General features: G+C 46.0%; 1 protein-coding gene, 1 long non-coding RNA gene and 122 other non-coding genes across 124 annotated transcripts in view; 67 read left to right on the forward strand and 57 right to left on the reverse strand.

The window, feature by feature from the left end:
- Positions 1 to 19906: 19906 nt before the first annotated feature.
- Positions 19907 to 19977, reverse strand: trnag-gcc (transfer RNA glycine (anticodon GCC)). Its single transcript has one exon. It is a non-coding gene; the product is annotated as a tRNA-Gly (tRNA).
- A 724-nt stretch (positions 19978 to 20701) lies between these two features.
- trnag-ccc (transfer RNA glycine (anticodon CCC)) lies at positions 20702 to 20772 on the forward strand. Its single transcript has one exon. It is a non-coding gene; the product is annotated as a tRNA-Gly (tRNA).
- Positions 20773 to 21305: 533 nt separating this feature from the next.
- Positions 21306 to 21376, forward strand: trnag-ccc (transfer RNA glycine (anticodon CCC)). Its single transcript has one exon. It is a non-coding gene; the product is annotated as a tRNA-Gly (tRNA).
- Positions 21377 to 21909: 533 nt separating this feature from the next.
- On the forward strand, positions 21910 to 21980 carry trnag-gcc (transfer RNA glycine (anticodon GCC)). The gene has a single exon. It is a non-coding gene; the product is annotated as a tRNA-Gly (tRNA).
- Positions 21981 to 22322: 342 nt separating this feature from the next.
- trnag-gcc (transfer RNA glycine (anticodon GCC)) lies at positions 22323 to 22393 on the reverse strand. The gene has a single exon. It is a non-coding gene; the product is annotated as a tRNA-Gly (tRNA).
- Positions 22394 to 22513: 120 nt separating this feature from the next.
- Positions 22514 to 22584, forward strand: trnag-ccc (transfer RNA glycine (anticodon CCC)). The gene has a single exon. It is a non-coding gene; the product is annotated as a tRNA-Gly (tRNA).
- A 319-nt stretch (positions 22585 to 22903) lies between these two features.
- Positions 22904 to 22974, reverse strand: trnag-gcc (transfer RNA glycine (anticodon GCC)). Its single transcript has one exon. It is a non-coding gene; the product is annotated as a tRNA-Gly (tRNA).
- Positions 22975 to 23094: 120 nt separating this feature from the next.
- trnag-gcc (transfer RNA glycine (anticodon GCC)) lies at positions 23095 to 23165 on the forward strand. Its single transcript has one exon. It is a non-coding gene; the product is annotated as a tRNA-Gly (tRNA).
- Positions 23166 to 23507: 342 nt separating this feature from the next.
- Positions 23508 to 23578, reverse strand: trnag-gcc (transfer RNA glycine (anticodon GCC)). Its single transcript has one exon. It is a non-coding gene; the product is annotated as a tRNA-Gly (tRNA).
- A 119-nt stretch (positions 23579 to 23697) lies between these two features.
- Positions 23698 to 23768, forward strand: trnag-gcc (transfer RNA glycine (anticodon GCC)). The gene has a single exon. It is a non-coding gene; the product is annotated as a tRNA-Gly (tRNA).
- Positions 23769 to 24110: 342 nt separating this feature from the next.
- On the reverse strand, positions 24111 to 24181 carry trnag-gcc (transfer RNA glycine (anticodon GCC)). The gene has a single exon. It is a non-coding gene; the product is annotated as a tRNA-Gly (tRNA).
- A 533-nt stretch (positions 24182 to 24714) lies between these two features.
- trnag-gcc (transfer RNA glycine (anticodon GCC)) lies at positions 24715 to 24785 on the reverse strand. The gene has a single exon. It is a non-coding gene; the product is annotated as a tRNA-Gly (tRNA).
- A 120-nt stretch (positions 24786 to 24905) lies between these two features.
- trnag-gcc (transfer RNA glycine (anticodon GCC)) lies at positions 24906 to 24976 on the forward strand. The gene has a single exon. It is a non-coding gene; the product is annotated as a tRNA-Gly (tRNA).
- Positions 24977 to 25318: 342 nt separating this feature from the next.
- On the reverse strand, positions 25319 to 25389 carry trnag-gcc (transfer RNA glycine (anticodon GCC)). Its single transcript has one exon. It is a non-coding gene; the product is annotated as a tRNA-Gly (tRNA).
- A 119-nt stretch (positions 25390 to 25508) lies between these two features.
- trnag-gcc (transfer RNA glycine (anticodon GCC)) lies at positions 25509 to 25579 on the forward strand. Its single transcript has one exon. It is a non-coding gene; the product is annotated as a tRNA-Gly (tRNA).
- A 533-nt stretch (positions 25580 to 26112) lies between these two features.
- Positions 26113 to 26183, forward strand: trnag-gcc (transfer RNA glycine (anticodon GCC)). The gene has a single exon. It is a non-coding gene; the product is annotated as a tRNA-Gly (tRNA).
- A 342-nt stretch (positions 26184 to 26525) lies between these two features.
- trnag-gcc (transfer RNA glycine (anticodon GCC)) lies at positions 26526 to 26596 on the reverse strand. The gene has a single exon. It is a non-coding gene; the product is annotated as a tRNA-Gly (tRNA).
- A 533-nt stretch (positions 26597 to 27129) lies between these two features.
- Positions 27130 to 27200, reverse strand: trnag-gcc (transfer RNA glycine (anticodon GCC)). Its single transcript has one exon. It is a non-coding gene; the product is annotated as a tRNA-Gly (tRNA).
- A 120-nt stretch (positions 27201 to 27320) lies between these two features.
- Positions 27321 to 27391, forward strand: trnag-gcc (transfer RNA glycine (anticodon GCC)). The gene has a single exon. It is a non-coding gene; the product is annotated as a tRNA-Gly (tRNA).
- A 533-nt stretch (positions 27392 to 27924) lies between these two features.
- On the forward strand, positions 27925 to 27995 carry trnag-gcc (transfer RNA glycine (anticodon GCC)). Its single transcript has one exon. It is a non-coding gene; the product is annotated as a tRNA-Gly (tRNA).
- A 342-nt stretch (positions 27996 to 28337) lies between these two features.
- trnag-gcc (transfer RNA glycine (anticodon GCC)) lies at positions 28338 to 28408 on the reverse strand. Its single transcript has one exon. It is a non-coding gene; the product is annotated as a tRNA-Gly (tRNA).
- A 120-nt stretch (positions 28409 to 28528) lies between these two features.
- On the forward strand, positions 28529 to 28599 carry trnag-gcc (transfer RNA glycine (anticodon GCC)). Its single transcript has one exon. It is a non-coding gene; the product is annotated as a tRNA-Gly (tRNA).
- A 342-nt stretch (positions 28600 to 28941) lies between these two features.
- On the reverse strand, positions 28942 to 29012 carry trnag-gcc (transfer RNA glycine (anticodon GCC)). Its single transcript has one exon. It is a non-coding gene; the product is annotated as a tRNA-Gly (tRNA).
- Positions 29013 to 29131: 119 nt separating this feature from the next.
- trnag-gcc (transfer RNA glycine (anticodon GCC)) lies at positions 29132 to 29202 on the forward strand. Its single transcript has one exon. It is a non-coding gene; the product is annotated as a tRNA-Gly (tRNA).
- Positions 29203 to 29544: 342 nt separating this feature from the next.
- On the reverse strand, positions 29545 to 29615 carry trnag-gcc (transfer RNA glycine (anticodon GCC)). The gene has a single exon. It is a non-coding gene; the product is annotated as a tRNA-Gly (tRNA).
- A 120-nt stretch (positions 29616 to 29735) lies between these two features.
- trnag-ccc (transfer RNA glycine (anticodon CCC)) lies at positions 29736 to 29806 on the forward strand. Its single transcript has one exon. It is a non-coding gene; the product is annotated as a tRNA-Gly (tRNA).
- Positions 29807 to 30146: 340 nt separating this feature from the next.
- Positions 30147 to 30217, reverse strand: trnag-gcc (transfer RNA glycine (anticodon GCC)). The gene has a single exon. It is a non-coding gene; the product is annotated as a tRNA-Gly (tRNA).
- A 120-nt stretch (positions 30218 to 30337) lies between these two features.
- Positions 30338 to 30408, forward strand: trnag-gcc (transfer RNA glycine (anticodon GCC)). Its single transcript has one exon. It is a non-coding gene; the product is annotated as a tRNA-Gly (tRNA).
- A 342-nt stretch (positions 30409 to 30750) lies between these two features.
- On the reverse strand, positions 30751 to 30821 carry trnag-gcc (transfer RNA glycine (anticodon GCC)). The gene has a single exon. It is a non-coding gene; the product is annotated as a tRNA-Gly (tRNA).
- Positions 30822 to 31354: 533 nt separating this feature from the next.
- On the reverse strand, positions 31355 to 31425 carry trnag-gcc (transfer RNA glycine (anticodon GCC)). The gene has a single exon. It is a non-coding gene; the product is annotated as a tRNA-Gly (tRNA).
- A 120-nt stretch (positions 31426 to 31545) lies between these two features.
- trnag-gcc (transfer RNA glycine (anticodon GCC)) lies at positions 31546 to 31616 on the forward strand. The gene has a single exon. It is a non-coding gene; the product is annotated as a tRNA-Gly (tRNA).
- Positions 31617 to 31958: 342 nt separating this feature from the next.
- trnag-gcc (transfer RNA glycine (anticodon GCC)) lies at positions 31959 to 32029 on the reverse strand. Its single transcript has one exon. It is a non-coding gene; the product is annotated as a tRNA-Gly (tRNA).
- Positions 32030 to 32149: 120 nt separating this feature from the next.
- Positions 32150 to 32220, forward strand: trnag-gcc (transfer RNA glycine (anticodon GCC)). The gene has a single exon. It is a non-coding gene; the product is annotated as a tRNA-Gly (tRNA).
- A 342-nt stretch (positions 32221 to 32562) lies between these two features.
- On the reverse strand, positions 32563 to 32633 carry trnag-gcc (transfer RNA glycine (anticodon GCC)). Its single transcript has one exon. It is a non-coding gene; the product is annotated as a tRNA-Gly (tRNA).
- A 120-nt stretch (positions 32634 to 32753) lies between these two features.
- On the forward strand, positions 32754 to 32824 carry trnag-ccc (transfer RNA glycine (anticodon CCC)). The gene has a single exon. It is a non-coding gene; the product is annotated as a tRNA-Gly (tRNA).
- Positions 32825 to 33166: 342 nt separating this feature from the next.
- On the reverse strand, positions 33167 to 33237 carry trnag-gcc (transfer RNA glycine (anticodon GCC)). Its single transcript has one exon. It is a non-coding gene; the product is annotated as a tRNA-Gly (tRNA).
- Positions 33238 to 33357: 120 nt separating this feature from the next.
- trnag-gcc (transfer RNA glycine (anticodon GCC)) lies at positions 33358 to 33428 on the forward strand. The gene has a single exon. It is a non-coding gene; the product is annotated as a tRNA-Gly (tRNA).
- A 342-nt stretch (positions 33429 to 33770) lies between these two features.
- trnac-gca (transfer RNA cysteine (anticodon GCA)) lies at positions 33771 to 33841 on the reverse strand. The gene has a single exon. It is a non-coding gene; the product is annotated as a tRNA-Cys (tRNA).
- A 120-nt stretch (positions 33842 to 33961) lies between these two features.
- On the forward strand, positions 33962 to 34032 carry trnag-gcc (transfer RNA glycine (anticodon GCC)). Its single transcript has one exon. It is a non-coding gene; the product is annotated as a tRNA-Gly (tRNA).
- A 342-nt stretch (positions 34033 to 34374) lies between these two features.
- trnag-gcc (transfer RNA glycine (anticodon GCC)) lies at positions 34375 to 34445 on the reverse strand. Its single transcript has one exon. It is a non-coding gene; the product is annotated as a tRNA-Gly (tRNA).
- Positions 34446 to 34565: 120 nt separating this feature from the next.
- trnag-gcc (transfer RNA glycine (anticodon GCC)) lies at positions 34566 to 34636 on the forward strand. Its single transcript has one exon. It is a non-coding gene; the product is annotated as a tRNA-Gly (tRNA).
- Positions 34637 to 34978: 342 nt separating this feature from the next.
- Positions 34979 to 35049, reverse strand: trnag-gcc (transfer RNA glycine (anticodon GCC)). The gene has a single exon. It is a non-coding gene; the product is annotated as a tRNA-Gly (tRNA).
- Positions 35050 to 35169: 120 nt separating this feature from the next.
- On the forward strand, positions 35170 to 35240 carry trnag-ccc (transfer RNA glycine (anticodon CCC)). The gene has a single exon. It is a non-coding gene; the product is annotated as a tRNA-Gly (tRNA).
- A 508-nt stretch (positions 35241 to 35748) lies between these two features.
- trnag-gcc (transfer RNA glycine (anticodon GCC)) lies at positions 35749 to 35819 on the forward strand. The gene has a single exon. It is a non-coding gene; the product is annotated as a tRNA-Gly (tRNA).
- A 533-nt stretch (positions 35820 to 36352) lies between these two features.
- Positions 36353 to 36423, forward strand: trnag-gcc (transfer RNA glycine (anticodon GCC)). Its single transcript has one exon. It is a non-coding gene; the product is annotated as a tRNA-Gly (tRNA).
- Positions 36424 to 36956: 533 nt separating this feature from the next.
- trnag-ccc (transfer RNA glycine (anticodon CCC)) lies at positions 36957 to 37027 on the forward strand. Its single transcript has one exon. It is a non-coding gene; the product is annotated as a tRNA-Gly (tRNA).
- A 342-nt stretch (positions 37028 to 37369) lies between these two features.
- On the reverse strand, positions 37370 to 37440 carry trnag-gcc (transfer RNA glycine (anticodon GCC)). The gene has a single exon. It is a non-coding gene; the product is annotated as a tRNA-Gly (tRNA).
- Positions 37441 to 37560: 120 nt separating this feature from the next.
- trnag-gcc (transfer RNA glycine (anticodon GCC)) lies at positions 37561 to 37631 on the forward strand. The gene has a single exon. It is a non-coding gene; the product is annotated as a tRNA-Gly (tRNA).
- Positions 37632 to 37973: 342 nt separating this feature from the next.
- Positions 37974 to 38044, reverse strand: trnag-gcc (transfer RNA glycine (anticodon GCC)). Its single transcript has one exon. It is a non-coding gene; the product is annotated as a tRNA-Gly (tRNA).
- Positions 38045 to 38164: 120 nt separating this feature from the next.
- trnag-ccc (transfer RNA glycine (anticodon CCC)) lies at positions 38165 to 38235 on the forward strand. The gene has a single exon. It is a non-coding gene; the product is annotated as a tRNA-Gly (tRNA).
- A 342-nt stretch (positions 38236 to 38577) lies between these two features.
- trnag-gcc (transfer RNA glycine (anticodon GCC)) lies at positions 38578 to 38648 on the reverse strand. The gene has a single exon. It is a non-coding gene; the product is annotated as a tRNA-Gly (tRNA).
- Positions 38649 to 38768: 120 nt separating this feature from the next.
- Positions 38769 to 38839, forward strand: trnag-gcc (transfer RNA glycine (anticodon GCC)). The gene has a single exon. It is a non-coding gene; the product is annotated as a tRNA-Gly (tRNA).
- A 533-nt stretch (positions 38840 to 39372) lies between these two features.
- trnag-ccc (transfer RNA glycine (anticodon CCC)) lies at positions 39373 to 39443 on the forward strand. The gene has a single exon. It is a non-coding gene; the product is annotated as a tRNA-Gly (tRNA).
- Positions 39444 to 39785: 342 nt separating this feature from the next.
- Positions 39786 to 39856, reverse strand: trnag-gcc (transfer RNA glycine (anticodon GCC)). Its single transcript has one exon. It is a non-coding gene; the product is annotated as a tRNA-Gly (tRNA).
- A 120-nt stretch (positions 39857 to 39976) lies between these two features.
- Positions 39977 to 40047, forward strand: trnag-gcc (transfer RNA glycine (anticodon GCC)). The gene has a single exon. It is a non-coding gene; the product is annotated as a tRNA-Gly (tRNA).
- Positions 40048 to 40389: 342 nt separating this feature from the next.
- On the reverse strand, positions 40390 to 40460 carry trnag-gcc (transfer RNA glycine (anticodon GCC)). The gene has a single exon. It is a non-coding gene; the product is annotated as a tRNA-Gly (tRNA).
- A 120-nt stretch (positions 40461 to 40580) lies between these two features.
- Positions 40581 to 40651, forward strand: trnag-gcc (transfer RNA glycine (anticodon GCC)). Its single transcript has one exon. It is a non-coding gene; the product is annotated as a tRNA-Gly (tRNA).
- Positions 40652 to 41170: 519 nt separating this feature from the next.
- Positions 41171 to 41241, forward strand: trnag-ccc (transfer RNA glycine (anticodon CCC)). Its single transcript has one exon. It is a non-coding gene; the product is annotated as a tRNA-Gly (tRNA).
- A 342-nt stretch (positions 41242 to 41583) lies between these two features.
- Positions 41584 to 41654, reverse strand: trnag-gcc (transfer RNA glycine (anticodon GCC)). Its single transcript has one exon. It is a non-coding gene; the product is annotated as a tRNA-Gly (tRNA).
- Positions 41655 to 41774: 120 nt separating this feature from the next.
- Positions 41775 to 41845, forward strand: trnag-gcc (transfer RNA glycine (anticodon GCC)). Its single transcript has one exon. It is a non-coding gene; the product is annotated as a tRNA-Gly (tRNA).
- Positions 41846 to 42187: 342 nt separating this feature from the next.
- trnag-gcc (transfer RNA glycine (anticodon GCC)) lies at positions 42188 to 42258 on the reverse strand. Its single transcript has one exon. It is a non-coding gene; the product is annotated as a tRNA-Gly (tRNA).
- Positions 42259 to 42378: 120 nt separating this feature from the next.
- Positions 42379 to 42449, forward strand: trnag-gcc (transfer RNA glycine (anticodon GCC)). Its single transcript has one exon. It is a non-coding gene; the product is annotated as a tRNA-Gly (tRNA).
- Positions 42450 to 42777: 328 nt separating this feature from the next.
- On the reverse strand, positions 42778 to 42848 carry trnag-gcc (transfer RNA glycine (anticodon GCC)). Its single transcript has one exon. It is a non-coding gene; the product is annotated as a tRNA-Gly (tRNA).
- A 120-nt stretch (positions 42849 to 42968) lies between these two features.
- On the forward strand, positions 42969 to 43039 carry trnag-ccc (transfer RNA glycine (anticodon CCC)). Its single transcript has one exon. It is a non-coding gene; the product is annotated as a tRNA-Gly (tRNA).
- A 342-nt stretch (positions 43040 to 43381) lies between these two features.
- Positions 43382 to 43452, reverse strand: trnag-gcc (transfer RNA glycine (anticodon GCC)). Its single transcript has one exon. It is a non-coding gene; the product is annotated as a tRNA-Gly (tRNA).
- A 120-nt stretch (positions 43453 to 43572) lies between these two features.
- On the forward strand, positions 43573 to 43643 carry trnag-gcc (transfer RNA glycine (anticodon GCC)). Its single transcript has one exon. It is a non-coding gene; the product is annotated as a tRNA-Gly (tRNA).
- A 342-nt stretch (positions 43644 to 43985) lies between these two features.
- Positions 43986 to 44056, reverse strand: trnag-gcc (transfer RNA glycine (anticodon GCC)). Its single transcript has one exon. It is a non-coding gene; the product is annotated as a tRNA-Gly (tRNA).
- A 120-nt stretch (positions 44057 to 44176) lies between these two features.
- Positions 44177 to 44247, forward strand: trnag-ccc (transfer RNA glycine (anticodon CCC)). The gene has a single exon. It is a non-coding gene; the product is annotated as a tRNA-Gly (tRNA).
- Positions 44248 to 44589: 342 nt separating this feature from the next.
- Positions 44590 to 44660, reverse strand: trnag-gcc (transfer RNA glycine (anticodon GCC)). Its single transcript has one exon. It is a non-coding gene; the product is annotated as a tRNA-Gly (tRNA).
- A 120-nt stretch (positions 44661 to 44780) lies between these two features.
- On the forward strand, positions 44781 to 44851 carry trnag-gcc (transfer RNA glycine (anticodon GCC)). The gene has a single exon. It is a non-coding gene; the product is annotated as a tRNA-Gly (tRNA).
- A 342-nt stretch (positions 44852 to 45193) lies between these two features.
- On the reverse strand, positions 45194 to 45264 carry trnag-gcc (transfer RNA glycine (anticodon GCC)). The gene has a single exon. It is a non-coding gene; the product is annotated as a tRNA-Gly (tRNA).
- A 120-nt stretch (positions 45265 to 45384) lies between these two features.
- Positions 45385 to 45455, forward strand: trnag-gcc (transfer RNA glycine (anticodon GCC)). Its single transcript has one exon. It is a non-coding gene; the product is annotated as a tRNA-Gly (tRNA).
- Positions 45456 to 45798: 343 nt separating this feature from the next.
- On the reverse strand, positions 45799 to 45869 carry trnag-gcc (transfer RNA glycine (anticodon GCC)). Its single transcript has one exon. It is a non-coding gene; the product is annotated as a tRNA-Gly (tRNA).
- A 120-nt stretch (positions 45870 to 45989) lies between these two features.
- trnag-gcc (transfer RNA glycine (anticodon GCC)) lies at positions 45990 to 46060 on the forward strand. Its single transcript has one exon. It is a non-coding gene; the product is annotated as a tRNA-Gly (tRNA).
- Positions 46061 to 46402: 342 nt separating this feature from the next.
- trnag-acc (transfer RNA glycine (anticodon ACC)) lies at positions 46403 to 46473 on the reverse strand. Its single transcript has one exon. It is a non-coding gene; the product is annotated as a tRNA-Gly (tRNA).
- Positions 46474 to 46593: 120 nt separating this feature from the next.
- On the forward strand, positions 46594 to 46664 carry trnag-gcc (transfer RNA glycine (anticodon GCC)). Its single transcript has one exon. It is a non-coding gene; the product is annotated as a tRNA-Gly (tRNA).
- A 342-nt stretch (positions 46665 to 47006) lies between these two features.
- Positions 47007 to 47077, reverse strand: trnag-gcc (transfer RNA glycine (anticodon GCC)). The gene has a single exon. It is a non-coding gene; the product is annotated as a tRNA-Gly (tRNA).
- Positions 47078 to 47197: 120 nt separating this feature from the next.
- Positions 47198 to 47268, forward strand: trnag-ccc (transfer RNA glycine (anticodon CCC)). Its single transcript has one exon. It is a non-coding gene; the product is annotated as a tRNA-Gly (tRNA).
- Positions 47269 to 47610: 342 nt separating this feature from the next.
- On the reverse strand, positions 47611 to 47681 carry trnag-gcc (transfer RNA glycine (anticodon GCC)). The gene has a single exon. It is a non-coding gene; the product is annotated as a tRNA-Gly (tRNA).
- A 120-nt stretch (positions 47682 to 47801) lies between these two features.
- trnag-gcc (transfer RNA glycine (anticodon GCC)) lies at positions 47802 to 47872 on the forward strand. The gene has a single exon. It is a non-coding gene; the product is annotated as a tRNA-Gly (tRNA).
- Positions 47873 to 48214: 342 nt separating this feature from the next.
- trnag-gcc (transfer RNA glycine (anticodon GCC)) lies at positions 48215 to 48285 on the reverse strand. The gene has a single exon. It is a non-coding gene; the product is annotated as a tRNA-Gly (tRNA).
- Positions 48286 to 48405: 120 nt separating this feature from the next.
- trnag-gcc (transfer RNA glycine (anticodon GCC)) lies at positions 48406 to 48476 on the forward strand. Its single transcript has one exon. It is a non-coding gene; the product is annotated as a tRNA-Gly (tRNA).
- Positions 48477 to 48818: 342 nt separating this feature from the next.
- Positions 48819 to 48889, reverse strand: trnag-gcc (transfer RNA glycine (anticodon GCC)). Its single transcript has one exon. It is a non-coding gene; the product is annotated as a tRNA-Gly (tRNA).
- Positions 48890 to 49009: 120 nt separating this feature from the next.
- On the forward strand, positions 49010 to 49080 carry trnag-ccc (transfer RNA glycine (anticodon CCC)). The gene has a single exon. It is a non-coding gene; the product is annotated as a tRNA-Gly (tRNA).
- A 342-nt stretch (positions 49081 to 49422) lies between these two features.
- Positions 49423 to 49493, reverse strand: trnag-gcc (transfer RNA glycine (anticodon GCC)). Its single transcript has one exon. It is a non-coding gene; the product is annotated as a tRNA-Gly (tRNA).
- Positions 49494 to 49613: 120 nt separating this feature from the next.
- Positions 49614 to 49684, forward strand: trnag-ccc (transfer RNA glycine (anticodon CCC)). Its single transcript has one exon. It is a non-coding gene; the product is annotated as a tRNA-Gly (tRNA).
- Positions 49685 to 51234: 1550 nt separating this feature from the next.
- Positions 51235 to 51305, reverse strand: trnag-gcc (transfer RNA glycine (anticodon GCC)). Its single transcript has one exon. It is a non-coding gene; the product is annotated as a tRNA-Gly (tRNA).
- A 120-nt stretch (positions 51306 to 51425) lies between these two features.
- On the forward strand, positions 51426 to 51496 carry trnag-gcc (transfer RNA glycine (anticodon GCC)). Its single transcript has one exon. It is a non-coding gene; the product is annotated as a tRNA-Gly (tRNA).
- Positions 51497 to 51839: 343 nt separating this feature from the next.
- On the reverse strand, positions 51840 to 51910 carry trnag-gcc (transfer RNA glycine (anticodon GCC)). The gene has a single exon. It is a non-coding gene; the product is annotated as a tRNA-Gly (tRNA).
- A 1121-nt stretch (positions 51911 to 53031) lies between these two features.
- On the reverse strand, positions 53032 to 53102 carry trnag-gcc (transfer RNA glycine (anticodon GCC)). Its single transcript has one exon. It is a non-coding gene; the product is annotated as a tRNA-Gly (tRNA).
- A 120-nt stretch (positions 53103 to 53222) lies between these two features.
- trnag-gcc (transfer RNA glycine (anticodon GCC)) lies at positions 53223 to 53293 on the forward strand. Its single transcript has one exon. It is a non-coding gene; the product is annotated as a tRNA-Gly (tRNA).
- Positions 53294 to 53635: 342 nt separating this feature from the next.
- trnag-gcc (transfer RNA glycine (anticodon GCC)) lies at positions 53636 to 53706 on the reverse strand. Its single transcript has one exon. It is a non-coding gene; the product is annotated as a tRNA-Gly (tRNA).
- A 120-nt stretch (positions 53707 to 53826) lies between these two features.
- On the forward strand, positions 53827 to 53897 carry trnag-gcc (transfer RNA glycine (anticodon GCC)). The gene has a single exon. It is a non-coding gene; the product is annotated as a tRNA-Gly (tRNA).
- A 342-nt stretch (positions 53898 to 54239) lies between these two features.
- Positions 54240 to 54310, reverse strand: trnag-gcc (transfer RNA glycine (anticodon GCC)). The gene has a single exon. It is a non-coding gene; the product is annotated as a tRNA-Gly (tRNA).
- Positions 54311 to 54430: 120 nt separating this feature from the next.
- Positions 54431 to 54501, forward strand: trnag-gcc (transfer RNA glycine (anticodon GCC)). Its single transcript has one exon. It is a non-coding gene; the product is annotated as a tRNA-Gly (tRNA).
- A 342-nt stretch (positions 54502 to 54843) lies between these two features.
- Positions 54844 to 54914, reverse strand: trnag-gcc (transfer RNA glycine (anticodon GCC)). The gene has a single exon. It is a non-coding gene; the product is annotated as a tRNA-Gly (tRNA).
- A 120-nt stretch (positions 54915 to 55034) lies between these two features.
- Positions 55035 to 55105, forward strand: trnag-gcc (transfer RNA glycine (anticodon GCC)). The gene has a single exon. It is a non-coding gene; the product is annotated as a tRNA-Gly (tRNA).
- Positions 55106 to 55447: 342 nt separating this feature from the next.
- Positions 55448 to 55518, reverse strand: trnag-gcc (transfer RNA glycine (anticodon GCC)). Its single transcript has one exon. It is a non-coding gene; the product is annotated as a tRNA-Gly (tRNA).
- Positions 55519 to 55638: 120 nt separating this feature from the next.
- Positions 55639 to 55709, forward strand: trnag-ccc (transfer RNA glycine (anticodon CCC)). The gene has a single exon. It is a non-coding gene; the product is annotated as a tRNA-Gly (tRNA).
- A 342-nt stretch (positions 55710 to 56051) lies between these two features.
- On the reverse strand, positions 56052 to 56122 carry trnag-gcc (transfer RNA glycine (anticodon GCC)). Its single transcript has one exon. It is a non-coding gene; the product is annotated as a tRNA-Gly (tRNA).
- Positions 56123 to 56242: 120 nt separating this feature from the next.
- Positions 56243 to 56313, forward strand: trnag-ccc (transfer RNA glycine (anticodon CCC)). Its single transcript has one exon. It is a non-coding gene; the product is annotated as a tRNA-Gly (tRNA).
- Positions 56314 to 57259: 946 nt separating this feature from the next.
- On the reverse strand, positions 57260 to 57330 carry trnag-gcc (transfer RNA glycine (anticodon GCC)). The gene has a single exon. It is a non-coding gene; the product is annotated as a tRNA-Gly (tRNA).
- Positions 57331 to 58056: 726 nt separating this feature from the next.
- On the forward strand, positions 58057 to 58127 carry trnag-ccc (transfer RNA glycine (anticodon CCC)). The gene has a single exon. It is a non-coding gene; the product is annotated as a tRNA-Gly (tRNA).
- Positions 58128 to 58660: 533 nt separating this feature from the next.
- On the forward strand, positions 58661 to 58731 carry trnag-gcc (transfer RNA glycine (anticodon GCC)). The gene has a single exon. It is a non-coding gene; the product is annotated as a tRNA-Gly (tRNA).
- Positions 58732 to 59073: 342 nt separating this feature from the next.
- On the reverse strand, positions 59074 to 59144 carry trnag-gcc (transfer RNA glycine (anticodon GCC)). Its single transcript has one exon. It is a non-coding gene; the product is annotated as a tRNA-Gly (tRNA).
- Positions 59145 to 59264: 120 nt separating this feature from the next.
- trnag-gcc (transfer RNA glycine (anticodon GCC)) lies at positions 59265 to 59335 on the forward strand. Its single transcript has one exon. It is a non-coding gene; the product is annotated as a tRNA-Gly (tRNA).
- A 1193-nt stretch (positions 59336 to 60528) lies between these two features.
- Positions 60529 to 62470, forward strand: LOC133130051 (uncharacterized). The gene is made up of 6 exons (XR_009708902.1): positions 60529 to 60695; positions 61252 to 61302; positions 61546 to 61614; positions 61699 to 61843; positions 62066 to 62104; positions 62224 to 62470. It is a non-coding gene; the product is annotated as an uncharacterized LOC133130051 (long non-coding RNA).
- A 1697-nt stretch (positions 62471 to 64167) lies between these two features.
- Positions 64168 to 64238, forward strand: trnag-gcc (transfer RNA glycine (anticodon GCC)). The gene has a single exon. It is a non-coding gene; the product is annotated as a tRNA-Gly (tRNA).
- Positions 64239 to 65183: 945 nt separating this feature from the next.
- On the reverse strand, positions 65184 to 65254 carry trnag-gcc (transfer RNA glycine (anticodon GCC)). Its single transcript has one exon. It is a non-coding gene; the product is annotated as a tRNA-Gly (tRNA).
- A 120-nt stretch (positions 65255 to 65374) lies between these two features.
- trnag-ccc (transfer RNA glycine (anticodon CCC)) lies at positions 65375 to 65445 on the forward strand. Its single transcript has one exon. It is a non-coding gene; the product is annotated as a tRNA-Gly (tRNA).
- Positions 65446 to 65978: 533 nt separating this feature from the next.
- Positions 65979 to 66049, forward strand: trnag-gcc (transfer RNA glycine (anticodon GCC)). The gene has a single exon. It is a non-coding gene; the product is annotated as a tRNA-Gly (tRNA).
- A 342-nt stretch (positions 66050 to 66391) lies between these two features.
- Positions 66392 to 66462, reverse strand: trnag-gcc (transfer RNA glycine (anticodon GCC)). Its single transcript has one exon. It is a non-coding gene; the product is annotated as a tRNA-Gly (tRNA).
- A 120-nt stretch (positions 66463 to 66582) lies between these two features.
- trnag-gcc (transfer RNA glycine (anticodon GCC)) lies at positions 66583 to 66653 on the forward strand. Its single transcript has one exon. It is a non-coding gene; the product is annotated as a tRNA-Gly (tRNA).
- Positions 66654 to 66995: 342 nt separating this feature from the next.
- On the reverse strand, positions 66996 to 67066 carry trnag-gcc (transfer RNA glycine (anticodon GCC)). Its single transcript has one exon. It is a non-coding gene; the product is annotated as a tRNA-Gly (tRNA).
- Positions 67067 to 67186: 120 nt separating this feature from the next.
- Positions 67187 to 67257, forward strand: trnag-ccc (transfer RNA glycine (anticodon CCC)). Its single transcript has one exon. It is a non-coding gene; the product is annotated as a tRNA-Gly (tRNA).
- A 533-nt stretch (positions 67258 to 67790) lies between these two features.
- trnag-gcc (transfer RNA glycine (anticodon GCC)) lies at positions 67791 to 67861 on the forward strand. Its single transcript has one exon. It is a non-coding gene; the product is annotated as a tRNA-Gly (tRNA).
- Positions 67862 to 68203: 342 nt separating this feature from the next.
- trnag-gcc (transfer RNA glycine (anticodon GCC)) lies at positions 68204 to 68274 on the reverse strand. The gene has a single exon. It is a non-coding gene; the product is annotated as a tRNA-Gly (tRNA).
- Positions 68275 to 68394: 120 nt separating this feature from the next.
- On the forward strand, positions 68395 to 68465 carry trnag-ccc (transfer RNA glycine (anticodon CCC)). The gene has a single exon. It is a non-coding gene; the product is annotated as a tRNA-Gly (tRNA).
- Positions 68466 to 68807: 342 nt separating this feature from the next.
- Positions 68808 to 68878, reverse strand: trnag-gcc (transfer RNA glycine (anticodon GCC)). The gene has a single exon. It is a non-coding gene; the product is annotated as a tRNA-Gly (tRNA).
- A 120-nt stretch (positions 68879 to 68998) lies between these two features.
- On the forward strand, positions 68999 to 69069 carry trnag-ccc (transfer RNA glycine (anticodon CCC)). Its single transcript has one exon. It is a non-coding gene; the product is annotated as a tRNA-Gly (tRNA).
- Positions 69070 to 69411: 342 nt separating this feature from the next.
- trnag-gcc (transfer RNA glycine (anticodon GCC)) lies at positions 69412 to 69482 on the reverse strand. The gene has a single exon. It is a non-coding gene; the product is annotated as a tRNA-Gly (tRNA).
- A 30976-nt stretch (positions 69483 to 100458) lies between these two features.
- On the forward strand, positions 100459 to 100531 carry trnaa-agc (transfer RNA alanine (anticodon AGC)). The gene has a single exon. It is a non-coding gene; the product is annotated as a tRNA-Ala (tRNA).
- A 5263-nt stretch (positions 100532 to 105794) lies between these two features.
- mmp15a (matrix metallopeptidase 15a) overlaps positions 105795 to 128370 on the reverse strand; it is a 25151-nt gene continuing 2575 nt past the window's right edge. The window contains exons 2-10 of the mRNA XM_061244829.1: positions 119464 to 119612; positions 118420 to 118542; positions 117649 to 117956; positions 114305 to 114466; positions 113465 to 113787; positions 109980 to 110118; positions 107945 to 108095; positions 107367 to 107482; positions 105795 to 107231 (exon numbers count right to left, since the gene is read on the reverse strand). Coding sequence (XP_061100813.1) covers positions 106759 to 107231; positions 107367 to 107482; positions 107945 to 108095; positions 109980 to 110118; positions 113465 to 113787; positions 114305 to 114466; positions 117649 to 117956; positions 118420 to 118542; positions 119464 to 119612 — 1944 coding nt within the window. The 3' untranslated portion in view covers positions 105795 to 106758. The remainder of the gene's footprint in view (positions 107232 to 107366; positions 107483 to 107944; positions 108096 to 109979; positions 110119 to 113464; positions 113788 to 114304; positions 114467 to 117648; positions 117957 to 118419; positions 118543 to 119463; positions 119613 to 128370) is intronic.
- Positions 112312 to 112382, forward strand: trnag-gcc (transfer RNA glycine (anticodon GCC)). Its single transcript has one exon. It is a non-coding gene; the product is annotated as a tRNA-Gly (tRNA).

A 128370-nucleotide genomic window follows, 5' to 3' on the forward strand; every position in this document is an offset into this window, starting at 1 on the left:
TCCTCCCACTGATCTGTCTGTCTGTCCATCTTTAATCCCGAAGGAGACAGAGACTGAAAAAAGACTCAGGCAGTCAGACTGTCTTCCCTTTTTCTCTCCCTCTCTGTCTGCCACTTCATCTCTCATGTCAGATTTAATCTAAATGCATTATTGCCATGACTCATTAAAATATATATTGCCTAAGTTTTATTTGTCGTAACAATTTTATTAAAAATCAAAACAATAAGAATGAAAGCTAAAAATAATAAGATTAGTAGTATCTCACTCAATTCAACTTACTTTATTGGCATGACAAAGCACACAATATTTTATTGCTGAAGCATATAGTATTAAAGAAAGCATACATCTAGCACTGAATATTGTTTAGCCATGTTCAAAGACTAGAAACAACTGAACAGTAACCACAAATTAAAATGAGAACTTAGAAATTATATTATGGAAAATAATAAATAAAGTACATTTGAAAAAGATTAATGATGGTAATAATGACAATGATGGTGCACTAAAAAAAAAAAAAAAAAACGTAAATCTCAGCAAGTATTCTAATACTTATTTCTTAATCTTTTTTTTTTTTTGCTAAATAAGACAAAAATATTGCCAATGAGGCGAGACAGTTCTGACTCATTTCAAGATTTGTGAATGGGAAACAAACATTTCACTTGTGAAGCAACTTGTAAAACAAGCTAATATTTTCTACTTGAGCGAAAACAATAAGATCTTAACTCTTATTTCAAGACTAAAAGCTCTTGTTTAAACAGATTTTTTTTGCAGTATACTCTCCCTCAGATTGATTACGCAGTTCTGGCCACTCTACCCCCTCTTCCTCTCTCACCCACCGTAATGGTCACATCTTCCCTCTGCTCTGTCCTTCCCTCTTCCTCCCTCTCTCCCCCAATCTCTTCACTACTCCTCCCACCATCCTCCTCTCCAGCTTCTGTCAGCACGTAGTCCTCCCCGGCTCCACTCCTCCATCACCTCTCCTCCATCCTCCACCCTAGCTCCTTACCCGCTCTTCTTCTTCGTCCTCTCTCTAACACCAACTGACAGATTCTAAGGGCTCAGACAGAAGTCAAATCATGAGAGGAGTTACTCCGGGCTGTCGAGGCATTTTAGGGTTAGGAGCTGGGAAAGAGGGAAAAAAGGAGGTTTCGATGGCGGAACCCAGCCTGCTGTATCCTCCATTTTGATATCCCTCTCATATCTTTATTTTACTCCCCTTCTTCCTCCATCTCCTCTTCTCTCATCCAGCCAGTCTCTCCAGCAGTGATCATACAGAAAGCCCAGCTTCAGGCCTGTCACACCTGTGATGTCATTCAGCTGTGCCTATATGCCTGTCCTTTGGGAACTCCAGTTAATCACTCAATCTCAGGAAAAGTGAGAGCTCTATATTTGGCTGCACACATGGCACTTTAATAGACTTCAAGGTACTCACTGGCTGGGTACAAATTATACACATTCAGATGCATTTAATCTCTCTCTACTCATCTCTCTCTTACACTCTCCCATCTCAATCTCTCACCCCATCTCTCTCTCTCTTTCTCTCTCACACACACATACATAAAGACTCATGCAAGTACACACATGTGCAAATATATGAACAGAACACACACAAGACACACACATACACAGATGAACAAGCGCACACAGTCTCATGTATCCATCCATATATAGTAAGTGATGTGTGGTAAAACCACCTGTTATCTCTGGAGACACTGACGTTGATATATAGGAGAAACCATGGCAAAGTGTTTTAACATCGTCCTGGGTTGAAATGTGGTATCCATACAGTTGCTTTTATCTTTTATAAATATTTTAATATTTGAATTACCCTCTGGCTGAACTTAACAGCTGGGAATGTCTGGGAAACACAACTCCCACAGCCAATTCCCATTTGGAATGAGCAAGGGGAACCCGGAATATGGGGCGCATCGTTTTATTTTTCCTGGGGGAGTAGTTACCCTGCGACACCTTTCCAAAATAAAAAGCGCAGCGAAATAACAGGCTGCAATGACAGAGAAACAACATCAGGCAAACGTTATGCCAGCTGTTTAAATGCACCTGTGGCAGCCCACAAAAGCAGCGTGACCAAGCAAAACAAATAAATCTTGAAACTTTCACACTTCGGCCTCCAACCACAGCCTCTGCCCTACTTCCCCAAACGCCACTCCCTCCTCACCTGTTTGAAGCGTGAGCTGGTTCTCAGGACACCCGAAAGCTCTTAACCTGGGAGGGATTATTAGCTAACGAGGATAATTCCCCCTGTCAGCAGAAGAGGGGATTGAGAGGCTGTTAGTCATACCCCCACTCCAGTGCCAAAACTCCCTGAGGGAATGCAGAGGTGGGAACAGGCACGTACCTCCACCTGCCCCCCTCCCCCATGAACCTCCTCTTTTCTGTAGCCTATTAGTCTTATTCACATTTCAGCATTAGCTCTGCTACTCCATTGCTCCAATCCATTGCTATTGTATCACTGTCATAACAAACGCCATGGCAACACCTGTATAAAACACCAACTGATTGATTGAGCGATTGATTGATTGACTGCTTGGGGGTCTGGTACTCTCCACCCCCTCCCCACTCTGTGGTGTCAGGGGACGAGCTGTGACATAAGGCTTTTGGGTTTTTGCTGACAGACGGGAGATTATCTCCTTCAGGGGGTGACGGGTCCTGGATGTCCCGTTCTCTTATCTTCCTCGCCCACGGGGGACTGTCAGACAGGGAGGCTTGAGGTGGGGGAGCTGGAATCAGTCCAAACAGGCCAAGGGGGCAGAAATACTTTCTTAGACAACATGTTGTAAACACAGAGGAATGTTGGGAAATGGAGAGAGAACAGGCCATGAAATAACATGGAACATCTTATGTGTGTGTGTGCGTGCACTTTTCCTCAGAAATCTTAAACACAAACACAAACGACTTGTGCTTCTGAATGTACAACCCCTCCGCCTCTGAGGTAGGGATGTCCAGATGACCTCATCGATGTTGAGCAGTGCTGCTTTATGAGTGCAGCAGCTGTTTACTAAATGTTTATTTCTGCTGCAATGTCCGCATGCAGAAGCCGCGGGGAAGTACAGCTAAAAGGCACAGCATCCCATAATGAGATAAGGGTAATCCAGCCAAGCTCCCAGCTTGAGGGGGAGGAGGCTGCTCACTGACCTTTCCAGGAAGGAGAACCACAAGGAGATAGTGTCCACCTCCTGATTGGCTGAGGAGAGGGAAAAGAGAGGAACTGACCAATCAAATACAAGAGGCTGAGATCGTAGGGTGGGAGAAATAGATGGACGGGTAGAGAACAGAGACAACGTGGTGTGGCGTGGGGGGTGAGGAGAAATAAAACAAAGAGTCATTCAATAAAGCAAATTTAATTGAACTGAGATATTCAAAAAAGAGGAGCGGCTGAACAGAGGTAAACAACAGAAAGGAGTAAAAGATTAGCACACACATTTGCGTGCCTGCAGGTTGAAGTATTAGTGTAGCAGAGGGATCATAGTTGAAAGGTGACTGGGTGGGGGGGTTTAACAATAAATAAGACTCTCTATTTAAAGGAGCCCCCACACCACACCGGGCTTATACTGTATTCACAGCTGATCCTGACATGGAGAAGGGTGACGTCCATCTTACCCCCTGCTCTGGAACCCTTGCTCACCACAATTGGATTTTAGGCTCCAGTCTGTTTAAAGCTCTATGAGAACTGTGCTGTGTAACTCAACAACACTGTAATCCTCAGAACTGAAACGGCTACAACCACGCATTTGTTTTTTTTGTGTTTTCCTAAGGCGTTAAGCCACACCGTTGCATGCACTTATGTGTTTGTACATGCATGTGTATGTGTGTGCGCATGTGGGTCTGTGTGTGTGTATGTGTATGGGTGTGTGTAGGTGTACATATGCATGTGTGTGTGTGTATGGGCATGTGTAGATGTGTGTGTGTAAAGGGACTCCTGAGTTGAAGCTGTTGACAGGCAGACATTAAAGAGCTGTGTGAGGGGTGTGAGCCTGAGAAGGTTCCCATGGAGCTCTGTATCCTGCTGGCTATCTGCCCCCCATCCCCCATGACATCATCGCTATCCCCTCCCATCAACCAGCAGATCCGCTGGAACCTTCAGCCCCAGGGGGTTATGGGTAACTTGCCCATACCCAGGCAATCCCTACAGCTGTCAACAGTGCAGATACTGGAGACAGTTCAGCTCTCCATACATGTCTGTATTCTCAAACTCATTATCACTCACCACCAGTGTAATATAATATAGCAGGCCGAGTAAGTTATATGTCAAAATCCTATTGGAATTGTTTATTTTGGTTGACAGCTAATACAGTGCTGAGAGACTGTTGTAGCTGTTGTAACACATTTTCCATAACAATGTTTTTCACTTTTTTTTTTTACTTCCACTGCTTTGTATTATGGAATATGTAAACAGCTGCATTTTTTCACAATTTTTATACTTATAGGTCACTTTGTGGCCTGTGTTGAAGCAGCATGAAATCCGGAAAAATTCACCGCAACTCAACTACCTTTAAAAGCTTTGGTCACAACCCAGTAAGTAACAGTACTGAGAACTTTAGACACATTTAAATTGTATAGAGCTTAGTCACCAGAAACATATTTACCACACATTTCCACTGAGTCTCGAGGCCATCCAAGTGGTCTTTGTTTGGATACTTATTTGGTCCACGGCCGCTCTTAAATTTCGAAGACAATATGTACATTCAGCACAATGTACTGTTTACTGCTGATTATAATTCCTTATATGCTGCCGTCTTTTGTGAGGCCAGATTTTAAAACACAATGAGTACTTGTCTACTAAAGACTAAACATGTTTTTTTCAATCAGCACACTAAACACTGCACCATAGTAATGCCAACCATTAGTAAAAAAGAAACTGACAAATGCAAGCGGACCATAATATATGCCAGCTCTGGTTGCCTTACGGTTCCCTCACTACGAGCACCTGAAGGTTGAGCTGCATGTTCACGCGTGGTTTCCGTTCTGGTTCCCCAGTGGTGGAATGACTTGCCTACCACTGTCAGGACAGCATAATCCCTCCCCCTATTTCGACGCAGACTAAAAACACACCTTTTCAAACTGTACCTTTGTCCTATCTCCTGATCCCCCCCCCCTTTTCCGATATCCCTATCCCTCTTGTCTAACCAAAAAAAAAAGAAAGTCAACTGCACTTACGATGACTGTTTAGAATAGCACTTCATGTGTATTTTACTAGTTATGGATGTGTTGCTTTAACTTGTGGAAGAACCTATGCACTTGTAAATCGCTTTGGATTAAAAGCGTCTGCCAAATGACTAAAATGTTAAGTGTAATGGACCACCTGCTTTCCCGGTGAAACAGCTCCCCCTATCTGCAATAGGGAGGTATGCCATCATACTGTTCTGTCAGCTGTTCCAATTCCCAAGAATGAAATCAATGCCCTCTCATCTTTGTCTGCTGTAGATTGTCTTTGGTAGGAGATATGCCTGTGTGGTTTTTGGGATCTGCTGGTTGACCCCTGTGTCCCTCCATCTGTCCCTTGGTTTCCCTCCATCTGTTTCTCTCAAGGTCATGTTTGTGAAATAAGCGGTGTCCTTACATACCATTTATGTCACAGCATGAAGGGAAGTCTCATCCTGATTGTGAAAAGTAAACAGGAAGTAAGTAGCTATCTCAGGAAGGAAATTGAACTGAAAAGGGAAACTGTCCATGTCATTTAAGCCCATCGTGTAAGATCATAGATCTGTGATGAGAATGTTCTCAACCAAACATTGTAATGCTGATGAAATAATCACTTCTGCCATGTGTAAGCAATGGAGTCCTATAACACTGATGGATTTTTTAAAAAGACATTCCAAAAACCTACTATCCAAAGGGTTAAAATACATATACCCTGCAGCTCAAGGTGGGCCCCAGTGTACAAACTGATGCTGGTCTAATTTTATTTATATTTTGTTCTGCTTGTTATGCTTATGGTGGGAACAAATGGAACCAGACAGAAAATCCATTCTCTAACAGCACAAGAAACAAAGCACAGACCACATTCTGGCTTGATTTACCACAGAAATGCGGGCCTTTGATTCTTTACATAGACCATAAAAGGATGAGTTGTCATAACTGACATTGAATTGAAAAACCACCTTTTGCAAACTGTCCGCTTCCTTTTCTGGGCAAATGGATGCTGCTTGAATGCAGCAGAGCATTCAACAGAGTTCGAAGCCATATGTCTAAAATGTGTTTGCAGATGTTCCTATGGATAAGCAGCTTTGCTCTTTAAAATCCCAAATCCCTCTGTTGGCCTTGCTCACCTCAATTGTTCAGGTCTTCCTTGTCTTTGTGAATCTCCAATGTCTTTAATCAAAAGAATGGTCACATGCTCCGATCTGCACCAAATTTATTTCAGCCTAGCATTCATTCTGCACAGATGTGAATCCAAGTGCGTCGTTATCCTTTGTTTTGAATACTTACTCACTTAAGCTTGTGTCAGAGTTAACGCTGGGTGAGCACATCAATGTGTGTACTCCTCTGACCTCTGAAATAAACGAACCCACAACGTACTTGAAATGTTGCGGGAACAGTGGTGGAACATTGCAAAAGTACTTTCCTCCCCAGACACAGAGGAAATTAATGTGCCTGTTCATGTGATAGCTATGCCTGATAAATACCTTTTTTTTTAAAAGACTTCCTTAGGAGTGCATAACACAGGTTGTGGGTACCTCTGGTTCCTCATAAGCAATGCCCCCTAGTACCAGTGAATGTTTTTAATGTATGTTTTACAGTATATGTGCACACCAACTTTCTCATTAGTTCTTGTGCCTCTCTGTGCTTGGATGCGAGCAGGGTCTCTAAGTGTTTTTTGGGGATGGGGGTGGGGGGGTATAGGCACCTTGCATCTGGGAGATTTTCATCTGGCTGAGATCTGGGGGGGGATTTAAAGGGTGACCCCATAGCTATGCTCCTACTATGTGACGAATCCATCCTGCTCAGTGGATCAGAGATCAAATGCCCAGCTGACCCTCCCAACCCAGTCTCAAGGGTGGGGCTGATCACCAGGCAGACTTCAGAGTGAGACATAAAAGCCAGGGGCCAGGCTCTGATTACAGCCTGGGAACTGTTTCACCTAGTTTGGATCGGATCGGTTTGCTGCAGTTCCACACTACTACAGGACCACATGGTCTGGAGCTCAGCCGGGACTTGATTCAGTACAGTACCAGGGGGATTTAATGTAGGGTTCATTTAGTACGAGGTGGATTCAATATAGGGTTGATTCTGTGTAGGGTGGTTTTGACAGAGGTTGATTCAGTATTGGGTGGATTCGGTATAGGGCGGATTCAGTACTGTATGGATTCAAAATAGGGTGGATTCAGTACACGGTGGAATCGATATATGGTTGATTCCATATAGGGTGGATTAGGGATAGTGTTGATTCAGTACAGGCTACATTCAGTACTGGGCGGATTTGATATTGGGTAGATTCTGTACTGACTAAATAGATTTTATGGTAGATTTAGTATAGGCTGAATTCAGTGGCTATATTCGGTACAGGGAGGATTCTGCAGGGTGGTTTTGGTATAGGGTAGATATGATATAGGTTGGATTTAGTATTTTCTGGATTCATTGTAAGCTGGGTTCAGTACAGGGTGTATTTGCTATGAGCACAAGAAAAACAAGGCCTAATTGATTTGTGCCGGGCGGACATGGGATTAATTTTGCCAGCTGCTCCGACCGTGCAACCTGATTCCGCAGCAACTGAGACTGAAAGCTGCAAGACGGACAGCAGCCCTTTCTCTCATGCCATTGGAATGATGTTGATTAATGAAAAAAACAAGATCCTCAATCACAGCTGTAATGCACCCCTCATGCCACCCTCAGCACCCTCCCCATCTTGCCAATCCCCCCACCCCAGGTGCGAATCACTACCCATTGGTGGATCATCCTGCTCAGTGGATCAACTCTGTTGAATGCTCTGCTGCATTCAAGCAGCATCCATTTGCCCAGAAAAGGAAGCGGACAGTTTGCAAAAGGTGGTTTTTCAATTCAATGTCAGTTATGACAACTCATCCTTTTATGGTCTATGTAAAAAATCAAAGGCCCGCATTTCTGTGGACCAGCTCTTTTACAGTTCTTTGTGAACTCCGCCGCTGTTTTCAGCCGCCATTACTTTTTCCATAGTTAATCACAAATGATTATGGGATATAATGACGAAAACTAGTTTTGGTGGTGTAATTGCAAGGCAACGCAGCCACCCCAATGCACAAGTATAAATGCTCTCAACGACGCAGGGGCTACGTGTTGACTCGACACAGAAGTATACATCAGGCTGTAATCTCCCTGACCAGCACGCGTGTCAATCACAGCCACGTCTCCATGGACAAGCAGCATCCCATACATGGTTCCCATCCGGGAACTCCTATTTTCATAGCGCAGTCCCCATAACCCTGCTCTGTCTTCACCGGTCATCTTCATCATCATAATTATCAGCACCCCACTCAGGCCAATCCGGGGTTAACTTTCCTATTATGACTTCTGGGACCCCACTATCATTTTTCCCCTTTGGGGCGGGGGTGTGTGTGTGTGTGTGTGTGTGGGAAGGGGGGCAGTTCCTCAGCAGTGGGGGCTCCGGATCTACTTTCAAAAACAAAGCATGCAGAATGTCCAATTTGGTTTACCATTTGACATGTACCCATCACCAACTGAGGACATAAGCATAGCTGCAACACCCCAGGACTCTACTTGAAAAACAAAACTCCACTTCTCTCTTTTCACCCCCAAACGACAGTGTGGGTCACTGGGTTCTTCCAGCATACCCCATCAGTTGTGGTTCAGGGTTGGTGTCTGTTATGGGGGTGGATTCAAAGCCCTGGCAAGTACGTTGTCACCGGTCTGGTTGCTTAACTGAAATTTTGTTCATTTGGTAAGAGTAGCTTTGGTGATACATTGCAATAAGGTTCCATGAACTGGCATAAACAAATGTAGTTAACTAATTAACTACTGAGAAGTTAATCTGAACAGCGCTGTTAATGTATTTGTGCATCAATTCATGTTGAAACCTACATTAGTTACGGCCTATTCCAAATGGTTTGTTAACGTACAAATATGTGAGCTAGCTAACAAAAGCATTAACTAATATAAAGTTTCATGCTTAATTAATGTATTTGTCTATCATTAATTCATAACTACACAATTTAATGCCAATTCATGAACCTTATTGTAAAGTGTGTAAAATGTTTGGGACAAATGGCCATTTATATTATTACATGTCATTTTTTGGCTGGTTCTATGCAGTTTTACTAAGCAGGAGCAAAGTGGGAGCAAGGCCTTGCAGATCTTATTGTGGCTACATCGGAACCACCAACCTCGCGGGTCCCAGTCATGTCCCTTAATGACGAGGCTACAGGCCGCCCAGACTTCACGGCAATGTTTCAGAGACAGAAGAAAAAAAAAAGGTTTAAACTTGTAAATCATGCCAAATGTAGGCCTTGCCGTCAGCTTTTGTTTAATGAATCAGCGTTTTTCAGTTGTTGCGACCTTCCTAAAGTTCAAACAGCTTGGAGTGAATTTCGAGAAAGAGCGCCTGGACCCAAACCTTTATTACACACATAATAAAGTGACGTCCTTGTAAGTTGTTAGGTGATTTATCATTCTGAATAAATCTGCGAGGGGATTTTGTGGACAGTGGCACGCTCACTAGTCAAGCACTCATCCTTGTAGGAACTCACGGTCATCCTGCCACAGGTTTCTGCCTTGACTACACTGCAATATACTGAAATGAAATATGTCAATTGTACCGCCATCAGGAAAGTAGTATGGGATGGCCTGTATTTTCTTAAAACTGCAAGCTTGCATTAGTTTTTATTATTTAAAAACTTTATTAGATTTTTTTTACTTCCACAATAAATGTTTCAGAGTATGCTTGAATGTGTGTGGAAATGTACTGTACATGTGGGTTTGTCTGGTTCCCTTTGTCAGTAGTCTGCTGGGTTTATCTGAGTTCTCTGGGAGATCACAGCCCCCTCTCTCGTCATGCAGCTCTGGTCTTTGTTTAAAACAAGTCGTTTGATCTCTCTCGTCTCTCACGCCCAGCAACCCAAAACCTCCGTCCTCCACAAAACCACATCCCAAATGACAGAGTACTCTGGGACATATATGTTCCATATATGTTAAAATATGTACCAAATGTGCCTATTTCAAAAAGGGAAGAAATTAAGCATTTGAAGTAAGGAGAGGTCCTGTCGATGGAAGTGCAGCCCTACGATTTACATAATGGTGGATCCAATGGCTCTGTAGGCACACTTTGAGGTTATAAGGAGATTACCCTTCCATAGGGATGAAGCAGACGGGCTTCATAGCTTACAGTTGCAACTGGTTCCCATTATGGCCCCTCTTATTTGGAGGGTAGATTTACAGATACCTCTGCCCCGTTTAAAGATAGGGGCCATTTGGTCTGTTATCATACCCCAATAGCCCCTTCTCTAAACGAGGCGATTCATCTTGCTTTGGGAAGAGCTGAGCCGCAGTTGTGGCTTTGGCTGGTGCTCTTTGAGGGGTGAGGTGGGGGTGTGTGTGTGTGCCAGGTGGGGGGCTGCCAATGGGATGGGGTATTGAGGTCAAGTGAAGTTGATGGCCCCCCCAGTTCTAGGAGACAGACGCACCCAATGGGGAGGAGCAGCTTCCCTGTCTACCCCCCCATTACCACCTTTCCTGACCTGAGTTTTTTGTGTACTGGTAATGTGCATGTTTTTAATAGTGCTGACCCCTTGGCCTGCACTCCCTTCCAAGCAGAAGTCTTTACCTCGCTGGGACTTTCCAGGTAAATTACGGACAAATAAAAAGTCTACAAAAACGGCAGAGCAAAATTGTGGTATGCGAATGCTGACGCCGGCTGGTCTAAAAAACCCCATAAAGTTTCCCTCTCACCAAAACCATTTACTGAGGGAACGCTAAACAGACCAGGAACAAAAAAAAAGCCCAAAATTACAACACCCTCACCCCGCCAACCCCCCTCTCCTAAACACCCCTGCCCCCAAACGCTGCTGTCTGCCTGAGTTTCAGACGCCCCCCCAGCTGATCTCACTTGTCAGGACAGGCGCTTCAAAGGCCAGGAGGCTCAATCATACAATTACTTCAGTGGAATCTGCAGTCTGTGCAATTTAAAGAAGCAATACACGCAAAGCCTGAACCCTACCCAGGGCAAAGCTCTGAGCTTCAAAACAGCCAAACCAGTTTTTCTGCAGAGCACGGTTTTTTCCCCAACAATCCCCAACCCCACTGGTCTGAAGACCCGCAGCTCGAACCTTTTTAACAGATGCACCGCAAAGACGTCACCGGGCAATTCCCACCAGAATGTCTCCCGTGGCAACCAGAAAGGTCCCTGTAACTCCTGTTCAGAAAGCCAAGGCGATAATTGGGTGACATTAGAGGCTGGCCCCGATGACCATGTCCTGCTCTCCTTCCAATGCCCCCCAAATTTTTCAAGCAGTCTTTATTTCTCAATTACCCACCCCCCTAACCCCAGAATAATGACGCCAGTCAGGCTAGGCAGGAAAGTTTGGGCTTGCACTGCAAAAAACAAAAAATATGTCAATCTCAACAAGTAAATTTGTCATACATTTAAGACATACAATTTTATATTAGCTTTTGCTAAATAAGACAAAAATATTACCAATAAGGTAGTTTGACTTATTTCAAGATTTGCCAATAGGGTAAGAAAATGTTACTTGACAAGCTAATATTGCCTACTTGAGAGCAAAAAAAAAGAAATGAAATCTAATGACAACACTAAAAGGCTTGTTAAGACATTTTTTTGCAGTGTGGGGTTTCCCGTGTGTGCTCCATTTCCTCCTGGAGTGGGATACAGGGGAGAGGGGAATGATTACTGAGTGTGTGGGGCAGTGGTGATGAGAGAGGGGGAAGGCCCCCAGGCCAATGGCATGCCAGTCCCCTCAACCGCTCACTGCACTGGGACTACAACAATGCAGTGATGACAGGGTAATGGCAAGTGTCTCTGGGAGCGGTTAGTCTGGTCTGGACTCAGACTCCATTAGACCGATGCAGGATTCACACTTCGGCCACACAGTGTGACCGCTGTCTCCTTGCTGTCATTACCTCTGCAACAGGTGACACGGCACCATTCGCATTCACAAGCTGCGTCAGTATTTGTTTCCCCTCGCTGATGAGTGTGTTGATGGTAAGTAGAGGGGGTAACTGACAGACATGGTATGTTGACAGGAAGTAGTAGGGGGTAACTGACAGATGTGGGCCACCTCTTCTCGTTGGTTTGTGCGCTTCCCTTTGCCTGGTGCGGCTTCCATTAACATTGACTTCAGAGAAATGCTTCCTGTGCCAAACAGGCTACTGACATTGCAATGCCGAATGCAGTTATGCCACACATACAGCATACCATTCAGAGCACAAAGCTGACACAGACCTATCTTTACTTTCTTATGCCATCCTATTTCACACAAATATCCAATTAAAACCCAAATCCTTAAATGCACCCCCACTGTATTAAATCATATTGTCACATAGTAGTACTCATATAATCATAATTGAGAGAGGTACCTTAGCTACCACATAGAGCAGAAGCTGACAGTGATTTCAATAGTAATTGTGAGTGGGTGTGTGTGTGGATGTTTGTGTGTGTGTGTCTCAGTGTGTATGTATGTACTTGTGTCGTGAGTCTGTACACATGTGTATGTCTGTATGTATGGGTATGTGTGTTTCTATGTGGAGCGGCCTGTAGCATAGTGGTTAAGGTAAATGACTGGGACATGCAAGGTTGGTAGTTCTAATCCCATTGTAGCCACAATAAGATCTGCACAGCCGTTGGGCCCTTGAGCAAGGCCCTTAACCCTGCATTGGTCCAGGGGAGGGCTGTCTCCTGCTTAGTCTAATCAACTGTACATCTTCCAAATGCCATTAGTGTATGTGTATGTGTATGTGTATGTGTATGTGTATGTGTATGTGTATGTGTATGTGCATGTACGTACTTGTGTGTTTGTGTATGTACTATTGTATATCTGTGAGTTTGTGTTGACAAACAGGATGCATGCAGGAAGAAAGCTGTCACTGAGACAATGGCTCAGGTATAAAAGGCAGAAGCTGGACTGCCACTGTCTCACTTACTCTACACTCAACACGAAGGACACACTGACACAGACAGCGATGTGGAGCTGTGGTAAGTCTGGCTGCTCCGTGTAGGCAGAAGATCCCTGTTTGGCAAAAATACATGGCTGTAATTTGTAAAACGCGCAAATTAATATGGGGTGACTGCCAAGCAACCTGCAAAATACACTCAGATAAACTCCTGATCTAGTGGACCTGCCGCATCCCACCTGCAGGGGGAGCTAGTGGACAGAATGCGCTGGATGATAGGAACACCAGTTGGGAAAGTAGAAACACTCTGATACAGCTGATAGCTGTGAACCGAAACCTTGATACAACTGACAGCCGGTGACAGATACTGACAGACACTCTAGTGGGAGAGTGGTTGGGGTAGGAGTTAACTAGCAACTGTTCACGTCCATTACATTTGCCAGCCTTAGCTGTGAATCTTTGCAAATCTTTGACTTTAATGACATTTATAAAACGAGAGCAAATCCTCTTTATCTTCTACCTTTTCAGTTATAGGGGCAAATAATATCACTCTCCAAAGAAACTCTGCCCTAGCATCACAAATAACTCATTAGAACCATACCTCTTACACCTCTCCAAATTTTAATTGTTTTATTGCCAAAAAAAAAAAAATCTGCCCTATTCTCTGTGGGACCTTTATGCATAATAGCTACAGGAGCTGCCTTTTGCGTTTCAACCAATCTGAATGTAAGAAAAACAGGATGTGATATCATAGCTGAAAATAAAACTGAAATAAAACCAAGCTTCATTTAAAGGGCAAAATATACAAGTATTATAATTTTCTACATTTTTTGGAATATATACTTCAAGACGTGTTCGTATGGTTATGAAGAATTGGCTAAAGGTGAATTCAGATTTCAGCTTGTCATTAAAGTTGCAAATAAGCGAAGAACAATCACAATGAATTCATTACCTGTTTTCTCCCAAATGTACTCTATCTATTCCGATTACCTCTGTTAGGTAGGATACACCGTCTACACCCCATCCCCCGGCAGCCCGAGGAGATTGATTGATCCAGAGGATGACACACCTTCTCCAAGCCAAATCCCCTTATCTCCCAACCATGATGCTGAGGCGATCAGGGTGCTGTTGTATCCAAATGTTGATTTGAATATCTATGATGCACATTTATTTACACGTCACTCTCTGTGGCCTCAGACGTTGCTGGCACACTGAACCCACAGTTGGTAATGAGGGAATCTGGTCAACAATGTGCACCATAACGTCAGAAATTGCTAAATGAAAATCAATTTGTTTCTACCATTCACTTTACTACACTTTATGTGTGTGTGTGTGTTCGGTTCTTTAATTGTATTCTCATCTCACTGAAGCATACCACTAGCCATTATAATCTCCCTTTATCTCTCTCTCTCTATCTCTCTCTCTCTGTCTAACACCCAGAAATGCAGGCACTCACGCAATGCTTCAGTGCCACAAAGTGCAGGAGGCAGAGAAACCGGCAGTCCGACTCACACGGCTCTCTCCACTAGAGCCCGTCCCTCTGCGGGACATCCCCCAGCAGAACTGCACAGTGACCCACAGCCAATTAGCACAGGAAGCAACCACTAATGGCAGCAATTACGGGAGCAGAAAACAGAACTAAACCCTCTTTCACGACATGTAAGCACTCCCGCGCTGATCCCCACAGCACTGCTGATAAGCTGAAACGCGTTAAAAGCGATGGACATCAATGCATCGTTAACAGAATATGCATCGATTTTTCATTTGTGTGAAAAAATGCGGAGTATAGCGTATCGGTTACATCGCATTGCGCCAAACGGCCCTCTTCGTTTTTTGATCAATGGCAAAATGGTGCGGTGAGAAAAAAGGAGAAAAGTAAATTAAGTCTATCTTCATTTTGAAGGTCTAAGACATTTTGCATGGATTGATTTCCTTTAGAGTGAGGGAGAGAGAGGGGATAGAAATAGGGTCACAGTTCAGCTAGGCTCAGCTCCTGCTCATCGCTAGCACACAGAAAACCACACATCACATTAATATATCTTTAGATGGGAATGAGGGAGAGAGAATTATGAGAAGAGGGAGAGAGGGTGTCCTGGGCCACATTAGCACTCTCTCCCTATTCAGGAGGCACTAATGTTTTGAGGCCAAGAGGTACATCTTCGTAAGTGAAAACAGGAAATTGGTGCACACAGACACAAAATCTCAGAGCTACATGTCACACACACGGCAGACCAATTTCAGAAAGCTGAAATGGGGCTCTGTAAAGTTTAATGACTGTCAATTTGACCCTGACTGTTTAGGTCACGGTGTCTGCCCTGATCTGGCAGAGCCATCCTACTGTAACTGCAAAACTTTACATCTCTAGTCCTGGAGGGCCAAAATGTCTAGCCTACTTGATCTTGGACCGAGAAGGCCATAGAATCTTTTGTGGGACTACCCAAACAATTTTTTTGTATAGTGCTTTTTACAACACAAGATTGCCACAAAGCAACTTTACAAGGAACCCAGTCCTGAGACCCCCTCCGAGCAAGCCTAGACTGACAGTGGCAAGGAAAAACTCCCTGAATAACAGGACCTTGAGCAGAACCGAGCTCAGAGGGGGAGCCCATCTGCTTCAGGCCGGCACTGGGCAAACAGTAGTGTTATTTGTTATATATAAATGTATTAAATTAATAAATTACTCAAACCAGGTAGCGTCTGCTGGGTTTTATGCCTGTCAGTTACCTGACCACCTGGTTTATATAGTCACTGTCATGGCTCAGCCATGTCCTGAGAGTGGGGAGTGTTACAGAGAGTTTAAAAACCTGCTGAAGAGTAAGCCTCCAGGACGAGCACTGACGTGCCCTGCATTCTCCCGTGCTTTCACTATTGGTGTTACTTCCATTGTCCTCCTGTTTTTACCCATCTTTATTTAGAGCTTATCCACATGAGGCATATCTACAGAGAGGGGGAGAGGGAGAAAGAGAGAGAGTTTTCACTCACCTTTATTGTGACACTACAAAAAACCAGGCCATTTTTACTACATAACTACAAAACCAAAAAACCGAAAGCCAGAAACTTATGAAACGGTAGCCAACACAAACAAAACACAAGACAGATAGAGAAATAGAGAAAGACTGAAACAGCCTGAAATGGTGAAAGAGTGGGAAGGGAAGATTTACGTGAAGGGAAGATTTACGTTTCGTACACCAGCATAGATCACCACCGTTGTTTATATCCTTGTGTCTTTGTGACCCCACTAAATGCTTTAGGTACACAGGTTGTTTATTGCCATGCCAATAAGGCTCCATTTGAATTGAATTAAACTACAGAAAGAGAGATGGGGAGAGAGAATAGAGGGAGAGATATTAATGCATAGAAAGAGCTAGAGCATGAGAAGAGAGTAAAGCGGGAAGAGAAAAAGTGTGTCATGGTTTGGATGCGGACAGGTAGATGGTCGGGACTATAAACATCAGGAGTTTTAATTTCAATGTTTAGCTGGAGTTTAAACCTCAGATTGAAACTGCTAGACCATAAAACAGCAACTGGAACAGCTAATCCTTATTCCAAAGCTTTGGATAGCTGCTCCAGTTGTAATGCAGTTTTGCGGTCTAGAGGTTTAAACCCACCTAAGTACAATGCAATTGACCCCAGAAGGCCTAGTGTCTGCACAGCCTTGCCATGTCAGCTTGTTTGGCTGGGCCAGAACTGTGAGGTCCACCAGGTGGCACTCGCTTTGTGGGGGGCTAAATTTATGTGATTTGTGTGGCTAGTCATACACACATAAATCAAAAACGCAAACTCCTGTGGCTGTCCAGTGGTCCTAATCCCAGAGCTATGCTGGTCCATCAGGTAACAGTGCAATCAGTGCTAATGTTACATTCTGTCCTCTGAGCTGTTTGTCAATAATAACAGGTCACCTGCCTCACAAATCAAAGCTCGTCTTGTCTTGATTACACCACATATCAAGTGAGGGTTTGCTTTTGAGAAGTGAGTGGGAAATGAAATGTTTAGGTTGGTACTTGGTTGGTAGCTATGTTGTAAGCCAGTTTTTGAATGTCATTTCTTTTTTGGTCCAGAGAGTTCTGAAGTCTGACCATGGGGGCAGGGGCTGGAATCCTTCATGACGCACTCACACCACTGAAGCTGTTCCACATTCCGATTCCCTCTCTGATAACACGAATGTGGTGTGACAGACGAAAATTCCCAATGTGTGAGTTAATGCCTAGAATAGGGAATGGCCATGGATTTCCATGCCTGGCACACCGAGAGCGCTCCATATCCAGCACCACGCCACACAATTCCAACACTGCCACTCCGACGCTAGCTGTCACCCCCTAACTCACAGGTCTGGGGGAAGAAACTAGAGTTTAAAATAGTGGGCATGGGGGGGGGTTCAGGAAGTAGGGGGAGGGTGTTTTTGATCTCCTCTGTCCCTGTGTTGTGGATTAGGGGGGATCAGAGAGGAGCAGGTGGGAGAAATACACCCGGAGACCGCAGGAAGCATTCGTCCAGGGATGGACCCATGGATGGGGTGGGGGGCGGGGTGGTGGAGGTGCTGGCATGGGGTAGGGGGGAGGGACCAGCTGCTGGGGCAGGTGGACCGTAACACTGCGACTCAAACAGGAACCCAACAGCTCTATGTGGATGGAAAGGGAGAGACAAACTGACCTACTTCACACCGGCTGCAGGAAATACCCTCCAAACATCCTCTCCGATCCTTTGTGTCGCCATGCCGGGGCCAGAAAGGTCCTGACGCATGCTTCCTCCAGTGCCTGGAACAGCTGACACCAGCTCGGTGTCCGATGATCCGCACTCCGCTGCCTCAGTCCACCCGCCCGGTCTGCACAGCTCAGCAAGTTATAGGATGCTCCTTCGTGCCAAATCGTTAATGGCGGTTTTTAAAACATACGTTTAAGGTGCAATGAAGTCATCGCTACCATTAAACTCAATCAAGGAGAAAATCTGAAGTGACAATAGCTGAATTTAGTGACTGTAATGGAAAGCTACAAATTTACAGTGATGAAAATATAACTAATTGCATCAAGAGCAAGTGGATGATAATGGCTCTAGTGGCTTTGCCACAACCTTGACCTTTGGTGATGAAACGTCCTTATTCCCCGTCACATAAACTCACAGGTAAACACTGGTTTACCAATGCATAGGAGTGAACTAATTCACGAATAACGATTTTCAGGCCTCTCTCTGTAGAGCCAATGAGGATACCAGTGAGTGAAAACTCTTAAAGGGCGGGAATTGGGATGGGCTCCGTGTCCAAAATCATGTTTGATATTGTAAAACAACACAGTAACACTGAGCAGCCATTTAAGGAGATTTCAACAGCCATTACCAATTCAGCGATAAAGCTGATTGCTGAAAGCACCCCCAATAAATCATGTGCAAAACAAGAGCCTGTAGCACATTTCAATGTGTTCGCCCAGAACAAATATCAAGTTGGGGCTGGGGGACCCCAGGCCGCCCACGCTCCCATGATGTCTGTAAGGAGACCAGAGAGAGACGCACACGTCCAGGCCAGCCCCACCCCTCTCTATCCCACGCGCCTGCGCTCGCACCCTTTTGCAGAAGGAGGGGAGGGCCCCAGTGCATTGTGGGCCAGGAGGAATTTCGACGCCACTCAGCATTTTCCTGCCCGTTGAGCAGCGAGCTGTCCCCCGAGGGAGACGTCGATTACCTAATGAGATCCAGAAGCAGCGGGAATGGATTGTGAAGGGGACGAGGGGGTGAGAAGGAGGTGGGGGGTGTGGAGACAGGGAGCTGGATGGGTTTGAGAAGGGATGAGATCTCTCCTGTAGGTCTGGACACAGCTGTGGTGGAAGAAAGCAGCCGGGAACATGGCCGGTCAGACGTACTGGAAACAAAATTAAAATAATTTATGTGAAACCATTTTTTTTTTTTTGAACGGTTTGAAAAATACAGATCATCTCAATCATTTTTTACATTTGTATCATTCAATTTAATTCAAATAATCCTTTTTTACAGAGACAATGGAAAAAGATGCAGTATTGAGGAAACAAAAAAGAAAACTGTGGAAAAAAACCTGGCCCACAAACCAAAAAGCAAACAATTAAGGTAAAAATAAACTCCCCAGTGGGAAACAAAACATTCAGGAGGTGGAATCATGATGAAGTTCTGAGACCATCAACACTGCTCAGTAAAGGACAAGCTCAAACAGACTGAAAGAACATGCTTTATGATGTCAGTACTGCCGCCTCCCCCCTCATGAACCCTGCAGTACGTGAAACTCTATGTGATACTGAATAAGTGCACAGAAAAATGTGCACATGTAGCATGTTCGGATTTCCATAACCAACTGATGAAGTCCATTCCCATGTGGCGTGCTGCGTTGATTGCTAACGTGCTGAGCGCCCATTAACTCAAGGAACGGGGACAATAGCACAGGCCCGCCTAACCCCAAATCCCCAACACACGTGGATGGTTCTGTGGTAGGATTTGCGCCTGCCACGCGGGAGACCCGGGTCGGATTCCCGGCCAATAAAGTCTGTGTCAAAAAACAATAACAGCCTAAAAGCAAGGCTGCTCGCAATGCAGTGTTCATGAAGACGAGGATGAAGTCCATCCCCTTCAATGGCCATGTATTCACACGGAGAGCTTCACAAGGATTGGGATAATGGCTTCAAAGGTGTTTCACATTTGTAGGCTTTGTTTAATTGTGGGAGGTCCACCGAAATTAGCAATGGTGTCAAGAAAAAAGCTACCTTCTCCCATTTTCATCATGGAAAAACCAGAGTTTAAGAAACAAAATGGATAAAAATAGAACAGTCTTTCAAAAAGAAAGGCAGTAAGGTGCATGAAAAAAGCAAAAGAAACACTCTACATTGGCCGGGAATCGGACCCGGGCCTCCCGCGTGGCAGGCGAGAATTCTACCACTGAACCACCAATGCTCGGAGGAGCAGAACGGCTTAAGCATTGGAGCACCAGTTCAGAGAAAGGAGATGCAAAAAAGAGAAACACCTTCACGTGTTGCTTCAGCAGAACTTAATCCAGTAACAGAGTTTGCGTGGGCATTGGTGGTTCTGTGGTAACGTTCTCGCCTGCCAAGTGGGAGACCCGGGTCCGATTCCCGGCCAATGCATTCTGTGTTTTAGTCAGAAGAAAATAACGGCCTAAAAGCAAGGCTGCTCGCAATGCAGTGTTCATGAAGACGAGGATGAAGTCCTTCCCCTTCAATGGCCATGTATTCACACGGAGAGCTTCACAAGGTTTGGGATAATGGCTTCAAAGGTGTTTCACATTTGTAGGCTTTGTTTAATTGTGGGAGGTCCACCAAAATTAGCAATGGTGTCAAGAAAAAAGCTACCTTCTCCAAATTTCATCATGGAAAAACCAGAGTTTAAGAAACAAAATGGATGAAAATAGAACAGTCTTTCAAAAAGAAAGGCAATAAGGTGCATGAAAAAAAGCAAGAGAAAAACTCTGCATTGGCCGGGAATCGGACCCGGGTCTCCCACGGGGCAGGCGAGAATTCTACCACTGAACAACCAATGCTTGGAGGTGGGGAAGCGCTTAAGCATTAGAGCTTCAGTTCAGAGAAAAGAGATGCAAAATCGAGAAACACCTTCACGTGTTGCTTCAGCAGAACTTAATCAAGTCCCAGAGTTTGCGTGGGCATTGGTGGTTCAGTGGTAGCATTCTCGCCTCCCATGCGGGTGACCCGGGTCCGATTCCCGGCCAATGCAGACTGCTTTTTAGTCAGAAGAAAATAACGGCCTAAAAGGAAGGCTGCTCGCAATGCAGTGTTCATGAAGACGAGGATGAAGTCCATCCCCTTCAATGGCCATGTATTCACACGGAGAGCTTCACAAGGTTTGGGATAATGGCTTCAAAGGTGGTTCTCATTAGTAGGCTTTGTTTAATTGTGGGAGGTCCACCAAAATTAACAATGTTGTCAAGAAAAAATCTACCTTCTCCCATTTTCATCAGGGAAAAACCAAAGTTTAAGAAAAAAAATGGACGAAAATAGAACAGTCTTTCAAAAAGAAAGGCAATAAGGTGCATGAAAAAAAGCAAAAGAAACACTCTGCATTGGCCGGGAATCGGACCCGGGTCTCCAGCGTGGCAGGCGAAAATTCTGCCACTGAACCACCAATGCTTGGAGGTGGGGAGAAGCTTAAGCATTGGAGCTTAAGTTCAGAGAAAAGAGATGCAAAATCGAGAAACACCTTCACGTGTTGCTTCAGCAGAACTTAATCAAGTCCCAGAGTTTGCGTGGGCATTGGTGGTTCAGTGGTAGCATTCTCGCCTCCCATGCGGGTGACCCGGGTCCGATTCCCGGCCAATGCAGACTGCTTTTTAGTCAGAAGAAAATAACGGCCTAAAAGGAAGGCTGCTCGCAATGCAGTGTTCATGAAGACGAGGATGAAGTCCATCCCCTTCAATGGCCATGTATTCACACGGAGAGCTTCACAAGGTTTGGGATAATGGCTTCAAAGGTGGTTCTCATTAGTAGGCTTTGTTTAATTGTGGGAGGTCCACCAAAATTAACAATGTTGTCAAGAAAAAATCTACCTTCTCCCATTTTCATCAGGGAAAAACCAAAGTTTAAGAAAAAAAATGGACGAAAATAGAACAGTCTTTCAAAAAGAAAGGCAATAAGGTGCATGAAAAAAAGCAAAAGAAACACTCTGCATTGGCCGGGAATCGGACCCGGGTCTCCAGCGTGGCAGGCGAAAATTCTGCCACTGAACCACCAATGCTTGGAGGTGGGGAGAAGCTTAAGCATTGGAGCTTAAGTTCAGAGAAAAGAGATGCAAAAACGAGAAACACCTTCACGTGTTGCTTCAGCAGAACTGAATTCAGGCGTGGCATTTGTGTGGGCATTGGTGGTTCAGTGGTAGAATTCTCGCCTGCCACGCGGGAGACCCGGGTCCGATTCCCGGCCAATGCAGGGTGTGTTTTAGTAAGAAAACAATAACAGCCTAAAAGCAAGGCTGCTCGCAATGCAGTGTTCATGAAGACGAGGATGAAGTCCATCCCCTTCAATGGCCATGTATTCACACGGAGAGCGTCACAAGGTTTGGGATAATGGCTTCAAAGGTGTTTCACATTTGTATGCTTTGTTTAATTGTGGGAGGTCCACCAAAATTAGCAATGGTGTCAAGAAAAAAGCTACCTTCTCCAATTTTCCTCATGGAAAAACCAGAGTTTAAGAAACGAAATGGATGAAAATAGAACAGTGTTTCAAAAAGAAAGGCAATAAGGTGCATGAAAAAAAGCTAGAGAAACACTCTGCATTGGCCGGGAATCGGACCCGGGTCTCCCGCGTGGCAGGCGAGAATTCTACCACTGAACCACCAATGCTTGGGGGAGGAAAACGGCTTAAGCATTGGGGCTCCAGTTCAGAGAAAAGAGATGCAAAAACGAGAAACACCTTCACGTGTTGCTTCAGCAGAACTTAATCCAGTCCAAGAGTTTGCGTGGGCATTGGTGGTTCAGTGGTAGAATTCTCGCTTCCCATGCGGGAGACCCGGGTCCGATTCCCGGCCAATGCATTCTGTGTTTTAGTCAGAAAACAATAACAGCCTAAAAGCAAGGCTGCTCGCAATGCAGTGTTCATGAAGACGAGGATGAAGTCCATCCCCTTCAATGGCCATGTATTCACACGGAGAGCTTCACAAGGTTTGGGATAATGGCTTCAAAGGAGTTTCACATTTGTATGCTTTGTTTAATTGTGGGAGGTCCACCAAAATTAGCAATGGTGTCAAGAAAAAAGCTACCTTCTCCAATTTTCCTCATGGAAAAACCAGAGTTTAAGAAACAAAATGGATGAAAATAGAATAAGGTGCATGAAAAAAAGCAAGAGAAACACTCTGCATTGGCCGGGAATCGGACCCGGGTCTCCCGCGTGGCAGGCGAAAATTCTACCACTGAACCACCAATGCTTGGAGGTGGGGAGAAGCTTAAGCATTGGAGCTTCAGTTCAGAGAAAAGAGATGCAAAAACGAGAAACACCTTCACGTGTTGCTTCAGCAGAACTGAATTCAGGCGTGGCATTTGTGTGGGCATTGGTGGTTCAGTGGTAGAATTCTCGCCTGCCACGCGGGAGACCCGGGTCCGATTCCCGGCCAATGCAGGGTGTGTTTTAGTCAGAAAACAATAACAGCCTAAAAGCAAGGCTGCTCGCAATGCAGTGTTCATGAAGACGAGGATGAAGTCCATCCCCTTCAATGGCCATGTATTCACACGGAGAGCTTCACAAGGTTTGGGATAATGGCTTCAAAGGAGTTTCACATTTGTATGCTTTGTTTAATTGTGGGAGGTCCACCAAAATTAGCAATGGTGTCAAGAAAAAAGCTACCTTCTCCAATTATCCTCATGGAAAAACCAGAGTTTAAGAAACAAAATGGATGAAAATAGAACAGTCTTTCAAAAAGAAAGGCAATAAGGTGCATGAAAAAAAGCAAGAGAAACACTCTGCATTGGCTGGGAATCGGACCCGGGTCACCCGCGTGGCAGGCGAGAATTCTACCACTGAACCACCAATGCTTGGAGGGGGGGAGAAGCCTTAGCATTGGAGCTTCAGTTCAGAGAAAAGAGATGCAAAAACGAGAAACACCTTCACGTGTTGCTTCAGCAGAACTGAATTCAGGCATGGTTTTGTGTGGGCATTGGTGGTTCAGTGGTAGAATTCTCGCCTGCCACGCGGGAGACCCGGGTCCGATTCCCGGCCAATGCATGGTGTGTTTTAGTCAGAAAACAATAACAGCCTAAAAGCAAGGCTGCTCGCAATGCAGTGTTCATGAAGACGAGGATGAAGTCCATCCCCTTCAATGGCCATGTATTCACACGGAGAGCTTCACAAGGTTTGGGATAATGGCTTCAAAGGTGTTTCACATTTGTAGGCTTTGTTTAATTGTGGGAGGTCCACCAAAATTAGCAATGGTGTCAAGAAAAAAGCTACCTTCTCCAATTTTCATCAAGGAAAAACCAGAGTTTAAGAAACAAAATGGACGAAAATAGAACAGTCTTTCAAAAAGAAAGGCAATAAGGTGCATGAAAAAAAGCAAGAGAAACACTCTGCATTGGCCGGGAATCGGACCCGGGTCTCCCGCGTGGCAGGCGAGAATTCTACCACTGAACCACCAATGCTTGGGGGAGGAAAACGGCTTAAGCATTGGAGCTCCAGTTCAGAGAAAAGAGATGCAAAAACGAGAAACACCTTCACGTGTTGCTTCAGCAGAACTTAATCCAGCCCCAGAGTTTGCGTGGGCATTGGTGGTTCAGTGGTAGAAGTCTCGCTTCCCATGCGGCAGACCCGGGTCCGATTCCCGGCCAATGCAGGGTGTGTTTTAGTCAGAAGACAATAACAGCCTAAAAGCAAGGCTGCTCGCAATGCAGTGTTCATGAAGACGAGGATGAAGTCCATCCCCTTCAATGGCCATGTATTCACTCGGAGAGCTTCACAAGGTTTGGGATAATGGCTTCAAAGGTGTTTCACATTTGTATGCTTTGTTTAATTGTGGGAGGTCCACCGAAATTAGCAATGGTGTCACGAAAAAAGCTACCTTCTCCAATTTTCCTCACGGAAAAACCAGAGTTTAAGAAACAAAATGGATGAAAATAGAACAGTCTTTCAAAAAGAAAGGCAATAAGGTGCATGGAAAAAAGCTAGAGAAACACTCTGCATTGGCCGGGAATCGGACCCGGGTCTCCCGCGTGGCAGGCGAGAATTCTACCACTGAACCACCAATGCTTGGAGGTGGGGAGAAGCTTAAGCATTGGAGCTTCAGTTCAGAGAAAAGAGATGCAAAAACGAGAAACACCTTCACGTGTTGCTTCAGCAGAACTGAATTCAGGCTTGGCATTTGTGTGGGCGTTGGTGGTTCAGTGGTAGAATTCTCGCCTGCCACGCGGGAGACCCGGGTCCGATTCCCGGCCAATGCAGGGTGTGTTTTAGTCAGAAAACAATAACAGCCTAAAAGCAAGGCTGCTCGCAATGCAGTGTTCATGAAGACGAGGATGAAGTCCATCCCCTTCAATGGCCATGTATTCACACGGAGAGCGTCACAAGGTTTGGGATAATGGCTTCAAAGGAGTTTCACATTTGTATGCTTTGTTTAATTGTGGGAGGTCCACCAAAATTAGCAATGGTGTCAAGAAAAAAGCTACCTTCTCCAATTTTCCTCCTGGAAAAACCAGAGTTTAAGAAACAAAATGGATGAAAATAGAACAGTCTTTCAAAAAGAAAGGCAATAAGGTGCATGAAAAAAAGCAAGAGAAACACTCTGCATTGGCTGGGAATCGGACCCAGGTCTCCCGCGTGGCAGGCGAGAATTCTACCACTGAACCACCAATGCTTGGAGGTGGGGCGAAGCTTAAGCATTGGAGCTTCAGTTCAGAGAAAAGAGATGCAAAAACGAGAAACACCTTCACGTGTTGCTTCAGCAGAACTGAATTCAGGCATGGTTTTGTGTGGGCATTGGTGGTTCAGTGGTAGAATTCTCGCCTGCCACGCGGGAGACCCGGGTCCGATTCCCGGCCAATGCAGCGTGTGTTTTAGTCAGAAAACAATAACAGCCTAAAAGCAAGGCTGCTCGCAATGCAGTGTTCATGAAGACGAGGATGAAGTCCATCCCCTTCAATGGCCATGTATTCACACAGAGAGCTTCACAAGGTTTGGGATAATGGCTTCAAAGGTGTTTCACATTTGTAGGCTTTGTTTAATTGTGGGAGGTCCACCGAAATTAGCAATGGTGTCAAGAAAAAAGCTACCTTCTCCAATTTTCCTCATGGAAAAACCAGAGTTTAAGAAACAAAATGGATGAAAATAGAACAGTCTTTCAAAAAGAAAGGGAATAAGGTGCATGAAAAAAAGCTAGAGAAACACTCTGCATTGGCCGGGAATCAGACCCGGGTCTCCCACATGGCAGGCGAGAATTCTACCACTGAACCACCAATGCTTGGAGGTGGGGAGAAGCTTAAGCATTGGAGCTTCAGTTCAGAGAAAAGAGATGCAAAAACGAGAAACACCTTCACGTGTTGCTTCAGCAGAACTGAATTCAGGCTGGGCATTTGTGTGGGCATTGGTGGTTCAGTGGTAGAATTCTCGCCTGCCACGCGGGAGACCCGGGTCCGATTCCCGGCCAATGCAGGGTGTGTTTTAGTCAGAAAACAATAACAGCCTAAAAGCAAGGCTGCTCGCAATGCAGTGTTCATGAAGACGAGGATGAAGTCCATCCCCTTCAATGGCCATGTATTCACACGGAGAGCTTCACAAGGTTTGGGATAATGGCTTCAAAGGTGTTTCACATTTGTATGCTTTGTTTAATTGTGGGAGGTCCACCAAAATTAGCAATGGTGTTAAGAAAAAAGCTACCTTCTCCAATTTTCCTCATGGAAAAACCAGAGTTTAAGAAACAAAATGGATGAAAATAGAACAGTCTTCCAAAAAGAAAGGCAATAAGGTGCATGAAAAAAAGCAAGAGAAACACTCTGCATTGGCCGGGAATCGGACCCGGGTCTCCCGCGTGGCAGGCGAGAATTCTACCACTAAACCACCAATGCTTGGGGGAGGACAACGGCTTAAGCATTGGAGCTCCAGTTCAGAGAAAAGAGATGCAAAAACGAGAAACACCTTCACGTGTTGCTTCAGCAAAACTTAATCCAGCCCCAGAGTTTGTGTGGGCATTGGTGGTTAAGTGGTAGAAGTCTCGCTTCCCATGCGGCAGACCCGGGTCCGATTCCCGGCCAATGCAGGGTGTGTTTTAGTCCGAAGACAATAACAGCCTAAAAGCAAGGCTGCTCGCAATGCAGTGTTCATGAAGACGAGGATGAAGTCCATCCCCTTCAATGGCCATGTATTCACTCGGAGAGCTTCACAAGGTTTGGGATAATGGCTTCAAAGGTGTTTCACATTTGTATGCTTTGTTTAATTGTGGGAGGTCCACCGAAATTAGCAATGGTGTCACGAAAAAAGCTACCTTCTCCAATTTTCTTCACGGAAAAACCAGAGTTTAAGAAACAAAATGGATGAAAATAGAACAGTCTTTCAAAAAGAAAGGACATAAGGTGCATGAAAAACAGCTAGAGAAACACTCTGCATTGGCCGGGAATCGGACCCGGGTCGCCCGCGTGGCAGGCGAGAATTCTACCACTGAACCACCAATGCTTGGAGGTGGGGCGAAGCTTAAGCATTGGAGCTTCAGTTCAGAGAAAAGAGATGCAAAAACGAGAAACACCTTCACGTGTTGCTTCAGCAGAACTGAATTCAGGCTTGGCATTTGTGTGGGCATTGGTGGTTCAGTGGTAGAATTCTCGCCTGCCACGCGGGAGACCCGGGTCCGATTCCCGGCCAATGCAGGGTGTGTTTTAGTCAGAAAACAATAACAGCCTAAAAGCAAGGCTGCTCGCAATGCAGTGTTCATGAAGACGAGCATGAAGTCCATCCCCTTCAATGGCCATGTATTCACACGGAGAGCTTCACAAGGTTTGGGATAATGGCTTCAAAGGAGTTTCACATTTGTATGCTTTGTTTAATTGTGGGAGGTCCACCAAAATTAGCAATGGTGTCAAGAAAAAAGCTACCTTCTCCAATTTTCCTCATGGAAAAACCAGAGTTTAAGAAACAAAATGGATGAAAATAGAACAGTCTTTCAAAAAGAAAGGCAATAAGGTGCATGAAAAAAAGCAAGAGAAACACTCTGCATTGGCTGGGAATCGGACCCAGGTCTCCCGCGTGGCAGGCGAGAATTCTACCACTGAACCACCAATGGGTGGAGGTGGGGCGAAGCTTAAGCATTGGAGCTTCAGTTCAGAGAAAAGAGATGCAAAAACGAGAAACACCTTCACGTGTTGCTTCAGCAGAACTGAATTCAGGCATGGCATTTGTGTGGGCATTGGTGGTTCAGTGGTAGAATTCTCGCCTGCCACGCGGGAGACCCGGGTCCGATTCCCGGCCAATGCAGGGTGTGTTTTAGTCAGAAAACAATAACAGCCTAAAAGCAAGGCTGCTCGCAATGCAGTGTTCATGAAGACGAGGATGAAGTCCATCCCCTTCAATGGCCATGTATTCACACGGAGAGCTTCACAAGGTTTGGGATAATGGCTTCAAAGGTGTTTCACATTTGTAGGCTTTGTTTAATTGTGGGAGGTCCACCGAAATTAGCAATGGTGTCAAGAAAAAAGCTACTTTCTCCAATTTTCATCAAGGGAAAACCAGAGTTTAAGAAACAAAATGGACGAAAATAGAACAGTCTTTCAAAAAGAAAGGCAATAAGGTGCATGAAAAAAAGCTAGAGAAACACTCTGCATTGGCCGGGAATCGGACCCGGGTCTCCGGCGTGGCAGGCGAGAATTCTACCACTGAACCACCAATGCTTGGAGGTGGGGAGAAGCTTAAGCATTGGAGCTTCAGTTCAGAGAAAAGAGATGCAAAAACGAGAAACACCTTCACGTGTTGCTTCAGCAGAACTGAATTCAGGCTTGGCATTTGTGTGGGCATTGGTGGTTCAGTGGTAGAATTCTCGCCTGCCACGCGGGAGACCCGGGTCCGATTCCCGGCCAATGCAGGGTGTGTTTTAGTCAGAAAACAATAACAGCCTAAAAGCAAGGCTGCTCGCAATGCAGTGTTCATGAAGACGAGGATGAAGTCCATCCCCTTCAATGGCCATGTATTCACACGGAGAGCGTCACAAGGTTTGGGATAATGGCTTCAAAGGAGTTTCACATTTGTATGCTTTGTTTAATTGTGGGAGGTCCACCAAAATTAGCAATGGTGTCAAGAAAAAAGCTACCTTCTCCAATTTTCCTCATGGAAAAACCAGAGTTTAAGAAACAAAATGGATGAAAATAGAACAGTCTTTCAAAAAGAAAGGCAATAAGGTGCATGAAAAAAAGCAAGAGAAACACTCTGCATTGGCTGGGAATCGGACCCAGGTCTCCCGCGTGGCAGGCGAGAATTCTACCACTGAACCACCAATGCTTGGAGGTGGGGCGAAGCTTAAGCATTGGAGCTTCAGTTCAGAGAAAAGAGATGCAAAAACGAGAAACACCTTCACGTGTTGCTTCAGCAGAACTGAATTCAGGCATGGTTTTGTGTGGGCATTGGTGGTTCAGTGGTAGAATTCTCGCCTGCCACGCGGGAGACCCGGGTCCGATTCCCGGCCAATGCAGGGTGTGTTTTAGTCAGAAGACAATAACAGCCTAAAACCAAGGCTGGTCGCAATGCAGTGTTCATGAAGACGAGGATGAAGTCCATCCCCTTCAATGGCCATGTATTCACACGGAGAGCTTCACAAGGTTTGGGATAATGGCTTCAAAGGTGTTTCACATTTGTAGGCTTTGTTTAATTGTGGGAGGTCCACCGAAATTAGCAATGGTGTCAAGAAAAAAGCTACCTTCTCCAATTTTCCTCATGGAAAAACCAGAGTTTAAGAAACAAAATGGATGAAAATAGAACAGTCTTTCAAAAAGAAAGGGAATAAGGTGCATGAAAAAAAGCTAGAGAAACACTCTGCATTGGCCGGGAATCGGACCCGGGTCTCCCGCGTGGCAGGCGAGAATTCAACCACTGAACCACCAATGCTTGGGGGAGGAAAACGGCTTAAGCATTGGAGCTGCAGTTCAGAGAAAAGAGATGCAAAAACGAGAAACACCTTCACGTGTTGCTTCAGCAGAACTTAATCCAGTCCCAGAGTTTGCGTGGGCATTGGTGGTTCAGTGGTAGAATTCTCGCCTCCCATGCGGGAGACCCGGGTCCGATTCCCGGCCAATGCATTCTGTGTTTTAGTCAGAAAACAATAACAGCCTAAAAGCAAGGCTGCTCGCAATGCAGTGTTCATGAAGACGAGGATGAAGTCCATCCCCTTCAATGGCCATGTATTCACACGGAGAGCTTCACAAGGTTTGGGATAATGGCTTCAAAGGTGTTTCACATTTGTAGGCTTTGTTTAATTGTGGGAGGTCCACCGAAATTAGCAATGGTGTCAAGAAAAAAGCTACTTTCTCCAATTTTCATCAAGGGAAAACCAGAGTTTAAGAAACAAAATGGACGAAAATAGAAGTCTTTCAAAAAGAAAGGCAATAAGGTGCATGAAAAAAAGCTAGAGAAACACTCTGCATTGGCCGGGAATCGGACCCGGGTCTCCGGCGTGGCAGGCGAGAATTCTACCACTGAACCACCAATGCTTGGAGGTGGGGAGAAGCTTAAGCATTGGAGCTTCAGTTCAGAGAAAAGAGATGCAAAAACGAGAAACACCTTCACGTGTTGCTTCAGCAGAACTGAATTCAGGCTTGGCATTTGTGTGGGCATTGGTGGTTCAGTGGTAGAATTCTCGCCTGCCACGCGGGAGACCCGGGTCCGATTCCCGGCCAATGCAGGGTGTGTTTTAGTCAGAAAACAATAACAGCCTAAAAGCAAGGCTGCTCGCAATGCAGTGTTCATGAAGACGAGGATGAAGTCCATCCCCTTCAATGGCCATGTATTCACACGGAGAGCGTCACAAGGTTTGGGATAATGGCTTCAAAGGTGTTTCACATTTGTATGCTTTGTTTAATTGTGGGAGGTCCACCAAAATTAGCAATGGTGTCAAGAAAAAAGCTACCTTCTCCAATTTTCCTAATGGAAAAACCAGAGTTTAAGAAACAAAATGGATGAAAATAGAACAGTCTTTCAAAAAGAAAGGCAATAAGGTGCATGAAAAAAAGCAAGAGAAACACTCTGCATTGGCCGGGAATCGGACCCGGGTCTCCCGCGTGGCAGGCGAGAATTCTACCACTGAACCACCAATGCTTGGGGGAGGAAAACGGCTTAAGCATTGGAGCTCCAGTTCAGAGAAAGGAGATGCAAAAACGAGAAACACCTTCACGTGTTGCTTCAGCAGAACTTAATCCAGTCCCAGAGTTTGCGGGGGCATTGGTGGTTAGGTGGTAGAATTCTCGCTTCCCATGCGGGAGACCCGGGTCCGATTGCCGGCCAATGCATTCTGTGTTTTAGTCAGAAAACAATAACAGCCTAAAAGCAAGGCTCCTCGCAATGCAGTGTTCATGAAGACGAGGATGAAGTCCATCCGCTTCAATGGCCATGTATTCACACGGAGAGCTTCACAAGGTTTGGGATAATGGCTTCAAAGGTGTTTCACATTTGTAGGCTTTGTTTAATTGTGGGAGGTCCACCGAAATTAGCAATGGTGTCAAGAAAAAAGCTACCTTCTCCAATTTTCATCAAGGAAAAACCAGAGTGTAAGAAACAAAATGGACGAAAATAGAACAGTCTTTCAAAAAGAAAGGCAATAAGGTGCATGAAAAAAAGGAAGAGAAACACTCTGCATTGGCCGGGAATCGGACCCGGGTCTCCCGCGTGGCAGGCGAAAATTCTACCACTGAACCACCAATGCTTGGAGGTGGGGAGAAGCTTAAGCATTGGAGCTTCAGTTCAGAGAAAAGAGATGCAAAAACGAGAAACACCTTCACGTGTTGCTTCAGCAGAACTGAATTCAGGCTTGGCATTTGTGTGGGCATTGGTGGTTCAGTGGTAGAATTCTCGCCTGCCACGCGGGAGACCCGGGTCCGATTCCCGGCCAATGCATGGTGTGTTTTAGTCAGAAAACAATAACAGCCTAAAAGCAAGGCTGCTCGCAATGCAGTGTTCATGAAGAAGAGGATGAAGTCCATCCCCTTCAATGGCCATGTATTCACACGGAGAGCTTCACAAGGTTTGGGATCATGGCTTCAAAGGTGTTTCACATTTGTAGGCTTTGTTTAATTGTGGGAGGTCCACCGAAATTAGCAATGGTGTTAAGAAAAAAGCTACCTTCTCCAATTTTCATCAAGGAAAAACCAGAGTTTAAGAAACAAAATGGACGAAAATAGAACAGTCTTTCAAAAAGAAAGGCAATAAGGTGCATGAAAAAAAGCTAGAGAAACACCCTGCATTGGCCGGGAATCGGACCCGGGTCTCCCGCGTGGCAGGCGAGAATTCTACCACTGAACCACCAATGCTTGGAGGTGGGGAGAAGCTTAAGCATTGGAGCTTCAGTTCAGAGAAAAGATATGCAAAAACGAGAAACACCTTCACGTGTTGCTTCAGCAGAACTGAATTCAGGCTTGGCATTGGTGTGGGCATTGGTGGTTCAGTGGTAGAATTCTCGCCTGCCACGCGGGAGACCCGGGTCCGATTCCCGGCCAATGCAGGGTGTGTTTTAGTCAGAAAACAATAACAGCCTAAAAGCAAGGCTGCTCGCAATGCAGTGTTCATGAAGACGAGGATGAAGTCCATCCCCTTCAATGGCCATGTATTCACACGGAGAGCTTCACAAGGTTTGGGATAATGGCTTCAAAGGTGTTTCACATTTGTATGCTTTGTTTAATTGTGGGAGGTCCACCAAAATTAGCAATGGTGTCAAGAAAAAAGCTACCTTCTCCAATTTTCCTCATGGAAAAACCAGAGTTTAAGAAACAAAATGGATGAAAATAGAACAGTCTTTCAAAAAGAAAGGCAAGAAGGTGCATGAAAAAAAGCAAGAGAAACACTCTGCATTGGCCGGGAATCGGACCCGGGTCTCCCGCGTGGCAGGCGAGAATTCTACCACTGAACCACCAATGCTTGGGGGAGGAAAGCGGCTTAAGCATTGGAGCTCCAGTTCAGAGAAAAGAGATGCAAAAACGAGAAACACCTTCACGTGTTGCTTCAGCAGAACTTAATCCAGTCCCAGAGTTTGCGTGGGCATTGGTGGTTCAGTGGTAGAATTCTCGCCTCCCATGCGGGAGACCCGGGTCCGATTCCCGGCCAATGCATTCTGTGTTTTAGTCAGAAAACAATAACAGCCTAAAAGCAAGGCTGCTCGCAATGCAGTGTTCATGAAGACGAGGATGAAGTCCATCCCCTTCAATGGCCATGTATTCACACGGAGAGCTTCACAAGGTTTGGGATAATGGCTTCAAAGGTGTTTCACATTTGTAGGCTTTGTTTAATTGTGGGAGGTCCACCGAAATTAGCAATGGTGTCAAGAAAAAAGCTACCTTCTCCAATTTTCATCAAGTAAAAACCAGAGTGTAAGAAACAAAATGGACGAAAATAGAACAGTCTTTCAAAAAGAAAGGCAATAAGGTGCATGAAAAAAAGCAAGAGAAACACTCTGCATTGGCCGGGAATCGGACCCGGGTCTCGCGCGAGGCAGGCGAGAATTCTACCACTGAACCACCAATGCTTGGGGGAGGAAAGCGGCTTAAGCATTGGAGCTCCAGTTCAGAGAAAAGAGATGCAAAAACGAGAAACACCTTCACGTGTTGCTTCAGCAGAACTGAATTCAGGCTTGGCATTTGTGTGGGCATTGGTGGTTCAGTGGTAGAATTCTCGCCTGCCACGCGGGAGACCCGGGTCCGATTCCCGGCCAATGCAGGGTGTGTTTTAGTCAGAAAACAATAACAGCCAAAAAGCAAGGCTGCTCGCAATGCAGTGTTCATGAAGACGAGGATGAAGTCCATCCCCTTCAATGGCCATGTATTCACACGGAGAGCGTCACAAGGTTTGGGATAATGGCTTCAAAGGTGTTTCACATTTGTATGCTTTGTTTAATTGTGGGAGGTCCACCAAAATTAGCAATGGTGTCAAGAAAAAAGCTACCTTCTCCAATTTTCCTAATGGAAAAACCAGAGTTTAAGAAACGAAATGGATGAAAATAGAACAGTCTTTCAAAAAGAAAGGCAATAAGGTGCATGAAAAAAAGCGGGAGAAACACTCTGCATTGGCCGGGAATCGGACCCGGGTCTCCCGCGTTGCAGGCGAGAATTCTACCACTGAACCACCAATGCTTGGAGGTGGGGAGAAGCTTAAGCATTGGAGCTTCAGTTCAGAGAAAAGAGATGCAAAAACGAGAAACACCTTCACGTGTTGCTTCAGCAGAACTGAATTCAGGCTTGGCATTTGTGTGGGCATTGGTGGTTCAGTGGTAGAATTCTCGCCTGCCACGCGGGAGACCCGGGTCCGATTCCCGGCCAATGCAGGGTGTGTTTTAGTCAGAAAACAATAACAGCCAAAAAGCAAGGCTGCTCGCAATGCAGTGTTCATGAAGACGAGGATGAAGTCCATCCCCTTCAATGGCCATGTATTCACACGGAGAGCGTCACAAGGTTTGGGATAATGGCTTCAAAGGTGTTTCACATTTGTATGCTTTGTTTAATTGTGGGAGGTCCACCAAAATTAGCAATGGTGTCAAGAAAAAAGCTACCTTCTCCAATTTTCCTAATGGAAAAACCAGAGTTTAAGAAACGAAATGGATGAAAATAGAACAGTCTTTCAAAAAGAAAGGCAATAAGGTGCATGAAAAAAAGCGGGAGAAACACTCTGCATTGGCCGGGAATCGGACCCGGGTCTCCCGCGTGGCAGGCGAGAATTCTACCACTGAACCACCAATGCTTGGAGGTGGGGAGAAGCTTAAGCATTGGAGCTTCAGTTCAGAGAAAAGAGATGCAAAAACGAGAAACACCTTCACGTGTTGCTTCAGAAGAACTGAATTCAGGCTTGGCATTTGTGTGGGCATTGGTGGTTCAGTGGTAGAATTCTCGCCTGCCACGCGGGAGACCCGGGTCCGATTCCCGGCCAATGCATGGTGTGTTTTAGTCAGAAAACAATAACAGCCTAAAAGCAAGGCTGCTCGCAATGCAGTGTTCATGAAGACGAGGATGAAGTCCATCCCCTTCAATGGCCATGTATTCACACGGAGAGCGTCACAAGGTTTGGGATAATGGCTTCAAAGGTGTTTCACATTTGTATGCTTTGTTTAATTGTGGGAGGTCCACCAAAATTAGCAATGGTGTCAAGAAAAAAGCTACCTTCTCCAATTTTCCTCATGGAAAAACCAGAGTTTAAGAAACTAAATGGATGAAAATAGAACAGTCTTTCAAAAAGAAAGGCAATAAGGTGCATGAAAAAAAGCAAGAGAAACACTCTGCATTGGCCGGGAATCGGACCCGGGTCTCCCGCGTGGCAGGCGAGAATTCTACCACTGAACCACCAATGCTTGGAGGTGGGGAGAAGCTTAAGCATTGGAGCTTCAGTTCAGAGAAAAGAGATGCAAAAACGAGAAACACCTTCACGTGTTGCTTCAGCAGAACTTAATCCAGTCCCAGAGTTTGCGTGGGCATTGGTGGTTCAGTGGTAGAATTCTCGCCTCCCATGCGGGAGACCCGGGTCCGATTCCCGGCCAATGCATTCTGTGTTTTAGTCAGAAAACAATAACAGCCTAAAAGCAAGGCTGCTCGCAATGCAGTGTTCATGAAGACGAGGATGAAGTCCATCCCCTTCAATGGCCATGTATTCACACGGAGAGCTTCACAAGGTTTGGGATAATGGCTTCAAAGGTGTTTCACATTAGTAGGCTTTGTTTAATTGTGGGAGGTCCACCGAAATTAGCAATGGTGTTAAGAAAAAAGCTACCTTCTCCAATTTTCATCAAGGAAAAACCAGAGTTTAAGAAACAAAATGGACGAAAATAGAACAGTCTTTCAAAAAGAAAGGCAATAAGGTGCATGAAAAAAAGCTAGAGAAACACTCTGCATTGGCCGGGAATCGGACCGGGGTCTCCCGCGTGGCAGGCGAGAATTCTACCACTGAACCACCAATGCTTGGAGGTTCAGTTCAGAGAAAAGAGATGCAAAAACGAGAAACACCTTCACGTGTTGCTTCAGCAGAACTGAATTCAGGCTTGGCATTTGTGTGGGCATTGGTGGTTCAGTGGTAGAATTCTCGCCTGCCACGCGGGAGACCCGGGTCCGATTCCCGGCCAATGCAGGGTGTGTTTTAGTCAGAAAACAATAACAGCCTAAAAGCAAGGCTGCTCGCAATGCAGTGTTCATGAAGACGAGGATGAAGTCCATCCCCTTCAATGGCCATGTATTCACACGGAGAGCTTCACAAGGTTTGGGATAATGGCTTCAAAGGTGTTTCACATTAGTAGGCTTTGTTTAATTGTGGGAGGTCCACCGAAATTAGCAATGGTGTCAAGAAAAAAGCTACCTTCTCCAATTTTCATCAAGGAAAAACCAGAGTTTAAGAAACAAAATGGATGAAAATAGAACAGTCTTTCAAAAAGAAAGGCAATAAGGTGCATGAAAAAAAGCAAGAGAAACACTCTGCATTGGCTGGGAATCGGACCCGTGTCTCCCGCGTGGCAGGCGAGAATTCTACCACTGAACCACCAATGCTTGGAGGTGGGGAGAAGCTTAAGCATTGGAGCTTCAGTTCAGAGAAAAGAGATGCAAAAACGAGAAACACCTTCACGTGTTGCTTCAGCAGAACTGAATTCAGGCATGGCATTTGTGTGGGCATTGGTGGTTCAGTGGTAGAATTCTCGCCTGCCACGCGGGAGACCCGGGTCCGATTCCCGGCCAATGCAGGGTGTGTTTTAGTCAGAAAACAATAACAGCCTAAAAGCAAGGCTGCTCGCAATGCAGTGTTCATGAAGACGAGGATGAAGTCCATCCCCTTCAATGGCCATGTATTCACACGGAGAGCTTCACAAGGTTTGGGATAATGGCTTCAAAGGTGTTTCACATTTGTATGCTTTGTTTAATTGTGGGAGGTCCACCAAAATTAGCAATGGTGTCAAGAAAAAAGCTACCTTCTCCAATTTTCCTCATGGAAAAACCAGAGTTTAAGAAACAAAATGGATGAAAATAGAACAGTCTTTCAAAAAGAAAGGCAATAAGGTGCATGAAAAAAAGCAAGAGAAACACTCTGCATTGGCCGGGAATCGGACCCGGGTCTCCCGTGTGGCAGGCGAGAATTCAACCACTGAACCACCAATGCTTGGGGGAGGAAAACGGCTTAAGCATTGGAGCTCCAGTTCAGAGAAAAGAGATGCAAAAACGAGAAACACCTTCACGTGTTGCTTCAGCAGAACTTAATCCAGTACCAGAGTTTGCGTGGGCATTGGTGGTTCAGTGGTAGAATTCTCGCCTCCCATGCGGGAGACCCGGGTCCGATTCCCGGCCAATGCATTCTGTGTTTTAGTCAGAAAACAATAACAGCCTAAAAGCAAGGCTGCTCGCAATGCAGTGTTCATGAAGACGAGGATGAAGTCCATCCCCTTCAATGGCCATGTATTCACACGGAGAGCTTCACAAGGTTTGGGATAATGGCTTCAAAGGTGTTTCACATTTGTAGGCTTTGTTTAATTGTGGGAGGTCCACCGAAATTAGCAATGGTGTCAAGAAAAAAGCTACCTTCTCCAATTTTCATCAAGGAAAAACCAGAGTGTAAGAAACAAAATGGACGAAAATAGAACAGTCTTTCAAAAAGAAAGGCAATAAGGTGCATGAAAAAAAGCAAGAGAAACACTCTGCATTGGCCGGGAATCAGACCCGGGTCTCGCGCGTGGCAGGCGAGAATTCTACCACTGAACCACCAATGCTTGGGGGAGGAAAGCGGCTTAAGCATTGGAGCTCCAGTTCAGAGAAAAGAGATGCAAAAACGAGAAACACCTTCACGTGTTGCTTCAGCAGAACTGAATTCAGGCTTGGCATTTGTGTGGGCATTGGTGGTTCAGTGGTAGAATTCTCGCCTGCCACGCGGGAGACCCGGGTCCGATTCCCGGCCAATGCAGGGTGTGTTTTAGTCAGAAAACAATAACAGCCTAAAAGCAAGGCTGCTCGCAATGCAGTGTTCATGAAGACGAGGATGAAGTCCATCCCCTTCAATGGCCATGTATTCACACGGAGAGCGTCACAAGGTTTGGGATAATGGCTTCAAAGGTGTTTCACATTTGTATGCTTTGTTTAATTGTGGGAGGTCCACCAAAATTAGCAATGGTGTCAAGAAAAAAGCTACCTTCTCCAATTTTCCTCATGGAAAAACCAGAGTTTAAGAAACGAAATGGATGAAAATAGAACAGTCTTTCAAAAAGAAAGGCAATAAGGTGCATGAAAAAAAGCAAGAGAAACACTCTGCATTGGCCGGGAATCGGACCCGGGTCTCCCGCGTGGCAGGCGAGAATTCTACCACTGAACCACCAATGCTTCGGGGAGGAAAACGGCTTAAGCATTGGAGCTCCAGTTCAGAGAAAAGAGATGAAAAAACGAGAAACACCTTCACGTGTTGCTTCAGCAGAACTTAATCCAGTCCCAGAGTTTGCGTGGGCATTGGTGGTTCAGTGGTAGAATTCTCGCCTCCCATGCGGGAGACCCGGGTCCGATTCCCGGCCAATGCATTCTGTGTTTTAGTCAGAAAACAATAACAGCCTAAAAGCAAGGCTGCTCGCAATGCAGTGTTCATGAAGACGAGGATGAAGTCCATCCCCTTCAATGGCCATGTATTCACACGGAGAGCTTCACAAGGTTTGGGATAATGGCTTCAAAGGTGTTTCACATTAGTAGGCTTTGTTTAATTGTGGGAGGTCCACCGAAATTAGCAATGGTGTCAAGAAAAAAGCTACCTTCTCCAATTTTCATCAAGGAAAAACCAGAGTTTAAGAAACAAAATGGATGAAAATAGAACAGTCTTTCAAAAAGAAAGGCAATAAGGTGCATGAAAAAAAGCAAGAGAAACACTCTGCATTGGCTGGGAATCGGACCCGGGTCTCCCGCGTGGCAGGCGAGAATTCTACCACTGAACCACCAATGCTTGGAGGTGGGGAGAAGCTTAAGCATTGGAGCTTCAGTTCAGAGAAAAGAGATGCAAAAACGAGAAACACCTTCACGTGTTGCTTCAGCAGAACTGAATTCAGGCATGGCATTTGTGTGGGCATTGGTGGTTCAGTGGTAGAATTCTCGCCTGCCACGCGGGAGACCCGGGTCCGATTCCCGGCCAATGCAGGGTGTGTTTTAGTCAGAAAACAATAACAGCCTAAAAGCAAGGCTGCTCGCAATGCAGTGTTCATGAAAACGAGGATGAAGTCCATCCCCTTCAATGGCCATGTATTCACACGGAGAGCTTCACAAGGTTTGGTATAATGGCTTCAAAGGTGTTTCACATTTGTATGCTTTGTTTAATTGTGGGAGGTCCACCAAAATTAGCAATGGTGTCAAGAAAAAAGCTACCTTCTCCAATTTTCCTCATGGAAAAACCAGAGTTTAAGAAACTAAATGGATGAAAATAGAACAGTCTTTCAAAAAGAAAGGCAATAAGGTGCATGAAAAAAAGCAAGAGAAACACTCTGCATTGGCCGGGAATCGGACCCGGGTCTCCCGTGTGGCAGGCGAGAATTCAACCACTGAACCACCAATGCTTGGGGGAGGAAAACGGCTTAAGCATTGGAGCTCCAATTCAGAGAAAAGAGATGCAAAAACGAGAAACACCTTCACGTGTTGCTTCAGCAGAACTTAATCCAGTACCAGAGTTTGCGTGGGCATTGGTGGTTCAGTGGTAGAATTCTCGCCTCCCATGCGGGAGACCCGGGTCCGATTCCCGGCCAATGCATTCTGTGTTTTAGTCAGAAAACAATAACAGCCTAAAAGCAAGGCTGCTCGCAATGCAGTGTTCATGAAGACGAGGATGAAGTCCATCCCCTTCAATGGCCATGTATTCACACGGAGAGCTTCACAAGGTTTGGGATAATGGCTTCAAAGGTGTTTCACATTTGTAGGCTTTGTTTAATTGTGGGAGGTCCACCGAAATTAGCAATGGTGTCAAGAAAAAAGCTACCTTCTCCAATTTTCATCAAGGAAAAACCAGAGTGTAAGAAACAAAATGGACGAAAATAGAACAGTCTTTCAAAAAGAAAGGCAATAAGGTGGATGAAAAAAAGCAAGAGAAACACTCTGCATTGGCCAGGAATCGGACCCGGGTCTCGCGCGTGGCAGGCGAGAATTCTACCACTGAACCACCAATGCTTGGGGGAGGAAAGCGGCTTAAGCATTGGAGCTCCAGTTCAGAGAAAAGAGATGCAAAAACGAGAAACACCTTCACGTGTTGCTTCAGCAGAACTGAATTCAGGCTTGGCATTTGTGTGGGCATTGGTGGTTCAGTGGTAGAATTCTCGCCTGCCACGCGGGAGACCCGGGTCCGATTCCCGGCCAATGCATTCTGTGTTTTAGTCAGAAAACAATAACAGCCTAAAAGCAAGGCTGCTCGCAATGCAGTGTTCATGAAGACGAGGATGAAGTCCATCCCCTGCAATGGCCATGTATTCACACGGAGAGCTTCACAAGGTTTGGGATAATGGCTTCAAAGGTGTTTCACATTTGTAGGCTTTGTTTAATTGTGGGAGGTCCACCGAAATTAGCAATGGTGTCAAGAAAAAAGCTGCTTTCTCCAATTTTCATCAAGGAAAAACCAGAGTTTAAGAAACAAAATGGACGAAAATAGAACAGTCTTTCAAAAAGAAAGGCAATAAGGTGCATGAAAAAAAGCTAGAGAAACACTCTGCATTGGCCGGGAATCGGACCCGGGTCTCCCGCGTGGCAGGCGAGAATTCTACCACTGAACCACCAATGCTTGGAGGTGGGGAGAAGCTTAAGCATTGGAGCTTCAGTTCAGAGAAAAGAGATGCAAAAACGAGAAACACCTTCACGTGTTGCTTCAGCAGAACTGAATTCAGGCTTGGCATTTGTGTGGGCATTGGTGGTTCAGTGGAAGAATTCTCGCCTGCCACGCGGGAGACCCGGGTCCGATTCCCGGCCAATGCATGGTGTGTTTTAGTCAGAAAACAATAACAGCCAAAAAGCAAGGCTGCTCGCAATGCAGTGTTCATGAAGACGAGGATGAAGTCCATCCCCTTCAATGGCCATGTATTCACAAGGTTTGGGATAATGGCTTCAAAGGTGTTTCACATTTGTATGCTTTGTTTAATTGTGGGAGGTCCACCAAAATTAGCAATGGTGTCAAGAAAAAAGCTACCTTCTCCAATTTTCCTCATGGAAAAACCAGAGTTTAAGAAACAAAATGGATGAAAATAGAACAGTCTTTCAAAAAGAAAGGCAATAAGGTGCATGAAAAAAAGCAAGAGAAACACTCTGCATTGGCCGGGAATCGGACCCGGGTCTCCCGTGTGGCAGGCGAGAATTCAACCACTGAACCACCAATGCTTGGGGGAGGAAAACGGCTTAAGCATTGGAGCTCCAATTCAGAGAAAAGAGATGCAAAAACGAGAAACACCTTCACGTGTTGCTTCAGCAGAACTTAATCCAGTACCAGAGTTTGCGTGGGCATTGGTGGTTCAGTGGTAGAATTCTCGCCTCCCATGCGGGAGACCCGGGTCCGATTCCCGGCCAATGCATTCTGTGTTTTAGTCAGAAAACAATAACAGCCTAAAAGCAAGGCTGCTCGCAATGCAGTGTTCATGAAGACGAGGATGAAGTCCATCCCCTTCAATGGCCATGTATTCACACGGAGAGCTTCACAAGGTTCGGGATAATGGCTTCAAAGGTGTTTCACATTTGTAGGCTTTGTTTAATTGTGGGAGGTCCACCGAAATTAGCAATGGTGTCAAGAAAAAAGCTACCTTCTCCAATTTTCATCAAGGAAAAACCAGAGTGTAAGAAACAAAATGGACGAAAATAGAACAGTCTTTCAAAAAGAAAGGCAATAAGGTGCATGAAAAAAAGCAAGAGAAAAACTCTGCATTGGCCAGGAATCGGACCCGGGTCTCCCGCGTGGCAGGCGAGAATTCTACCACTGAACCACCAATGCTTGGGGGAGGAAAGCGGCTTAAGCATTGGAGCTCCAGTTCAGAGAAAAGAGATGCAAAAACGAGAAACACCTTCACGTGTTGCTTCAGCAGAACTGAATTCAGGCTTGGCATTTGTGTGGGCATTGGTGGTTCAGTGGTAGAATTCTCGCCTGCCACGCGGGAGACCCGGGTCCGATTCCCGGCCAATGCATGGTGTGTTTTAGTCAGAAAACAATAACAGCCTAAAAGCAAGGCTGCTCGCAATGCAGTGTTCATGAAGACGAGGATGAAGTCCATCCCCTGCAATGGCCATGTATTCACACGGAGAGCTTCACAAGGTTTGGGATAATGGCTTCAAAGGTGTTTCACATTTGTAGGCTTTGTTTAATTGTGGGAGGTCCACCGAAATTAGCAATGGTGTCAAGAAAAAAGCTGCTTTCTCCAATTTTCATCAAGGAAAAACCAGAGTTTAAGAAACAAAATGGACGAAAATAGAACAGTCTTTCAAAAAGAAAGGCAATAAGGTGCATGAAAAAAAGCTAGAGAAACACTCTGCATTGGCCGGGAATCGGACCCGGGTCTCCCGCGTGGCAGGCGAGAATTCTACCACTGAACCACCAATGCTTGGAGGTGGGGAGAAGCTTAAGCATTGGAGCTTCAGTTCAGAGAAAAGAGATGCAAAAACGAGAAACACCTTCACGTGTTGCTTAAGCAGAACTGAATTCAGGCTTGGCATTTGTGTGGGCATTGGTGGTTCAGTGGAAGAATTCTCGCCTGCCACGCGGGAGACCCGGGTCCGATTCCCGGCCAATGCAGGGTGTGTTTTAGTCAGAAAACAATAACAGCCAAAAAGCAAGGCTGCTCGCAATGCGGTGTTCATGAAGACGAGGATGAAGTCCATCCCCTTCAATGGCCATGTATTCACAAGGTTTGGGATAATGGCTTCAAAGGTGTTTCACATTTGTATGCTTTGTTTAATTGTGGGAGGTCCACCGAAATTAGCAATGGTGTCAAGAAAAAAGCTACCTTCTCCAATTTTCCTCATGGAAAAACCAGAGTTTAAGAAACGAAATGGATGAAAATAGAACAGTCTTTCAAAAAGAAAGGCAATAAGGTGCATGAAAAAAAGCAAGAGAAACACTCTGCATTGGCCGGGAATCGGACCCGGGTCTCCCGCGTGGCAGGCGAGAATTCTACCACTGAACCACCAATGCTTGGGGGAGGAAAACGGCTTAAGCATTGGAGCTCCAGTTCAGAGAAAAGAGATGCAAAAACGAGAAACACCTTCACGTGTTGCTTCAGCAGAACTTAATCCAGTCCCAGAGTTTGCGGGGGCATTGGTGGTTCAGTGGTAGAATTCTCGCTTCCCATGCGGGAGACCCGGGTCCGATTGCCGGCCAATGCATTCTGTGTTTTAGTCAGAAAACAATAACAGCCTAAAAGCAAGGCTCCTCGCAATGCAGTGTTCATGAAGACGAGGATGAAGTCCATCCGCTTCAATGGCCATGTATTCACACGGAGAGCTTCACAAGGTTTGGGATAATGGCTTCAAAGGTGTTTCACATTTGTAGGCTTTGTTTAATTGTGGGAGGTCCACCGAAATTAGCAATGGTGTCAAGAAAAAAGCTACCTTCTCCAATTTTCATCAAGGAAAAACCAGAGTGTAAGAAACAAAATGGACGAAAATAGAACAGTCTTTCAAAAAGAAAGGCAATAAGGTGCATGAAAAAAAGCAAGAGAAACACTCTGCATTGGCCGGGAATCGGACCCGGGTCTCCCGCGTGGCAGGCGAAAATTCTACCACTGAACCACCAATGCTTGGAGGTGGGGAGAAGCTTAAGCATTGGAGCTTCAGTTCAGAGAAAAGAGATGCAAAAACGAGAAACACCTTCACGTGTTGCTTCAGCAGAACTGAATTCAGGCTTGGCATTTGTGTGGGCATTGGTGGTTCAGTGGTAGAATTCTCGCCTGCCACGCGGGAGACCCGGGTCCGATTCCCGGCCAATGCAGGGTGTGTTTTAGTCAGAAAACAATAACAGCCTAAAAGCAAGGCTGCTCGCAATGCAGTGTTCATGAAGACGAGGATGAAGTCCATCCCCTTCAATGGCCATGTATTCACACGGAGAGCTTCACAAGGTTTGGGATAATGGCTTCAAAGGTGTTTCACATTTGTAGGCTTTGTTTAATTGTGGGAGGTCCACCGAAATTAGCAATGGTGTCAAGAAAAAAGCTACTTTCTCCAATTTTCATCAAGGAAAAACCAGAGTTTAAGAAACAAAATGGACGAAAATAGAACAGTCTTTCAAAAAGAAAGGCAATAAGGTGCATGAAAAAAAGCTAGAGAAACACTCTGCATTGGCCGGGAATCGGACCCGGGTCTCCCGCGTGGCAGGCGAGAATTCTACCACTGAACCACCAATGCTTGGGGGAGGAAAACGGCTTAAGCATTGGAGCTCCAGTTCAGAGAAAAGAGATGCAAAAACGAGAAACACCTTCACGTGTTGCTTCAGCAGAACTTAATCCAGTCCCAGAGTTTGCGTGGGCATTGGTGGTTCAGTGGTAGAATTCTCGCCTCCCATGCGGGAGACCCGGGTCCGATTCCCGGCCAATGCATTCTGTGTTTTAGTCAGAAAACAATAACAGCCTAAAAGCAAGGCTGCTCGCAATGCAGTGTTCATGAAGACGAGGATGAAGTCCATCCCCTTCAATGGCCATGTATTCACACGGAGAGCTTCACAAGGTTTTGGATAATGGCTTCAAAGGTGTTTCACATTAGTAGGCTTTGTTTAATTGTGGGAGGTCCACCGAAATTAGCAATGGTGTCAAGAAAAAAGCTACCTTCTCCAATTTTCATCAAGGAAAAACCAGAGTTTAAGAAACAAAATGGATGAAAATAGAACAGTCTTTCAAAAAGAAAGGCAATAAGGTGCATGAAAAAAAGCAAGAGAAACACTCTGCATTGGCCGGGAATCGGACCCGGGTCTCGCGCGTGGCAGGCGAGAATTCTACCACTGAACCACCAATGCTTGGGGGAGGAAAGCAGCTTAAGCATTGGAGCTCCAGTTCAGAGAAAAGAGATGCAAAAACGAGAAACACCTTCACGTGTTGCTTCAGCAGAACTGAATTCAGGCGTGGCATTTGTGTGGGCATTGGTGGTTCAGTGGTAGAATTCTCGCCTGCCACGCGGGAGACCCGGGTCCGATTCCCGGCCAATGCATGGTGTGTTTTAGTCAGAAAAGAATAACAGCCTAAAAGCAAGGCTGCTCGCAATGCAGTGTTCATGAAGACGAGGATGAAGTCCATCCCCTGCAATGGCCATGTATTCACACGGAGAGCTTCACAAGGTTTGGGATAATGGCTTCAAAGGTGTTTCACATTTGTAGGCTTTGTTTAATTGTGGGAGGTCCACCGAAATTAGCAATGGTGTCAAGAAAAAAGCTGCTTTCTCCAATTTTCATCAAGGAAAAACCAGAGTTTAAGAAACAAAATGGACGAAAATAGAACAGTCTTTCAAAAAGAAAGGCAATAAGGTGCATGAAAAAAAGCTAGAGAAACACTCTGCATTGGCCGGGAATCGGACCCGGGTCTCCCGCGTGGCAGGCGAGAATTCTACCACTGAACCACCAATGCGTGGAGGTGGGGAAAAGCTTAAGCATTGGAGCTTCAGTTCAGAGAAAAGATATGCAAAAACGAGAAACACCTTCACGTGTTGCTTCAGCAGAACTGAATTCAGGCTTGGCATTTGTGTGGGCATTGGTGGTTCAGTGGTAGAATTCTCGCCTGCCACGCGGGAGACCCGGGTCCGATTCCCGGCCAATGCAGGGTGTGTTTTAGTCAGAAAACAATAACAGCCTAAAAGCAAGGCTGCTCGCAATGCAGTGTTCATGAAGACGAGGATGAAGTCCATCCCCTTCAATGGCCATGTATTCACACGGAGAGCTTCACAAGGTTTGGGATAATGGCTTCAAAGGTGTTTCACATTTGTAGGCTTTGTTTAATTGTGGGAGGTCCACCGAAATTAGCAATGGTGTCAAGAAAAAAGCTACTTTCTCCAATTTTCATCAAAGGAAAAACCAGAGTTTAAGAAACAAAATGGACGAAAATAGAACAGTCTTTCAAAAAGAAAGGCAATAAGGTGCATGAAAAAAAGCTAGAGAAACACTCTGCATTGGCCGGGAATCGGACCCGGGTCTCCCGCGTGGCAGGCGAGAATTCTACCACTGAACCACCAATGCTTGGGGGAGGAAAACGGCTTAAGCATTGGAGCTCCAGTTCAGAGAAAAGAGATGCAAAAACGAGAAACACCTTCACGTGTTGCTTCAGCAGAACTGAATTCAGGCTTGGCATTTGTGTGGGCATTGGTGGTTCAGTGGTAGAATTCTCGCCTGCCACGCGGGAGACCCGGGTCCGATTCCCGGCCAATGCAGGGTGTGTTTTAGTCAGAAAACAATAACAGCCTAAAAGCAAGGCTGCTCGCAATGCAGTGTTCATGAAGACGAGGATGAAGTCCATCCCCTTCAATGGCCATGTATTCACACGGAGAGCGTCACAAGGTTTGGGATAATGGCTTCAAAGGTGTTTCACATTTGTATGCTTTGTTTAATTGTGGGAGGTCCACCAAAATTAGCAATGGTGTCAAGAAAAAAGCTACCTTCTCCAATTTTCCTCATGGAAAAACCAGAGTTTAAGAAACGAAATGGATGAAAATAGAACAGTCTTTCAAAAAAAAAGGCAATAAGGTGCATGAAAAAAAGCAAGAGAAACACTCTGCATTGGCCGGGAATCGGACCCGGGTCTCCCGCGTGGTAGGCGAGAATTCTACCACTGAACCACCAATGCTTGGAGGTGGGGAGAAGCTTAAGCATTGGAGCTTCAGTTCAGAGAAAAGAGATGCAAAAACGAGAAACACCTTCACGTGTTGCTTCAGCAGAACTGAATTCAGGCTTGGCATTTGTGTGGGCATTGGTGGTTCAGTGGTAGAATTCTCGCCTGCCACGCGGGAGACCCAGGTCCGATTCCCGGCCAATGCATGGTGTGTTTTAGTCAGAAAACAATAACAGCCTAAAAGCAAGGCTGCTCGCAATGCAGTGTTCATGAAGAAGAGGATGAAGTCCATCCCCTTCAATGGCCATGTATTCACACGGAGAGCTTCACAAGGTTTGGGATCATGGCTTCAAAGGTGTTTCACATTTGTAGGCTTTGTTTAATTGTGGGAGGTCCACCGAAATTAGCAATGGTGTTAAGAAAAAAGCTACCTTCTCCAATTTTCATCAAGGAAAAACCAGAGTTTAAGAAACAAAATGGATGAAAATAGAACAGTCTTTCAAAAAGAAAGGCAATAAGGTGCATGAAAAAAAGCAAGAGAAACACTCTGCATTGGCCGGGAATCGGACCCGGGTCTCCCGCGTGGCAGGCGAGAATTCTACCACTGAACCACCAATGCTTGGAGGTGGGGAGAAGCTTAAGCATTGGAGCTTCAGTTCAGAGAAAAGAGATGCAAAAACGAGAAACACCTTCACGTGTTGCTTCAGCAGAACTGAATTCAGGCTTGGCATTTGTGTGGGCATTGGTGGTTCAGTGGTAGAATTCTCGCTTCCCATGCGGGAGACCCGGGTCCGATTGCCGGCCAATGCATTCTGTGTTTTAGTCAGAAAACAATAACAGCCTAAAAGCAAGGCTCCTCGCAATGCAGTGTTCATGAAGACGAGGATGAAGTCCATCCGCTTCAATGGCCATGTATTCACACGGAGAGCTTCACAAGGTTTGGGATAATGGCTTCAAAGGTGTTTCACATTTGTAGGCTTTGTTTAATTGTGGGAGGTCCACCGAAATTAGCAATGGTGTCAAGAAAAAAGCTACCTTCTCCAATTTTCATCAAGGAAAAACCAGAGTGTAAGAAACAAAATGGACGAAAATAGAACAGTCTTTCAAAAAGAAAGGCAATAAGGTGCATGAAAAAAAGGAAGAGAAACACTCTGCATTGGCCGGGAATCGGACCCGGGTCTCCCGCGTGGCAGGCGAAAGTTCTACCCCTGAACCACCAATGCTTGGAGGTGGGGAGAAGCTTAAGCATTGGAGCTTCAGTTCAGAGAAAAGAGATGCAAAAACGAGAAACACCTTCACGTGTTGCTTCAGCAGAACTGAATTCAGGCTTGGCATTTGTGTGGGCATTGGTGGTTCAGTGGTAGAATTCTCGCCTGCCACGCGGGAGACCCGGGTCCGATTCCCGGCCAATGCATGGTGTGTTTTAGTCAGAAAACAATAACAGCCTAAAAGCAAGGCTGCTCGCAATGCAGTGTTCATGAAGAAGAGGATGAAGTCCATCCCTTTCAATGGCCATGTATTCACACGGAGAGCTTCACAAGGTTTGGGATCATGGCTTCAAAGGTGTTTCACATTTGTAGGCTTTGTTTAATTGTGGGAGGTCCACCGAAATTAGCAATGGTGTTAAGAAAAAAGCTACCTTCTCCAATTTTCATCAAGGAAAAACCAGAGTTTAAGAAACAAAATGGACGAAAATAGAACAGTCTTTCAAAAAGAAAGGCAATAAGGTGCATGAAAAAAAGCTAGAGAAACACTCTGCATTGGCCGGGAATCGGACCCGGGTCTCCCGCGTGGCAGGCGAGAATTCTACCACTGAACCACCAATGCTTGGAGGTGGGGAGAAGCTTAAGCATTGGAGCTTCAGTTCAGAGAAAAGAGATGCAAAAACGAGAAACACCTTCACGTGTTGCTTCAGCAGAACTGAATTCAGGCTTGGCATTTGTGTGGGCATTGGTGGTTCAGTGGTAGAATTCTCGCCTGCCACGCGGGAGACCCGGGTCCGATTCCCGGCCAATGCAGGGTGTGTTTTAGTCAGAAAACAATAACAGCCTAAAAGCAAGGCTGCTCGCAATGCAGTGTTCATGAAGACGAGGATGAAGTCCATCCCCTTCAATGGCCATGTATTCACACGGAGAGCGTCACAAGGTTTGGGATAATGGCTTCAAAGGTGTTTCACATTTGTATGCTTTGTTTAATTGTGGGAGGTCCACCAAAATTAGCAATGGTGTCAAGAAAAAAGCTACCTTCTCCAATTTTCCTCATGGAAAAACCAGAGTTTAAGAAACGAAATGGATGAAAATAGAACAGTCTTTCAAAAAGAAAGGCAATAAGGTGCATGAAAAAAAGCAAGAGAAACACTCTGCATTGGCCGGGAATCGGACCCGGGTCTCCCGCGTGGCAGGCGAGAATTCTACCACTGAACCACCAATGCTTGGGGGAGGAAAACGGCTTAAGCATTGGAGCTCCAGTTCAGAGAAAAGAGATGCAAAAACGAGAAACACCTTCACGTGTTGCTTCAGCAGAACTTAATCCAGTCCCAGAGTTTGCGTGGGCATTGGTGGTTCAGTGGTAGAATTCTCGCCTCCCATGCGGGAGACGCGGGTCCGATTCCCGGCCAATGCATTCTGTGTTTTAGTCAGAAAACAATAACAGCCTAAAAGCAAGGCTGCTCGCAATGCAGTGTTCATGAAGACGAGGATGAAGTCCATCCCCTTCAATGGCCATGTATTCACACGGAGAGGTTCACAAGGTTTGGGATAATGGCTTCAAAGGTGTTTCACATTTGTAGGCTTTGTTTAATTGTGGGAGGTCCACCGAAATTAGCAATGGTGTCAAGAAAAAAGCTACCTTCTCCAATTTTCCTCATGGAAAAACCAGAGTTTAAGAAACGAAATGGATGAAAATAGAACAGTCTTTCAAAAAGAAAGGCAATAAGGTGCATGAAAAAAAGCAAGAGAAACACTCAGCATTGGCCGGGAATCGGACCCGGGTCTCCCGCGTGGCAGGCGAGAATTCTACCACTGAACCACCAATGCTTGGGGGAGGAAAACGGCTTAAGCATTGGAGCTCCAGTTCAGAGAAAAGAGATGCAAAAACGAGAAACACCTTCACGTGTTGCTTCAGCAGAACTTAATCCAGTCCCAGAGTTTGCGTGGGCATTGGTGGTTCAGTGGTAGAATTCTCGCCTCCCATGCGGGAGACCCGGGTCCGATTCCCGGCCAATGCATTCTGTGTTTTAGTCAGAAAACAATAACAGCCTAAAAGCAAGGCTGCTCGCAATGCAGTGTTCATGAAGACGAGGATGAAGTCCATCCCCTTCAATGGCCATGTATTCACACGGAGAGCTTCACAAGGTTTGGGATAATGGCTTCAAAGGTGTTTCACATTTGTAGGCTTTGTTTAATTGTGGGAGGTCCACCGAAATTAGCAATGGTGTCAAGAAAAAAGCTACCTTCTCCAATTTTCATCAAGGAAAAACCAGAGTGTAAGAAACAAAATGGACGAAAATAGAACAGTCTTTCAAAAAGAAAGGCAATAAGGTGCATGAAAAAAAGCAAGAGAAACACTCCGCATTGGCCGGGAATCGGACCCGGGTCTCCCGCGTGGAAAGCGAGAATTCTACCACTGAACCACCAATGCTTGGAGGTGGGGAGAAGCTTAAGCATTGGAGCTCCAGTTCAGAGAAAAGAGATACAAAAACGAGAAACACCTTCACGTGTTGCTTCAGCAGAACTGAATTCAGGCTTGGCATTTGTGTGGGCATTGGTGGTTGAGTGGTAGAATTCTCGCCTGCCACGCGGGAGACCCGGGTCCGATTCCCGGCCAATGCAGCGTGTGTTTTAGTCAGAAGACAATAACAGCCTAAAAGCAAGGCTGCTCGCAATGCAGTGTTCATGAAGACGAGGATGAAGTCCATCCCCTTCAATGGCCATGTATTCACACGGAGAGCTTCACAAGGTTTGGGATAATGGCTTCAAAGGTGTTTCACATTTGTAGGCTTTGTTTAATTGTGGGAGGTCCACCGAAATTAGCAATGGTGTCAAGAAAAAAGCTACCTTCTCCAATTTTCATCAAGGAAAAACCAGAGTGTAAGAAACAAAATGGACGAAAATAGAACAGTCTTTCAAAAAGAAAGGCAATAAGGTGCATGAAAAAAAGCAAGAGAAACACTCCGCATTGGCCGGGAATCGGACCCGGGTCTCCCGCGTGGAAAGCGAGAATTCTACCACTGAACCACCAATGCTTGGAGGTGGGGAGAAGCTTAAGCATTGGAGCTCCAGTTCAGAGAAAAGAGATACAAAAACGAGAAACACCTTCACGTGTTGCTTCAGCAGAACTGAATTCAGGCTTGGCATTTGTGTGGGCATTGGTGGTTGAGTGGTGGAATTCTCGCCTGCCACGCGGGAGACCCGGGTCCGATTCCCGGCCAATGCATGGTGTGTTTTAGTCAGAAAAGAATAACAGCCTAAAAGCAAGGCTGCTCGCAATGCAGTGTTCATGAAGACGAGGATGAAGTCCATCCCCTGCAATGGCCATGTATTCACACGGAGAGCTTCACAAGGTTTGGGATAATGGCTTCAAAGGTGTTTCACATTTGTAGGCTTTGTTTAATTGTGGGAGGTCCACCGAAATTAGCAATGGTGTCAAGAAAAAAGCTGCTTTCTCCAATTTTCATCAAGGAAAAACCAGAGTTTAAGAAACAAAATGGACGAAAATAGAACAGTCTTTCAAAAAGAAAGGCAATAAGGTGCATGAAAAAAAGCTAGAGAAACACTCTGCATTGGCCGGGAATCGGACCCGGGTCTCCCGCGTGGCAGGCGAGAATTCTACCACTGAACCACCAATGCGTGGAGGTGGGGAAAAGCTTAAGCATTGGAGCTTCAGTTCAGAGAAAAGATATGCAAAAACGAGAAACACCTTCACGTGTTGCTTCAGCAGAACTGAATTCAGGCATGGCATTTGTGTGGGCATTGGTGGTTCAGTGGTAGAATTCTCGCCTGCCACGCGGGAGACCCGGGTCCGATTCCCGGCCAATGCAGGGTGTGTTTTAGTCAGAAAACAATAACAGCCTAAAAGCAAGGCTGCTCGCAATGCAGTGTTCATGAAGACGAGGATGAAGTCCATCCCCTTCAATGGCCATGTATTCACACGGAGAGCTTCACAAGGTTTGGGATAATGGCTTCAAAGGTGTTTCACATTTGTAGGCTTTGTTTAATTGTGGGAGGTCCACCGAAATTAGCAATGGTGTCAAGAAAAAAGCTACTTTCTCCAATTTTCATCAAAGGAAAAACCAGAGTTTAAGAAACAAAATGGACGAAAATAGAACAGTCTTTCAAAAAGAAAGGCAATAAGGTGCATGAAAAAAAGCTAGAGAAACACTCTGCATTGGCCGGGAATCGGACCCGGGTCTCCCGCGTGGCAGGCGAGAATTCTACCACTGAACCACCAATGCTTGGGGGAGGAAAACGGCTTAAGCATTGGAGCTCCAGTTCAGAGAAAAGAGATGCAAAAACGAGAAACACCTTCACGTGTTGCTTCAGCAGAACTGAATTCAGGCTTGGCATTTGTGTTGGCATTGGTGGTTTATTGGTAGAATTCTCGCCTGCCACGCGGGAGACCCGGGTCCGATTCCCGGCCAATGCAGGGCGTGTTTTAGTCAGAAAACAATAACAGCCTAAAAGCAAGGCTGCTCGCAATGCAGTGTTCATGAAGACGAGGATGAAGTCCATCCCCTTCAATGGCCATGTATTCACACGGAGAGCTTCCCAAGGTTTGGGATAATGGCTTCAAAGGTGTTTCACATTTGTAGGCTTTGTTTAATTGTGGGAGGTCCACCGAAATTAGCAATGGTGTCAAGAAAAAAGCTACTTTCTCCAATTTTCATCAAGGAAAAACCAGAGTTTAAGAAACAAAACGGACGAAAATAGAACAGTCTTTCAAAAAGAAAGGCAATAAGGTGCATGAAAAAAAGCTAGAGAAACACTCTGCATTGGCCGGGAATCGGACCCGGGCGAGAATTCTACCACTGAACCACCAATGCTTGGAGGTGGGGAGAAGCTTAAGCATTGGAGCTTCAGTTCAGAGAAAAGAGATGCAAAAACGAGAAACACCTTCACGTGTTGCTTCAGCAGAACTGAATTCAGGCTTGGCATTTGTGTGGGCATTGGTGGTTCAGTGGTAGAATTCTCGCCTGCCACGCGGGAGACCCGGGTCCGATTCCCGGCCAATGGATGGTGTGTTTTAGTCAGAAAACAATAACAGCCTAAAAGCAAGGCTGCTCGCAATGCAGTGTTCATGAAGACGAGGATGAAGTCCATCCCCTTCAATGGCCATGTATTCACACGGAGAGCTTCACAAGGTTTGGGATAATGGCTTCAAAGGTGTTTCACATTTGTATGCTTTGTTTAATTGTGGGAGGTCCACCAAAATTAGCAATGGTGTCAAGAAAAAAGCTACCTTCTCCAATTTTCCTCATGGAAAAACCAGAGTTTAAGAAACGAAATGGATGAAAATAGAACAGTCTTTCAAAAAAAAAGGCAATAAGGTGCATGAAAAAAAGCAAGAGAAACACTCTGCATTGGCCGGGAATCGGACCCGGGTCTCCCGCGTGGCAGGCGAGAATTCTACCACTGAACCACCAATGCTTGGGGGAGGAAAACGGCTTAAGCATTGGAGCTCCAGTTCAGAGAAAAGAGATGCAAAAACGAGAAACACCTTCACGTGTTGCTTCAGCAGAACTGAATTCAGGCTTGGCATTTGTGTGGGCATTGGTGGTTCAGTGGTAGAATTCTCGCCTGCCACGCGGGAGACCCGGGTCCGATTCCCGGCCAATGCATGGTGTGTTTTAGTCAGAAAACAATAACAGCCTAAAAGCAAGGCTGCTCGCAATGCAGTGTTCATGAAGACGAGGATGAAGTCCATCCCCTTCAATGGCCATGTATTCACACGGAGAGCTTCACAAGGTTTGGGATAATGGCTTCAAAGGTGTTTCACATTAGTAGGCTTTGTTTAATTGTGGGAGGTCCACCGAAATTAGCAATGGTGTCAAGAAAAAAGCTACCTTCTCCAATTTTCATCAAGGAAAAACCAGAGTTTAAGAAACAAAATGGATGAAAATAGAACAGTCTTTCAAAAAGAAAGGCAATAAGGTGCATGAAAAAAAGCTAGAGAAACACTCTGCATTGGCCGGGAATCGGACCCGGGTCTCCCGCGTGGCAGGCGAGAAATCTACCACTGAACCACCAATGCTTGGAGGTGGGGAGAAGCTTAAGCATTGGAGCTTCAGTTCAGAGAAAAGAGATGCAAAAACGAGAAACACCTTCACGTGTTGCTTCAGCAGAACTGAATTCAGGCTTGGCATTTGTGTGGGCATTGGTGGTTCAGTGGTAGAATTCTCGCCTGCCACGCGGGAGACCCGGGTCCGATTCCCGGCCAATGCAGGGTGTGTTCTAGTCAGAAAACAATAACAGCCTAAAAGCAAGGCTGCTCGCAATGCAGTGTTCATGAAGACGAGGATGAAGTCCATCCCCTTCAATGGCCATGTATTCACACGGAGAGCGTCACAAGGTTTGGGATAATGGCTTCAAAGGTGTTTCACATTTGTATGCTTTGTTTAATTGTGGGAGGTCCACCAAAATTAGCAATGGTGTCAAGAAAAAAGCTACCTTCTCCAATTTTCCTCATGGAAAAACCAGAGTTTAAGAAACGAAATGGATGAAAATAGAACAGTCTTTCAAAAAAAAAGGCAATAAGGTGCATGAAAAAAAGCAAGAGAAACACTCTGCATTGGCCGGGAATCGGACCCGGGTCTCCCGCGTGGCAGGCGAGAATTCTACCACTGAACCACCAATGCTTGGGGGAGGAAAACGGCTTAAGCATTGGAGCTCCAGTTCAGAGAAAAGAGATGCAAAAACGAGAAACACCTTCACGTGTTGCTTCAGCAGAACTGAATTCAGGCTTGGCATTTGTGTGGGCATTGGTGGTTCAGTGGTAGAATTCTCGCCTGCCACGCGGGAGACCCGGGTCCGATTCCCGGCCAATGCATGGTGTGTTTTAGTCAGAAAACAATAACAGCCTAAAAGCAAGGCTGCTCGCAATGCAGTGTTCATGAAGAAGAGGATGAAGTCCATCCCTTTCAATGGCCATGTATTCACACGGAGAGCTTCACAAGGTTTGGGATCATGGCTTCAAAGGTGTTTCACATTTGTAGGCTTTGTTTAATTGTGGGAGGTCCACCGAAATTAGCAATGGTGTTAAGAAAAAAGCTACCTTCTCCAATTTTCATCAAGGAAAAACCAGAGTTTAAGAAACAAAATGGACGAAAATAGAACAGTCTTTCAAAAAGAAAGGCAATAAGGTGCATGAAAAAAAGCTAGAGAAACACTCTGCATTGGCCGGGAATCGGACCCGGGTCTCCCGCGTGGCAGGCGAGAATTCTACCACTGAACCACCAATGCTTGGAGGTGGGGAGAAGCTTAAGCATTGGAGCTTCAGTTCAGAGAAAAGAGATGCAAAAACGAGAAACACCTTCACGTGTTGCTTCAGCAGAACTGAATTCAGGCTTGGCATTTGTGTGGGCATTGGTGGTTCAGTGGTAGAATTCTCGCCTGCCACGCGGGAGACCCGGGTCCGATTCCCGGCCAATGCAGGGTGTGTTTTAGTCAGAAAACAATAACAGCCTAAAAGCAAGGCTGCTCGCAATGCAGTGTTCATGAAGACGAGGATGAAGTCCATCCCCTTCAATGGCCATGTATTCACACGGAGAGCGTCACAAGGTTTGGGATAATGGCTTCAAAGGTGTTTCACATTTGTATGCTTTGTTTAATTGTGGGAGGTCCACCAAAATTAGCAATGGTGTCAAGAAAAAAGCTACCTTCTCCAATTTTCCTCATGGAAAAACCAGAGTTTAAGAAACGAAATGGATGAAAATAGAACAGTCTTTCAAAAAGAAAGGCAATAAGGTGCATGAAAAAAAGCAAGAGAAACACTCTGCATTGGCCGGGAATCGGACCCGGGTCTCCCGCGTGGCAGGCGAGAATTCTACCACTGAACCACCAATGCTTGGGGGAGGAAAACGGCTTAAGCATTGGAGCTCCAGTTCAGAGAAAAGAGATGCAAAAACGAGAAACACCTTCACGTGTTGCTTCAGCAGAACTTAATCCAGTCCCAGAGTTTGCGTGGGCATTGGTGGTTCAGTGGTAGAATTCTCGCCTCCCATGCGGGAGACCCGGGTCCGATTCCCGGCCAATGCATTCTGTGTTTTAGTCAGAAAACAATAACAGCCTAAAAGCAAGGCTGCTCGCAATGCAGTGTTCATGAAGACGAGGATGAAGTCCATCCCCTTCAATGGCCATGTATTCACACGGAGAGCTTCACAAGGTTTGGGATAATGGCTTCAAAGGTGTTTCACATTTGTAGGCTTTGTTTAATTGTGGGAGGTCCACCGAAATTAGCAATGGTGTCAAGAAAAAAGCTACCTTCTCCAATTTTCCTCATGGAAAAACCAGAGTTTAAGAAACGAAATGGATGAAAATAGAACAGTCTTTCAAAAAGAAAGGCAATAAGGTGCATGAAAAAAAGCAAGAGAAACACTCTGCATTGGCCGGGAATCGGACCCGGGTCTCCCGCGTGGCAGGCGAGAATTCTACCACTGAACCACCAATGCTTGGGGGAGGAAAACGGCTTAAGCATTGGAGCTCCAGTTCAGAGAAAAGAGATGCAAAAACGAGAAACACCTTCACGTGTTGCTTCAGCAGAACTTAATCCAGTCCCAGAGTTTGCGTGGGCATTGGTGGTTCAGTGGTAGAATTCTCGCCTCCCATGCGGGAGACCCGGGTCCGATTCCCGGCCAATGCATTCTGTGTTTTAGTCAGAAAACAATAACAGCCTAAAAGCAAGGCTGCTCGCAATGCAGTGTTCATGAAGACGAGGATGAAGTCCATCCCCTTCAATGGCCATGTATTCACACGGAGAGCTTCACAAGGTTTGGGATAATGGCTTCAAAGGTGTTTCACATTTGTAGGCTTTGTTTAATTGTGGGAGGTCCACCGAAATTAGCAATGGTGTCAAGAAAAAAGCTACCTTCTCCAATTTTCATCAAGGAAAAACCAGAGTGTAAGAAACAAAATGGACGAAAATAGAACAGTCTTTCAAAAAGAAAGGCAATAAGGTGCATGAAAAAAAGCAAGAGAAACACTCCGCATTGGCCGGGAATCGGACCCGGGTCTCCCGCGTGGAAAGCGAGAATTCTACCACTGAACCACCAATGCTTGGAGGTGGGGAGAAGCTTAAGCATTGGAGCTCCAGTTCAGAGAAAAGAGATACAAAAACGAGAAACACCTTCACGTGTTGCTTCAGCAGAACTGAATTCAGGCTTGGCATTTGTGTGGGCATTGGTGGTTGAGTGGTAGAATTCTCGCCTGCCACGCGGGAGACCCGGGTCCGATTCCCGGCCAATGCAGCGTGTGTTTTAGTCAGAAGACAATAACAGCCTAAAAGCAAAGCTGCTCGCAATGCAGTGTTCATGAAGACGAGGATGAAGTCCATCCCCTTCAATGGCCATGTATTCACACGGAGAGCTTCACAAGGTTTGGGATAATGGCTTCAAAGGTGTTTCACATTTGTATGCTTTGTTTAATTGTGGGAGGTCCACCGAAATTAGCAATGGTGTCACGAAAAAAGCTACCGTCTCCAATTTTCCTCATGGAAAAACCAGAGTTTAAGAAACAAAATGGATGAAAATAGAACAGTCTTTCAAAAAGAAAGGCAATAAGGTGCATGAAAAAAAGCTAGAGAAACACTCTGCATTGGCCGGGAATCGGACCCAGGTCTCCCGCGTGGCAGGCGAGAATTCTACCACTGAACCACCAATGCTTTGGGGAGGAAAACGGCTTAAGCATTGGAGCTCCAGTTCAGAGAAAAGAGATGCAAAAACGAGAAACACCTTCACGTGTTGCTTCAGCAGAACTGAATTCAGGCTTGGCGTTTGTGTGGGCATTGGTGGTTCAGTGGCAGTATTCTCGCCTGCCACGCGGGAGACCCGGGTCCGATTCCCGGCCAATGCAGGGTGTGTTTTAGTCAGAAAACAATAACAGCCTAAAAGCAAGGCTGCTCGCAATGCAGTGTTCATGAAGACGAGGATGAAGTCCATCCCCTTCAATGGCCATGTATTCACACGGAGAGCTTCACAAGGTTTGGGATAATGGCTTCAAAGGTGTTTCACATTTGTATGCTTTGTTTAATTGTGGGAGGTCCACAAAAAATTAGCAATGGTTTCACAAAAAAAGCTACCTTCTCCAATTTTCCTCATGGAAAAACCAGAGTTTAAGAAACAAAATGCATGAAAATAGAACAGTCTTTCAAAAAAAAAAGGCAATAAGGTGCATGAAAAAAAGCAAGAGAAACACTCTGCATTGGCCAGGAATCGGACCCAGGTCTCCCGCGTGGCAGGCGAGAATTCTACCACTGAACCACCAATGCTTGGGGGAGGAAAACGGCTTAAGCATTGGAGCTCCAGTTCAGAGAAAAGAGATGCAAAAACGAGAAACACCTTCACGTGTTGCTTCAGCAGAACTTAATCCAGTCCCAGAGTTTGCGTGGGCATTGGTGGTTCAGTGGTAGAATTCTCGCCTCCCATGCGGGAGACCCGGGTCCGATTCCCGGCCAATGCATTCTGTGTTTTAGTCAGAAAACAATAACAGCCTAAAAGCAAGGCTGCTCGCAATGCAGTGTTCATGAAGACGAGGATGAAGTCCATCCCCTGCAATGGCCATGTATTCACACGGAGAGCTTCACAAGGTTTGGGATAATGGCTTCAAAGGTGTTTCACATTTGTAGGCTTTGTTTAATTGTGGGAGGTCCACCGAAATTAGCAATGGTGTCAAGAAAAAAGCTACCTTCTCCAATTTTCATCAAGGAAAAACCAGAGTGTAAGAAACAAAATGGACGAAAATAGAACAGTCTTTCAAAAAGAAAGGCAATAAGGTGCATGAAAAAAAGCAAGAGAAACACTCTGAATGGGCCGGGAATCGGACCCTGGTCTCTCGCGTGGCAGGCGAGAATTCTACCACTGAACCACCAATGCTTGGAGGTGGGGAGAAGCTTAAGCATTGGAGCTTCAGTTCAGAGAAAAGAGATGCAAAAACGAGAAACACCTTCACGTGTTGCTTCAGCAGAACTGAATTCAGGCTTGGCATTTGGGTGGGCATTGGTGGTTCAGTGGTAGAATTCTCGCCTGCCACGCGGGAGACCCGGGTCCGATTCCCGGCCAATGCATGGTGTGTTTTAGTCAGAAAACAATAACAGCCTAAAAGCAAGGCTGCTCGCAATGCAGTGTTCATGAAGAAGAGGATGAAGTCCATCCCCTTCAATGGCCATGTATTCACACGGAGAGCTTCACAAGGTTTGGGATCATGGCTTCAAAGGTGTTTCACATTTGTAGGCTTTGTTTAATTGTGGGAGGTCCACCGAAATTAGCAATGGTGTTAAGAAAAAAGCTACCTTCTCCAATTTTCATCAAGGAAAAACCAGAGTTTAAGAAACAAAATGGACGAAAATAGAACAGTCTTTCAAAAAGAAAGGCAATAAGGTGCATGAAAAAAAGCTAGAGAAACACTCTGCATTGGCCGGGAATCGGACCCGGGTCTCCCGCGTGGCAGGCGAGAATTCTACCACTGAACCACCAATGCTTGGAGGTGGGGAGAAGCTTAAGCATTGGAGCTTCAGTTCAGAGAAAAGAGATGCAAAAACGAGAAACACCTTCACGTGTTGCTTCAGCAGAACTGAATTCAGGCTTGGCATTTGTGTGGGCATTGGTGGTTCAGTGGTAGAATTCTCGCCTGCCACGCGGGAGACCCGGGTCCGATTCCCGGCCAATGCAGGGTGTGTTTTAGTCAGAAAACAATAACAGCCTAAAAGCAAGGCTGCTCGCAATGCAGTGTTCATGAAGACGAGGATGAAGTCCATCCCCTTCAATGGCCATGTATTCACACGGAGAGCTTCACAAGGTTTGGGATAATGGCTTCAAAGGTGTTTCACATTTGTATGCTTTGTTTAATTGTGGGAGGCCACCAAAATTAGCAATGGTGTCAAGAAAAAAGCTACCTTCTCCAATTTTCCTCATGGAAAAACCAGAGTTTAAGAAACAAAATGGATGAAAATAGAACAGTCTTTCAAAAAGAAAGGCAATAAGGTGCATGAAAAAAAGCAAGAGAAACACTCTGCATTGGCCGGGAATCGGACCCGGGTCTCCCGCGTGGCAGGTGAGAATTCTACTACTGAACCACCAATGCTTGGGGGAGGAAAACGGCTTAAGCATTGGAGCTCCAGTTCAGAGAAAAGAGATGCAAAAACGAGAAACACCTTCACGTGTTGCTTCAGCAGAACTTAATCCAGTGCCAGAGTTTGCGTGGGCATTGGTGGGTCAGTGGTAGAATTCTCGCCTGCCACGCGGGAGACCCGGGTCCGATTCCCGGCCAATGCAGGGTGTGTTTTAGTCAGAAAACAATAACAGCCTAAAAGCAAGGCTGCTCGCAATGCAGTGTTCATGAAGACGAGGATGAAGTCCATCCCCTTCAATGGCCATGTATTCACACGGAGAGCTTCACAAGGTTTGGGATAATGGCTTCAAAGGAGTTTCACATTTGTATGCTTTGTTTAATTGTGGGAGGTCCACCAAAATTAGCAATGGTGTCAAGAAAAAAGCTACCTTCTCCAATTTTCCTCATGGAAAAACCAGAGTTTAAGAAACAAAATGGATGAAAATAGAACAGTCTTTCAAAAAGAAAGGCAATAAGGTGCATGAAAAAAAGCAAGAGAAACACTCTGCATTGGCTGGGAATCGGACCCGGGTCCCCGCGCGGGAGCCGCATATTGTTTAGCTAAAACTCCCTAAACCGAAACCCATTCATTCTCGATGGTAGTCCTAAACCACTACGGATGTAATATATTTTCCGCCACCGCGTTGAACCCGACGGAGCCCTGGCGCTATTTCCCGTTTTCCGCCGCGCCCAATGAGAAGACGGAATGAGAGAGAGAGAGAGAGAGAGAGAGAGAGAGAGAGAGAGAGCGAGAGTGAGCGACGAGTTTGATCGGATTTTATTGATATTTTATTCGCGTTTACATTTTTAAACCGACCGAACCGAAGATTTCTTTTGACCATTGCCATCGTCAGGACGAAAGAATCGCCACTTAAATCATCTGGATCGCCGATCCTGTCGTCAGTCAGTCTACTTATTAAGGTAGGTTACCTCATCCGATAGCAACACGACGTTAATTTATTGTGAACGTAATTTCTTGTTAACCTTTCGTCGCGCGAATGGAAAGTGTCACAACGTTTATGAAAAGCTACTTTTGAATAATGTCGATGGGAAACGTTTTTGGTAGCTACCTGGTCGCTAGTAGTGGGAGTCATTTGTAAAGTTAACTTTTACGGTATCTAGGGACGCTGTTCACAGCAGCCGTGGTATCTAGGGACGCTGTTCACAGCAGCTGTGGGTGTAACGTTACTACGAAGTTAGATTACTACGACTGGGTAGCGATTATTATTATTATTATTATTATTGTTGTTGTTATTTCTATTGGCACTTTTTGTACACCTGTTTCATTCTACAGATGTAATAGTGCATACATACAAATATCACACATTTACAGTTCAGCTTGTGTGGTCTAAGCTGCTCTGACTTTTGTTAAAATTTAAATAATCTTTTTGTCCAAAAGATTTTTTACCTGTCAAATATGGTTATTTCTCATGAACAATTACATGTCCTCTGAGCAATGTCTTGTCTATTTCTTCAGCTTCAGCACCTGCTGCAGTCACCAGAGCGCCAATTAAGTCTACAGACAGAGGTATGGAGAGGCTATCCTCTCATAACAAATATTTTATGACTTTGGTTTGTTTTTTTGGCCGTGTTCTGCCTGTCTTCTTTACTTCTTTACGTTCTATTAAGAGAGAACCTTGCAGTGTCAAACATCTTTTAATGGATTGGCGAGTTTACAATTGTAATCTCTGAAATATAGCATTTATAAAAATGGATTAAAATGGTTTCAGAATGTGAGTTTGACTCTTTCCAATGTGCCTTTTTCCTTCAGAGCTGAGTGGTCCCACATCAACAGTGTCCAGAGGCAGTCCTGTATATGTGCATGCCTCCTCCTTGCATGGTAAATATATTCAAAACCATTACATCACTTTAGTTGTTTATGCTGAAATTAGATCCTAACATAGATTTTTCTTTGCCTGAATAGCTTCTCCTGCACCATGTACAGCCTCCAAAAATCAGCCCGCAGCCATTCTGTCAAGATGTACCTTCAGTGCCAGTGAAGGCCCCCATTCCAGTCCCAGTGGAACTTCTGCGCATGTTCGTGGCGCTCACTGAAGCAGTAGCGCAAAGTATGGCATTGAATCTTACCCAATAGTAAATACTCTGTGAAGAGCCATCATTCATTATATTTACTTTTTATTTCTTACTTCCTTTGTGATAATATACTACAATTGTGGAAATTATACAATAGTTTGACTGATGACCCTTTGTCTCAAAGTTCACAGTGGAGTTGCTACAACAGCGCCACATCTCTCTGTCTCTGACAATATGTCCTGTTTTACATCCTCCAGCCCCTGCCACACATGAGCCAGAGACACGACTGGATGAAGGTGAGCCTCACTCCGTAAAAACACAACTGAAGTGATTGTTGAGTGTTATTGTGTCAGCTCTTAGATACTTTGTTAATTTAGTGTTTTAAGTCAGTAACCCCATACTTTGTGTTTTGTAGCAGTAATACAGCCAGCAACAACTTCTCCTGCCCAGCTAAGGTATTTTCCAATACCAAGCACAAGGCATGGCAAGGGAGATGACCTGGAGTGAGTTTCAGACCACTGCCTTTTATGAAAAGGATAACAAAGAAAACAAAGATCAATTATCTTGATCAACTGAGAGAGGAAAATGAAGCACACACGTGTGCACACAGACACGAGCATGTACACACACACACAAACGCACACGCATACACACACGCACGCACACACACACACACTCGCACGCACGAACGCACAGACATGCGCATGTACACACACACACACACGCACACACACAGATACACACAGTGCTTCCAGGCCCCCACCCCCCAACATTGAACATTGGAACATTGTAAAATGCCTTTTTTTGGGAAAGGTTTATATATTCGTTCCCTTTGTTTAAGTGTATGTTTGTGCTGTTGCCGCACAGTTTTTTTACATAGATGTTGCATACCTAGTAATTAAAGAGTTTGTATTGTATAAGGGTGTCTTAATATGTGTGTGTATTGGGTACTGTATCAGGATGTGTATGTGTGTCTGTTAATATCACTGAAATTAAAAAATTATGTTTGTATTAAAGCAATGACTCCAGTGTTGATATGTGTAGGAATTTGGTCCTTTGTGAAGTAAAACTTGTAGTCCAAAATTCAGATCAATAACAATTTATTAATTCAGCAAAAATAGTCTTAATTACAGAATGAAGCGTATCATTTCAATCACAAAATCATGTTGTATGAGAATGAGCTTTTATGCCCCAAACCTCCTGAAGTAAAATGCAGAAATAAAATGCAGGTCCCGTCCCTGATGAGGTGACAGGCAGACGAATATGCATTATTTTGTACGCATGTGATGTGGAAGGAAACCAAATGGTTGTTCCTAACCCCCTTTGATCATCGAGTAGGGTTGAGGTGTTAGGTGACCATCAAAGAACACTGAAGCAGGAAATGTATTCTTCTTGATGATATTCATTTTTATGATTATTTTACTGAAATGTCAAGAAACTAAACTTTTTTTCTTGAACCACTTTGTGTAATATAACCAATCAACTAAGAACATTTTGATTTAAATTATCAAAAGATCAAAATAAAATGACCTTGAAGAGAGTCATGCTCTTTGTGCAGTTGAAGGTGGTTTTATCAATGAAATAATTGTTAGGCCTATTTATCTCTTAGGCCCCTGTATAAAATCACTGAATCAAAAATCATTATGCTCACGATCGCAAAGCATTCAAATATCAAATATCTAATGAGTGTCAGGACCTCAAAGGAATGAATCTTTCTTTGTTGATGAGCAAATTATGGAATTATACAAAACAAATATTAAATGAAGAAAAAATTTTTTAATTATGAAAAGTTTTTTACTGAAAATCTGCTAGAACAGCATTTGTCACAGATACAGGCCAATGCACTCTGGATTCAGTGGACTTTATCTTAATCCCGCTATTAGGAATGGCTTTGAATACCCTTTTCAGGCTGTTATCTGAGGGGGGAAAGAAATGTACATTCCAAAAACAGGAATCGTACTCACAACTAGAATAGAGTATTACACCCATCAGCATTGTCACTTTATATTTATATATTTTCCTTTTTATGAGTTGCTATAAAAGGTTTTTGTACAACATCACTTGAGTGGATCACATTAACTTAAAAAGGTGAGGTTTATAATGTTTAAATTAACAGCCGGAGCTGGATTCAAACCCTTATTTCAAGAGAGGGGTCACCTTCGGTCAAAAAATCTGTTACGGCAATCCGCGACTGGCCCCCGCGTGGCAGGCGAGAATTCTACCACTGAACCACCAATGCTTGGAGGTGGGGAGAAGCTTAAGCATTGGAGCTTCAGTTCAGAGAAAAGAGATGCAAAAACGAGAAACACCTTCACGTGTTGCTTCAGCAGAACTGAATTCAGGCATGGCATTTGTGTGGGCATTGGTGGTTCAGTGGTAGAATTCTCGCCTGCCACGCGGGAGACCCGGGTCCGATTCCCGGCCAATGCAGGGTGTGTTTTAGTCAGAAAACAATAACAGCCTAAAAGCAAGGCTGCTCGCAATGCAGTGTTCATGAAGACGAGGATGAAGTCCATCCCCTTCAATGGCCATGTATTCACACGGAGAGCTTCACAAGGTTTGGGATAATGGCTTCAAAGGTGTTTCACATTTGTAGGCTTTGTTTAATTGTGGGAGGTCCACCGAAATTAGCAATGGTGTCAAGAAAAAAGCTACCTTCTCCAATTTTCCTCATGGAAAAACCAGAGTTTAAGAAACAAAATGGATGAAAATAGAACAGTCTTTCAAAAAGAAAGGCAATAAGGTGCATGAAAAAAAACAAGAGAAACACTCTGCATTGGCCGGGAATCGGACCCGGGTCTCGCGGGGCAGGCGAGAATTCTACCACTGAACCACCAATGCTTTGGGGAGGAAAACGGCTTAAGCATTGGAGCTCCAGTTCAGAGAAAAGAGATGCAAAAACGAGAAACACCTTCACGTGTTGCTTCAGCAGAACTGAATTCAGGCTTGGCGTTTGTGTGGGCATTGGTGGTTCAGTGGCAGTATTCTCGCCTGCCACGCGGGAGACCCGGGTCCGATTCCCGGCCAATGCAGGGTGTGTTTTAGTCAGAAAACAATAACAGCCTAAAAGCAAGGCTGCTCGCAATGCAGTGTTCATGAAGACGAGGATGAAGTCCATCCCCTTCAATGGCCATGTATTCACACGGAGAGCTTCACAAGGTTTGGGATAATGGCTTCAAAGGTGTTTCACATTTGTATGCTTAGTTTAATTGTGGGAGGTCCACCAAAATTAGCAATGGTGTCACGAAAAAAGCTACCTTCTCCAATTTTCCTCATGGAAAAACCAGAGTTTAAGAAACAAAATGCATGAAAATAGAACAGTCTTTCAAAAAAAAAAGGCAATAAGGTGCATGAAAAAAAGCAAGAGAAACACTCTGCATTGGCCGGGAATCGGACCTGGGTCTCCCGCGTGGCAGGCGAGAATTCTACCACTGAACCACCAATGCTTGGGGGAGGAAAACGGCTTAAGCATTGGAGCTCCAGTTCAGAGAAAAGAGATGCAAAAACGAGAAACACCTTCACGTGTTGCTTCAGCAGAACTTAATCCAGTCCCAGAGTTTGCGTGGGCATTGGTGGTTCAGTGGTAGAATTCTCGCTTCCCATGCGGGAGACCCGGGTCCGATTCCCGGCCAATGCATTCTGTGTTTTAGTCAGAAAACAATAACAGCCTAAAAGCAAGGCTGCTCGCAATGCAGTGTTCATGAAGACGAGGATGAAGTCCATCCCCTGCAATGGCCATGTATTCACACGGAGAGCTTCACAAGGTTTGGGATAATGGCTTCAAAGGTGTTTCACATTTGTAGGCTTTGTTTAATTGTGGGAGGTCCACCGAAATTAGCAATGGTGTCAAGAAAAAAGCTACCTTCTCCAATTTTCATCAAGGAAAAACCAGAGTGTAAGAAACAAAATGGACGAAAATAGAACAGTCTTTCAAAAAGAAAGGCAATAAGGTGCATGAAAAAAAGCAAGAGAAACACTCTGAATGGGCCGGGAATCGGACCCTGGTCTCTCGCGTGGCAGGCGAGAATTCTACCACTGAACCACCAATGCTTGGAGGTGGGGAGAAGCTTAAGCATTGGAGCTTCAGTTCAGAGAAAAGAGATGCAAAAACGAGAAACACCTTCACGTGTTGCTTCAGCAGAACTGAATTCAGGCTTGGCATTTGTGTGGGCATTGGTGGTTCAGTGGTAGAATTCTCGCCTGCCACGCGGGAGACCCGGGTCCGATTCCCGGCCAATGCAGGGTGTGTTTTAGTCAGAAAACAATAACAGCCTAAAAGCAAGGCTGCTCGCAATGCAGTGTTCATGAAGACGAGGATGAAGTCCATCCCCTTCAATGGCCATGTATTCACACGGAGAGCTTCACAAGGTTTGGGATAATGGCTTCAAAGGAGTTTCACATTTGTATGCTTTGTTTAATTGTGGGAGGTCCACCAAAATTAGCAATGGTGTCAAGAAAAAAGCTACCTTCTCCAATTTTCCTCATGGAAAAACCAGAGTTTAAGAAACAAAATGGATGAAAATAGAACAGTCTTTCAAAAAGAAAGGCAATAAGGTGCATGAAAAAAAGCAAGAGAAACACTCTGCATTGGCCGGGAATCGGACCCGGGTCTCCCGCGTGGCAGGCGAGAATTCTACCACTGAACCACCAATGCTTGGAGGTGGGGAGAAGCTTAAGCATTGGAGCTTCAGTTCAGAGAAAAGAGATGCAAAAACGAGAAACACCTTCACGTGTTGCTTCAGCAGAACTGAATTCAGGCATGGCATTTGTGTGGGCATTGGTGGTTCAGTGGTAGAATTCTCGCCTGCCACGCGGGAGACCCGGGTCCGATTCCCGGCCAATGCAGGGTGTGTTTTAGTCAGAAAACAATAACAGCCTAAAAGCAAGGCTGCTCGCAATGCAGTGTTCATGAAGACGAGGATGAAGTCCATCCCCTTCAATGGCCATGTATTCACACGGAGAGCTTCACAAGGTTTGGGATAATGGCTTCAAAGGTGTTTCACATTTGTATGCTTTGTTTAATTGTGGGAGGTCCACCAAAATTAGCAATGGTGTCAAGAAAAAAGCTACCTTCTCCAATTTTCCTCATGGAAAAACCAGAGTTTAAGAAACAAAATGGATGAAAATAGAACAGTCTTTCAAAAAGAAAGGCAATAAGGTGCATGAAAAAAAGCAAGAGAAACACTCTGCATTGGCCGGGAATCGGACCCGGGTCTCCCGCGTGGCAGGCGAGAATTCAACCACTGAACCACCAATGCTTGGGGGAGCAAAACGGCTTAAGCATTGGAGCTCCAGTTCAGAGAAAAGAGATGCAAAAACGAGAAACACCTTCACGTGTTGCTTCAGCAGAACTTAATCCAGTCCCAGAGTTTGAGTGGGCATTGGTGGTTCAGCGGTAGAATTCTCGCCTCCCACGCGGGAGACCCGGGTCCGATTCCCGGCCAATGCAGGGTGTGTTTTAGTCAGAAAACAATAACAGCCTAAAAGCAAGGCTGCTCGCAATGCAGTGTTCATGAAGACGAGGATGAAGTCCATCCCCTTCAATGGCCATGTATTCACACGGAGAGCTTCACAAGGTTTGGGATAATGGCTTCAAAGGTGTTTCACATTTGTAGGCTTTGTTTAATTGTGGGAAGTCCACCGAAATTAGCAATGGTGTCAAGAAAAAAGCTACCTTCTCCAATTTTCATCAAGGAAAAACCAGAGTGTAAGAAACAAAATGGACGAAAATAGAACAGTCTTTCAAAAAGAAAGGCAATAAGGTGCATGAAAAAAAGCGAGAGAAACACTCTGCATTGGCCGGGAATCGGACCGGGGTCTCGCGCGTGGCAGGCGAGAATTCTACCACTGAACCACCAATGCTTGGGGGAGGAAAGCGGCTTAAGCATTGGAGCTCCAGTTCAGAGAAAAGAGATGCAAAAACGAGAAACACCTTCACGTGTTGCTTCAGCAGAACTGAATTCAGGCTTGGCATTTGTGTGGGCATTGGTGGTTCAGTGGTAGAATTCTCGCCTGCCACGCGGGAGACCCGGGTCCGATTCCCGGCCAATGCAGGGTGTGTTTTAGTCAGAAAACAATAACAGCCTAAAAGCAAGGCTGCTCGTAATGCAGTGTTCATGAAGACGAGGATGAAGTCCATCCCCTTCAATGGCCATGTATTCATACGGAGAGCTTCACAAGGTTTGGGATAATGGCTTCAAAGGTGTTTCACATTTGTAGGCTTTGTTTAATTGTGGGAGGTCCACCGAAATTAGCAATGGTGTCAAGAAAAAAGCTACTTTCTCCAATTTTCATCAAGGAAAAACCAGAGTTTAAGAAACAAAATGGACGAAAATAGAACAGTCTTTCAAAAAGAAAGGCAATAAGGTGCATGAAAAAAAGCAAGAGAAACACTCTGCATTGGCCGGGAATCGGACCCAGGTCTCCCGCGTGGCAGGCGAGAATTCAACCACTGAACCACCAATGCTTGGGGGAGGAAAACGGCTTAAGCATTGGAGCTCCAGTTCAGAGAAAAGAGATGCAAAAACGAGAAACACCTTCACGTGTTGCTTCAGCAGAACTTAATCCAGTGCCAGAGTTTGCTTGGGCATTGGTGGTTCAGTGGTAGAATTCTCGCCTCCCATGCGGGAGACCCGGGTCCGATTCCCGGCCAATGCATTCTGTGTTTTAGTCAGAAAACAATAACAGCCTAAAAGCAAGGCTGCTCGCAATGCAGTGTTCATGAAGACGAGGATGAAGTCCATCCCCTTCAATGGCCATGTATTCACACGGAGAGCTTCACAAGGTTTGGGATAATGGCTTCAAAGGTGTTTCACATTTGTAGGCTTTGTTTAATTGTGGGAGGTCCACCGAAATTAGCAATGGTGTCAAGAAAAAAGCTACCTTCTCCAATTTTCATCAAGGGAAAACCAGAGTGTAAGAAACAAAATGGACGAAAATAGAACAGTCTTTCAAAAAGAAAGGCAATAAGGTGCATGAAAAAAAGCAAGAGAAACACTCTGCATTGGCCGGGAATCGGACCCGGGTCTCCCGCGTGGCAGGCGAGAATTCTACCACTGAACCACCAATGCTTGGAGGTGAGACGGAGCTTAAGCATTGGAGCTTCAGTTCAGAGAAAAGAGATGCAAAAACGAGAAACACCTTCACGTGTTGCTTCAGCAGAACTTAATCCAGTCCCAGAGTTTGCGTGGGCATTGGTGGTTCAGTGGTAGAATTCTCGCCTCCCATGCGGGAGACCCGGGTCCGATTCCCGGCCAATGCAGACTGCTTTTTAGTCAGAAGAAAATAACGGCCTAAAAGGAAGGCTGCTCGCAATGCAGTGTTCATGAAGACGAGGATGAAGTCCATCCCCTTCAATGGCCATGTATTCACACGGAGAGCTTCACAAGGTTTGGGATAATGGCTTCAAAGGTGTTTCACATTTGTAGGCTTTGTTTAATTGTGGGAGGTCCACCAAAATTAGCAATGGTGTCAAGAAAAAAGCTACCTTCTCCAATTTTCCTCATGGAAAAACCAGAGTTTAAGAAACAAAATGGATGAAAATAGAACAGTCTTTCAAAAAGAAAGGCAATAAGGTGCATGAAAAAAAGCAAGAGAAACGCTCTGCATTGGCCGGGAATCGGACCCGGGTCTCCCGCGTGGCAGGCGAGAATTCTACCACTGAACCACCAATGCTTGGAGGTGGGGAGAAGCTTAAGCATTGGAGCTTCAGTTCAGAGAAAAGAGATGCAAAAACGAGAAACACCTTCACGTGTTGCTTCAGCAGAACTGAATTCAGGCTCGGCATTTGTGTGGGCATTGGTGGTTCAGTGGTAGAATCCTTGCCTTCCGAGCGGGAGACCCGGGTCTGATTCCCTGCCAATGCAGACTGTGTTTTAGTCAGAAAACAATAACGGCCTAAAAGCAAGGCTGCTCGCAATGCAGTGTTCATGAAGACGAGGATGAAGTCCACCCCCTTCAATGGCCATGTATTCAAGCGGAGAGCTTCACAAGGTTTGGGATAATGGCTTCAAAGGTGTTTCTCATTAGTAGGCTTTGTTTAATTGTGGGAGGTCCACCGAAATTAACAATGGTGTCAAGAAAAAATCTACCTTCTCCCATTTTCATTAGGGAAAAACCAGAGTTTAAGAAACAAAATGGATGAAAATTGAACAGTCTTTCAAAAAGAAAGGTAATAAGGTGCATGAGAAGAAGCAAGGGAAACGCTCTGCATTGGCCAGGAATCAGACCTGGGCCTCCCGCGTGGCAACAGAACAGTCATTGGTGGTTCAGTGGTATGAACGCAACAACAATTTGGGATGTTGACGACTCAACCACAAGGGGGCAGTGTGGATGGGGTTAATGCATAATTCAGGAATTAATCTTTTTGTAATAATCTAATCTAATATGTAATAAATGTAATATCCTACTAAAAATAGATTAATGTCATCTAATAACACAGTGTTTGTATAATTAATACTGTACTGTAGGTTATATGTAAAATAAGTGCTGTGTATTAGACATTTCTGCTTCTGCAATCACAAGGTTATATTTATTTTATTATCTATGAAAGTATCAACGATAGCCAGCATATATATGTACAAGGGTGATTCTATATGACTATTTGAACATGACAGGTGTGTGGTTGTCCCTTCATAATGCACACCTTCCAGCCAATCTTAGTCCAAATTGCCCAGACTTGGATATAGACTAATTCATATTATTTTGCATTTGCACAGGCTCCTATTCATATTTCACCAATATCTTGAATCACATCTCACTTGTTGAGCCCTGACACTTCTACTTTTTTCATATACTATTTGGGGCTTAGGGCTGATATGTTTCATTCACTCTGTAAAGTATCTTTGTGACAGTCTTGTGTGAAGAGCACTATACAAAATAAATTGAATTGAATTGAATTTTTTGATTACTAAAAATAGCCTATTCATGCTCAATCTCACTCACTTTGTTGCAGTCCTGAATTCTGGATGGCTCAACGGTCTCATTTAAGCTGACCTGCATGAAAAGGAGCTTCCCCGATCATAAATATTCAACTTCAGCACTTCTATCAAGCTTTCAATCACAAAATATTCCGGACAGGCTCAAATCATACGACTGATTAGAAAAATGCACTTACATTTAGTAGCTCCTCTTCCTTATCTGGCAATGAGGTAATATGAGCTCCCACAAGGCCTTGTGGCACTGCTGGTATAACAGGGCTTCTTGTTGAACAAGAGAGAAAAAATGTGATAAGGCAAAAACATAGTTATGAATCTTCCAAATAATAACAATAAAAAGTACAATACGTTACTTTAAAAAACCGTTTGTTGACTGCAAGACTTGGTTGGAAATATGACTGTGAACCCTTTCTATAGAAAAGGGTACCGATATGAATGCGAGTTCGTGCACGTTTCGTTGCAAATTTTATCTGCTTCATATACAAATCGTCGTATACAAATAAAGGGCCATTACTATATCACGTTCGTATTAGTCGTGCTCGCCTTCTGCTAACAATCTGCATTGTAACCAGATACGAGCTAGGTAGCTAACGTTGCACGCTATCTGGCTTAGCTGACCAGAATGCGAGTTCCAAACTCGAAAACCCACATGCAAACATTTAGATAAAAAAATATAGACCGACATCTCTGAGTAAATAAGTAAGTTAGTAAGTAAATTTTATTAATATAGCACCTTTCACAGACAGAGACACAAAGTGCTTCACAGAATAAAAATAAAAATAAGTAATAACAACAATAATACGTAAAAGAACAGTCAATAAAACCAACAAATCACAAATAAACGAACATGAAATAAACGGAAATACAGTCACAAAAACGGCTAGACAAACGCCTGTCTGAAGAGATGTGACTTTAGCTGCTTTTAAAAAATTTCCACAGACGCCACAGCTCTTAAGTCCGGCGGAAGAGTATTCCACAATTTAGGTGCCACCGATTCGAAGGCTCGGTCACCTTTAGTTTTGAGTCTCGTGCGAGGGACAACCAGCTAACGTTAGATATATCCAAGCTAAATTCTGGCTTACCTGAAACTTTAGCAACTTTGGCGCCAAATAGCTAACTAGGTACAGGCCACGCTCCCTTATGGCCTTGATTCTTCTGTCCCTTGGTGCCACTCGACAAAATATAAACTATATCATAATAGTCCGAGGTAACAACTGGAAATGTAGCCTCGTCCTCTCTCTCAGTTACCACAGGAAAAATTGCCAGAAAAAATGAATTGGTTGTTTGGTAACCTGTACACAACTTCACTAGCGAGTCAAACTTCTCACTTCAAGTTCATCCGTTAGAGCGAGGGGAGGGGACTGTTCATTTTTAGTGTCGACATCATTGATGATCAGTCCGATTGCCCAGCCTGTGTTAATTTGCTAAGTTGATACATTTGTTTTATTTGAAATATCCAGTTACAATTTTGATTATTGTAGAGGTGTTTTGAAATAATTAAATTATGATTCGTTGACGTCATATTTCTAAACTGTAAAAACTGAGGGGAAATTTCTGTGGGTTCAAAGGTCAGCATATAGTCATTTATATTCTGGGCCGTTTCAGTGTCTCGTTTGAGGATTGTATTGGTTGTTATCTATGCATGCAAAACATTTAGGTATTGAAACGGTGAAAATTCTGTGAAAATTGAATATGGTATGTTGTAGACATTTTGTAAAATACCGTACTGCAATGCATACAAATTTGACATGTTTTCGATTCCTTGTATTTGTTTAGAAAATCATACGGTATTGTTGTTTTAAATAAACTACAAATGACGCATTTCTGTACAGCAGCCTGTGTTCTGTTTGGGCATGCAGTTTTACCAATTACTGTAGCCTAGCTTGCACTGTTGTTTAGGCATTGGTGGTTCAGTGGTAGAAGACTCTCCAGACCCTTGGGCAGTCCTCGTTTTGATTAGAAAATTATAGTTTCCTAGACCACTTTGATTAATTGCTCATGAGTGCACCAGGATGAAGTTAAACACCTTCCATGGCTGTAATATGTAAAGTGAGCTCGATCATGTTTTGGACAAAGACATATATTTTAATTTGCATAATCAAACAATTCACATGTGGCTGACTCAGCTTTTATTGAAGGCTATTTTTTGGTTTCACCTTATGGAAATTACAGCACATTTTATACACAGTCACCCCCATTTCAGGGCACCGTGTTTGGGACTTGGGACGGATGTTTGGGGCTTCACAGGCGTTTCTGATTAGTACCCTGCGACTCTCCTTCGCAGCTCACCGTATGCATTGCAGCCGTGACAAGCTCACACGGTTCTGCATTATAACAAATGAATTATCAATCAAAGCAGACGGAATAGCCATGTAAACACGGCGGTGGTGTGTACGCCCAATTAGTTCTGCACCACATTCATAAATATAAGTGACAGTTTGTAAATGAGTATTGCCCGGGTTGCTCATCTTGGCAGTGAAGCCAGAAGCTTGGTGCACTCTACCCAGTTAAGGACATTACAGCTCCTTCTACACAAGCACACACACACACACGCGTATGCGCACACACACATGCACGCATGCGCACACACACGCACACACACACACATGTATGTGCACACACACATGCACGCATGCGCACACACACGCATGCACGCGCACATAAATGCACACACACATGCACACACATACGCACATTCACACACATGCACACACACGCACACACACCTCCCTGCTCTTAATGCTTCTGCCACCCAGGCTGCTGGATTACGGGGACCTGGGAGACCGGCAGCGGGCCCAGTCCTGGGAGACCAGTCTCAGTGAGTCCTGTGTAAGCTGACCCCTGCTTTCACCTGGCTGGCTCTCTGCCAGGCCTGAGCAGTACAGGAGGTGTGTCCCTATCTGTCCCTCTCTCTCTCTCTCTCTCTCTCTCAATTCAATGTGCTTTCTTGACAGGAAATACATAGGTATTGGGCAAAGCATATTACATTACATTACATTATTGGCAATTGGCAGACGCTCTTATCCAGAGCGACGTACAACAAAGTGCATACCCATAACCAGGGATAAGTGTGCTGAAAGACCCTAGAGGGAAGTACAATTTCAATTGCTACCCGTGCAACAAAGATAAGGACCAGGGCCTACCTTTTTTTAAACAAACAAATAAACAAACAAACAACAAAGCAAAAGTGACCAAACTTAACTATCCAAACACTGCTTTCCTATTCAACTAAAAATACCGAAACACAAAGTAAATCACAAAGACTACAATTAAGGTTCACAGGGAGGTAGGGAGGGATGGGGAGAGGTGCTGCTTGAAGAGGTGCGTCTTCAGTTTGCGCTTGAAGGTGGGGAGAGATTCTACAGTTCTGACCTCAACGGGGAGTTCGTTCCACCACCGTGGAGCCAGAACAGACAGTAGTCGTGAGCGTGAGGTGGAGGTTCGGAGAGGGGGAGGTGCCAAGCGGCCTGTGGAGGCTGATCGAAGAGGTCTGGCAGGGGTGTAGGGTCTGATGATTTTTTGTAGGTAAGCTGGGGAAGACCTCTTAACTGCTTGGAAGGCTAGCACCAATGTTTTGAATTTGATGAGAGCCATGACAGGCAGCCAGTGGAGGGAAGTAAGCAGGGGGGTGACGTGTGAGTATTTGGGAAGGTTGAAGACCAGACGAGCTGCTGCATTCTGGATAAGTTGGAGGGGTCTGATGGCGGACGCCAGCCAAGAGGGAATTGCAGTAGTCCAGGCGGGACAGGACCATCGCTCGGACCAGGAGCTGGGTTGAGTAGGGGGTGAGAAAGGGGCGGATTCTCTGTCCTCTGTATAGGAAGAACCTGCATGACCGGGTCACCGCCGCAATGTTCTCGGAAAGGGACAGTCTGCTGTCCATCACCACGCTGAGGTTCCTTGCACTGGGTGATGGCGTGAGTGTAGCATCCCCGAGGGAAATAGAGAGATCCAGATGGGGAGAGGTATTAGCAGGGATGAATATAATTTCAGTCTTACCTGGGTTGAGCTTTAGATAGTGGTTGTCCATCCAGCTCTGGATGTCACTCAGGCAAGCAGAGATACGGGCAGAAACCTGTGTATCAGATGGTGGGAATGAGATGAAGAGTTGGGTATCGTCCGCATAGCAGTGGTAGGATATCCCATGTGCAGTGATCACAGGGCCAAGGGAACAAGTGTAAAGAGAAAAAAGAAGCGGGCCTAGGGCTGAGCACTGGGGAACTCCTTTGGCAAGGGGCCGAGGTGTCGATACCGTACCAGCCCAGGCAACCTGGAAGGAGTGACCAGAGAGGTAGGACTCAATCCAGTCCAGGGCTGTGCCACAGATGCCCCTTGCTGACAAGGCGGACAGGAGGATGGAGTGATCCACTGTGTCGAAGGCAGCAGAAAGATCTAGAAGAATGAGGACAGAGGAGAGGGAGGCTGCTCATGCGTATTGCCAAAGCAAACATGAAACATACAACATACAAGAATTTCACAGCGCGTAAAAGTAAAATATATTCATAGGATTTGTAGTGGAATTCCTGGTGAAAGCCCCTCTCTGTCTCTGTCTCTGTCTCTCTCACTCTGTCTCCATCTTTGTCTCTCTCCCTCTCTCTCACTCTTTCTCTCTCTATCTCTCTCCCTCTCCTTCAACAGTCTGTCTGTCTCTGCTAATGCTCTTGTGAGTGCGGAACGGCGCGGCTGCGTTGTTTCAGTTTTCCTGGTCACATGCTTCCCATTTGCTGAGTTGGTCGTATCCTGGGTTTTGTTGAAGAATTTTAATGCATCCTTTAACGAGGTAAACATTTTTAATACTCGCCCAACGACATCAAATCCCATTTCCTGCGTTGTGTGTGCTTTTTGATCGTTTGGAAAACTTTCTCATGCTTGGGGGTGGAGAGAAATAGCCAAAGCAACGAAAGAAAAAGAAATCAAATGTCACACCTGCATTCAAATTGGGTTTATTTGTTTTTATTCTCCCTCAAAAGGTTGGTATTTTTTGTTTATAAAATCTGTTTCTGATCTAACTGGCTGGTGTAACAGAAAAGACTTTAAACCAACTGAAGTGGAAAAAATGACCACATGCAGTTAATAACAAACTCCACAGATTTAGAATTTGTGAGCTGAGAATTAGAAGGTTCTGAGATATTAAGCTTAAAATATTCCAAAGTGAATGGGCTCCAAGCAGATAAGACTTTTACAGTTAGAATTTTTTCAGCACTTTTGTATAAAAGTTCACATATGTATTTAGTGTTCTATGGACAACATATTCATGACACTAATTATTTTTTATATGTCAGTTAGAACCATTTAATTCTCAGCTCCGAAATTGGCAACTGTTGCATATATTTTGCTAATAAAAACTGAATGAGGTAATTCATTGGAAGCATCTCCTGTGTACAGAGGTGTCGTATGGGGTTGAGGGTCGGGCAGGGGTTTAGATTTATTTGCAGGGTGTCTCAAAAAATATAAAGCAAATGATTAGTTACTTTTTATTCATCACTTATTGACATGGACTATTGTATTTCCACGTGATCCCAAAATTCCTGGCAGCTCCCCTGCCTGTAAAACAGCTCAGGAGATTTCAAAACCAACAGCGATGCCAGTCCCCCCGCCACACCCCACCCCCAAACACACACACACACAAACACACACACACACACAATCACAACCACAGTATGGACCAGACCATTACTGTGAGTATAAGGAGGTGGAAACACTGGCAGAACAAGAGAGTGAAATAAAGGGGGACCCTGGAAGGGATTCTCCCCACGTTGGGCGCTTGTGTAACAGGGTGTGGTGCCAGGCCCCTACATTCAAAGACTGGGTTTGGTTTACTGCTGAGTGTGAGGGTGCCAGGGACAGCCCCCCCGGGCCCAATGGCTCCTCAGTGTCCAAAGGCGTCAGCAGGACTGCCAGATTGGGGGTGAGAGGGGTGGGGGTTTGTGGGGTGTGGCAGGGCATCAGGAGGGCTGCCAAACCGGGGCTTCTCAAACAGGTCGTGAAGGAGGGAGGGATGGTGCGGGCGTGTGGGGCAGCGGGTGGTATGGGAGTGAGATGAGAGTGGGCGTGTGGGGCAGCGGGTGGTATGGGAGTGAGATGAGAGTGGGCGTGTGGGGCAGCGGGTGGTATGGGAGTGAGATGAGAGTGGGCGTGTGGGGCAGCGGGTGGTATGGGAGTGAGATGAGAGTGGGTGTGTGGGTGTATATGCAGACATGGCTGCCCCATGTGGAAAGCCACATAGCGAATATGAAGCAGAGAGAAACTGGATGGAGAAGTGCCCTTTCATGTGGATCTGCTGTGTGTGTGTGTGTGTGTGTGTGTGTATGTGTTCATTGCATATATATTGACATAATGAAAATGGGATCAGACTGCAACCTTGATTGGCTATAGAGGCCCAGTGTAATCCAATCAGAATCCAGGGCTAGGACAGGCGATGGAACCTCATAGCTGAGGAGGGTGGGGTCTGCAGTGTCAGTGGGTTTCAGATGATGTAGTGACTGACAAGCGATACAGCTGCATCTGTGTGTGGTGTGTGTGTGCGTGTGTGTGTACATGTGGTGTGTGTGTGTACGTGTGTGTGTTAGGGGTGTGACAGTTTGAGTTTGAAATGTGTGTGTGTGTGTCCACGTGTGCATTTGTGTGTGTTTTTGTGTGTGTGTGCTTGTGTGTATGAAATCTCTTTGTTTATTGGCTGGTCTTTATTAATTGGACTGTCTTCTGCTAATTGCAGTTGTTTAGGAAGAGAGGTTCTGGGTTTATATGATTATGAACATTAGCCTGTGCAAACAGGCATAATCTATTTTTGCCTGTTGGAAGGAGAGTGCCAGGAACCAAGGTCACCGTTTTCCTGGGAGACACTCCCTGCCATAATTAACCGCACAAGCCCCCTTTTCCAAAGCCACAAGGACAGGGACAAATGTGGAAATTTGTCTGCCCATCAGAAATGTGGGCGCTGAATCCCAAGTCAGGAACAATACCACTGCGACAGCAGACCTCCAGTTCCCCCTGCAGCCCGCCCTGTAGGGACCTGTTTTATAGACCGACCGGCTCCATGTGGAATCTCCGCTCCGTGGCGGGATCCAAACGGCTAATGAGCTTCGAAGTATGGCTTTCGGGGGTGACCGGACTCACGCCCCCCCTCCCCCTTTCTCCCGTTCGGGTCAAAGCCTTTACATTTCTGTTTTTTTAAGGAGCCCCCCCCCCCCACCCTCCTCTGCAATTCAAACCATCTGAAGAGGTTATTGGGTTACAGGGACTTACCCGTGCTGTCTGGTTCCACCCCCACCATGCTAACGGGTGGCTCTGTCGCTACATCGCCAGCTCCATCTCTATGCTAGTTCTGCAGTGTTCGCCACTGTTCTACATTGAAGTTAGACCTGACAGAGATCCCGAGGGATTGAAGCACTGTCTGTTTGCAGCGATGGTGTGTGTCAGAGCGCAGGTGCGCAATACTAGCATTGATCATAAACCTCTCTGCTCAGCACCTCCCCTAATAAGAATGTGCATTTTTTTTTATATTTAGAATTTTTTCAAAAAATTATGAATTCTACAGGGTAAGTTGACTGAGTACACATGCTAATTTACAGCAACACCCTGTAATTCCCTCCAGTTGCCTAACCTGTATGTCTCTGGATTGTGCGAGGAACCTGGAGTACCCGGAGGAATCCCACACAGGCTCGAAAGATCCCCAATCCACAGAAGAATGCCCTGGTTAGGATTAGAACCCAGGACCAGGGTTTTCATTTCAACCCTAATTTTGAACACCTGACTCCACTAATTAGCATCTGCATGCAGATCGCTAGCTCTTGAATGAGGTGGGCTTTGTTAAAGTCGAAGTGAAAACCTACAAGATGATAGATCTCTAGGAACAGGGTTGGTTACCACTGTACGAGAGTATATCTCCTCCTCGCTTCTCCCGCTGATACTTGACTTGATCGTTCCGGCTATGTTCAGGCCTGTTCCCGGCCTGTCTGCTTGCTGGCCAAGACAAACACACCCGGAATATTCCCAGGGTCTACACTGCGAGAGTAACCCCTTCCTCCCCTCCACGTCCACATAAACAATGCTGACCCCCGCCCAGCCTGCAGTCCAACACGGCCCCGGGATTCCGGGAGATCAATGGGATCCGGGACCCTCTTCCTACAAGGGGTCGGAATGCTCCCTCTCCCCTCCCTAAACACCCATGTAGCCGCTCCCTCCCGCAATTCCGATGTTTCACCCCACCCCCTTCAATCATTTCGGAGCGCCGGTGTGCAAACAAACCTTCGGCGTGGGGTTCTGCGAAACGGCCCGTTAATCACCGAACGCCTCGAACCCTGACCCGAGGCCAGCCTGCATAATGCACTCTTTTGTGTGTTTTTTAAAAGTGGGATATATTAGTCTCACTAAATCTATAAGGCAGCAAGAAGGGCTGGATATGAGATATGAACTAGAAATGATCACAAAGAAGATTTGAACACAGTGCTGTTAGCATGTCCTTGCAACGCAAGTTCTGTATATTCACAGTGAGTGGGAGAGAGAGTGAGTGATTGGTGCTCATGAAAAGATAAAGAAAATAGTAGTCAACTCAAGGACGTGTCCTCTTCTGATACCTATCCAAACTTTCTTTCAGTGTGTGTGTGTGTGTGTGTGTGTATGGGCCTACATGAGGCCTTATCAGTCAGTTTGGCTCGCCTCATCTATCCACACTGTTCCCATTAATGGCTATCGCATATTCAGTTCCTCCATGCCAGAGAATAGAGGTATTTTTAACTGAACTCCGACAAAGACATTCTGAAACACTGTATCCATTACCTACACAACGCACGTTTTCCTGGACCTGAGTTAATTGGCAAAAGAGCTCTCCTCTGTCCCTCTTTCTCCTCTATCCTTTTCTCTCTCCATCTCTGTCCTTTCTTCTCCTCTGGCCTCGCCCCCCCATCCCCATCATTTCTTCTATTCTCTTCCTCCCTGTCCTCTGGCATGCGCTTGGTAGCCAGGCGCAGCGTGATGTATGCTGATGGCGTTCCCACGGTGACGGGGGGCAGAGGGAGGGGCCAGGCTCCATTAGGCTGATAGGGTCTATATTAAATTAGAGGAACGCTGGGCAGAGAAGCCACAAAGGAGTCCACTCAATCACATTAAGGCCTTATCGTACTTACCACAGGAACCAGGACTTACGATACACTATCGACAGGGAGGACAAAGAACTCATAAATAGAGAGGAGGGGACAAGGACATAGAGTTGTGTGTGTTTGTGTGTGTGGGTGTTTGTGTGTGTGTGTGTGTTTGTTTGTGTGTGTGCGGATGTACACTCAGTGAGCACTTTATTTGAAACTTTTTTACTTTATTACACCTACTTATTCATGCGGTTATCTAATCAGCCAATTGAGTCGCAACAGTGCAATGCATACAATCATGTAGATACGGGTCAGGAGCTTCAGTTAATGTTTACATCAACCATTAGAATGGGGGGGAAAGGGGATCTCGGAGACTTTGATTGTAGAATGATTGTTGGTGGCAGACAGTGTGGGTTGAGTATTTCAGAAACTGTTGATCTCCTGGGATTTTCTCTAGAGTTTGCAAAGAATGGTGCAAAAAACTAAAAAAACGAATCCAGTGAGCAGCAGTTCTGTTGACAGAAATGCCTTGTTAATGAGAGACGTCAGAGGAGAATGGCCAGGCTGGTCAAGGAAGGTAACAGTAATGCAAATAACCACACATTACAACAGTGGTATGGAGAGAGAGAGAGAGAGAGAGAGAGAGAGAGAGAGAGAGAGAGAGAGAGAAAAACCTTGAAAACCTGGCAACTTTGTCAATGTTACGAGAAAAGAACACTCAAATAAATTCCTTTGTGCCGAAATAACAGACAAGACAAAGCTGGCCATTAGTTAATTCATGAGTGGCTGTCGCATTGGGTTAGGAGGGACGCCCAGCAGAGATAATGAGCCCTTTGCGAAACGGAAGAAGAGACGGCTGCAGTCGGCGTGTCCCAGGAACATGGCATTAGCAGCGGGAGTCCAGCGGTGCAGGTCGGACATGTGGCATAGAGCGCTCTGTCTCAGGCTGAAGAGACAGGGCCTGGCTAATTATACAGAGACAACGGCAACAACAGAAACAACAACAACAACCCCGTCTCTTTCGCTGTCTGGACGAGAGGGCATAACGAATGCAGTTTTTCCCTGTGCGTCAGTGTTGAAGTCCAGACAACGCAGCCCTCGAGCACTAAGTGATTATAAATAACAGAAATATCGATAGCGTATGATTTATGAGGATAGCAGACAAAAGCTGTATCTACTTCTCAGTTTAATACCCTAGTGGAGTGATAATTGTGTGGATAATTTAAAAAAAGTCTCATGTCAGGCACATCAAATATAACCTGTGAAACCCTGAGAAAACTGTTTCAGAAGATACAGTGCATCCGGAAAGTATTCACAGCGCTTCACTTTTCCCACATTTTGTTATGCTACAGCCTTATTCCAAAATGGAATAAATTAATTTTTTTCCTCAAATATATATATTTTTTCCCCCATAATGACAAGATGAAAGAAGTTTTTTTGAAATTTTTGCAAGTTTATAAAAAATAAAAAAACTAAGAAATCACATGTACATAAGTATTCACAGCCTTTGCTCAATACTTTGTTGATGCACCTTTGGCAGCAATTACAGCCTCAAGTCTTAATGTAGTACATGAGGTATGCAAATCGCTCTATTTAAATCACTCTCTCTCTCTCTCTCTCTCTCTCTCTACACTTGTTGCCAGACGGCCATTTCAGGGTCACATTCCATGTGCTGCTCCAAAGTGCACGAGAACATAACAAACACCAGGAAATAAAACCACAGAGTAAATAGAGGAGGACGCCCCCCCCCCAAACTGAGCCTGGGTCCCTCCAAGGTTTCTTCCTGCAGGGCTTTCTTCCTGCAAGGAGTTTCACTGTTGCCTCTGGCTTGCTCTGTGGGGCTTCCAGCCAGGGTAAACAATGAAAGCGTATTGTGACAAATCCTTTGTAAAAATGTGCTATATACATAAAATGTGATTGATTGATTGACAGCAGAAAACTCAGGGCAAGTATGAGGTCATCGCCTTTGTTAATAATGTACGGATTTGTGCTCGGTTTCAGATGGATTCCGTGACCTGTTTTACAGGTGCATTATCTCTGACTGATGTTGTTTTGAAGGCAGACACAACGTAATAACATGTTTATAGTGTACACAACCTTAAATTCACCCTGACGTTCGTGCATTAACCTTTTAAAAGTGCCACGGTAAACATTCCTGCACTTGGTTTCAGGGCAATTTCAGGGTTTTATGGCTTTGAACAGTCTGGGAGCAGTACGTGCACAAAGTCTGTAGCTGTCTTTAGTTTTCCTAGGAAGCAAGGAACAAGGTTGAAATTATTCCTTCCAGTAAAATGTTTTTGTTTTTCAATCCAGAGATGAACTTCTCAGAGTTGTATTTACAAGTTAGGTATTTATATAGCAGATGCTGTTTGCCAAAACGACTTCCAGAATGTGCTTGACATAGTTCTTTCTCTCGCCACTGTTGGCGGGTTTTTTTTAAATATATTGTGCACTTGCTATTTGGGGTTTCAGGCCTGGTTTCGCCCTTATTTGCCCTTCTGTTACTCTGTAAAGCGTTTTGTGACAGTCAAAGCGCTGTACAATTGATGCTTCTCATTCACCCATTCATACACCAACAGCGATCGGCTGCCATGCAAGGCACCAACCAGCGCATCAGGAACATTTCGGGGTTAGGTGTCTTGCTTAAGGACGCTTTTACACACCCAGGGTGGGATCGAACTGCCAGATGACTGCGCTTACCACCTGAGCCAATGTCAACCCAACCCTTCCCAGTAATGGTGAGGTGTGAGAAAGCAGGGTGGGGGGGTGGAAGTGACCCAGTTTGTTGCACAATGCACAAAAGATGCTGGCCCCCAGCCTACGGTCCCCACCCCATCCAGTTGAGGAAATTCAGGCAATGAACCGGGCCGGCGGGAAATTATTTCAACCAAAACTCTTTCCGACAGGAAGTGTGGATTCCCCTCCCCCACCTCCCACCGACTGTGAGGCGTGAGTTGGACAGGAAGTCCATTGTTTGACGTGCCCCAATGTCGTCACGTCTCCCTGCCCCTGGGTAGGGCACTGCTGGCAGGAGCCGCCATGACGACGGTGGTGGAGGCGGAAGAGGAAGCGCGTGATGCTCCGCCCGGCTGGTATTACGTAATCTGCAGGTTAGGATGCTGTGGAAGCACGCTCTTTTTTTATATTAGATTAGATTAGATTAAATTCTATTTATTGGCATTGTCTTCTAAGGCAATGAAACACATCCTCTGCATTTAACCCATCCTAGTAGCCTAGGAGCAGTGGGCAGCCCCACTGTGGGGCAATGGCAGGAGCGCACGAAGGGGAAATTTAGACTCATCAATGAGTCTAACCTGCATGTCTTTGGACTGTGGGAGGGAACCAGAGTACCCAGAGGAAACCCACACAGGGAATACAATACATGCAAATTCCATACAAAGAGGCCCAGCGAGGCCCAAAGAGAGAGAGTGTGAATTCATCTCCACAGGAACAGGAATCTGGCTGACATGAGGAAATATGATTGGTTGACAAAGGAAAGGGTTCGAGTGGACAGTATTTTGCAGCACAAAGCTGGATAGTTCAGGAGTCAGAAAGTAACATTAAAAATGCTGCCAAGTGCTTCTTCCACACGTGAACTCAGTCAGCTGATTTCAATCATTAGTTCTGAAGAATTGCACCAAATAACTAAATCCAGGTGACTTGGACAAAATACTGAGGAGGACTTATTTTTCCTGGATTTTCCACCTCTAATGGTGCAGAGTATTAGCCATAGAGTATAACGCTATAGGGCCTTAGGTAATCTAGGTAATTTACTGCAACAGTTTCTATGGGAACTGAGCTAAACCCCAGCCACAAAGCTGAATTATTATTATTTGTTTTTGTTACTTTATTTGTTAGGGGCATGCACAAATAAGCACTGAATCAAATGCGTAATCAATACCATATTCATTCCCAATGCAATACCCAATGCAATATATGTGTTTATAACCAGAGCTAATTTTCAATACCAGTCTCTTATTACAAATTACCTAACTTATAAAATATAATTAGCTATATGAATTATGTTATTGTATATTGCGTAAAGGAAAAGTTTGTGCCTGTATGCTATGCCAGTCACAGCTCGAAAAACCCAGATTGCTTTGCCCACAGTGGACTCTGATAACATCAGATGGGGCTGTGACCTTAGCCTTCAGCAGCGAGATGGAGAATGACCCAAATTTACAAACGATCTCCGGGAGGGGGGCGGGACACAATGTGTCCGTCTGTTTCGGTATGTTCCGTCATTCTCGTACCCCTCTTTCTTCCTCCCTGTTAGGTTAAGTCTGTCAGACACAAACGTGCTCATTGTCTTCAGAAGACCAAACAGCACGACCAACCGCTTCCCCCCACGTACACAAAAATGAAGAAAGTTAAATTAGTGTCATTCCTGATACACCCACACCACTCCACCCTCATCCGTACCGTGTCACTCTAACCAAGACCAGTTTCACCAACTTTTCGACCAACTGTTGACCGACAATTCATGACCAGATCCACAGGCATTTTATGGTCATTTAATATTTACCAAGTTCTAAAAAGGCCTGTAGGAATACTACAGTTATCTAGGATTACACGAGACCGGTGAAACACTAGAGTTATCCAGGATTCCACGAGACTGGTGGAACATTAGAGTTATTCAGGATTCCACGAGACTGGTGGAACACTAGAGTTATCCAGGATTCCATGAGACCTGTGCTCCCAGGTTTCAGTTTCTCCTGGTGATCCACAAATATAGCTGATCAGCAAGCACTGGCACAGTCCACACCAAATCCTAGCCCAATTTGTTTTCAACATTAGCGCAGCTGCTGCTGTTGCGCGTGGGGCAGTGGTCTGTGTATATCAGGCATTGCGAAATGGTCGCTGTTGTTGTTGTTGCAGCTATTTAAAATTCCCATTAAGCGATCACGATGTGTGATTGAAAGCTTCCATTTCAGCTCCACACTTGGTAAACAGAGTTATTAGCCAATGTAATGTTGTCCTGTCGTCTTCAACCACGCAAATACACCCTTGCTAATACTAACCATAATGTTGATATATTACCATAACAAATACTGCATGTTAAATATTTATCTCATTTGGCAGACACCGCTTTCTTGACTTATTTACATTGATTGCATTATTGCATCCATTTATATTTAGTAAATGGAGTCAGGTTAAGTAGGCCCTACATTACTCAGAAAACAGAAAACAGTCGTCTCACCAAAATGTTCTTTTGCTGGCCTGATTCCTTAATCACTGATCCTCACTGCCAACAGTGGATTCATGAACCTTCACATGCAATAAGATAATATAATTTTTAATATAATATTTAAAATAACGCATTAAGAATATGATTGCTTATATATTTCATCCAAGAATAATGTTAAACCTAGGAATAGTTTCTCAGAAAATGTATGGGAGGGGCTGTCTTGGTTAATTTGGTTGGAGATGAAGACTCAATTACACTATGCCTGTTGCTAGGAAAGTGACCGAAGCCGTTTGTGTCGGATGCAGCCACATTGCCAATGACAATACCCACCCCTCCACGTCTTTGTAAATTACTGTACAGCCAGTGATACAGTAGGGATGTCATAATGCAGTGGCATTTCAATGATGTTATAGACCAGAGACTGTCAGTCTCATGCTCTTGTATTCCTAACACACAATACTGCTCTCTTATTGTGGCCTAGAATGTCAATGTAGTCCAGGTCCAGGGTGTGCATCGTAAACCTTGGAATTAACATTAGACCCCTGGCTGTTAATTAGTCTATTGGAGAAGGTGAGCATGCTTCTACCCATATGCTAATTTAGTTCAAAGTGCCCTGACCTGGAGATAGGCATATGGTCCCTGACCTAATTTGGGCTTTTGACTGCATTGGGTTCGGTCTCTTTAATAATAATAAAAAACCCTGGGGTCACAGAAAGTGACAGGGTTAATTTGCCGTTGACAGCCTCAGTTCTGGCCAAAATGAATTACCACCCAGAGGCAAGTCAAGAGATGCTTATAATTAGAAGTACAGTTTCTGATCAAATTAGAGGGTTGAACCTGTCCAAAGATTTCCCCCAAAAAAGGTTGCTAAATTATTGGATGGGACCGGGTTGAGACAGAGGTCACTGACCCATGTGACCTCCCCAGACTGGATTTTTTGGTTCTACTGTCAGCCCATGGATCATTGAAGGCAGGGTTCTCTGCTGGGTCATTTAATCACAACGATTGGCTGGGATTTTCAATTAATCCCCTACTTGCAGGAGTCATCGCTGGGCCTGTCAGTAGATTGAAACAGACAAGAACACAATTGTCTTATTGTTCCTCCAGTGCCTACCATGAGAGAAGTATTATGACAGACAGCAGAACTATGACATTATTATATATTTTTGCACTTAACCATCAGGGGCCTGCATCACAAAGCGGAAAAACCCTTTTTATTTCAGTTCATGTTCAAGATTTGGGTTAGCAGTAAGAGGAAATAAATACAGGAAGCTTCAGGAACAAGAGGCAAGGTTGTGTGTGTGCGTGTGTCGTTTGTTGAGGGGTTGGAAGGAGAAACACAAGTAAGGGCAGCCAAGAGGGACATGAAGGTTGTCCAGGGTTCCATGCAGCCTCCACTTGCCACAGTGCTCCAACAAGAGCCTCCTAGGTTTTTGAAAAGGAGGCAGGGCCAGGGGAACTTTAGGTCAACACCGAGAGCCAACAACCCTCTGAGAACGAGAAGCAAAGATTGAGAGATGGACCGACAGACCGAAAGAGGAAGAGAGCAGAAGAGGGAGTGTGACAGGAAGGCAGCTGGCCTACTGCCAAATCACACTCCTGCCCCTCTGACGTACACACACGCCACAGACGAGCAGGCCTGTGTTGCACAACGATACGTGGGTCTTCAAGAGCTTTCCGGAAAACCGGAATACCCATCCCAGGGGGACACCAGGATTCATGACTGTGCCATTGAGAACGCTAACGGGACAAGGACTCACCTGCCAGGATGCGTTCAGTGCTCATTTCATCATCTTAACTGATGACAATGAAAATACTGCTATTGGTCAACTTCCTCCCCCTGGTCTTCACCAGATATTATTTGGTGAGTCAACAGATCTAACAGACCCTGAGTCTTATACCAGGAGACCAGAGCTGGGCTCGGGGCACTCTTCGCCTCCCCACGCTACCACTGACTCATGTCCGAATTTATTCCGACTGTTTGGATAATTGCTTTTCTCTGGATGATTTATTTTTATTTTTTCACAATAGTGGACTCCATTCACAATTACCGGGCTCTAAGTACACTGGTGGGAAACTTTGGTGCCCATTGGTCCAGGGCAATCAGTCCACTATTGTGACATCACCAGCCTCACAGTGGAATAGAATAGTGAGTAATGTTCTCTGCCTGAGGCGTACTGTAGGCCTGCTAGGAGGAATGCCATCTTTCTCTACGCCAAGCTGGTGGTCAGACGTTATTCCCTTTAGTGCAATAGGGTCTGTAGACATCAAGACCTGGTCAGTGACCGCACCATCTACAGATGAATTATGTGAACAAAGAGCTGGTCTATCATGGGCTTGGCAGGAGGGGGGTGGAAGAATTCAATTTCTGCTGCAGTGTGCCTGACCTCCCTCTCCGATCCCGCCATTACGTCACTCCACTGGGCAGCTAGGAATGCACAGACATGGCCGCTTGTACCCATTTCATCAGAGAGCCGGCCACTGATGTGCAACATGTGACCTTTGACATTGAATGACTTCACCATTTTGACCCCAGTCTCTTTCTCAATTTCATTACTTTTAATGTGTTTTTTTTGGTGGTTCTGCTGGACGATGCTGAAATCGACTGGGACAGACATAGGGTTGGAACTACGGTTCTTGTTTTTATTTTATTTTATGGTTCTAAAGGAGCGCAGCCAACCCATCCTCCTTCCTTTTCCCCAGGGAGGGTAACAGACAGATTGAGAAGAGAGATGAGAAAGTGCTTTGGTGGGGATTGAGTCAGCTGTCTGCACTACTGCCTCTCCCAGGGAAGCTAAAATATTTTATTACAACATATATTCAGTGAGCACTTTAATGGTATTTATTACACTTATTATTTAGGCTTATTGGTCTTCTGCTGCTGTAGCCTATCCACTTAGAGGTTTTATGCATTGGGTGTTCAGAGATGCTCTTTTGCATATCACTGTAGTAATGCATGGTTATTTGCATTACTGTCACCTTCCTGTCAGCTTCGACCAGTCTGGCCCTTCTCCTCTGACCTCTCTCATTAACAACGGGTTTCTGCCCGCAGAATTGCTGCTTACTGGATGTTTTTTGTTTTTTACAAACTCTAGAGAATGTTGAGAGTGAAAATCCAAGGAGATCAGCAGTTTCTGAGATATTCAAACCATCCAGTCTGGCATGAACAATCATTCCACGGTCACTTTGATCACATTTCTTCCCCATTCTGACATTTGGTCTGAAAAACAGCTGAACCTCTTGATCATGTCTGCATGCTTTTATGTATTCTGTTGCTGCCAAATGATTGGCTGATTAAATATTTGCATTAACAAGCTGGTTTCCAGGTCTACCTAATAAAGTGATCACTGAGGGTATATTCAGTATGGCCAGATCTGGACAGACCATAGTGTGCGTGTTTGTGCAGCGGAATGAGGTGATCACAGCTAGATTACCATCAGCCACAAAGTGGGACACAGTGTGCCTCTTTTTTAACAAGGCTGGAAGGAGGTGGCCAATCAGTGCGAGGCAGCTCAATCCCTGTGATCCACCTGGTATTGCATCATGTAATCTCGTAAGTTATTAGCCTAGGCCTCCCAAAATGCATTGGGCTACAGGTCTGGCCTGTCTTCGCTGACCTTTGACCTCTCCAGAAACCGCTAAAACCTTGCCCTCCACCTGACAGTGAGATATTGAGACTGAACGGTACGGTCAGGCCCACAGTGAAGCTTTGTGCTTTCCAAAGAGCCAGAGCCTGTGCCAATAATTGACTGGGTGTTTGCTCTCAGATAATGAGATTTGTAATGGAAGGTTATGGTACCCTCAGTTCTCTCTCTCTCTCTCTCTCTCTCTCTCTCTCTCTGTCTATACTGTCGCACGGCCCAAACCCTCCTCCACCAGCACTGCTCTTAAAATCCCGTATTCAGCGCGCGTCCGCCCTCGCTGTCCCTCCAGGTTTATCGAAAAAGGGCCCCTCCCACCCACAAGGCGCTCTGGGCTTCCGCGTCTGCGACCACATCGTTATTTATGATGACAATTTTAAAGCGGGACGCCGCCGCACTAGTCCGCCTTTTCGGAGTTGGCTCACTCCTTTAACCGTTAGAGGAAAGTTGGCAGAGTCATTCCACCATCCCGTTTCTTTTCTTCTTTTTTTGTGAACAGAGACATTATCTTGGGGCACCGTATGGGAATTACAAAGGACAAGGAAAGTCAGACTTGACCTTGGGTCTTTGGCAATTCAGTCTCCACAGAGAAGCGGTAGTAAATGTGTACCGCAGCTGGTTTCATGCCAGACCTGGGTCAAATACGTAATTGTTTCAGATTCAACTGTTTTTCTGCTCGACTGATCTTGCCGGGTGTAACTGAGCCAACCAATGGGCACTTAGAGTAATTCATAGATTTCAATACACCAGACAAGCTCAGCAGAGTGTAGAGAAATATTTGAATTCAAAACAATTAGGTATTTGACCCAGGTCAGTTTCAGGCATGCGACTCTGAAAGCTGGTCCCAGTCAGATGGGGTGATGGAGTATAAAATATCTTGAAAGAAAGCAGAAAGCAGAAAGCAGACACATTTTTAACAGCAAACATGATGGACTGGGCCCATTAAGGAGTGCCCTTTTGAAGTAGGCACTTGTTGACATACGTGTACGATAAGAGGGACTTAACAGGCCTCTTCTAAATGTAAAGAAAATAAAAGGTCTTCTCATCTTCTGCAACTTGACACAGATGTACAAAACCGATGTGGAGCCATACTGGAGATCTGTAGTGAGAGGGCGGGGGCGGGTGGGTGAAGGATTTTTGGCGTGGGGGGTAAGGTGATGATATAGGTCTAGGTCATGCATATGGGGACAATAAACTCTGTGAGTCATATTGGGGTTTTAGGTGGGAAACATTTTGTGTGAGCCAGTGACCCTGATGGGAATGCAATATATTGCATTGAATTTTATTGACAATGCACTGAAAAAAATATTTCAGTGGTGTATCCCTGAATTTACCTGAAAACAGAAATATATTTGCCCTTATATTATTTGTATATATACAGGATGGGTAGAAGGCAGAGTGGGTATCTGGTAGAGGGGTAACCTGCGAAAGCGTTATGGTGGGGATTGAACCTCTGCCTGCAGGAAGAGGGGGTGTCCCATATGATTTAAAATTCAGCTGTCCAACACATTTCTCCCAGCAAGGCAGGGTTTTGTTAATGCATTTTATTTCTATGTATTTTCAGTATGTCACATCTGGAATTGGGTCTTTATTGTACTGTACACAGGAGAGTGGTGGAAATTATTTTGTATGTGCCTGTCTGAGGTGAACAGAGGGATTTCACAGCAGTCTTCGCCTGTGAGCCCCAAAAAATCAGAGCTGGACGCCTCCCAGCTGCCCCTCCTGACACCTGGCCTGCCTCCACCCTGCTCTCCTTCAGGCCCTCCACCTGGAGAGCCCATGGGGTCGTTTCCTGCTCAAAAACACGCTCACAGAAAAAAGGTGTCGTGTGACCATAGTAACGGTACTGAAGACACCATGGGCGTGCGAGTGAGAGAGAGCCGAGGGGGAGCACATGTCCAGAAGAACGAGCTTCTAAACAAAGGGTCAACACAGCAGGCCCCAGACAAAATCCTCCGCGGCAAATATAGTACTCAACTAAGATGTGTTACTTATTTGAACAGAATGTAGGATATTTCAACAAGCCCTTATATCACTGAATTTTTTTTTTAATAAATACACACATGCATAAAAAAATATCTGGGTAAATCAAAAGGTCAACTTCAGACAGAATGAAGCCTTTCTGTGTGTTAATGAAGCATTCATTCAGCCCTTGTTATGGCCTTGGGGTCCCTCCGATTGCTGGAGCTCTTCTGGCTGTGGTGGAAGTTTCCAGAAGGCCAGATCTTTTGCAGTGAGGAGCATCTCTGATGTGGGGTCGTGGTTTTCTCAGGGGGGAGTTGGAGCAGCTATTATATCAGAAGCACATTTGGGACCCATTCCAGCGTCATCCATAACCACATCCTAACAGGACCAACACTGTTGCTGGTGGTGGTCGATTGTTGAGATCAGCATCAACGCTTCAACAATAAAATAACATGTATATATGAATAAATATGATAGATAATTATATATAATTAAATGTTGACAAATATTTTATGTATAGCAATACAATTCATTTTCTTCCTGTTTTATAATCTTTTTAAAAAACTAGCATTAATATTAGTTCAAATTAACCAGCATGAATTCGTACACCTCAAACGTACAGTTTGTAGTGCTTATAGTTATGTGTTACTTTGCAACAGTTCATATCAGTTTTTCAGTTCATATTATCAGTTTCTCTAGTATATTCTCCTGTTGCACCGAATACAGAGATAGGGGGTGGTGGGGGTAGGGGGGGGCTGGATCCAGCTGGATCAGCGGGTGGCTGACGTTGTGTGGTCCAATTTGAGGTGGGGGGGAGGGGTGTGAGCAGAACAGAGCTCCACGGTCGAAGGAGAGGTACAGGGCTTAATCGTCCCGAAGTTCTGCAACATCACGCGAATAAGAGGAAGAACTACAGCCTCAAGAACGGCAGAAAAACGTGAGAAAGACAGACGGTCGTCTATTGTGCATTCACTCTCCAGTCATGATCTGCTCCTGCAAGGAGGAAAGGAGGCGATATTTCAGCGAGCTCAGGACGGCACAGGGCAGCGGGCGGCTCGTTTCTGGCATGATGAGGCCGGGCCGGCTGGCGGGCCGGAGCCGTCAATCACTGTCTCAGGAGGTCCGTTATTTACGTCCCCCGGTGAGTCACACCCAGACAGGGGCTCTGCGCAACATCACAGGACAACGCGGAGAAGCAGGGCGCATAACCGAGCGTGTCCAAACTTCTCAATCATAAATCCAAATTCTGTAGCGTCTGTAGTGTCTCACCGTTCCGTGGGTGGGATGAGATGGGACAAGATGGAGAGGGGGGGGGGGGGGGGGGGGGGGGTTGGAGGGTTGTTGGGTAGCTGTCTACATTCCTGGCCCACCCCAGCCCCCTAATTCATCCATCCATCCACCCTCTCTCCCTGTCTTTCCGTGAGCTCACAGCAGCAGTTTCATTGTGCTGAGGGTGGGGCTCTCTCTGTTCCAGGACTGGGGCAGTGTGAGGCTTCGGGCCCCAGCAGGACTGGGGCACATCTCTGTCTCTCTTCCTCTTTCTCCCTCTATATCTGTCCCTTTCTCTTTTTCTGTCTCTCTCTGTCTCTCTCTCTCTTTCTCTCTATCTCCATGTCGATATGCATGAGGAGTGTTTGACATGCCGTTACAGCAACACCTCCACAGATTAGCCTGTATAAACAGGGCCGCTGGGAACACAGAGCACACACAACATGCGTACGTGCTGCTGAAATCTCTCTCACACACAAACAGACACACACAGACGCGCATAAACACGCACACGCACATACACACACACACACACACTCACTCACTCACACAAACACGCACACACACACACACACATACACACACACCCACCCACACCCACACACACACACACACACACACACACACACACACACACTCACTCACTCACTCACACAAACACGCACACGCACACACACACACACACACACACACACACACACACACACACACTCACTCACACAAACACGCACACGCACTCACACACACACACACACACACACATCGGGATCCCTGGACTCTGACCCTCGCCCCACCTCCCTTCCTCGGGACCCCCTGTATGCCCCCCCCCCACCCCCGCCCCTCTCTCTCACCGTCCCCCCGGAGATGGGTTTCATTAACATTTTAATAAATAAGCGAATGCATAAATAAATAGGTAGATGTGAAAACCATCTTGAGATCACAGCCCGCGCTGTGGCGTGGGACAATGCCACTATTCACAGAGGAGAAAAAAGGAAAGAGCGAGAGGAATGCAGGATGAGGGGAGAACAGGGCTCCTCTCTCTTTCTCTCCGCCTTTCCCCCTCTCTTATCCTCTATCCCTCTCTTTGTTTCTCCCTCTCACACTCTCTATCTCCTTTTTTCTCGAGTGTGTGGATCGAAGCACATGGTTCCTGATTTCACTCCTCATCAGGGCTTTTAAACTGTGTTAATCAGTCAGAGCTCTGCAATACAATCTCTGCTCCTGGTGTCTGCTTCCTGTGATCATCAAGCCATATTACTCTCCCTCTCTCTCTCTCTCCCCCCCTCTGGCTCTATCTATCTCTCTGGATCTGTCTCTCTCAGTCTCTCTCTGTCTCTCTCTCTCTCTCTCTCTCTCTCTCTCTCTCTCTCTCTCTCTCTGGCTCTATCTCTCTCTCTTGCGCACTCCTACACAAAGCCAGGTCTTGTATCTGTAAGGGCCACACCTGCCTCCAGCTGAGGGACGAGAGAGGGATTGCGCGGCCGGACGTTGCTGCAGAAAGAAATCGACCGACGGTTCTCTGAGAGCCTCCGGCACACTCCCCTTACCGTCTCGGGGGTGAAGGTGGAGGGAGGGGGGGATTCGACAGGAAGCTCGTCTCCCCTCATTTACTCCCAGTTATGAGTTGAACTACGAAGCGCAGCCATGATTGTCAACAACAAATCCCATCTTCTCCAAACGCCTCACCTGACACTGGTGAAGGTCAAAGAGAGGACACTGGGATTTATTCTCCCTTCTCCCTGCCTTAAGGATTTAAGATGGAGGGGTGGGGGGGAGGCTGGGGGTGTCGACGGCGTGATGGTGTGAGAACACGCGTGATGACGGTGCAGAAATGAGGCTCGGCCCTCACGCTGTCCGCCCCAGGCCCCCGGAAAACGCTCTTAAAGCTGCTTTATGCTCCAGCGATGCGCCAGGTGACATCACCCGCACTCCCCGACCCCTGCGGTGCGCTTTTCTCCTCAGATCTGGCTCCAGCGATCGGGGACCGCTGAGTGGGAACAGAACTGGCTCCGAGCCCCCCCCCACCCCTGAGCGGGGTGATGTCATCCAGCGTGATTCAGTCCATCGCAGAACCTGCAGCGCGTTAACGTCGTGCACGTAACTGTAATTCCTTCCATTAGGTCCCCCGTGGCTCAGCGCTCCTTTTCTCCTACCTGATTTAAGGGCTGGATGTTCAGGAGGAATATGGGGTATCATTCTATACCACCAAACCTGACCCCCAGGATGGGGTGGGGGGTTAACAGGCTGGGTAACTCCCTCTGTGACTCATTAAAGGGATCGGACATGGCCGGACTTTGTGTCACCTGCTCAAACAGACCTCTTCCGCAGGAAAAACTTAAGCATGAATTAAACACTAACAGAGCTCATATGGGTCCAACAGGGAGCAGATGTGTGATTCTCCAACTCTTTCCACAGAGACCCGGGGACCGGGGGACCGGGTCAGGCTGCGGCCCAGGCTGCAGGTGCTGCTCCGCTGGGCAGTGTGCTGGGAATGGCTGAGTAATCAGGTCTACAGGCCCTGTCCTCTCACTGTGTCTGATTACTAACACACACACTCACACTCACACACACACACTCACACACACACACACACACACACATACTCACACACACACACACACACATACTCACACACACACACACTCACACTCACACACACACACACACACACACACACATACTCACACACACTCACACTCACACTCACACTCACACACACACACTCACACACACATACACATACATGCACGCACACACACATACTCACACACACTCACACACACACACACTCACACTCACACACACACACACACGCACACACACATACTCACACACACTCACACACACACACGCACACATACACACACTCACAGACTCACACACAATCACATGCACACACACTCACACTCACACACATGCACACATACACACACCACGCATTACAACAGTGGTATGCAGAAGAGCATCTCTGAACAAACCTGTGGATAGGCCACAGCAACAGAAGTCCAATAAGTCTAATAAATACCTAATAAAGTGCTCACTGAGTGTACAGGTGTATAATTTGGTGCTGAATTTCTGGAGAGGCCTGCGATTTGCAACTTGTCCCACTATCTGAATAGGCTAAGCTTGTCTTTCAGAGATACGCAAGTAAAATCTTTGTGACAGCCCACTTGCATGGAAGCTTTCAACACATGCACGCATACACAGACACATATGCGCACCCATGCACACACACACACACACACACACACGCACAGTTCTGAGTTTTGAACCAATGGTCCTGACCATCTTGACCATCTGCTATTACTTGGGTTTGGTTGTAAGTAATCAGCCAGTGACTATGGTCTCGTCTGCATCGTTGTATATTGGTTGACGAGGGTTGAGGGTGATGTTCCAAACTCTCATTAGTCTCTTTTGTATTCTTTGGCCTTTTCTGATTATTTTAACTGGCTTTTCACTTCATGTTCTTGGGTTTCCATACCCCCAAGAGGCTAATATTCCCATACCATCACACTGAAGAATATTAGCCTTGTCTGGATGAAAATTAAAAAACAATAACACTGTAGTCATGGGAGCAATTCATGTGCACAGAAACTCAACACTTAGTCGTTTCTATATTTCCTGTTGAAATCTAATTTGTGTGTAGCAAGCCAAAACAGCGAATCAGTTTTTAAAGGGTGACACAGTACCACTGATTCAAAATTGGCATTTGAGCTATCATTCTTTAAGTTTTCATTGCAGCCCTAATTTGGCAAACCTGATTCTACTAATTAGCAGCTGAAAGGGATCTCTAGCTGTTGAATGACATGTGTTTTGTGAGGGTTGGAGTGAAAACCTACAGTACGGTAGATTTCCAGGAACAGGACTGGTTACCACTACAACTTGCCTATGCTAGAGGAGCACAGCAAGGGCCAATCTGTTTCATGATTTTCAGCCAACATCTGCCGTTTATTACTTAATTAGCTCAATCATATCTTGATCTGACATTTGTATGAGCACCAACTGTAGCCACAGACAAGTGTCTCCTAAAGATTGTACTTTGCTGAAGCACAAGAGTGACCCAGCATAGTTTATAGAATTGTCAGAAAACTAAAACTAAGGTGATTGGTTGGAACGAAAACCTGCACGCAGAACGGCCCTCCAGGACCGAAGTTGTGCACCCCTTGCCTGCATTTGGTCTACTACATCAATTTTTGCCGTCCTGTGTAAGCTTGGACTTTTCTCAGTGTTGATTCAAAATCCAAGCACTCTCCGCCAATGCTCATCCTGTTATTGTGAATAAATGAGAAAGCAGTGTTTAAATACACATGAACTATATTCATGTTGTACAATTAGTATAAACAATAATTAGCTTTTCAGTTGCATGCAGGAATGTACTGTGTAAATGGACTGATTTTGAAACTTTTATACACATACCCCTTAAATATATTCATGTGTGGAGTCACACCATGTGTCTAGCCAATTCAGCGAAACGGGGGGATTGCATCAATGTTTTTATAACGAAGGAAGTCAGACATGCCAAAACAAATGGGTTCCAGCTAAATTGCTCTTTAATAGCACTTGTTAACCAGAATACCATCTGAGGTTTACTGTTGTCGTCTCTGCTGGGATAATAGGTTTAGCATCAGGGGGCTCGGTGCTCTCACACGACCCATGTGGTTTGAATGAAGTTCTAAGACACCTGGGTCATTAACGGCCTCCTCCGGGTCTTGTTTCGCTAATGCGAACCATTGTGGTGCTAATCCAGGCACGAAGAGCCGGACTTTCATTGACAGCAGACCTGTTGCCTCCATTTTGAAGACAACGCCCTGTGGCTGGCGTGAGGGCCGTGGGGGCACGTTTCTCTGTTTTTCTCTTTTTTTTACCACCTGTGGACAATTTGAGCTATGTGTTGTTGTTTTTAAGGTTCTGTTCCACTGAGGAATAAAATATTAATTCAAATGTACCTTTTTCTGTTTACTGCTGCAAATCATCCCTCAACTATTCAACTTGCAGGATAATACCACCTTTTGAACGATTATGCCATGTGTATGGTGAAGTTAGTATAATTATTTGCCATTTCTCTTTGGAGTCGATTTTCTCAAAACCTGATTTTGGATATTACACAGCCATTTTTCTCAGTGCATAGTCATCCTATCATCATGATTTAAGGGCGAGTACGGAATCACAAATCTCATTGTTAGATCCTGAAATTTCATAATCTTTCTTCATGAAAAATAACAAATTTCTAGAAAAATTACTATTGGGTACTGGTGATAAAAAATGCCTCAAAACTATGTTCAAACATGTCCTATTTAGACTCTGAAAAAATTATAACAATTTCTTACTGAGATTATAGACAGCTACAAAAATCAAGTATGCAAATAAGCTAATTTACATATTTTGTCTGAATGTATCTTTTCAAGTCCATACCTCATGCTAATTGAAGTATGTACCTCTGAAATTATTTGGAAGACCAACAATGCATTTGCGGTGGAACATAACCTTAAAAAACATGCATTGATAGACACATGCACACCAGAGATTTTTTAAATTTATTATTATAATTTACAATTTACACAACAGTTGATTGAACAAAACCCAATGGAAACATGGATATTGTGATTGAATGTGGTGAAGTTAGATCATGGTTTGGACCCAGCCTGTCACAAATCATTACCCATGCATCAGTTTCAGCTCACTCTGACATAGGGAGTTGATACATTGGCTTGGCAAGGAGCTGAACCTTGAATCAAAATACAATAAAGTACAGAAATGCCCTTGGTGTTTTTCTTTTCTCTTGTGTTTCTGTCCCACTCTGTTGATGTGTGGTTTTTTTTTACTTGTTTAATGTTGCGGCAGCATTACAGAAACGTTACAGAAACATTGTGAGGGCCAGCCATGCTCTTGGTCAGACAGAGACAGCCCGGGGTGAGATGGCTTGATGAGAAACCACTGTCGTCCGTGTCTAGTCAGCCATCCGCCATCACTGACAGTAAGTGTGGGGTCTCTATACTCCAGGGTCCTCTACGTCAGATGTCAGTCACAGTTGTAGGGGTTATGGGAACTGGAGCCAAGGCCCCTCCAGGCCCTACGGACACTGTTGCCACGGTGACCGGCAGAGATTTTCTCTCAGGAAAATACATGGTTGACCCAAATGGGCTCAACCCCTCCTGACCCATCCCCGCTGACCCAGCTGGCCTATCAAACGGCATTCTGCACGCATGGTGCAACTGTGGCTCCCTTATTCTCTCATCACATTGTATTAAATGACATGACCTTCACTGATCAGATACTGTACTGTAATCAGTACAACCTGGAGTTCTGGAAAACAAAAGGCCATTGATGTGAGTCCGGTGAACAGCATTCTCTCACCACTGAGTAACTATACCCAACTTTGCTAAAGCACTAAATAGACCTTTTCACACCGCATTGTAGTTAGACCTGGGCTAAGGTAATCCAGAGCTAGCAAATACTGTGTTCACACAAGCATGTTTACCTTGAGATAAGCACTGACACTGGCTATTTAGGCCCCATACAAGGGGATATTTATTGGGCTAGCCATGAAAAGTCAGTATTAATTACATTGGATATTAGGAACACTAAGAGTTGAGGATCAGAGCGGAGCCTAGTTGCAGTAAGATTAGACGAACAAAGTTAATTGCACCCTCTCTGTCTCTGCTCTGTTGATGTGAGCGTGTTCAGCAGCTGGTCCTGGTCTGGTGGTGTTTGACAGTTGGTTGCCTGGTCAGCCTCCAGGCTTCTCATAGTCCAGTTGTTTACGGAGCAGCATGAGTGGGAAACGGTGTCCCATGCTGATTGGTCCACAGCCCCAGAAAGCCCAAAAATGTCCCCCAATTTTACGATGGGATAGGGCACAAAACTCAGAGCCTCCACTGTAATAAAAAAAATAAAAAATCGAGAGAATAGTCAATTGAAACATTCTCTCATTGGACTGTAGTTTGTGAACAATGGAGCAATGCACCTTGGGATTCCAGAGTCTCCTGATTTGAATATAACGTTAACGATATCCTGCATCCAGGGGTGCGGATATGAAGAGAGGAATTTCAAAATGGGAAACAAATTAGAGACACTCTTAATGTTCATCAGCAGGTTCTGCTTTTATTTCACCAGAATCCCACCTGATGTTTACTGCTGGGGTCTCCAAAAATAGTTTTAGTATTAGGGGTGTCTGAGCACTGGCATAGGCCATATGGTTTCATTGAAGTCCTACAGTTTAGGCCAATTATTGTTTCACAAATTGTACTGGTACTGGTGTTAAATGGATCGCATTGTGCATGTCTCATGCTTTTTTAGCTACCATCCTTTCAGAAATTCTTTCTTTTGTCTGCCTAAAGTTGGGACAAAATGACCCAAATGGCGAAGACCACCAGAAAAAAGTTGCATTATGGATGAAGACACAAACAACACTGAACTGCTTCGGTCCTCCAACACAATGTACATTTTTTCCGGTTGAGTTCACTGGGTCTTTGAATCCCAGAGGCAGGATGGGCTAAAGCAAGGGCTGCCAGGTGTCTACGTTTTATCTGGCAACCATAGCTACAGCAACCTGGCGGAAACAGGTGGGCTCTCAGGGACATTAGAAGTCCAGAGGGACAGGTGACGCCTGTTTACCTCACCACAGGTCTGAAGGTTGGGGGCCTGGCATCAGCTGTGAAGCCACCAGACACATAGGATAGACCTTTGCTCCCGATACAGAGGTATCAACGCAGAGCCCAGAGAATGTACACACACAATATACACACATAAGTCTTATTTTAGCTCAGTATATACTAGCTCAGTCAAATACTGTGTGATGGTGCCAAGCCAATGCATCAGAAACTGCCAGTGAAATAAGCCAGGCAACTATCAATCCTCAGGCAAAGACAGAATGCAAAATAAAACAGCTGCACCCCAACCCCTCCCCATTTCACATTTAATAAAGAGTTAGGATCCTAAATTGCTGGGCTGCCCATCCCTGTTTCGGGAGATCTACTGTGTACTTTGTTAGGGTAGAAATAAACTCACAGTAAATCCCCAGGGAACAGGATTGGCCAGCCCTGCTCTAGCACACTTCCATTTGCTGGAAGTTTATTTAATATGGCGGCTTGGTCGTAGTACGGGCTCCGACCTGGTGCCAGAGGGACAGTCCCACACCCCCCCCCCCTGCACACGCAATCCCATTTCGGCACCCCGACACCTCTCCATGTGCACTCAGGTGCCGAAGACGTCACGTTAAAACGTGAGAGGGCCCTTTTAAACAGGTGTGCTGTAACTGCAGTCAGCTGGGCACACATCCGCAGACCCCAGGGACAAGCAGGTGGTAAGTGAGTGATCCAGTTCATTTAACTGGGCCCAGGTGCGGGGTCAGGAAGCAATTACCGCAGCAGACGTCGGGGGTTGTGTGTGGGGCACATAACTGCCGTATGACTCATGTACAAACCTGCCCCAGGGCAGGGCTAGTAAAGCTCCTGCATGAGGAGATAGAAGCTTATCTTTTATAAACCGCTGGAGAAACACTGCCCTTGCACTCAGAGGCAGACCCATCTGTCATATCTATCTGAGTCAGTAGCTCCCTGCAGGACACAAGGGGAATTAGCTCAAATGGTAGAGCGCTCGCTTAGCATGCGAGAGGTAGCGGGATCGATGCCCGCATTCTCCAGCTCACATATTCCCTGGCTGCCAGAGGGAATACTGCATACTTAGAAGCCTGGTGGCAGTAAGCTGATATCTAGATCACATGTCATTTTCCTCCCTTTTCTATCCTGATCCCCCTTCCCATTTTTCCACATCTTACAACAACTTCACCTATCCCCCCCAAAAAAAACAGAATCTTGAAAGGGGTTGTTCAATGCATTTGTATATGGACAGACAAAGTTAATCAGCCTGCTTTTAAGAAACCAATGAGTCTTGAAATATGTGGTTATTTAAAAAATGAAACCAACCTTTTAAATCAAAAATTATCCTGAGAATTGACTGCTCCTCTTTTCTACACTGAAGAGTGGACAGGGAAATATGTTGTAGAATGTGTGAAATGGTGTGCTGTAGTGATTAATTGTATCTGTAAAAGAAAAATAATATAATATCAATTTAAAGTTTCAAGCCCTGCTGTAATTAGAATTGCTATTGCACTGATTCTAGGGATAGAGGGGGTGGTTTGGAAGGTTTCACACAACTGAAGCCAGAAGAAGCAAAATGCTTTTTTTTGCATTACAGACAAATAGTGGCCCTTAAAATGCAGGAAGGCACAAAGAGATTACTATGTGAGCTTTCCCCTGTGTGAGCCAGAAGGGAAGAGGCTGTTTATACCCATTCAGTGGACTTTTCTTTCCACTTTTTCTTCCTTTTGAAGCCCCCTGCTTTCATCTCTGCAGCAGGACTTGGCAGGGTCTCGTGCTTGCATGCTTGTGCGTTCGCTTGCACTCTCCGGGGCAGAGGCGAAGAGAACCGGAAAACTCTCCCTCATATACGTAAATATAACTGCTGAGCTCTAAACACCAATACATTACAGTATGTTACCATGTTCCTGAGAATGCTCCAGTGGAATAATGGGGAATTCTAGAATGTTCTGGACCCCATTCTTCTTTTCTTCTGTGGTCTCTGTGCAAATTTCAGTGTGTGTGTGTGTGTACTACTTTAATGGAGACATAGACCTGACTGCACACCAATAAGATGGGGACTTCTGGCAGTCTTAGGACAGAAAATCCAGGTCCTCACAAAACTGGCCGTTTGAATCAATATAAAGCATTATCTGAATGTGTTTTCTGCAAAAATCTAACATTTTTGGAATAACTACTTATGTGTGCGTGTGTGTACACACATTGCAAGAGACACCCGGAACCAATGGTCACTTCCTTTCTCTGTCCTTGCTCTTCAGCGACCATCTATAAATAAAATCCCGCTTTTCCTGAGAAAAAAATAAAGCACGTTACAACATCCCATGATGTCACCCCAGGGAAAATGAGAAGGGGGTGGTTAAGTGAGACATAATATGAGAGTAGTACAGTGCACACAGAGAGAATCTCGCTAACATGACTGTCTTTGTCCCCTTTGTTGAAAAAATGGCCACTGGCTTTTCTGTATCTGTTTCTAAGCCATCTTGAATTGAATTGAACAGCATTTCGTTTTCATGGCTTTTTTATTGTGTAAGAGGTACACATGTCCAGCATGGATCATTAAACACTCAACAATAAGTGAACAACACAACATGTATAAAATCTTCTGTGTCTAAGGCAAGAAATAAAACGGAATGTTATTCACAAAGTAAAAAAAAAAAAACTATCAAATAAAAAAAATGCCTACCACATAAAAAAGAATGTTTACCCCCTTACAGAATTTTTTATTTACAATTAAAAACAATATTTAAGTCAAACATGAATTAAAATAGAAACATAAGAAATTAATAGTAATCATACAAAAATAAAAACAAAACAAACAAAAAAAACTAATCTGACCACAAAGCTGGATTTTTCAAAGTAATCCATCACTGATTATGAAGACGGCGATTTTAACACTGAGGCAAACCCTAGGTGATGCACTACATTACGCTGCAGTTACACGAGTGTTTGTAAGACGTCAGGTTCCTGCTGGGGCAATAACACACATCCGTTATCTTTAACACAGGACCAACATCGGTTTGACAGGAGACTGCCATCACCTGCTCTTAATAGCATTTGGCTTTTAGGCTCAAAGAGTAAGGCGGAGAACTTCCCTAGAAAACACCCAGGAGTCCTCAACCCTGGTCCCAGGAAGCTGCCAGGTCTGCTGATTTTTGTCTTCACCTTAAAAACTCACACAACCAATTATGGGAAAGATGGGGTTTCATGAAACCAAAAAATGTATTCGGGCTACTGCTTGATCAGTGACTTGCTTATTTGAGCCACGGTGAGTATCTTTGGCCGTGGAAAGCAAAAAATTCAGATTAGTTCAAACAAGCCAATGATTGGCAGCTTCTTGTAGCCGAGCTCAAAATGGCGGTTCATGAAAGCTCACTCTCCCCTCACTAGCTCACACTCAGGAAAACCAGATTTGAGGAGTTAACCCCGTGATCAGCTGATGTAATTAATCTATTTCAATTAATTGTTTAAGTGCTGGTTAACAAGAAAAACCTGCAAGCCCTCCAGGACCAGTGACGGACACCCCTCCCGTGTTCGGTACAGAACGGGAGACTGGGAGCACCTGGTACTGCACGTCTCCCTTTTATCAGGACGGTAGATAAATCAGTCAGCTAGGGCATCGTTCAACATGCTAAAGAGCACGGAGACCATCTGTCTACTTATTCTCTTTAAAGGTGAAAATCCCGTTAACACCCCTTTACAATTACTTCTTCTTCCATTGTGTCTCTGTCCTTCTCTCCACCTCTTGTGGCCTGTTCCGTTTGGCAGGGGTTGCGGAATAGAAGAACTTGACACTTGAGGGATGACAGGAGGCATGTGACATCCCCCTAGTCCTATATTTAAAAAAAGCTTCTAAAACGTTTGTCACCCTCAAGGGGCGACTAGTGGTTTGCGGGTGAACTGATAGGGACAGATGGAGAGGGGGGCGGCTTTGGCAGGAGGGGTGGCAGCCAGCTGAACCCTGCATGGAGAGCAGGGACACTCAAATCTTGCAGTGCTGCTGGTCTCCTCCTCCCGTCTAATTTCATTTTAACCTGACACAGCAGGTGAGTATAATATCGGTCCAGTCAGAGATAGTATTGGGTTATGGACTATCAGGGAGCGGAGAAAACCAGCAGGACTACTGCCCCCGGGCACTCTCCACTGGAGAGGATGCTGCAGCCAGGCGGTGACCACTAGGGGGCAGCTGCACCCCCTTACCCCCACCCCAAAAATAAAAGCGTTAATGGCAGAGAGCTGCCGCCCAAAAGCAGATGATGGGGGCGGGGCAGCGGCAGAGAGTAACGGCGTTTATCCGTCGTGTTTCCCGCACTCGGACGAGCGGCTGGCGGGTTTGCGCCTGCGCGCGGTGAAAGGCATTGTGGGAGGAAGCCGCTCTCTCTCGGCTTCTGGCCCGAGGCCCGGCTCTCTTCCTGCCCGGCCGCAGAGCGGTGGAACAATGCCCATTGTGAGAGTGCTGTCGGGCCCGTCCCGGTCCGGACCCCCCCCCCCCCCCGCGGAGAGCCTGGGCTGGGGGGAGCTTTCGGGGGGGTGTATAATTCATAAATATGTCCCACAGCTGACACTCGATCCAGCCTCACCCGAAGCGAGAGTATCTTTTGAGCGTGCTGCTGCTCCCATCAATCAGAGACAGGATTTGCGTTTTCCGTTGCCGTTGCCTCTGTTGTCCTTTCCGTTGTCCACAACAGTGCTTATAAATAAAAGCAAAGAGCACACCAAGACTAAGCTGGTCGTGGAATCAATCCAAGAACAAGCTTTAAAAATACATAGATTTTTTTTTTTTTTATTAATACAAAAAAATAAAAGCAGATGTTTCCTTTCTGGAATTTTCCTTTCGTTCTGTCGATGTCAGGTGGGGTTTGCTTGCTAGGCACACGCTCGCGTGGGTCAGCCTGGGGGGGCAGATACAGGCGTTCTGTTACACATTCACCGGCTGTGATGCCTACTAGCGGAGCCCTTCATGAGTCCCATCCCCCGTGTCTGATCTTTAATTGCCCCTACTCATTCTGCTGTGGCGGACGGGGAGTCTGAGAGCTTTTATCTCAGATTCGCTCTCCTCTGAACCTCCCAGGGGGAGGGGGGGGGGGGGGGGGGTTGCCTGGCAACCACATTGAACAGTTCAATTACTGGAAGAGCGCAAAACATTACAGACGCGTGGTTCTTCTACCCGGGTCGATGGCACTCGCAAAGCCCCTGGTGGTTGTCCAGGGGGCCCAGGGCGCATGACGTATCACAGAGTCTGTCCTCTATTAATGGATCCGGCAGCTTCACAATACAACCGATCGGAAGGATCTGAGAGCGGAATCAAAAATCCAGATGAGATGTCTGTATTCGTGTGTGTGCCAGAGCGTGTGGTTCGCAACAACAAAAAAACATTAAATGACGTCCGACTGATTGTTTGATCGATTGACTGGACATGGGGGAGGGGCAAAGTAGTGTCAGCTTGAAGGACTGAGGAGCTACTGATCCTTACACACCCTAATGCACCAATGAGGCGTTTCGGTCAATCGACATCATCGCATTCCCAACCAGGACTGGCTCCTGACCCCCCAGATACCATCACCCCCGACCAGCCCCACCCCTACCCCCACACACACCGTTCTTCACAGCCCAGTCAGGAAGCCATCTGAATAACCAGGTGCAGGAACACACCTCAAGAGGCTTTTGTTCAGAGTTGTACACTGCAAAAAACTACGTTTACGTTAACTAATTACGTTTTTGTATAAGACAAAAATATCGCCAAAGAGTTGACTTTTACTAATTTCAAGATTCACCAAGGGGTTAGATGATTGCACTTGTCAAGCAAACAGTAACTTAAAACAAGCTATTATTTCGACTTGACTTGAGATTTTTAGTCTCATTACAAGACTGAAATACTTGTTACGACAGCCTTTTCTTGCAGTGCACTGCTCTGAAAGACTGTATTCATGCTAACAGGCTATGAATAGATCAGCCTTCAAAACCGTGTATAAACCTCGGGACTTCAGAGGCGGGATGAATGACTTTTGAGGGGAAACGCAGAGGGACGCAGAGGGACGCAGCGGGGGGGGGGGGGACGCCGAAACGGGCTGGAATCCCACAGGAAGCCATTTCCAGCCCGATCCCGCGATCCTACGGAGCAGTTTCCCGGCGCCCAAATCTAGGTCAGCTGGCACGAGAGCAGGGGTTTGATTGAGGGAAATTATTTTTGGTGGGGCCACTCAGAACGGCTCGAGCCTTATTCAGCTGGAAACTGCTGGCAGTTACTCCCCCCCGCTGCCCTGCTGCACCCCCTGCCCCTACCCCCACCCCCCTGCAACACGCCCGTAATTCAAGCCAGACCAGGGCCCTGTAATAATGGACGGTAAGCCTTCCCACAGAGAACAGATAAGGTTTCTCTCTTCTCCCCTCCTCTGTGCGTGGTTTTCCACAACTTCCCTTCGCCCCCCTCCTCCCACCCCTAAAAGAAAAATAAGGCTGGTCTGGGTGTGTGGGGAGGAGAGCGTTTTTACACACCCGCTGTTTTTAAGTTGAGGGGGATTATCCCACAGTTCTCAGAAGGGCATTAAAAAATACCACCCTCTGCTGCAAACGGGACCTGAGCCGTCCCAGCTGATGGGTGTCAGGGCTAAGGCTTAAAAGAGCCCTTTCCGTTCATTTGGCCCCCCGGACCGAAGGTTCGGCCCTCAAGCTGCTCCCAAACCGTCCCTTTTACCTCGGGGAGGGGGAGGGGGAGGGGGAGAGGAGGGCGGTGAAAAACAGCTGCACTACCGGCTGTTTCAATTCTAGGCACTGTACATACAAGCTCTACAGGTGTATTAGAGAGGACCGGGTGACTTACCGTGACAACCGTGAATCATCTTGAGACACGCTGTCACTCATGGTCAAACGTCTTGATTCGTTAGTCTGTTTGTCCACTGTCTCCCGGTGATTTTTTTTTTTTCTTCCCACATCAAAAAAAAGAAGAAATTCTTAGTATATCCTACCTATATTTCTGCTCCAGGCATTTCATTATATTTATTCTTTGACATTTTTATTCAGCCCAAGACTGGCGTACCAGGTGGCAGCTCTGAATCTCTGAATCTGAGGAAATTCTTCAGACTAAGGCGGAGCGAGAAGCTGGAGACACTATTTCCAGGTTGAAAAAAAAACAACAACAAAAAAACCCTCCTCACACACAATACAAAAAAGAACCAAAACAAAAAAAACAATGTGCAAAGTTCCTGATATAAATAGACTACAGTCGACGGATTGGGTTGAGCACCGTGGGGGGGGGGGGGTCAAAGGTGAGAGGTCAAACCCAGTCCTGCAGGGAGCGCTTGCAGTGCACGAGCAGTCTGGGTGCCCCTTTGCGCTGCAGCATGCTGATGATGGCGTATATCAATCCCAGGATGCACAGCACCAGGACCAGAGGCACCGTCACCAGGATGATGTCATTGTTGTCCACCTTCAGCACCACGTCCTTCCCGTCGTCCTCGCCCTTGTAGTCCAGGTCGTCACCGGCACCGCCCCCTTCGCCACCGTCGGGCCTGCGGTCCGGGACCTGGCCGGCGTCGGGGTTGAAGGGCTGGTTGACGTCGGGCTGCCTGACGTCGGGCTGGTTGACGTCGGGCACCTTAGGCCCCGCGTCCACGTCCTCATCCGGGTCCAGGTCCACGCTGCAGCCCATGAAGTCCCGCAGGATGGACTTGGGGTACCCCGGCTCGCCCTTCATCTGGTGGTTGTCAAACTTCCAGTACTTAGTTCCTTTGTAGAAGTAGGTATAGGCTGTGGAAGAGAAATCATATTAGCTCCATTTCCCTTTCCTCCTCTCTCCCTCTTTCACACTGTCTTTGTAACGTTCTTTGTGAGATTACGATACAGGCACTTCCCTGGCCACCCTTCACGTTCTGAGTCACTCACCTGCGTCATCGCTGAGGAAGGCCCCTTTGGGAGAGGGGGGGATGGAGCCCCACACACTGATGGGTTTGGGGTAGTCCCTGTCCACGGCGCGGGTCTGCTCATTGAACCGCCAGTACCTGGACGAGGGTTAATATTCATACTGAGTGTTAAAGTCCCGCCCACAGCAAAAAAAGTCACTGGACCTAGGACATGGTTTAAAACTATGGGAAGCCAATAGAGAAAAACTCTATTTTCTCATGCGCAAACAACTACACAAGCAATTTCTCCATATTCATCCATATTGTTTCACATAACAGTTGATTGGAAAGAACATATACTTCATTTAAAATGTTATCCTCAGGTTTACGATATTGTTAAAAACTACACAACAGTGCGCCGACATCATCAAGCTCTTGCTAGCCAACAATGGAGTATCTCTCTGTTTTTTTAAAACAATTTTCATAGTTTTGATCTTTCTTATGGGAATTCAAATACTTTAACACTCTATACCAACAATCATTAATTCTGGACTTGATGATAATTCCCAGATAATTAGCAGAACAATTGGTGCCACTGATTGGGCCCATGCGGGACCTCACCGGTCTTCTCTGAAGAAGTAGGTGAAGCCGGAGGGCTCCCACCAGATGGCCGTCTCTATCTTGTCGTACGGGATGCCGTGGCCATACTCGGTCAGCTCCTGAGGGTAGCCATGCTCCAGGTTTGCCTCTCTGAACACCCAGTATTTACTCCCTGAGAGAGGGGGGGGGAGAGGGAGAGAGAGAGAGAGAGAGAGAGAGAGAGACAGAGAGGGGGGGTGGGGGGAGAGGGAGAGAGAGAGAGAGAGAGGGGGTGGGAGAGAAAAAGAGAGAGATATTTCAGATATAAAATCCTGATTTTTGGGACATGATAACAAATTCAGAAAACTACCCAACAATGTCAAAAAACCACCCAACAAAAACAACCCAGACACCCCCACAGAGAGACAGAGAGAGAGATACCTAGATGTAGGATGGATAAGAACTGTATGATATAAATGTGATGAAGTCATTTTCAGCCATTCTGCAAAGCAGCAGCAGAGGGAGAGACACGGAGGGGGAAACAGAGATAAAGACAGAAAGTGCACGCATGGGGACGAGCATATCCTCCGATTGTCAGGCCTGGAGCACCATGTGCATCACTGCTGTATTCATTAGCCGTTTGCTAGCTTGACGATCTCCATTAAACTGGGCGAACCCACAGAACCTGGAGCGTAATAACACAGAATGCACTCCAGTTTTAACTTGTGTTGACATTTAAAAGTATTCAACTCTTGCTAGGGCAAGAGGGTTGCTGGGGGACGCTGAAACCGCCAGGTGCCCCTTACCGCCACATGCGGGGGGCCTTGAAGCTCTGCACTGACCCAAATTGCCCAGGTAGAGGGCCCACAGTGAGGCCACGCTGAGGGGTTGACACAGCGTTAGAGTTACGCTGTACGGACGCTAGACCGTGCGCGAGACACGCAGGCTCCATCCTGAGATGGGTTATCTCCGCCCCCGGCTCCCCTGGCCCAGATCCCCCTCAGAAACGAAACCTTCGCCGTCAGCATCTGGAAACCGAACCGCGGTCCGATCTGATCTACGAAGCCTCACATCTGCCAGATGTTGCATCAAAGATTTTTTTCCAGCTTGTTTTTTCCTCTTCTTGGTCCCCTCTTTTTTTCTATCCGATGGCCTATATCCAAATTTCAAGATGTTTTGCCAGTGACATAATTTCTTTTCTATGAGCTAGGGCCCAGCTGTCTTAAAGAGATACACATCCCATTTCTCACCAGGCCCTTCCCTAAATCTGACTCTCTTGCCTTCTTTCTCCATGTTTGTTGTTGAACGCTGTGATGCCAAAAAATAATCCTCACTAGGCGAAACTGGAGGACTTTGGCGCATTAATGCCAAGATTCCGGCTGGAAGCTTCACTGTGGAACACTGGAAAACTCACTAACAATGGGGCAGTGAAGACCTGCAGGAAACGGAGCTGTAACTAGACCACGTTCTTTATTCACTAGCCCAAAATTAAATATCCAAACTGTAAGTGAAATCCCGCCATGTTGGCGTTAACCTCACGCTGTGGCCGTTAAAATAGGATCCAGGACAATAAAGAGGACAATGCCCCATTCCGCAGCCAGCAGCCAGGAGAAGAGTCCGGTTACAGCGGTCCGTGGAAATTAAACATCCTGGCTCCGAGGAGAAATGTAATGACCAAAGGGGAGGTTTTTATTTCAGCCCAATCATGAGGATTTGGACCGCAGTCGGGAATGGGGGTACGGCCCCGCTTTATTCCCATCTGATCACTCAAATATCTGCCTGATACTAATCGCCTGTGAGGCCCTCTGCCAATTCCCAAATCATCAGAGCATGCTGCACAGCTTTTACACATTTTCAGTACAAACACAGGGCTGAGAGGCTGGCAAATGTATCCATTTCATAAAGCTGAAAAGGGTTTTATACAACGGTTATTATTTTTAATGGTGCAGGATAATTTTGCAAAAGTGCCCATTGGGTTTTGTTTCGTGGTTCCCGTGTAGATTTATCCACTTTATCCTGAGTTCTTCCCCAGCTTGACTGTGATGGAAGTTGAACAAAATGGCTTCTTCTACATTACCTTTGAAGAAGACGAATCTGCCGTCATGCCGCTCGTAGGCCGCATCTATGTCTCCGGGAAGTCCCCTCCAGAAATGGCCGATGGGCATGGGGTAGTTGTCCAGAACCCGGTTTCGCCGGACCCTCCAGAACCAGCGACCCTAACGGACACAGGATGACCGTTAGTAAGGGGCACTCCTTCCAGCCCAGACACACAGGACCCGGATCAGAACCCAGTTCATTCAGCTCGCCAGCTTCTGCTCCATGACTCAGCGCATTACTGCATTCATGACCCTGCCACGTGCAGCACATCTAGTTAGAGAACTTATTACATTTACTTTACATTTAACCCCTTGGAGCATAACTAGAATGCTTTATTCAGAACTCTAAGTCAGTGGTTCTAGAACTCCATTGCTTACAGTTAGCAGCAGTGATTGTTACATCATCATTATAATATTCAGTGAAGAACATTCTACTCACACATTTGTTTCCAGAATGTTCTTACACCATAAAAGGATAGGCAGTCACTGGACATGTAGCATTTCTGTAGCCTGACAGTCGCCAGGAAGATGGATCCAGGCACTCTGAATCATGTTCATGTTCATTTTTAGGCAATTTTGCAAGGGCACTTATCCCCAGTGACTCGCAGAAAAAGCACACATTAAGTTTTAGGCAATGAGCAAAGAGGACACCAAGTCATCAGTGTTATAGCTGATAGCAGCACCCAGTACATAAACCTAACATCTTAGGGCCATGGTACTGTAGGTTCAAGAGAGATACTCAGGGTATGCTGCTGTAAGTAACAAATGGGTTTGAATGTAGTGTCAGATGCAGTGTACGTAGAGGTAGTAGTAAATGCTCAGCATTTGTTGAGCCAAGATGGTGTAGAAACGGATGAGTTTTCAGTCTGTGGTGGAAGATAGCAGTGTCCTGAGAGTAGTGGGTCTGTAGGTATTATCTTTCTGTTTATTCTGAAATTAATCTGTGAGATGTCATATAAGGAGAAAGTGTCATATAAGGAGACAGTGGTAGGCCTGAGTATCCACAGCAGACACAACAGCCTTCTGAGGAAGAGTCATGAAATCTAAAGGGTCTGTTCAGAGTCCATCCAGAGTAGGACTGAACCTAAGTCACACAGAACCACGACATACGCATGCCCGCACACACACACACACACACACAAACACACACACAAAATCAGGCCCCATAGCCTGTCCTACACATACCCTCTGCATCCCTGGCCTGTGTCCAGACCTTGAAAGTTCTCCAGCCCCTGTCTAATATTGAATCCAGGACCAGGAATGCAGCCAACAGCCCTAAATTTAAACTGTCCGCTTGAGCCACCAATCTACCCCCCCTCCCCCCCCTTACCCACCCCATCTCTTCATCAACGTGGCAGACTTAACAATGGCTGTCCTGCGCCGAGCCACAGAGGACGGAATTAGATTTATTAAAGCACAGGAGGGGAAAAACGGGCCCTGCGTATCTGCTGAACGCAAACTTCAGAACGGACTGCGCTCTGCAGCAGGCTCCGCCCGGGGGTTGGTGCGCTCTCGGGGGAGTGTAAACACAGGCCCGCGGGTGGTCCGTCTCCCCCCGCGGTCCTGCAGGGCTGCTTGAGCGGTCGACTCGACCGGAACAGACAGAGAGAACCAAGAGTGCGCCGCCGTCTCGAAAACAGCTGTGTTGCGTAACGCCAAACAAACACGATCCACATTCAAGCAATTCAGCAAAAATACACAGCCGTAGAAAATCTAGCTACGACCAGCTTTAAATGACCTGCTACCAGCTGTTTCAAAACACAGCTTGAGCTTGTCAAACCATGTTGAGTATAGATCTGGTCTAAACTGGTCAACCAGCTACCAGCAGTTTCAAAACACAGCTTGAACTGGTCAGACCATGTTGAGTAAGGAGCTGGTCAGCAACACAGATGTTTTTGTGCTTTCAGTGACTGTCTTACACAACACTCGGGGAGCTGAGGAGACAAGCTCTGGTGTCTGTCTCTTGCGTAATTCTGTCCTTTCGGGATTATGAAGCTCCTCCAGGACAGGCTCTCTGGGGTCGCTCGGAGGGAGAAATTAGGCCAGGGGCCTGCGATTCCTCTCCTCCTCCCGTTTCCGGCGGGAGCGCGAGGCGGAATCCGCCAACCGGCTGGCTGCAGAGGCTTCAGTAAGGTAAGGCCCTGTCATGTCACACAGTCCCCAGACTCTTTACCGCCAACCTTGCCGAGGGCACCTGGGGCAAATCTTCCACAGAAAGACTCTCCAGGAGGGAATCTGTCCAATAATTGTTGCCATGTTCCAAAAAACGATGACCTTTCTTGACCCCACAGATGAGGGCAACACAGCATCACAGCATTGGTGGTCCAGTGGTAGGATTCTCGCCTGCCACGCGGGAGGCCCGGGTTCGATTCCCGGCCAATGCAATGACACCTTTAGTTTGGAGGCTAGTGGCTTCGGCATGTATTTAATTTGAGACTGACATTCATATGTGCACAAGCTACAGCCGCAAACTTTCAAGTTCGTCCTGAAGATATTAATCTGCCCAAGTACAGGAGTGAACCAGTGTACTTCACAGAGCTGTCAGAAATGTAAAACTAAGGTAATTGCTTGGAACAAAAAACAGCACATAAGACTCCCAGGTATTCCTGAATTACAAGCTATATCCAGCTCTATGTAGCACAATCTACAACCGCAAACTTCCAAGTTTGTCCTAAAAATATTAATCTGCCCAAGTACAGGAGTGAACTCTTACTTTACAGAGCTGCCAGAAATGTAAAATTAAGGTAATTGGTTGGACAAAACCAGCACATAGACTCCCTGGCATTCCTCAATGACAAGCTATATCCAGTTGTATAAGTGAATATTATGTGGAAAAGAAGTTGTGTAAGTTGTGCTAGATAATAGATAAGTGTCAGCTAACTGTCTGTAACAATAGTCAGTTTCACAGTACCCTGCATCATACCCCCAGAAAAACAGCAGAGAGCTTCACACTACAGTAACTACACTCTATGAGGAGTAGTCCATGCGACACAGGTTTTTAAATAATAGAGGCCTTGTTTTGTAACAGAACGTCACGTTACCGTGTGTACTGTTGTGTCCCCCCAGGACCTCACCATAGAAACAGAATTAAAGAATTAAGGCAGCATCGCTCGCCACTGAATCAGGTTATTCAAGCATCTTAGTTAAGACAAAACTCATTCGCATTCTTACCCTCCAATCAGGGACTGATTCAGACCCGGGTGCAGGACCTCTGGCCAATCACTACCATGAATCAATCAACTAAGTATCAAGTAGAAAAAAAGCCTGCAGTACAACTGCCCATGAAAGGTATGTGAGTAACCTTAGTTTGAAGCATGTGAATGAGAACTCCTGTAGACCTAGTTGCCCTAGTGTAAAATCCAGCTATGACGAGCTACCAGCTGTTTCAAAACGCAGCTTGAGCTGTTTTTATCAGCAGGGTGTCCTGTAGGTCTGTGAGGCAACCCCCCAAACCCCCCCCCCTCACCTTGAAGACGAACATCTCCCCCCGCAGCATGGTAACCGTGTCGAAGTTCCCCTCGCAGATGTTGGGGCCGTAGTGGTCTGGGCGGTCAGTGGTGCGGGGGCGGTCCGGCCTGCGAGGAGGGGTGTGAGGGGGGGTTTTCGGGGGGCCCGGGGGGTTGCTGGGTGGTTTGGGGGGGTTGCTGGGTGGTTTGGGGGGGTTGCTGGGCGGTTTTGGGGGGTTGCTGGGGGGTTTGGGAGGGTTGTTTGGGGGTCTGGGATCGGGCTGGGCGGGGCGACGGGGGGTGACGGTGGGCAGGGAGCGGGTGGGGGTGCCATCTGGGGGTCCTGGAGAAAAGGGCGATGGACAAAAACAAAATGTCAGTTACTGAATACACACGGCTGAGTGCCCATGACCCAACAAGGGAACTCTGTACCGGCTGTGCTGGTATCAAGCCTAGGATGTTCCCATTGTGCCTATTTGTAAGGTACTTGATCTGAATGCAATATGCAGCTGTATAAATGCATCTCACCTCACAGCGATCTCATTTGGCGTGATATCTTAAGAGATACACCTGTATCTCTCAGGGATAAGTCAAATTTCTGTAGCAGCCAACTTGCATTCCGTAAGCTTCCACCCACAAACATAAACGCACACACACACATACAGTACACACACACACACACACACACACACACAGTACATACACACACATTCACACACACACACAGTACATACACAAACACTCAAACACAACGAATGCGCACAACCCATAATTCTGGCCTGGCCTGAGATAAGCCGGAATTTGTGTCTGAAGTTTCCATTTTATAGAGTCGTCTCCTGTGGTCAGGCGGAGCTGCTCACCGTAGATCTGCTGAATCCCGCGGACGTCGTCCTCTGGCAGCTGGAAGTTCTCCGTGTCCATGTACTGGTAGAAGGGTGCCATGATGGCCAAGGCGTTATTGGAGTGCTCCAGGCCCAGGGCGTGGCCCAGCTCGTGGATCGCTACCAGGAACAGGTCGTTACCTGCAGAGGGAGAGGGAGAGAGGGAGAGAGAGGGAGAGAGAGAGAGAGACAGAGAGAATTTTATTTTATTATTATTATTATAACTTCACTTAATTGTTCATGTTTTACTTTTACATGCGGTTTTATTATTGTAGGTTCCATGTTTGCTTTGGCAATATGTGCATATGTATTTCCTGCCAATAAAGCACACTGAATTGAATTGAGAGGGAGGGAATGACAGTTTAGTTTGATATTATAAAGAGCAGTCACAGCTGACCACCGCTGTCCTTGTGATTGTGCATTGTCACGCGGAGTGACACCGCTTTCCCAACCCCCAATCAGTCAGACCTGCCTTCTGATTGGACGCCCCCCCTGGAAAAAAAAGTCTGGGGGGGGTGCCAGAGGTGAGCCTCTCGCATGGCGATCGGGTTACACCCTCCTCCCCCCCCGCAGGCCAGCACACATGAGCCAGACCACCTCAATGACCACTTTGATACCTACAACAGAACACTGCAGCTGCTGTGAGCCAATCACAGGCCCCTATTGTACAGCGTCAGTCATTCATTTTTCATCTGTGAAAGAGAGCCCACCTTTTACAGTAGCGCTCGTTTGCCTCATTTTAAACGGCGCGGGGCTGAGCGCGTAAGAGCAGAGTATTTTTAGACTTTAGAGTAAATAAAACAGGAGAGAGCAGGAGAGACTCTCCTTGTTGGGCTGAGCTCTGCTCCTAGTAGGCACTCAGACCACTCTTTGTTGTGTGTGGGGCCACTGAGTGCTGACCCGGGTCACTTCCTGTCTGTAGGGGCGGCTGTGTGTGTGAGTGTGTCTCTGTGTGCATCTGTGTGTGTGTGTGTGTGTGTGTTTGTGAGGGGGGGGGGGCTACTTCTAAAGGACAGCAGACTATGAACATTTGTGCTTTTGCATGCGCATACATGTGCTGGCATGTGTGCATGTGTGATGTGTGCGTGAGTGTGTGTGTGTGCATTTGTCTGACATGAGGGTACCTGCATGTGTGTGTGTGTGTGCATGCCTGTGTGTGATGTGTGTGTGTTTGTGTGTGCATTTGTCTGACATGAGGGTGTCTGTGTGTGTTTGTGTGTGCATGCATGTGTGTGATGTGTGTGTGTTTGTGTGTGCATTTGTCTGACATGAGGGTGTCTGTGTGTGTTTGTGTGCACACGGTTAGAATGTGGGGGCGCCCGTATGTGTCTGTGCATGCATGCATGTGTTTGTATGTGTGAGTATGAATGTGAGTGTGTGCAGATATCAGTAGGGCTGAACGTGGGGATTTTGGCTGCGTGGTTAGGCCGAGGACTGAGGAATGCATTCGCATCAAACACTGGAACACAAAGACACATAAATCTCTCCTTTATGCACTCCCTCTCTTCCTCTCTCTCCCTCTCTCTCGCTTCCTCTCTGTTTCTCTGGTGATCTCTTTGCCAGGATGCTGAGGAGCTGGGGGTCATCCTGCCCCTACAGCCAAAACGATTCCCCAAATGCACTTTATCCAGACACCCATGGCACTGGCCATGGTCCTTTTCCACAGACACCGGACAAACACATCTGTGTGAAAGGCACAGGGCTGTGGCTTAGGCACAGATCTCCACCAGTCAGCCCTTTGAGGTACAGGGCCCTTGCTGCTGTGAGGCTGCAGGCAAGATGTGACAAAAGGGATTCATGACTCTCCAAGGGCCAAATGGAGATGGTGATGACAAACTACAATTGATATCAGAGTCAGAAGCTCGATTCTGCAGCTTCCCCGCTGTTTCATTTACAAAAAGAAGCTGCTAGTCGCTACGCAGTAAGCAACAACACTGCAAAAAAACAAAAAGATGAGTCAATATCAACATGTATTTTAGTCTTATATTTAGGTTTATACCTTTTGCCTTGGTAAATAACAGTTGTAAGACAGACTTTTTTGCAGTGCACCCATCAGATACAGCTGTTGGGACCTGAGTTTTTGGCAAAGGGGAGCTAAATCAGTCTGCTTGCAGCAGGAGCAATTATCTTGTCTCTTCTTGACAGCTGATCCCTATCTTGACTGCTTGGCCGGGGCGGGTCCGTGTGGGCTGCTCTAATGCTGATTGGCTAAGCGCATGATGATTGACAGCTGCGCTGATGTCAGGCTGAGACTCGGGTGAGTGGATCCGGTCACACGCATCCCAGCGAAGGAGGGAAAAGGCCCCCTCAGCTGTCAACTCTGTCTCCTTTCATACAAACGTAAGGCTTTTGAAAGCAACCCCCCCGTCCGTGACAGTTTAATTGCGCGCAAATTGCACATTGTCATCTTTCCCCTTTGTCCCCGTTTGGCTTGGGACACGAGCGCTTTGCTTTGTGATCTTCCTCAATCTCCAACGCCAGTGAGAGAGAGGGGGGGGGGGGCGGTGAAGTCACTATCGCCCTCATGACATTCCGATGCCGGTGACAACAGCCGTAGCCTTTCTTCCGGAGAATGAGGGAGAGAGAGAGAGAGAAAAGAGACGGAGGGAGGGAGAGAGAGAAAGAGAGGCCTTTGTTCTGCCTTCATGAGCACAGTTACGAATTTGCCTCTGGTGCTAAAAAAAATAAATAAAACCACGCTGTGCTTGCAGTCCAAAGGAGCGTTTGAGCGTCCAGCAGGTTCAGAGGCCTGGGGCTCCAGCCTCTCCCTGGCTGTGGTCCGAGAGAACGGGGGAGAGTAAAGGGGATAATATTATAGAGAGCCCGGCAAACTGTCTCAGACTGTGAAAGCCGCCTCCCTGCTGGGTGATTACCTCAGAACCCCCTCTGTGCTGTCCTACAGGGGACAGGGTTGCCGTTACCCCCTCCCCCCCCCCCCCCCCGCATACGGCGGCTGAGCCCACATCTGCATCTGCTTTAGCTCAGGAAACGACAGGCCTGCACTGCTCCCAGGGCCAGGAAACAGCACTCTATTTCCTCAGAGGAAGAAGGGATGGTTAATGAGTGCAAAGAGAGAGGGAGAGAGAGAGGGTGTGTGTGTGTGAGAGTGTGTATGAGAGAGAGATTAGTAGAGAGATTGAGCGAGAGAGATTGACAGTGATTGGGAGATTCAAAGAGAGAGAGATAGAAAGAGATTAGGAGAGAGAGTGGAAAACGGAAAGGACTTGTGAGGACCAATTCAATATTTAAATTCAAGTCAAAGGCCTCATTATCCACCAATGAGATACTGCCTGTCGCTACTGTCCTCCGGTTCCGTCACTCACCCATTGGGTCGTGGTTGCCTAGCGTCCAGGGCTCGTCCGAGTCGAAGTGAGTGTCCCCACCCATGCCGGGCCCAGGGAAGTACGCGTGGGCCAGGAAGCCGCCGGGACCGTCGAACGGCGTGCTGTCGCCGTGGAAACGCGAGGCGAAGAAGATCATGATGTCGGGGTCCTTGCGGCGGCCGTACTTGATCTCGTGGTAGGGGATCTCCTCGAAGTGCAGCGGCGTCACGCTCTCCCACACCTTGAAGGCCTTGCGGATGGCCTCGATCGAGTTGTGCTCCCCCACCTTCGGCGTGTAGTTCTGGATGCTGGAGGGAAAACAAAATGGCGGCTTTTTCCCAAAACGTCCCCACCTTCCAACCAATAACGTTTGCCTACATAAATAACATGTTACCATATTTTATAGATGCTCATACAGATTCAATATGGAAAATCTAGAATGATTTGGATAAGTAAATTTAAAATAAATAGATTAGCTAAACAATGGCAGCAACAGTGTTTATTTGTGTGAAGAAACTATTCATTGTGCATGCTGGTGTACTCTGCTAGTTTAGTGAACAGATTGCTTGTTGTTTAGCTAACATAAATATGTCAGCATGGAACAACATACCCACGTTTAGCTGTAGCTAGTTAGCACACTGGCTAATGTTAGCATGCTAACCTGTTTTGGATTTCAGAACAGAGGCCTTCGCTCACTCATGAAGAAGCGCATATTAACATACTAACATTCAAATATTATAAATGAAATGATGAATAAATGCCTAATTGTACCTGAACGTCAGCAGGTCCTTGTTCCACTTGTGCCCGGTAAGCGCGTAACGTTTCCGCCGCACGTTGGTTTTGATCTGACCGCCAAATTTGTCCGGCACCCCGCATCGAGGCCTTTTCATTGCCCTGTGAAGGAAGGGGCAGCTGTTAGCGCAGCGACAGGGGAGGCGGTCAGCTATCTGCCCTACAGCCCGAGCAAGCAGAACCCGGCCAAGCCCATCTGCGTCCGGATTGAACCGGTTTAAGTGGAAGAGAGTGAGTGACCGTGGGTAAAAGAGCACAGCTGAGTCTGCCCCTGATCTCGCCAGCGACCGAGCTCCTTGCCAGATCACCGTAGGCAACAGCTGCTGGTCCCGCAGCATTTTGCAAAGCAGCACGACAGTGGTCTGCGAGAGAGAGGACCATTCCTTTACTAATCCGCCATCTTTAAAAGCTGGTCAAATCCATCCCACAGAGCTGGGGAGGTGTGTGTGTGGGGGGGGGGGACAGGAGTTATTGTCTAAAACACACCCGTCTACACTGCATCTTGCCTCATCTAACCCTGAACCCTGAGCATTTATTACTGCTGTAATAACCCTACGTGTGTTAAATCTAACCTATAACCCCAGTCAATCTCCTTAACCTACTGCGGCATCAAAACATCAGGCTTCAGGTTCATACAGTCAGCTACTACAATGCAAAAAAAGTCAGTCTCAACATGTATTTTAGTCTTATATTTAGACATAGAAATCTTATTTCTATTACGTTTTTTAAAACATATTGCCAGTCAGATAGTTTTACTATTTTCAAGATTTTGCCAATGGGGTGAAATTCTTTCCCAAACAGTGAAAGCAAACTTAAAACAAGCAAATATTTTCTACCCGAGAGAAAGAAATAAGATAAGTCTCATTGCTCAAGACTAAAACACATAAGACAGACTTTGTCTTTCTGTTACAGTGTGCTGGCAGTGAGGCCCTGTCATGGTCGGGCCTAGCGCTTCCTGTTGGCGTGTTTTTGTAAGTCGCTGTGAGTAAGAGCGAATGTTTAAACGACAGAGAGTAAACATACTGGAGGGTCCCTGAGTCCATCGTCCCGGTGACGGTCAGCCCGTAGAAGCGCTGCATGTCGGCGACGGCGTTGGACAGGATCTTGGCCGAGCGCATGGTGGACATCTGCCGGCTGGCCTGGGGGAGGTATCCGTACATCCGCAGCCATGACTGCACGGAGCAGAGAGAGGGGGGGGGGGGGGCTTAATACAATCACAGAGCGAGCAGAGACGGGAACCACGTCTGTTACAGCGGAATCAGGGAGACGAAGAGCAGGGCGAGAGCGAGAGACGGGGAGGGGGAGGGTCAGGACATGGAGGAAACTCGATACAATCACACCCTGTAAGGCAGCACTGTGGCTGCTAGTGCAGGTGGTCAGAGGGAGGGAGGGAAAGAGAGAATAAAGGGAGAGAGACAGCGAGAGACAGAGAGAGGGGGAGGGAGTGACACTCAGAACTCGATTTATAATTTACAGCCGGATACAGACAGACAGACAGGCTGAGAATAACAAGGATAACAGAATCAGCGTCAGGTCTAGACACAAAGAAATGGACACGAGCATTGTTCAGGAGTGGGGTGGGGTGGGGGGGTTTCTTAACACTTCATCAGCACCAATTACAGCTATACCAATTATAACATGTGCCAACAATCAACCCCCCCCCTGTTAATGGTACAACAGTACAACAACCTCAACACCAGCACCCCCCCCCCCAACCCCACGGCAGCCCGAGGCCTGTGGTTTTGACAGAGGAAGTAAGGACCACGTGCTGATGCGTGTTTCAGCGCATGCACTGCGGCAGTGTCCTTCTGCTGCGCCTCTCCCCGTTCCTACACACCGTCGTGCGCGAGCCAAGACCGCTTCTGCTGACGACATCCCCCGTCCTGACCCCGCGCGGTAAATCACCGGGGCGAGACGCACTGGGCAGACCCCATTAAACGCATCTAAACGTACATTTCCCAAAGTTCCCCGGGCCAGTTTAACGCTCAGTGAGATGGCTAATATGGCTCTTTGAGCTTTAATGGCTCCGGCCGTGATAAATCTCTCTTCACTCCACTTGCATCTCTTTTCCCAGAGTGCCCCATAACAGATGTTTACCACGGCCCTTCAGCACGCAGAGAGAGGGGGGCGTTACAGAAAACCGAATGATCCCATGGCCTGTGACCTCTGACCTCTCCAAGAGGTTCTTGAACAAACCTTATTCCTCTCCAAATCTCCTGTTCCAGTATCACTTTAACCCGCCCACATGCCTAGGCCAAACCTTATTTCTCTCCCAAACTTATTTTCTAAGATCTGTTATCCCACACCCAGACCTATCTCTACAGATGGTAGATACTGATCTGGGATCTGTACATGGATGGGATTCTACAGTTACTTCTTTGTAGGGCAGTCAGATTCTTTAATTCCTTAATGGTGAATAATCTAATAATGGTGCATATGAGCCTGGCATTTTACACTCATTATTTTTAAAACAAATTCACCAATGAGACATTTTTTCCCCATAGGAGCAGCAGTGAATTATAATGGATTGGAAACTGGGCTTGTATGTTTGATTCTCAGTTTATTAAATTCAGGAAATACTCAGCTGTATAAAAGGATTGTTTTGTAAAATGTAATCCCTCTCAAAACAAGAGCATCTTCCAAAATGTTGCTTTCTTAAAGCCTGGTATGCATAGCTATGGGTATTACTTTATACAGTAACGTAATTACTTTCAGCTAATACTTTATTACTTTACAGCTATTTACCTTATTTTATCATTCTAAGACATTTTGTTCTCAATACTCTTCTCAAGGGCAAAGAATACATCGTTGATAGGCTGCACGTTTTCCTCGGGCCACCAGTTGAATAACCCTGATCTAATAAAGGTGGCTGAGAGTGGGGATTTCGAGTACACCTCCCATAAAGCCCCGATAATGTATTTATCCATATATGGTGTACCAGAATGCACTACACCTATATTTTATGGCTTAATTTTCAACTTTGGTATGAGGAAGAAGGAAACAAACTCATGGTTTGTGTGTGTGTGTGTTTGTGGTTGTGTGTGTGTGTGTGTGAGAGCGTGTGTCTGTGGTTTTGTGTGTGTATGTGTGTTTTTGTGGTTGTGTGTGTATGTTTGTGAGCTTGTGTCTGTGTGTATGTGGTTTTGTGTGTGTATGTGTGTGTTTTTGTCGGTGCGTGTGTGTGCCTAGTTGTGTGTGAGTTTGTGGGTGTATGTGTGTGTGTGTATGTGTGTGGTTGTGTGTTTGTGTGTATGTGGTTGTGTGTGTGATAGTGTTTTTGTGTGTGTGTGCCTAGTTGTTTGTGTGTGTTTGTGGGTATGTGTATGTTTGTCGGTGTGTGGGGGTGTTTTTGTGAGTATGTGTATGCGTGTGTTTTCATGGGTGTGTGTGTGTGTGTGTGTGTGTGTTTTCGTGGGTGCGTGTATGTTTGTCGGTGTGTGGGTGTGTTTTTGTGAGTATAAGTATCTGTGTGTTTTCGTGGGTGTGTATGTGTGCCTAGCTGTGTGTATGTGTGCGTATTAGTGGTTTTGTGTGTGTATGTACGTGTGTAAGTGGTTGTGCGTGTGTGTGTGTCTGTGTGTGTGTGTGTGCTTGTATGTAGGTGTATGAGAGAGAGAGCCACACCCTCACCTCCAGATAAGAGGCTCTTTTACAGAGATCTGGAGGGTGGGAGTGGAGGAAGGTGGGAGGGTAGGAGGGTTTAACACGCCACAGGACAGGAAAGTTATTAACACTGGTAATAAGGTCTCCACCAGCCTCATAAAATCAGCTTGGCTCACTTTCCCTCTTCTTTTACATTTATTAAGAGCACCTGGCATCGAGCAGTGCGCTTTTTACAGCAGGCAATGGAGCGATATTCCCCAGCAGAAAAGCCAAAAGGGCCTTTTAAAACACAGAGTGTTTCAACATCCATCACAACTATTCCTCAACGCCAGAGGACAAAGCAAGGTTCTGACAGCAAGAGGGGTATGATCTCACCAGAAGTAAAGTCCATTTTATTTAAATTTTATTATATCTATTCATTATTCACTCATTTGGTTTTTATTAATTTACTCTATGGTTTTGTGTAAACACACAGATTTCGCAACTGATTGGACAAGTTGCTTAATATTGATTCGCGTGTTATTGTGAATGATACCGAGTGTTAAAATCCAGCCATGAGTCATGACCAGCTTGAAATGCCCAGCTACCAGCTGTTTAAAAACATAGCTTGAGCTGGTCAAACCATGTTGAGTATGGAACTGGTCTGAACTGATCAAGCAGCTACCAGCTGTTTCAAAACATAGCTTGAGCTGGTCAAATCATGTTGAGTATGGAGCTCATCTGACTGGTCAACCAGCTACCAACTGTTTCAAAACTTAACTTTTTTTCAGCAGGGAATTTATACAGATGTGCCCAAGAAGCCTTCTATTGAGTTGAATAGAGACAGCCAGTATGAGCCACAGAAAGAAAGGAGAGAGAGTGGAAGGAGAGAGAAAGAGGAAGGAGAGGGCAGGGCTATGCCACACCTCTTATCTTCTCCGGTCTAGTGGCTCTTTGAAGCCTACATTTTGGGGGTAAGGGGGCTGTGTTGGAGTGATTAAAAACAGGGGCAGTCCACCCTGGGCAGTCTCAGCACTGACAGTGCAAGCTGGGGAATTATTCTGTGGAATCACAATGGAGGGAGGGAGGGAGGATGGAGAGAGAGAGAGGGAGTGGGAAAGAGACTGTATAAGAGAGAGAGAGAGAGAGATGGATGGAGTGTGAGAGAGAGGGAGAGGGGTGCATGGAGGGGAAAGGACTTTGTGTTAACATTCCGAGCAGTGGATCCTGGAGCTGGCTCAGGCCCTGGGCCCAGTTCAGACAGCCTGCAGTACAGTAGGCCCCGTACGCTGGTTACTGTATGTCCATTCATGGCCAGCTCACTGACCGCTCTCTGCCAAATGACATCTGCAGATCCTTCTCCATCAGCGGTTACAGTGCAGAGCCAGAGCAGCAGGGAGACTGAAAACGCTGCCAGGCTACAGGCCCTTACAAAACACCACCCATGACCACAAATGCTAATGCATTCTAATGCTACTTCCTTTTTACTCATTTTGTGGCCTACCCAACTCGATTCAATTCCATTCGTTTGCACTGTGTTTTTAACAGAAGAATATCACAAAGGCACTTTAAAGAGTAACAGAGGTTAAAGTAAAATACCAGGCCTGATCGAAATAGCAAGCTAACACGGTTAAATAAAAAACTCCCCATTGGCAGGAAAAAATTCTGCGATGGGAGGAAATCACAGGAGGGATCTGGCTATAGAGGAGCCCATCCTCCACTGGCCAGGGCGGCAAGGTGCAGAGTAAAGGTAGGATGGACATAAGAGAAATCTAATATAAATCTACTTGTCACCTATGGTTACATGGGTCTTAAATGAATCAATAGAAAAAAGCAGAAGAAATGCTGAAGATCTGTTGAGGAAGAAGTGGCACTATTGTGGCTGTGCTCCTGGGTGTGACTGGCGGAGGCAGGCCTGCGCTGTACTAAATTGGCTTCATGTGATTAGCGAGGGGAAGAGCATTGTGCCGAATGTTTTTCTCCATGAGAATCACTGACATCCGTGGCCATGCTGAGCTGAATCTACTGCTCCACGCAGAGGATCTGGGCTCTACTGCTCTAAACAACAATGTAAAATACTGTACTACATCTACCGCTCCAAACGCTAAGCAACAATGTAAAATACTGTACTAAATCTACTGCTCCAAACACTACGCAATAATGTAAAATACTGTACTAAATCTACTGCTCCAAACGCAACGCAATAATGTAAAATACTGTACTAAATCTCCATTTTGCAGCCATTAGCCACAGCGCAAATACAGTGCTTTGGCTGGATCTCCAGCTCTTACTGCAGAGATAGCAGTACTGGTTTGTACTTCTCACTACTAATCCATGACACCAAAATGGGCACGATGCGACACAATTAGCTGCCAAATAGATTTACGCGAACCAAAGAGATGGTTTTGGCCTTCACAATGAAACAGTTGTTGACTGGTTAAAATCAGTGAGACGCTGGCAGCAATAGGTGGGTTTTTTAGGGTCACAATACCTACATTGCTTGTGCAGTCCAATCACATCGTGAGAGTTGGCAACCGACAGACATCGGTAATGACATTCACAGCGCACCTCAGCCCCTATCTCTCTCTCGCACCACGGCAACGCGGAGCGCTGGTGTCCATGGCACCTCGTAACCATGGCGCTGCGCAAGCAGAGCGGAACAGTAGAGGAACGGAATGCGGTGACTGGACATGCCGTGGATTCTGCAGATGAGCCGGGGCAATACTCCGTTCCCCTGGGGGGGGGGGGGGGGGGGGCGGGGGGAGTATGAGATCTGCTGTTCCCCTGGGGGGGGGGGGGCTCTACAGAAATGGGACAATCGTCACACTGTGTTTCCCACTTTCCACCTCCCAGCCTCTCTCTCTCCCCCTCCATCCCTCCCTTGCTCTCCCTCTCCCTCTCTCCGATACAGTGAGACGCCGAACAAGAGCGCTCATTGTTGCTGGTGGACAGCCGGAGAGCCCATCAGCCCTCCTCTCTGTGTCCCTCTCCACAGAGCAGCTGTCATATCCAGCACTGTCCCCAAACCCCTCCTCTGCCTCTCCCACTGCTGTCTGCCTCCTCTCTGTCCTGTTCTCCCTTCCTCCTTCCCCTCTCTCTCCATACCTCCTTATCGCCTTCTTAGCGCCCTTCTCTAATCTCTCCACCTCTCTCTTTTTCTCTTCCACTCACACTCTCTCTCTTTGGATGGGACTGCAGAAGGTATAGGATTTTTTTTTTGTCCTGATCTTGATGATGCACACAAAGGGATTTTAATAGACAATGTCAAAATTCTCCCTCTCTCTCACTCTGGGACTGCAGAAGCTATAGGATTTGTTTGGTTTTGATCTGACGATGCACACAATGGGGTTTTAACAGACAACGTCAAAGTCTCCCTCTCTCTCACTCTGGGACTGCAGAAGTTATAGGAATTTTGTTCTGAACTGACAATGAACAAAAACTCTCCCACACACTCTCTCTGGGTTATAGGAATTTTGAATGATGAATAAAATGTGGTTTTAAAAGTCTCTCTCTCATGACCCTCCCTCTCATGACCCTGCCGTTGCAGTTGCAGACACAGGCCAGTAGGGTGCAGTGTGGAGGCGGATGAGGGCGTGAGGGGGAGTACAGTAGGCCAGAGGTATCTGACAGTGAGAATGTGGAGAGGATGGTGCCAGTGAGAGCTGAGAGGGTCTGGTGTGCATCACACACACTCCAGGACAGGAGTAGGCCACAGCTAACACTGCTACAGGCCCACCATCAGTGCTGCCCCTGTCAATCAATCCACACCAGGTCTAAAAGCCCCCCAAGCCCCCGGTCAACGTGCAGCTTTCCCATAAACAATCCCGAAATGTCATCTTGGCCGCGGGGAAAACATCAGCCCAGAAGAGAGCTTAGTTCTGTTTGTTTGGCAAACACGGCTGAGGGCGGCTCTAAAATCTGCCAGCTGTCAATCAACACTCACGCACTTCTTGATGCTTCTCCAACATCACAAATCCCTTGATCCGGAGGCAACGGCGTTCCGTCTCCAGCGCCTGGGAGATTTTGCGGGTCTGTTTAGGGGGGCCTGCCCGGACACGCCCGACTCTGAACCTAGCAATGTTTTTAAGTCGGCCACTAGGCAAAAATGACAGATGACTGCAAAAAGCCAAACAAGCGGAAAAAACCAGACCATGTCCACCCTCTCCGGACCTGGCCTTCAGTGATGGAGGAAAATATAACAAGAGGAATAAAAACCAACAGACACATGAAGCCTGATAAAAACAGCCTGAGGCTTCTTGAGGCTTATGTTTCTGGCACACCTCATTGTTGTTGCAACATCAAACATGTCAGAAATTTTTCTCTATTTTGGGCGCAGAGGAGAAGGTGACAGAAGGTGACACCAGTGGCTCATTCCAACCGCTTATTTTTCTCCTCTTTTCTCCTTTCCTTGCTCCTGACCTTGAAATCGATCAAGGTACGGCATGTTCAAGGACATTCCAACCCGGTGAATGTTCCCTTGAGGAGCTAGAAGTAGAGGAAGTTAGAAACTCCCAATCTTGCCTTTGACCTGTAGGTTCGCCTCTCCCCATCTGCCACGCATCTGCCACGTCTGTAACTGACGTGACTTTGAACTGACGTTTGAAGGAGCAAGGACATTCTATTTGCCTAATCCACATTTTCTGGATGTCCACCTCGTGACTTCTTTTTCTAGGCTCTCCCGATGGGTAAAGCTTGGGAGTAGTAGAAAAAGAAAAAAGAGGTGAAGAATAAGAGGATGACAGAAAGTGAGGGGAAGTGAGTGTGAAGGATGTGGTTCCTTCTGTGAAGTCCAAATGTGTGTAATGGACTGGGTTTATACACCGAGGGCAGTAAACAGGAACTCTGAACAGGAAAACACACTTGTGATACTGTGGTATATATTTGATACATGACACAATGTGGAATTCATATTATACATTACCCCATTAACTGACGTATTAGCGGATATGAACACACAGTGCAAAGTGGAGTCCACCAAATTTAGAGAAACACAAGCCCACTGATGAGTAACAGCCCACACGGCCTAATGCCAAAAATATAGCTAAATTCTTTTGGGGTTGTGGACTTATGGTCTCTGTACAGTGTATAGTCCAAGTGTAATCTTCTATGCTGTAGCCCTCTGTAGACAGCGTGCATGTTCTGAGTGGAGTTTATGTTGAGTCTTTGGACAGCATGTGGATGATCTCTGCTCATATTTGGTCATGTCAGAGGAAAGGTGTCGCGGAGCTGGGTGGGAGACGTTCCCCCGTCCTGGAGGAGACGGGAACAGGGGGGTAGAGGGCATCTGTGGGACAGGGTCCAGTTTCAAAAGCTACCGCCCCCAAGTGGGACGGATCAAGGGGTGGGGGGATGTTCCAGGTAACACTTTGCAAAGCCAATCCTTTCCAACCCTGGCCTCTCCAAAGTCAAATAGAAAATAAAAAGTACAATTTATGAAAACAAAGCGTTCATTGCGCATGACCAGAACCACAGTTTGTTCATGCTAGCCAGGTTTGAGTGTCAACTCAATTTCAGCGGAATCAAATCAACATATTATTTGAAATTCAATTCATTATAAAGAAATATCATCATTTGGTGGGGGGAAAGACTGAAGGGAGACTGAATTCAGGCCCACCCCTCCCTCCCTACCACGTGCTGATTGGCTGCCTGCTTGCGAGTCGGCATGGTGATGTGGCTGGCTGAAAGCACCAATGACAGGGTTGAGCCCACAGTGTGGCAGGGAGGCCGGACCCAGACGAGCCCACAGAGCCCAGCTCAGCCACGGCACCTGCTCCGTGGGCGGCTCCTGGCTTCCTGGGTGAACCGCCGCGCGTCCACCAAACCTTCCAAAAATAACCGACACGCTTCTCTAGTCTGAGGTGTGAGGGAAGCAAAAGACAATGGAAGTGAAGTTTGTCAGAAAAACAAAAACCTCTTTCACAATATCACCTTTTACACAATAACAGCTCTGGTATGAAAGACGCTGTATTGGAAGAATTTGGCACCGTGTCGGCGCAGAAACCCACTGCGATGAGAGAGACGCACTGATAGACCAGCTCCCAGAATCAGTGATATACATCTGATACGATCCCCACCCTTAAATGAAAAGCCGTCAGAGAAAACGAGGTCAAAATGGGAATGAACACGCAGAACGGCCGCAGGAAAAGGTAAACAGCCAATCGCAGGCCTTGTGTAAACCTGCAGCAGCTGTAAAGCTCTGGGCTGAAGAGAGAAATAAAACACTGAACAGCAACACTGGGTAATGCTGCAGATGGGTGAGTGCAGAAGGCTCTGATAATGCGTCTCAGCCTATCCGTCTCAAACACACAAGGGTCATCTCCACCATACGCACAGACACACACATGGAAA

The sequence above is a fragment of the Conger conger genome, chromosome 6 (assembly GCF_963514075.1).
Source record: "Conger conger chromosome 6, fConCon1.1, whole genome shotgun sequence".
NCBI lineage: Eukaryota > Metazoa > Chordata > Actinopteri > Anguilliformes > Congridae > Conger > Conger conger.